Raw genomic sequence first — 138,467 nt, forward strand, 5'->3', positions numbered from 1 at the left:
ACCACCGAGACTAATTAAAGGACATAAATTTTTTGAATTAAATAAATATAAATATAGTTATTTTAAGCAAGATGTGGCATTTCCATAATTAGGTTTATGCATGAAAAAATCATTCCTTCTTTCTTTTGTTATAAAATAAAAGAAAAGGAAATATATTTCATATTGTCATTTGATATTTTTGAAACTTTGCTATTTAGCATAATTAAAAATATCGACAAATTATGTATACTTATGTAATATATATTATTTCTTACATTTTTATGAAATTTAGATGATTTATAAATATTTTTATTTATGCCGCAATTAAAGAATAGTTTAGAATATAAATACATATGAGTAAGAAGTAATAAAATAAAAATTCATCAATACTCATGCACATTTTTCATGTATTATATTTAATTTTTATATAAATTTATTCTAAAATAATGCAGTCTACACGATTAGCCTAATAGTTGCAACAATGATCCAATCTGTTGGTCCGATCGTACTATGATAGATCAATTATTGATATGTTTATTTTTATGAGAAATTTTTCTATAGATTACATGACAAATAAAAGTTACTTATAGGTCCTATGTTGGTTCTTAATTTATTTTAAGATGGATCTCGTTCAAAGAAAAATCCATTTTATGCCTCTCTTCCAATTTTTGAATTAAATCAACGCTAAGATTAATCTATCTTTCCATCCCTTTCAATTGTGTGTCATCTTATTAGGTTTCATAATGAAGCATTGAAAAAGATGCATGAATACTTTTCTTGATAAGGATATGTTTCGAAATAAGTTAAGAACTAATATGGAACCTACAAGTAATTTTTTACATACCATCATAGAGCATAAGAAAAAAAAATATAAAAAGAGATATATGAGTATTTGATCTCCTATAATTTTTCTTGTTCAAAGAAGTCACCTTTCAAGTCCAATTACTGTTGTATAAAAGTGTCGATTGAAAAGGGACCTATACTTAATTACTGCATCAATTATTCTTAATAAATAAATAAAGCAAGGTTATTAAATTCAAATAGGATCAACTTAGCTAAGATGTCGGTGGTGCAACCAGCACCAAGTTGGTCAAATCGGGTTAAATAACTTTAAAATATACTAAATCTTATGTATTGTACATGATGCTTTAATTGTGGCATATGTATAAAATAGTGATAAACATATAAATTTAAAGAACATTAAAAAAATTATTATATTATAGAGAAATTTGTCAAACTTATTGATTATTTTTAATATTTTAAAGTATAAAAATATTAAAATATCTAGAAGAATAAAATAAAGTTTATATTTTATCATTTTTTATCAAAGAGAAAAATTTTGATATACAGAATCACAACTTCTCATTAGTTTATTCAATAATAGATAACAAAAAATATATATAATAGATACAAGTGAATTGTATAGGGTTATAGGAACAATTTTTGTTATAATACCCTATTCCAGAGGATTCTTTAAAAATTTTGACATTGATTTGGGATGTGGAATGTTAGCCAGTGGGTCCCACTATGTTCTGAAAGGGTGGATAAGCCATATGATTTATTTATCCTTGAATAGAGAAAAAAAATAAAAAGTGAGCAATGTCAAATTACTTTTTTTATTTTAAGAAAACATGTTGTGAAATATTATATATATATATCTTCAATATTTTCATTTTGTTACCTTTTCCAATGTTATCTATGGCTACAAGGATGACAATGATGAGGTGACACTACATAATTATCAAATTTAACGCCCCACCCCCACAATATCTCATATGTAGCACTTAATAGTTTCATAATATTTTTTCTCTCACAGCCGCATGCATTGCATGTGTGCATGATGCTAGTGCTATTTTCCTCCATGTTTACGCTCTTTTTTATTTCTTAATTTTTCTGGCGTGTACTTACACGGGAGTTGTTTGAGCTGCTGTCGTATCAAAAAAAAAATAAAAAAAAAATAGTGCTTTTAAGCATAAGATCATAAAAGAAAACAAAATAAAAAGAAAAGTTTTTCTATCTAAAACTCAATCAGAACTAAAACATAATATTGATATTGAAAACACCAAAATTAATTAAATGGGGACAATGCCTACCCCTCCAATTTTTTTACCTCATTTAGCTCCTTTAGGCTATCGTTTCCCATGATTTCCTGAGAATTATTTCCATTGTTGATTGATGGCAAATAGAAAACTAAGTAATAAATGTTAAAATAGAACAAGGAAAGCTAAGTTTCCATTTTCGTGGGTGCATGCATTGGGCCCCCTTTCCATTCATCCCTCCCAATACGAAGCTCTGTTCCTCTTTTCCCCCATTCAACCTCAAATATTCCCTTCTGTCAACCCTTTCCCTCTCCTTCGCCAGCCCATCTCTCCTCCTCCGACTCCCTTCAAAGCAGCCGCCTTTCTCCCTCCCCTGTTTTTGTTGTCTCCCGGGTGCTTTCACGCTGTCTTCTCTCTGCCACCAGTCTCTGTTGTAGGATTCAAGTAGGCTATATTAAAGTGGCTTTTGAGGTCCCTGGGGAGTTTTCTTGTTGGGATTCTTGCCAAGGATTTGGTGCTCTGGTCGTCTGCTTCTCTCTGGGCTGAAAGAATGACAGAAGAAGAGGGGAGGAGAAGCATGGAGGAGGGGGAACCCACGGACGAGTTCCCTGCGGGCATGCGTGTTCTCGCCGTCGATGATGATCCCACTTGCCTCAAGTTGTTGGAGAATCTGCTCCTCCGCTGCCAGTACAATGGTTTGTTCTCATATAATCTTTCCGTTTTTTCTCCTTTTATTTCTTTTTGGCTTTCTACATATAACTGTTGGTTGATTTCCTTATCACAGTTTTTCTCTATGGAAAAAAAAAGTTTAGTTTTTGATCGTATTTGAGACTCTTCTCATTCGTAGTTCACCGAACATTTATTTTTTCTTTTCTTTTTTTTGTTATTTTTTCCTTTGTTTGGATCAAAAGTTTTGATTTTTAATGTGATTATCTATAAGACTTGGAACAAAGTGGACTTTTTTGAGAAGAATGTTTGAGTTTTTGTTTTTAGAAAAGAAAAGAATTGGGATTTAAGGAGACATGGATTTATTTTCCTTCAGTTACGACAACCACTAAGGCGACCGTCGCTTTGGAGCTATTGAGGGAGAACAAGGACAAGTTTGATCTGGCTATCAGTGATGTCCACATGCCGGACATGGATGGTTTCAAGCTTTTGGAGCTCGTAGGCCTCGAAATGGACCTCCCGGTTATTAGTAAGTCTCGAGTGCTATTCTTTATTCCTATATTTCTGATTAAAATGAAGGCTAGTCTCTTCCTTGATTGGTTTCATTTGTAATTTGGACGCATATTTTTTCCTGAGAATATATGTAATTACAAAGCGTTGAAAAATTTCATCCGAATTTTTTCAACAAGAATCTTACTTTACCCCCTATTTGTTTTGGTTTTGTCGCATTTGATACCTTAATGAAAGAAAGAATAGAATCTCTTCTATATTGCATGAAATTCAAAAAGCAACTGATGATGGAGTCTGTGCTAATCTGCAATCCAGTGCTGTCTGCCAATGGTGATACCAAAGCTGTGATGAAGGGAATAACTCATGGTGCTTGCGACTATCTGTTGAAGCCCATCCGGCTTGAGGAGGTCAAGAACATCTGGCAGCATGTAGTAAGGAGGAGAAAGTTTGATGCGAGACATAACAATAATGGGGACAACGGTCCTAGGGCCCAACTACCTAATTCTGAAAGTGTACAGGGGCTTGGTGATTCTAGTGATAAGCCTAACAGGAAGAGGAAGGACCAGAATGAAGAAGATGATGAAGCTTCTGAGGAAAACATTCAAGAGAATGAAGATTCCTCCACCCAGAAGAAGCCAAGGGTCGTTTGGTCTGTTGACCTACATGGCAAATTTGTCGCTGCTGTTAATCAACTGGGAATTGACAGTAAGAACATTCAACAATAATTTAGTTCATTTGGTAGAAAGAAAACATAAAGCTTGTGTTTCCATAATAATGCCTTTATTAATCTTTTGATTGGATGGACATCATAATTTTCTAAATGCCATTGTCGCTTTAGTTCTAAGCCCCATTTTGTTGTTTCTCCTAACAGAGGCTGTACCCAAGAAGATATTAGATCTCATGAACGTTGAAAATTTAACGAGAGAAAATGTTGCTAGCCATCTACAGGTTAGGCTTTAATTTTCAGTCAATTGCTGGCATATGTTTCTTTCTAATATTTGGTACATTATTTGAGGATGCATTATGCCATTTTGAATATTTAATTCGATTAACGCTAGAACACTTTGATCGGAAGCTATTTACACCTTAGCTCAAAGCCAATAAGGACTCTCCTTCTTTGGTGATTTCCTGATAATTTTCTGGTGAATGGATCTACTTGTCCATTTGATGAGTTCCTTTTAGAATGGTTGTAAAAGTTGTAGGCCATTATTTAATCAAGGGTAAACTTTTAGATGTTTAAAATAATCCAATCAGGCTGTCTTTTAGAAATGCATCCTTCCCCTCCCTATAATCAGTTGCTCGTCTGCATGTTTGTTTTCTTGCTGAATGGCTGAATTTCCATCTTGTGATTGCAGAAGTACAGGCTCTACCTGAAAAGGCTCAGTACTGTGGCAAACCAGCAAACTAACATGGCCTCTGTTTTAGGAGGTAGAAACTCCTCTTATACTAATACGAGTTCATTGGATGGTTTTAGAAATTTTCTTGCATTTGGGGGATCTAGACAGCTACCAGCCCTTACATCTTTTCAACCAAATGTATTACTTGGTAGAATGAATAGTTCAACTGCATTTGGAATGCATAGGTTGGTGCCTTCTCAGACAGTTCAACTTGGCTGTACACACAACAACACAAGTAATGTTATCAATGATCTATGGAAGCTTCAGGGCACTAGTCTACCTGGAAACCATCAAGGAAATTCACTTCAGGGGATACCAACATCTATGGGACCAGATCAGCTGCGACGACTCGACGTAGTGCAGGAAGCAAACAACATCTTGCCTTCTAGTTTCTCCGGCAGTGGACTGACCAATGGTCTTTGCAGTAACTCTTTCACTAATATGGCAAACAAACCTTTCTCACTGCAAGCAAATAAGGAGCAGACACATGCTGGGGAATTGGACAAATATTATTCTGTTAAAATGTCTTCCTCTAGCTCAGACCCTTTTGAGAGTTGTCTTGTGGATTCTTCTCAATTTCCCGATCTTGTTAGATGCAATACTTGGCAAGATGCTCTTCCATTAACTGATTATCGTGCAACCACTTTGCCCATGGGTGCCCCTTTTGGTAATAACTGTTCACCTCCTAGCAATGTTGGAGGCAGTGTTCCTTCAACAGTCTCAAATATGGACAGTGATATTTGTGGTCAATCTTCCATCCATGCTGCAGTGGCGCCTATGCATGGCTTGTTGATAGGCAATGATGTACACAGCCGTGTTGGCTCACTTGGTGGGAGTATGATGCCTGTTCCAATGGGTGGTTACGAAGACCCAAAGTTCCCCGACTTAAGTAGCTTAGACAAATCTAAACAAAAATGGGAGGAACAGAAACAGAATCATAGCTTTAATCCCAATGCCCTATTCAGCTCTTCCTTAAATTCTTCATTGCCCAATCTTCATGGAAACGATCCTATTGCCAATCAGATATTGAGCAGTGCCATTGGTAACAAAAAGATGGATACAGATGAGATTGGACAAGCAGCTCTCAACGCTCGGGACCTCGCACAACAGGGCAGTATCGATAAGTCAACAGCTAACGGACAGATGGCTTATGGGGATGAATATGCATTGGAGACCACAAAGTCGCACTGTAACTTCAGTTCTGCTGATTGCAGCTATAGTGAACTTGTAAGTGCCATGATTAAGGCAGTGTGATCAATTTTGTTTCCCTTAAAAAACCTAGTAGTCCATTTCTTATCTCCTAACCAGAACTTTCAAACCATGGTTGAATGTGGGGAGAAAAGATGATTGGAGCTATTCTAAATGATTTCTGGTTGTTGTTTTATTCTCTCAAACACAAATTTCTAGCTCTCATCTCTTTCTTAGATTTAGTTGCTTCATCTTTTTCCGTAATATGAATAATGTTTTGCATTGACAAAATCAATTTCTATAAAAAGTCTCAATATGTATCCTTGTTATAGATATTAGAGAATCCAAGTTATATCCTATAGTTCACATAGCACCATATAAGTGTCAATTTAGGATTATGGGCCAAAAGTGTGGCATATATATGACTTGCAACATTGAGGTTACGTTTTGCTATCGAATCTGACTTGAAACATTCAAAACATTTTAACTTTGATGGAAACCATTGATATTATCAGCACAAAGTTTTACTTTTGGTTTGACCTCTCTTATTTCGTGCAAGAATTTAATCAACTACTAACTAGAAGTTTTACTTTTTAAAAATAAAAATTTCCACTGATAATGATTTCTACTATATCTTAAAGTGTCAACACTCATGCATGTGTTCAAATCTGTGTTAACTACATGTTTGTGTCTGGCTCCTATAATCCTTATCAAATATGTATACAAATTGAATATGCATCAGACATGGATACTTGTCATTATAAGTTTTCTAATTGCAGCTTTTGCATTTGGTAGAGAGCTGTGGACTCCAACAAAGAGTTCAATTAGCTATAATAATGCTAAAAGTGAGCTTTTCTTGTTTTAGAGATTGGTCAAGAGTGTAAGTGTTAAAATAACTTTGCAAAACATTATTTTCCTAAAATTCTTAAGCTAATTAGGAAGTTTGGATAAGAAATATGCATAGCGGAAGACCTTAACCAATAATAGTTTTTAACAATTTCTTTTATAAAATATTTAAATATATAAGTAAAGCTTTTTTCTTGTGCATTCAACATTTCCATATCTCTTTTTTGTTCTCTCCTTGCTGACTAGATTTATGGACATCTATCTAGATCCACTTCTCATATCCATGCCTATTCTTGGACAATTTATTTTCATTACTTAAAATACACGCATGCTAGTAGGTATGAGTTTCAGCGGTAATGCATGTAGAGTATTTGTTTAAGTTTGGAAGGCATGGTGAATTCAAGATGCCTTTGGTTGGTTGCACTTACTATGTCGTACTTATTGATATGTTTTTTTCATTAGCTTTTATTATAGTTCAAGGATCAGCTGTGCAACTGATATGTAGATTATTGGAGAAGCTTAGGGTGTTTTTGGTTGCCAGGAAACCTGTGGAAAATGAAATGAAAATGAAAACCTCCTTTATGAAAAGAATTTTTTTTTGAAATATAGGAAAAGGAAAATGAAAAATAAAGAAGAGGTGCTAATTCTCTTTTTCTAAGTGGGCCTTTGATTCTGTCTTTCATTTTCAGGAGGTTCTTTTGGAAAATGGAAAGTTCTATTTTCTCTGAAGTATAGAGAAAAAGGTTTTCCAGATTGATACATTTTCTGGTGAACAAAATAGATCGGACACTGTTTTTTGCTGAAAGATACAGTTTCCATGCTGTTTTTCTTGCAACAACACAGATCCTAAGAGGAAAAGGCAGTTGGTGGTGGTGTTATTAGGCAATCAAAATTATTGATCCAAAGGTCAGAAATATCAAAATTTTATTGACAGATAACCAATGATTGGGCAAGAATATATTTTATAAAAAGGTTTTGCACCATGACCTTGTCTTTCGTTTTATTTCTTCAGCATGCATCAGCATTAGACAGAAAGAGAGGTGAAAATGTCCTAAAAAGAAGTCAAGAATGGAGGAATCTTTCTTTTTGTTATTTTTATGGATGGAATGCAAACTGTTCATGGTACATATTAGAGGCATAAGCTGCTCTCCATTCTGAGATGTTCCGTTATCATAGTTTGTCAACCAGTAGTTGATGCCTTTATCATGCATTTTGGATTTTCATCTCAGTAGTTTCAGAAATTTCGTCTATAGTTTAGCACAAAGATTCTTCTACAGATTGCTTATCCATAATAAATTTAGATTATTTTATTTCTGAGCTGAAGCTGTAGTTGTCCTGAAAAGTCTAACTAGCATTGCTTGGACTCATATATCTCAAAGTGTACATATTGACATGTCAGCAAGTTGGATACATGTCACAGTTCAGATACTTTATCAACACTTCTGATTGTTAATTTTAAAGGTTGATGGAGAGTGGAATGCTTCCAACAATAAGTCCAGCACATGACATTAGAAGTAAGCTTTTTTGGCATTTGGAGCCTGGTCACGGACGGAGGTATTTACGAAACTTTGTAATGTTGCATATCTTGTTTCCTTTAGTTAATCTTGCAGAATGAGACGTGTACTTTGATAACAAATATTTTTGTAAGCCATACAATACTAACCTTCTATTATCATATTTTTAAGCATTTATTGATAACATTCTATATATCTTGCTAATGTTTCTTATGATCATTCTTGATGCTAAACCCTTTAATTCTAACTCTATAAAGCAAACAAACAATATTATTTCAAGTTTTGTAATTTTGTATGTATGACAGCTCTTTAAGATCTTGCAAGCATCATCAATTTACTAGTGCTACACATTTTGACATACACATCAAACAAATTAAAAGTATTGAAACTTTTGAAATGAATAATAGTATTTAAATTAATAATTTATTAATGTTTGTTTTGATGTAAATAATTTATTAATGAGTTGGCACCAAGAAAGTAGTGCTTTATCCTGTCATGGAAATAGGCTTATTCTTCATGACAAGCCTTTTCGTTAGCAATCAATGAACTTCTCCCTTCAAATTTATAGAGCAGATAAAACACCTTAATATATTTTCAGTTCATAGTATCAAAATCTAATATAATTCTTAGTTAAAATCATTGTTTTTCTAAATGCATTCTTGCATGTCCTTTTTTACTTTTCCTCTTTCTGAATGAGACACTTAGATATGCATACAAATGTGACACGAGTCTGTGTCTATGCAACATTACATGCCCCTATTTTCTAGTGCAGTAATTCTGAATGAGTCCATTGTACTTAACAGCTATTTGAGCATATTGTAGTGATGATGTTAACAATCTGTAGAGTCTAAGCTACTGTATTGAATAGGTCGGTGCGGAGAGCCCAATAAGATTTGAGCTGTGAGGATTGTATTTTGCAGAGGATTGGTTGCTTTATTGGCTAGAACTGGTGTTGTTGGCATGAGGTATTGAGATGAAAGCTTGAGTGGCTCTGGTCAATGCCATTAGTTGTGGTTGGGTGGATGCGTTAGATACATCGGGATCGTACGCCTTCTAAGAACTCGAGTCTGTTGGTGAGGAACCCAGCTAGAAGATGAAAAATCGATACCATGATGAACAAAGCTAGATGATGAGAAATCGATACTTTCTGGATTAAGATAATACTCTTGAGCTTCTAGGGTTACAAAAAAAGTTGAATGTGGACATCAACCCCTTGTGCTTGGAAAAAGGAACATAGTGGTGCTCCAAACCTAACGTAACACCATAAAATAATATTTTCCATTATTAGCATAATAAAGATAGAAGTGAATAAGAACGATACTGGAGGCAGAGCTGAGAAAACTAAATCTATATGAGAAACTGCTAAAATATATACAAGGACAAGGGTATTGAAAGGGTAAGAGTGTGGATCATGTGCGACCTAAGGAAAGGCCCAATGGCTCCAGTGAGATGAGACTTACCGAGTTTTCCACTGCATAATATAGGCAAATATAATTTGAGATCATGCTTTTGTTCACTTTACACATTTTAAAACCTGGAAAAAACTCTGAAGCAGCATAACATGCTTATTTTTTTTATGAGTGAAAGGGGGCATAATCTGCATCTTTAGGATGGACATTTTACTTCCCTGAACAGAAGAATCCCCCTGTACCGGTAGTCTCAAGAACTGCTGCAAATCGTGTTATTGCAGATTTTTATCTGGTTTTATCTTCACTTGCCATTAATTAGTAAAAAAAATTCTTTCTATTAGACATATACAAATTTGAACTGCACAATATAGTAGCTGGACATTAGTTGTTGATTCTAGGGTCCTTGTAGTACTTGCAATAAGTTGACTTATTTGTTGCCCATGTTCCTTCTCATATATCCCAATACATACCGACATTTGAACATGGGAGCAAGACTTGCAGTCAATTGGAAAGCTGAAAGATATGGTGAGGTATATCTAACCACCCAGATATAAACATTTTCAAGTTGACTTCCCAAAACTAAATCCAATTGTTGGATTCTGTAAACCACCATAATGAGTTTGTTGTGATCAAACTGCGTATCTCTAAGATTCCCACCATTCGTCTCTCTGTTCAGCATTGTTTATTGCAAATCTGAATAGCTTGCAATTGTTGATTTCAATTTTAGAATAAGTATCTGTCCATATAATTCACAGAAGGTAAGATATGTTTATGTAGCTAATTGCATTATATTTGTGTTGCAGGAGCTTAACATTGTCAAACGCTTGAACTCATGGATGGAAAGTTAGAATATGAATGTGAAAGTGGAAGTGAAACTCTTTAGTTTGAGAACTAATGGGTCATCGGTGCTTGGTTTGTGCATAATTTATAAACATAGTCTATACTGTTATGCAGTCCCTATTTTAAAAGGTCGTATTTGCTGTGGTCGTGTTAGTTTACCTTTTCTTTCTCTAGGAGGCTCAACATATGTGTATCAAATGACCACTCGACGTTGCATCAACCTTTTGTACTATGGGCCTTTATGACAGTATGAATAATACTTCTTGTTACAATGAAATGGGCTGGTCTTCATGTTGGAGGAGGATCAGAGTTCTGTTGAAACCTCTCTATCTAATTTGGAACTGATTGTTCTGTTCCCTGCGATCACAGATTTCGACTGCTTAGTATTCTGGAGTAGGTAGCAGAAGACGGTTGCTTTATTTTCGGAGATTAAAATAAAAATAGACTCGTCAATATTTATTATTACAATCTTTAAAATTTCCTTTTGTTATTAAATTATTCAAGGACTAATCAAAAGCTTGAGTATTGTGTTCAAGGATAGTTTATGAAGAGTTGCATAATTGAATAACTAATGTTTGTGTGGTGCTGCTAATTGCAGTTGTTCTCTCTCATTCTTGATGTTAATGACCGTCTCAAGACATTATTTTACATTCTTAATTTTCAACTTTTAATTGTTCTCATCTTCCTTTTAACTGTTGATAATTTTTTGTCAAATTTTTGAGCAAACAATTTGCTAAGTTTCCATTCTTTGCTTAAATTTAGAAATTTCTGTCTTTGGTGAATAATTCTTAGAAATGTTTGGTGTCGAATTGATGCCACGGCTAGTGATGCTAAGTGGCGATGGATCAGGTTAATGGCTTGCCCCACGGGAGCAGGGTTGCTAGATTCGCAGGAGACCACAAGGGATGTTAAAATTGCAAACATCCAGCTTACGTATAAATAGAATTCTACCTCAGAAAAAAGTATGAATAAAATTCAAAGAATCATGGTATTAGATTTCTTTAGTAAGTTTAAGAAATGTGATCAAAGAGAAAGTCTATATGAGACAAAATAAGGCTTTAAAAAGAAAATTATATGCAAACTGTATGATTTGGTATGCATCAAATGCAAATACTAGTTGGATGATTTTCCAAATGTATGAATATTATCCATTTCATTTTTATCCCTTCATAATACTTTACCTGCAGCAACACAAACTACTTTATTTGCACTGGACTGCATTTTAATAAATCTGGATGCAAGATCTCAAGTTTTGATCAAGTCTGCTAGATACTCAAGCAGCTCTACTTCCTGACACTCAATCCATACACCTATAAACAAGATTTTTGGGCATATCTAGAAATCACTACTTTGAGTATTGTCGGTTGCTTCCCAGACGAGATGGGTGAGAGTAATGAGACCGATGACAGCCAATTACCTGCAGAATACCTAACGCCTAGAAGTCGACAAAAGCTTGATACACCTGAAAGCATTTGTTTCATCTTTCCAGATAATTATACCCAATTCAGCTCATTACTTACTGGATTCCACTTCTGCTGATTGTATCATCACTGCAATGAGATCACGGAACTGAAGCAAAATTTTAAACGATACCAAGCAATGAACTGAAATAATTGACGCCCTTGTTACAAAGCTGAGGTAGCTTCCACAGTGAAATTTACAAAGGATCGGAGCTCATAGATGCAACGATGAAACTGGCCAATAGCTACACTGAAACACCTGAAAGTTTTCAAGGTTAAGCCTCAAAACTTCAACAATCAGCAAATTCATATACCATAGCGAGAACAGAAGTCTGTACTAAATCAAAGTGATAGTATTAGGAATAGAACATGGTTTATGAGAATAGGCTCAGACTGATTGAAGGCTGACTGGCATTATCTCTAGACCACGAGTTAAGCTCATATATAGACAACAGGCTGGTTGCTGGCCATATTCTCTGGTTTCTATCATCCAGTCTTTACGAGAGGCCGTCAATGTTACCATTTCTCCCAAAGCAGACATGAATACAGAAGACTCAGATAGAAGAGAAGAGGATGATCAATACTTATCATCTTTATTCAGTCCAACTCCACCAGCTGAGCTCTCCTCTCTGCAGCTTTCTTCCTAATGAAGATGCCCCATCTGAAAGCAGCTTTCAGCTTAAGCCAACTTATCGCAGCCTTAGCGTTATTTCGGTTATGCTCCTGCCCAAACATGAACTCACTCTGGGGCTCAAAGTGAGCACTAGGATAAGAATAATGAGCCTCACCGGAGCTACCAAAACCTCCAACTCCACCTGTACTAAAGGAGCTCAGCAAACACTGCATGTCACCATGTTCTAAGATCTCCGAACTCCTGATGCGGATCTCTTCCATGTAATGATCGAAATTCTGCTCTTCTTGCACATGTGGCCAATCTCCTGAAGTACAAGCACCGCCATATGATGTTTGTGGTGTTTCAAGAGCTAGCAGGGCTGAGAGATCACTGTGAGCTCCTTCATTCTGGAGACAAGTTCCAGTGCTTGAAGAATGGTAGCCTTCTGGGTGTGCCATCGGCACGAAACGATGGCCGAGGGGGGAGTTATAGACTGTGGTGGGCGGATGTTGTGCCTTCTGACTACTTTTTTCTGAATTCAGCAGGTCTTGGCCATCATACTCTATGGCATGGTTCCAGTCATCATATGCTCTCTTGACTAATAGATCAACTGAGACCTGTTTTAGATTGTACTTTATATCACATGAAGGAACCATAAACATAACTTTCATATTGCTTAAAGTAAACTAATTCCAATATTCCCAAAAACACATGCTAATTGATGAAAATAAATTTTTTTCACAGTTTAAAGATGGCAAAAAGTGGGCAATAAAACATAATTCATGAAAGAAACAAAAATTAAAAAAGAGAAAAACATAATGACCAATCCATGTGATGTAGCCTTTATCGACAGTCTCATTGATAAGCAGCAGCGTGATACCTTTTGATCATGAGAGAGTGATTCAACAGAGAGAAACTTGCCATTTGAAATAAGTCCCCTAAGCTCATAAATGTGGTTAAAAACAGCTCCACTGCTTCTTATTTCATCAGAGTAGTATACATAAAGCTTCCCACTTAGGACACAAGTCTTGGCATGCTCCACTGTATTCTCCCACATCCTATTGGACACCGCACTTCCAAGTATCTATACAGTCAAAGCTCCACAAACAATTTGTAAGCAAATTCAATGGAATTAAAAGGAGCAAATTGGTGATAAGAAGAAAAGTGGAGAGAACATGAAAGGAATATTAGAAAGTGAAAATGGGTCCTCACATTTCTTAATCTCTGCGGATCTCTGACAAGAAATTGGAGGAAATCTTCAACAGTTAGTATATTGGCATTAACCAACTTCCTGTGCAGTGCTCCATCCTTCGCTATTCTATCCAATCTCCATACCTCATCGTGTAAGGCAGGTGGGTAGTGTTTCTTGTATACTATAATGATGACAGCAAAAATCAAATCATGATGCATTGAAAAGATTTAAAAAGAGTATAAAAGAGATGATATAACGTTTAGAAAGCAGAATACAAAAGCTTACATTCTCCTCTGTGATCTTTTACGGTAAATGCCTCAGTCTTAGCCTCACGAATGCGAATGCCATCGCAATAACCATCAGCCAGTTTCAAACCAAGTCTAAATTTTCTGCTCCTTATCCAGCTAGAATTGTCTGTGAAGATCAATTCTCCCAGTGTGCCAACTCCTTCTTTGAGAGTTACCTGCAAGTCACCAGTGAGAAGTGGCCTCTTTCCTTCACGCTCCTTCACCTCATAGCTTTCAAAGTGCTCTTGGGACCAATCATCATCGGCTTCATCATTGAAGTCACCTTCCAGCACCACTACATTTAGTTTAGCCATCGATTCGGGCCCCGAGACAATCATGCCAGTGTTTGCATCCAGCAACACAACATGGATCGCTGCACCCCGTTCCCCCTCTACCTTACCTCCAGTGAATAGGTGAGGGGGCATCCTTGATCTGAAATGAAGTTGCAGCTTCCTCCCACCTGGTCCATCTATTCTCTGGGGAGAGGACCTGCTGAATTTGACAGTAGTTTAAATTGTCAGATGTTCCTAATAGCTAAAAAGCATTTTCTCTCCAAAAGAGCTGTAAAAACTAGAATAAAAAGTTTCCTACTAAGTAAACAAAATCACACTTTCCTCCATAGGCCCATCTCTGTAAAAAAGCGTTCTTCTCTCAGATCATAAAAAATTCTTAAGAAACACTAAAAGAGTTTGTGAGTGGGGATAAAGTCCATATATTAGCATGAACAGTAATAATGTTGTGGGTTGTCATTAGAGTTTTCGTACAATCAGAAGCTTCTAATATGACAAAGGAACCAATGATATTCATAAAATTGATATTACAAATGTCCTATGAAAGTAAGCCCCAATGAACGAGACTCCTGCCACTGCTAGGTTTGGGAAGTGTTAGATGGATGCAGTCTTACCCCTGCATATGGAGAGGCTATTTTCGTATTTCAAACCCATGATACCCAGATCAAAATGGAGAACCTTACCATTGTGCCAGAGCCCGCACTCTTGTTACAAATGACCTCTTCAAGTATTAAAATGAGAAAACTGTCCTAATAACGTATTTCTTTCTAAAATATTAAACATTTTTATGAAATGATTTGTAGGATTGCTTTGCAATTGCAGCAACTACCTCATTAGTTTGCCCTTTTCTTGCTCGCATTACCCCTCTCTTGTATATAAGATTTCCTGTTAAAGGATGGCCATTAAACTAAATAAAAATCTATGATCTTGATGAAGTGCCACAAGCAGGTGATTACCAGGTATTATTAAAGGTTTGAACATATCATACAGTGTAACTAAAGACATGTACAAGGGACTCATAGCAAGATGAAATCTTGTCAGAGTGCTGTTTAGGTGTGCATACAAAGGTTTGGACTCAGGTTCTCATCTCCCTGCGGTTGTCACAGAAGGAGAAAATTACAGAGGAAAAGTTGGATCACGGTAGAATATGCCATTACTGCGATGCAGCAGACTTTATATACACAATGTCTGTGATCACCTATGGTTGACAATTCTCCTATCTACATGTACAGAAAAATAATATGTGAGGAATATTTACAGAACTCTTTTTTTTTGTTTTTTGAGGGAAGAGAAGGAGACCCAACCACTAGGTCCAAATTCTTAAACATGCACCAACCAAGACTCGAACCGAGAACCTTCAACTGCTAGGCGGAGAGGTATAATCACCGAGGCAACTCTCAGTTCATATATTTACAGAACAATACTTACATCAAAATTGGTATTTATAACAAATAGAACTGACTATTGATTTTTAGGAAGATGGTTCATGGTTTCTATTGTCTCAATTGACATTGTATTAGGTATTGAGATTACAAAAGTAGTTATTGTCAGATCACAACTAAGGAACATTGCAAAAGGAGATAGTATTCTATTGCTAAGTTGAACCAAAACCAATATATATATATGCAGAATTACAAATTGCAATGAGTCCTGAGTCTAAACCATAGGACCCCAGATATCAAAGTGTTGTTATTGCTATAAATTTGGCTCTACAATGAAAAGTATCAAAAGCTACATGAAGACTTCATGAATACACAGCAGCAAGAGAAAACGTGGAGATATTATGGGCAACATATAATGGAAGGATCTAAACAGATAAGACCAAGCTATGGAGTATGCTCCGTGGTATGCAATTAGCTTGTCAACTTATTACATTCTGATACAAACTTATATACACCACCGTGACTTGATACATGATAATTTTTTGTGATTGGTTGACATTATTTATATTAAATAATTAAATATCCCACCTTCCAGTCAGCTTGGCACAGCTTAATTTTGTCAATGCACGCTCCACTTCTTCACTGACCTGTTGTTCCATGTGAAATGCAATAGGATAAGTAAATATGAGAGCAAGCCCCAATTCCTATTTAGATCAACAGATAAATAACCTTGATAATCTAATTTCTTTAGAGAAGAAATTATTATCTATGAAACAACAAATTAAAATATTCAATACTTTATCCAGTATTCTAATTTTATCTTCTAAATTGCAACATGGAATTTGGCAGGATGCTACGAACACATTCCTGCCATAATGTCCGTACATTTTTATCATTCCTCTCCCAAAAGTGTGCATCTTTTGGACAATTTAGCTTATATTTTCACTGCACAGAGAGAACTGCAAAATGGATTTCTCCTTTTGACCGCATCCTGCAGGTAGGCCTGCAATATACTCTTGTCCAAAGGCAACTAAAATTCCATAAGTAACTGAAACCAAAACTAAACATTAAAGAACTAATGGAAGGGCTCTACTGCCCTTAAGGCAACCAAACCCTGCCTAAATTTGTCATCATGATTTGCAACTTCCAAAATAATCACAACCACATCTAAAAAGGGTGTCCTAATATAGGAGGCTCTTGCTACTACAAGGTCTAGAGAGGGTCAGATGCATGCAATCAAGCAACCCGTGACACCCATGTCACAACGAAGCAACCTTACCTTTCTACCAAGGCATGCTCTCAATCACTAACTACTATACCGGCAAGCTTCTGACTTCAGAACTGAGAAGAGAATGATGTCTAAATCCCGATCATCTGTTATGTTGATACATCCTTAAAGTATTCATGTGACCTTATTCATGTACCATTTTTTAATATGGTGTTATGTGTACTCTGCATTGCTTTATCTTGAATGCATGTTAGGTTTGATTTTAACCCACAATTGGCATCAACAGAAGCCATTCAGAATCCTTTTGAACAGCCAACAAATAAAGGAAATCCAGTACAGGCGGACAACTCAAACATGTCTTACTCCCATGAATTTACCTCCACCAACACATATGGCCATGTCAATTCTCTGAAATTGGTTGAAGTGTTCTAACAAGGTTGCAGCAACATAATTCTCAAGCAACTAAGCTAAGAAAACATGAAAGCAGCATAAGAATTTCAATACATACAACTCAAATAATAAAGAACCAAAACACGAAGGACGTTCAATAACTCACAATCCGGCGAAGAAGAGGCTCTAGAGTGGAGCAGAGCCTCTGCAGGCCATCCATCTTCAGCGCTTCTACTATAACACTGCTCCCACAAAACCACGAAATAGTTTAAAACACACAAAAATATCAATTCTCTATCTAACATTATGAAATTCAGAAGAATAGAAACTAACCCAGTGAGAGCTGGCACTTTAGGCCTCTTGGCGGCGGCGGCGGCGGCGGCTGCCGACGAGGAGGAGGTCTCCGGCGCCGCCACCTCTCTTTCCCATTCTGTGGGTGGCGGTCTCTTCTCACCCCTCATGGTACGAGAATATTACAGATTCTTAGTCTTAATCTGAGATAGTTGTTACTGCTCTGGTTGGTTACAGTGGCCGGCAGTAGCGGTCTTTGCTACTGAAAAGAGCAACAAAGAGGAAGCTTCTGGGAACAGAAGTTGAGGCAGGGACGAGGAAAGATCTCGGATCTGGGGCTCTTCTGATGGAAGCTGCGGAGAGAAGGGAAGAAGGGAAGAAAGGGGGTTGGCGTTGACCGGCCCATGTATGACACCAAAGGGGGCAACAGATTCTTGGCTTTTATATAGGGGAGGGATGAAGGATGGACCGTTGGATTTGGATGGGTGGGTCGCGATGGTTGGGACCCAGTGTGGGTGGATTTCCGCGTTGGATTTCCATCTTCTCGTTACCTCGTTCGCGCGACTTGGAGATGGTGTCGGCACAGGAGAGAGCGTGAGAGAGGAGAGTCTCCTAGGAGGTGGATACGGCATGCTCCCGAAGGGGTTCTCGCCCGCGCGAGCGGGCTGCGAGTAACCGCGTCATGGACTCTTGGCCGGAGGTTCGTGGAAACACAACGGTCCCTTCCCAGGTGGTGTGGCCCGACCGAGCGGGTACCATCAACATTGCTGTTCATGGAAACACTCATATTTTCATAGGATCTTCAAGGCTAAAACAAACTTTCCCTCTTCTCTCTTCCCTCTCCTCTTTTCTTCCCTTCCCTTCCATCTTCTTCCTCCTCTTCTAATCCTTTTATTTCCTTTGTATGGGGTGTTTTGTTCCTTAAGTTCTGTTTAATTTCTTCATGACTCGAGCATTAATTCTGTTGCGGTTTATTTAAATGGGGTTCACGGTTGAGCCCTGCACGATGTTATTCCGCAAGATTAAAATTTCTCTCCGAGTAAAAATCACACATAAGCCAGATACCGGTAAGAAGCACACCGCTTTAGTCTGGAAAAAAATGTTAATCACACTGGCAAGATACCTATGTGACATACACACATAGGCACAGAAATATGAGACTTCTAACCTTAAAAAATAAAGATAAATATAACTTAATATATTTATTTTGTTTTACCTTTCAAATAATTGATTCAATTTTGCTTTAAATTTAACCTTGCATTGGTTGTTAGATTATAAAAGTACATTCAGTTAGACAGAGAAAATGAAGCAATTCATTCAAGCCCCTTCAACTCAAACCACTTGAAAATGGGGCTGAAAACGAATTAGATATTGATATATTCATATTTGTATCTACTTTTTTCATTAAATACAAGTATAGATATTAAAAAAACATCAAAATTTTAATATCCATATTTTTTTATAAAAAAATATGGATACAAATCAAATATTAAACATATTCAAATTTATTATAAACAAATACAAATAGAATATTAAAAATATCCATATTTTTTTATCAAGCATAATAAATTTAATATTTTTTAGATATTAATCAAATTTGAGCAAAATTCAATAATATAAACTAATGATGAAGACATGACCAAAAAAAAATGAACTAAAAAATATAATTGACAAATATTTATCAGTAATAAAATCTAATAATATCATAAAAAATATACCGCTAAATATTGCTCATCACCAAAGTACACAATTTATAGGACCTCTAAATGAACGGACCCTTAAAAATTCTAATTGCTTGAAAGCAATAAAAAAAAGAGAAAAAACTAACCAAAAAAGAATTTAAGCCATGTAACATGTGCAAGGTGATTCAAAGCATTTTATTTGAATCGAATATTTTATATTTGAATTACTAACGATCATCCAATATCTAAATTCCTTTATAATTTAAATTTAATTAATCACTTACTTAATTTCTTGATTTAACTTACTTAAACTTGTCCTTTTTATATAAATAACTAAATCTGAATTTGAGAAAATCTGATATATTCCCATTTGTATCCAAAAAGTTTTTGGGCCAACTATCCGAATCTATATCCAAATCCAATTGGACAAAAAAATAGTATCCAAATCAAATCTAAATCGAAAACAAAAACGAATATAATCTGACCCACTTTCAGCCATAATTCAGAAAAATAATTATAACAAATTTAGAAAAATTGAAAAGTGAGATTTAAACCCTTTTTTTTACTTTTGTATATTAAATAATAAAACTAATTACAATAACTCCAAAGGAAAATCATGGGTCCAGTGCCTTGAACCCAACAAGTCGCAGTACATTCAAGGTAATCGGCAACCACATTGCGAAATGGGCAGCAGCGTGGTCGGTCAAGCAGGCCGTCATGCACTTAAAAGACAAGCAGGCCATCATGCAATTAAAGATTTTTAAGGTATCCATCGACCGCTAACCCAGCTTATTAGAGTGTTTGAATCACCTCAGATGCACAGCTTGGAGGGGTAGAGGACAGCCAATGCTGCAGGCACACCCTCCCCCGCTGCCCGTAGCTGGACTAACGGGACCGAGGTGGCCTGTAGAAGGGTGAAGAGCCCACCTGAGATAGCTCCCAGATGCCGTGGTTGGCAGGTATAGCATCCGATGTACACCAATATTATCATGCGAGACGAACAGCAGAGCTGCAAGAACACCAAGGTCGACAGCCATATGGTCAATTAGCGTAACAGCCAAAGCATGTTCTGAGAAATGTCGGTCTCGACGTCATAGTTGCTTAGATGGCAGCTAAGACCAATAGTTCACAGATATCCCTCATTCAAGAAACATTAAAAGATCTAATTTTTATTAAAAATACAATAAAATATACACATAACTTTTCCGCCCAATCAAACATAAGTATTCTGAAAATTTGTCATTTTTTCATTATCAACCAAACATATCAAAACTACTTTTCTACTTTTTTTTAAACATTCTCTTTCCAAAAATTATATTTTCATAAATTATATTTCTAGAAAAAAAAAAAAGCTTCCCACAAGTCCAACTCAATTCACGAATGGCCAAAGTAAGAGATGAAGTCGAAATGCTTAAAAAAAAATAGAAACCAACAAAAATACTATGAAATGTAACAAAAATATTAAAAAAAATACTATGTAGAATCATCGATCGGCTCTTATCGACCGAAAATACCATGTGAAAACCCGGAACGTGCACCAAATCGGCGAAATTTCCAATACAAATTAATAAGCTTTCCGGATTCCAATTCCCAAATGGTCCAATACATATAGATAAGGGGAAAACTACGGCGGAAAATCCCAATAAATAACAAAAGATATTCAAAAAAATAAAAAGCATCAAATATCATCAACAAATAACTGTGGTTTTCATATTATATGATAGGTTACATTAAATAAAAATATCATCATAACAGAAAATACCGGCTTCTTTATACGATTTCCCTGAAAATTTCATAGACTATGCTTAGAATGTTTGGGAAAAAAAATAAAAATATATCAGAATATAACGAATGACATACTAATACAAAAGAAACATAGGAAAAGCAGAATAAATGCAAATCCTTGTCATAACATTAAGACCTAACCCTAGAAAAAGAAATCACCGTAAAAGAAACAAAGAAACAAACAGATGAAAATAAAATAGAGGAAGGAAAAGGAGGGGGGGAGGCTCAGATTCGCCTTTGATCGATCACATTATATGATTCCCTTCCTCTCCACCCTTTTCTGAACCCCATCCTAAAGGCACGGCTGCAGCGGTTGCCTTGGCGGCCATCCGAGCTGCCCCGCCATCAGTCCATTAGGATGGAAAACAAGAAGAGAGGATCGAGGCATAGGGTTTACGCACCAAGAATCTGAGATTCTCCATCACTTACGACAATCGCTTAAAAGCTCGAACCGAATCGCAAGGATCTGGAGATAAACATTATCATCATCATCGCCTCTAAAGCATAAAGAGAGAGAGAGAGAGAGAGAGAGAGAGAGAGAGAGGGGGGAAAGGATCCGGCCAGAAGACCAAGAAAAGGAAGAGGAAGGGGGAGAAGAGGGATCTCAAACCGAGCAGTGGATGATCCAACGATGCATTGGCTCGAAGGAAGATGAATCATTCTTTCACGCGAAGGATACAACTGCGATCCGATTCCGGATCCCCTGCGGTGCTTGAGGAAGGGGAAGTGTTGTGGTTCAAATTTGGCCTGAGGGTGACCACGCCGGAGGAAGCCGAGAAGCCGCCGGCCGAGACGGAGAAATGGTAGCCCCACGCTGGGGTAGGACGATCCATTTTGCCTCCCATCAGGAAGGGTTGTGGGCATTGGTCAAGAATCATCGGCTTGGGAGAAGATAAAGACGCAAGGAGGCGGCAACCCTTCCCAAAAACCAGACCTCCATCGCTCTCCCATAAGCCTCATACTTAAACTAATGAGCCTTAGCGGAGGAACAGAGCCCCAGCCCCGGTATTTATAGTGGAGGAACCCTAGAGAAGGCCCTACAAGAGTAGAAGTCGGCAATTTTGATCCGGTTCTTTCGGCCGCGTTCGGGTCGGATGTAGAAACCGACAACCCGAATCCGACCGGATCCACGCCTGATTCATTAATTTTTCATTTTGCTTCTTATTTTTAGTTTATTAATGAAACTTAAATATATTGTCGAAATATACAAAGATGTTGCTTTTCTAATGGTTATGATCAATACTCTTTCCATGCTTGAATCAAAGCAACGCTATGATATCCAATCCGTGCATATTTTCTCATCATGAAAAATTACAATCTTGAAGATCTCTGATGCAGTGGAGGATGTTTGGACTTTGGTGTCCATTAACCCTGCCTCTTAGACATATACTAAACTATTTAATCATTTTAAATAAAAGCAAAAGGAGACTAACAAATAGCTTAAGATGATTGGCTCTGTAACCTTGTCTTCTGATTTCCAGGGTGTGTCCATCACAATAGTAATGGCCATCAACAAAGCAAGTTCAAGCAGGTATTTGAAAGGTTCACAGATACTCATTAGCATTTGCCATACACAGATATGAGACTGCAATGAGTATTACATATTCGAAGAACATGATGTAAAGAGACTGATAGAACTTCACTAACAATCAGAGTGAGTGAAAAGAAAAAAACTGGCTGATTTGAATAAGACTACTGCAGTTATTCACAGCATCCCTTCAACAATTCTACAGGTCACAACTGCAGGCATGCCCTTTCAAAGATCATAGACAGGGATCCACTTCAGTTTTTTTGTTAGATTTGCAATCAACAAAACTTTTTTAAAAAAAAAAAAATGTGAATATTCACTACTTGAACTATACGAATGCCATTGTCAGATAATTTTTTGGCAATAGATCGCCCTTATAAAGCATACAAGCTAAAAAAAATCTAATATTTCTAACTGTGTACAAACCATTTGCTGATAAAAGAGGTCTAAAGATAAAATAACTTAACTCAATTACACTGACCACTATCTAGGGAAAAAAAATTCCTATGATTAGTGATCTTGGAATGAATGGACAAGCCATCAGAAAAAACTCAGTCGGCAATACTAGCTCTCAAATCCCCATGGGCAAAATACTTTATATCCCTCGCCCAAAATCATGCACATCATTTCCTGCCCATGAATCCAAACAAAAACTAAAATAATAAAATAAAGCCTAAGCCTATGGGCAACAAGGGGAGTCGGTCAGAAAATATAGAAACTCAATAGTTACGGTTTAACCAAAAGGCAGGCATTACATACTCAAGCAAATGTGGAAAATACTTTAAAATCAAAGACAAGTGAGCTATTTTTAATTGTACTAGCTAGGATGAATGCAACTAATGATAAATGGGATGATGGAAGCACATCATAGGCACATAGAAAATTGCATGGATAAGGGAAGAACAAGAGACATTGCAGACATCATATATCATGGTAAATGGCCATCAGGAATATGGTCATAGGTAGCTGCTGAGTCAATCAAGAATAAGGATCTTTTTTTTTACTCAAATATCTCGATATTTACAAGTAATAAATCCTGCTCTCCAGCAAGGACCTTTACATGAAACCGCTGGGCAAAACCAATCCTTTGACTTAATCAAGTTATATCCTCATGTTGTGGCTGTACTCATAAAAACCTAAACATGCTGTGTCCTAAACAGATACATCAAGCAAGGTTGCAATTAAATGAAACTTACAATAGTTTACACCCTACACCCCAAAAAAACTGCAGAATCAGTGGCAATCATGCATGCTATGTATGCGGAAGCTTCAAAGAAGTAGCTTCCAAGAACTCTGAACCAGCTTCTATAAAGCTGTTAAATAAGATACCACAACAAAGTCTGCATTTGACACCTGATAGTTGTCACAAGCATCTGCTGCATTTTGGACATGAAAGAGCATATCTGTGTCTGGTTCTATATTGCACCATATCAAACAACATGAAGATACTTCAAAAATCGAAACTTGGCAAATATCAAACAACTTATGATGCAATGCACTAGTTCTTTCAAGCAAAATAACATATTATTCTATTTTGCATTTGGTTATATCAGTAGTTGTAACAACCCAGGACCTCATCGAAAATGGCTAGCCATAAGCTATTATTTGAATTTCTTGATCCTATATAAGTACCCAAGATCTACCCAGCGAATAACAGATGTAGGACTAAACACATGCACATTCTTTCCCCGTTTTAAGGCATGGCATTCTCACCAGGCTAAGAGTCTAAATCCATTCAAATCTAATCGCAAGCACCACGATCGACCTGTGGTCAGCTTCAATAAGCCCGTGCTACAGTGTTCCTTAGTTCACATGAGCCATAGGTCGAGTCTGCTCTTATACCATTTGTAACAACCCAGGACCTCACCAAAAATGACTAGCCGAAAAGTATTATTTAGGTTCCTTGATCCTATATAAGTACCCAAGATCTACCTAGTGAATAACCTATGTGGGACTAAACACACGTTCGCACGGATCCTCCAGTAGTAGCAGTAAAAAGTTCTAAGTTCATTGAAATGAAGGGTGCAGTTCCATTTGTTTAGTTTAAAATAAAAAAGGTCGACACTTCCCTGATGATGTAGACTGAGATCTTTTTTTCCTTACTTCTATAGTTTATGTTGCACTTGTGTATGTGCTTGATAACTTTATAGAAACCATAATATAAAAGTACATTGTAGTCACAATAAACATCATTGGTATCCTATCATGCTCAAAAATGACTTAAGCTTCTAAAACCATTTTAAAAAAAAATAAATCCATTTCAACCAAAGTTAATCAAATTCTAATATATTCATTTTGTACTTAAACAAAATGATTTTTCAAAGAATTTCTAGTCTAATAATTCTAGTTTTCCATAGGTGTCCATATTCCCTCTCATCATATGATCTTCTAAATTTTCTTGCAAAATTTCTAAATCAAACCAAAGTGGTTGATGAGTCATGCCATACTACCTCGAAGATGGTTTACTGTAGAAAGTGAAGATCAGCTTGGTAGATGAATCACTAGAAGATAGTTTAATGTAATCAAAAACTTGTAGAGCTCTAGTTGATAAGCTATTTAAACTTGGTAGTCTACCTATTTTCTGTCATAGTATATTATGAACCCTATACCTTGTAGTCTAACAAAGCCACCAAACAGCCACCCCTCATGTCTTCATTCAAGCCACCAATCAACTGCCTCCCTAAACCAACAACTAATGCTGAATCACTTCCTCCTCCCCATTATTGCCCACTGAACATCCGGCCTCCAAAAATGAGATCACTTTTGCAGCCAAAAACATGGATCACTTCCCTCCAAGTACACTAAACACGCCATCTAGGAATCCGATATATTTTCCAAGCCACAGTAAATCATAAAAACTTTTTACATTCTCTTCTTTTGACAAATACCTAAATAAATGCACAAAATTTACGTATCTGTCAACAGTGTCTCAAAAACTAATTACAGTGCCTTAAACACCTTTACAATCTATCCAGATACGTTCCGAATTCAAGCTCCTGAATTCAATTGCCAACACTTAATCCTAAAAACCCTAGGAATCCAGCCTACCCTTTTCAACTAATGACTGGTTTTGTCTCAACCAGTCCATTACCAATTCCTGGAGAACAGTCCAATAGAACCCCTTTAAAAGCTTGTACATTCATCTCTAATCCCAATGCCTGGAGTCTAAGACAGGCCTCCACCTTATCACTACATCAGATCTGGTTGAGGCTTGCCATTACAATTCCATCCTTAAAATACATCCCATTTACCTCCAAATACCTCTAATCCTTCATCTTGACACTATATCACTAACATGTTGATACGATCAGTTAGGAGACAGACGATCTAAGTCCACATTTAATAGATGGGTTAAAATTTTCAGGTTTTCCATATAGCAGAATTAGTACAAAGATTTGCCTTTGGACTATCCAAAACTTCTTGCATCGAGACCAGGTCTCACATATCCATCTCCATAGGCGAAATTTTAACATGTGCATATCATTCCTTTGGTCATTGAAAAAGGATCTAAACCCCATCCTAATGCTTAATTCAAGATAAAATTAATTACAACCATCTCAGTTCCCAGTCCACTTTACTGCATTATCATCTAAGCCTCACCTCTTGTTTCCACAAACTTCCTCCATCTCTAAACCCAAAAAACTACTTCCTCACACATATCTTCGCCATATAACCAATGTTCATCAATACTGACATTTTACCGATGACTTTCATCAATCCAAAGATCAAGGTGTAATAGTAGATGTTAAAAAAAATCACAGATTTAAATACCACAAAATGGGATGGTGTCATCAGTACCATACCATTCAGATGCAAAACCGGCACAAGAATGGGTGCGGGGACACTAAAACCATCCATTCCGATATGCTACCGGCCATACCAGTGCATACTGATGCATACCACACCAACCATACCAGTTGATAGTGACGGTTTTTCATTTTTTTCGATATTTTCAGTTTTGGTACATCACATCGATACCAATACTGTAACATTCCAATGGAATTACAATACAGGATTTGGTACCAGAATTTTTTTAAAAAAAAAATCTTGGTAAAACCATGCATTACATAATGGCAAACAATAGTTTTTTGCTCACAAGCACATGGAGAAATAGACTAAGGATGCCCTCTATCGATTAAAGCTGTGATGCCCAAGAAAAATATGGTAAATGCATGACCATGTCGAGCATCTCATTTAACATGAAAAGAAGAATCAACATAGTTTTGAGTTTTATTAAATTAGAGATAGCAATGTAAAATATAAAGCTCAAGAAATGAGAAGGAAAGCTTGAAACATTTAAGAGTTATACACATGCATACCTTGAATGATACAATGTTCTTTAATAGGAGTTGTTTCTATTTGATGAAGCATCTTTCAACCTCCCGACAACAGAAGAGTGGATGGAACAATAATAATCAAAAGATAATTCAGATTGCCAAACCGATGGAGCAATGATCAGAACTTGAAAAAAGACCAAGCAAGAAGACTCCTAAAGCATACCTGCCCCAACTCAAAAATCTGGAGCATCATGATGATTTACCACAAATTCATGAAGAATAAATCCATGAGATGCAATCCTAAAACTCTAGCATGCACAAAAGCTATAAGATAAGGTAATCAGAACCAGCAAAGAAGCCATTGCTTCTACCAACCAAAGATATATGTAAGCAAACAGATGAGGAAAAGATCACACCAACATGTATTCACCAAAGGAAGCTTTTTTTTTCTGAAATTCATTAACTTATTTATAACATTTTCCCCTTTTCCAAATATTCTCTCAAGTCTCAAGACCATACAACAATCCAGCATAGCTCTCAATGGACCCATCAAAGTACTTCTCCTTCAACCTCCAAAAGACACGAACTGTGAGCAAGCTGTCGGAGCCCGCCTGGTGGCAGAACCCAATTCGCTCAGCATCCAGCTGCTCGGCGACCTTGTTGAGCCCCCCATAGAGATTGTTGCAGAATCTCATCAGGTGCTTGATGTCATAAACTGTAGGAAAGAACGTGCTGACGAGATCAGAAAACGCCTCTGAGGTCTCCGGGAGCCTGCGGCAAGTCAGGATCTTGAGGAGGTACGCAAAGTCATACGCGCCATGGAATGCGATCCACTGGACCGAGTCATTAAGCACGACACCGGAGGACATGAGGAGCTCGGCGAAGCGGAGGGCGTCAACCCCGCACTCCCGGTTCTTCTTAAAGTCAATGCCGGAACGGCGGAGAAGGTCGATGGAGTCGGGGTTGGCAACGTCGTGGTCCACGTCGAACTCCCGGAAGTTGAACTGCCATACGCATCGGCGGCCGCCGCCGGAGGGGGAGAGCGGGAATCTGCCGGCGGCGTCGGAGAAGGTGAAGCCGATCTGGATGAGGTGGAGGAGGTCGACGTTGGCGCGGAGGGTCTGGTAGTTTTTATCAGCGATGTCCTTGAAGGCGCGGACGGGGGTGATCGCGACGCCGGGGAACTCGGTGTCCATGGCCACAAAGGGATACTGGTCAACGATGTCTCGAATCACAGTTATCTCAGCCTCGAGGTTGTCCGCCCACACCTCCCGGATCTCGACGGCATCGTCGGTCTTCGCCGGAATCGACATCAAAGCCTCGAATCCCTCGGAACTCGAAGCCACATAAGAAAACCTAGCCGACGTCAGGATCGAAGAAGCCCTCGATCCTGAGGAAGACGGATCGAGATCCTAAAATCGGGGGCGAAGGAGCGAGATCTAATGTCGAATCTAGAGAAATCGAAGGAAACTGCGGATTTAGGCTGTAATTGGATGGGGGATGGGGGAAACTGCGGATTTATTTCATTAAATGAATCCCTCGGAACTCGAAGCCACATAAGAAAACCTAGCCGACGTCAGGATCGAAGAAGCCCTCGATCCTGAGGAAGACGGATCGAGATCCTAAAATCGGGGGCGAAGGAGCGAGATCTGATGTCGAATCTAGAGAAATCGAAGGAAACTGCGGATTTAGGCTGGAATTGGATGGGGGAAGGAGGAAATTTGTGGGAAATTTAGAGTTTCTGAGATCTTTTTCGAGGGCGGAGAAGAGAGGGGGAAATGGGCAGAGGCGAGTTTTTTTATTTATTTCTGAGGTCGAAGAAGAGGGGGAAGGAGGAGACGCGTTTCCGGCTTTCCGCCCCCCTCTTGGCTTTCAGGGTCTAATCATCCGGGCGAAGAAGGGGGAATTTAATAGAGAAAGGAAAGCGAAACAAAGAAAGCAGGGAGAGAGAGAAAGAGGGGAGGAGGAGGAAAGGTAGAGGTGGTTGCCGCGGTGGGATGTTCCGCTGGAACTGATTAAGTCAGAGAACACGGACGCTTCGTGCACGTTTTGTAGGCTCCCGGACGCCGACCTCGTCGCCAACGCTGACCCGCGAGAAGGCGGATGGGTGTGTCGGTGGGCTTGGACAATTGGGTGTGTGTACTTTTTGTCGTATAAGAAAAGAATGTCCCTTTGCTTTGTTCTCACCGGTGGCTGGTGCCGTTCGTACACGTGGCGCATTAGGGCATGGTGTGAGACTGTGGGCCCGGAGAGTCCAGTCGGTGCGGTTGAGTTTTGTGGTCCTTTTGAGCTAGCGGGGAGCGGGAGGTGTTAGATGGACGATAGATGATGCAATTTTACTTTTTTTCACGTGCCTTCCCACCCGGCGAGCTCACCCCACTGGGCTCACTGTCTCACATATGGGTACGTAATCCTAGCGCCACCTTGGTACAGATGGAAGGAAACCATATCCGCCAGTGAACCATCCGGGCATTCGGTCTTCTAATTTAATCGATGCCTGCGCATTTCGAACCCGAACAACTCAAGTGGAATTATCGCCCCCTTACCATCAGGCTACTACCTTGGTAGCAAAGATGCGAATTTTTTGGTAGCTCACGGGTGAATAAATCCCAATAAGCGCTGAATAATGGGTTTATTTAACCAAACATGAAATTCTTAATCATCTCTAACGAACATAATTTTATTTTAATAATGATAAATAATCATGTTGATTTATTTAAATCAATTCCAAATAGAAGGGAATTATTCAACTTCTAGAATGGCTTTAATTCATCTTAAACTGTGAAAAAGTTAGTAGTTATTCATTTATTCCAAGTTATCTGACCGAATGGCATTTGCATCTATTCCAATTTATTTGGAGATTCCAATCGAAAAAATTACAGATTTATTCATACGAAAACAAGATGAAGTTGAATCTAGAGGAATACAGAGAGATAGAGCATCTTCTTCGCATTTTTCTATTTGTGAACCAAAGATTGTCTGAGAGTATTATCACTAAGCGCATGCTAATGCATGCGAAAAGAAAGCAAGATAGATAGTTGTGATCTAATTTTCTGTCAAAAAATACAGCATCTAAAATGGCATGCAAGTGATAGAAGATAGCCTTGTGAAGAGTGCCCTGCTTATACAATAGAATAGATGCAATTCATATTTCTCTTGATCTTATTCACCCACTCTAAAACTAAATAACAAGAACAAGAAAAGATTGGAAACAAAAGCATTATTCCCACGGATGTCAAAGAAAAATGAACAGAAACCTCATCATCGGTTCAATCAAGATATGATATTAAGTGTATATTGGCGCATATCATCTTATTTCAAGTATTCCCCAACATAGTCCCAAATTTACTAGACCATTGCAATTATGCTAAGCTATATTATACATCAAAAATGTAGTGAATTCTTGAACTATAGTACGTAGACGATGCTTCTAGAGCGATCGCAAGCTAACTTGGCAACCTGGCCTCTCCATGACAAACAAATCCTATGGCACAATTATGTTCATGAACTTCCTCTTAGCAAAAGCCAACCACCACTTATTAGGAGTGCCATTAGGTCTATAAGCACAGCTTAGTAGTCTTCCACTTGTCTCCTCTCTTATTTGCTTCAGATAGTTCCTGAAAAGCTCTGCAATTCCACAATAAAGATAACTTTCATATTACTTTATATGTACCCAGATAATCAAGAAATCCTTCAAATTCAAGGTAATTCTTGCGAAAACTTAAAATATAAAACCAAAGTCAGGTGCTTGGAACTTGCATCAGAAGATAAAGTATAAACTTTCACAATAAGATGCCAAAATACTTGAAAACATACCTGCTTCTTGCTGAGATTGAGGAAGGGCAAATAGGCCAGGAAAAGGAAAACCTGGCTCTCCAGGCACAGGGACCTTTTCAAGGCCCAAATTAATGATTGCCTTTGTCCCTACAGCCAGCGTTCTGCAACCCTCCAGCCGCTTCAAGGCCACATTGATGTAAAGTGTCAGGTATATAAGGAGCTTGTCAGCTGGGCTTTTAATGTCGAAGTTCCTGAAGAAAACGTTGGCTCGAAAGAAAGTAATTGCTTCGTCTACGATATCAATCTTGTCTGTGATCATGTGCATGCCAATCAGTAACAACATAAGGAATAATTATTGGGTAAAGGAAACAGGATACCATGTAAAGAAATAAGCACTTGAGGGAAACCTGCATCTGAGTGTGGGGCAGGACCCTTGATGTGGCTTTTTAATGGAAGAAGAGGGCACCCGCAAGCTTTGGTGATACCCTCTTCGTCAACAAAACTAGAGTGATACACCTGTCAATTATGATGCCGACTCTGTTGTCAGTGTTTACTGAGCATCAACAATAAATAGAATTGCTTTGCAACATGAAGCGTAGTTGAAATCAGTGCATGAATTGGAAAATGAAATACTCTGGATCCTTTTGCTAATGACCGGTAATCTTAATCTGATGGCTAATGACACAATTGACTTTGTAGCTGATCCAGCATTCCACCATGCTTGTGCACTTATCAGCACATCTAAACAGGTTTTATGCTTAGGTATGCATGTAGGACGTAAAAAGGGTCCATAACCAAAACTCAGCAGTAAGAACCTTTGCCTAGATCATGCAGTGGATTGGCCAAGAAGAAGTCCAAGAGATTGGCAGCACACAAGATAGTTTGTAAAGTTAAGTGCACATAATGGTGCAATTCCACTAAGGAAAACTATGGTGAGCCTTTTCACTTCGCACCGGAAGATTATCACATCTTTGTCAAAAATATTGAAGATAAAGAAGGATGTCTTAAAATGAACAATGTAAATGAAATAAAGATGCAAATCTATAAGTAGGTTTGGCATAAACAAGTTCAAGTCGTAAACAGGTAGACACGATTAACCCATTTATTAAATGGATTGGTGGTTTCAGGTTAAGAGTTCTAACCCATCTTACCCATTCGACCTATTTAATAGTTTGGTCAAGTTGACATGGTTACAACCCAAACCCCTTAAGACATATTCAATCCATTTAAAGAATTTAAGATCCGACTAAAATATGTCCAATGTGTTTAACCTGATCTGGCCTGTTTATTAAACAGGTTCTACGGGTCGGGTTGGCTTACCTATTTAAATAAAGAGGTCAGGCTTGAGATAAATAAGTATCCTACCCAAACCATATCCAACCTGACCAAACCCGTTGCCACCCTAGTCTTGGTCATAAGGTCAAAAAGAAGAGAGGGTAACCAAAGAAGACTTCAATATACAGTGTGAAAGCATTTGAACAGTAACTTCCAATTATGTAGGAAACAGATTTAAATAAGCAAACAAACACATCATATGAAACCTAGAGTTGCAGCAATAGATGATAAAAGTTGGGACAAACACAGTGGATAAGCCTAGAGGAGGCGTCTGGCTCAACTTGCATGGTTGGAAAAGAAGAGTTAGCAACCAAAGATGATGCTGAGGCAGGTAATGTAAAAGAAACACTAGCCCCAGTTTCATAAAAACTGATGAAGCCTGTTAGACAAGGCCCCAGATAGATGGGACCAAACTTGTTATTTATGGTTAGAATTTAGAGAAAGATTAACATTTCACTAAATCATCATTATGTCTTGCATGCACAGCACCTTTTGCTCATAGTTTGTAGTCATGGTTTTGTAATTTATTCAGCATGATCATAAAGGGTAAACTAGAATGTAATTACTTAAGCAAAATAAAAAAGTGAACCGCAGCTACTAGTGTAAGCAACCAAAGATTCTTAGGACATCAACACTGTATGCAGTATGATGTCATCACCCTATACAGTATGGTTTTGATAACCAGTCTATAAGTTGTACTTCTCTACATCTCCATATCTTAGTTCCATTACCATCTAAAGCCGATGAACCATATGACTCTCCTCCAAGAATTTCAGAAAGCCAAAGCCTTAATTATTTCTCCTTCCATAACATTTGTGTCTGAAGTGTCAAGTTACCACCTCATCGTACTTGAAATGCTCCATAATATCATTCTGTGGTCTGTCATCAATGTCATCAATGACAAATGCCTGCAAAGATAATTGTGCATGCGTGTGTGCATGTGCATGGAAAATAGCCCCTAGCTAGAATCCAGAAATGCTCTTCTATTGACTTCCAAAATAGTAAATAATATAATATTGGCAACCTCGTGAAAACTACTCATGCCATACCAAATGCGGGCAATTATCCTAGCACAAATCGACACAAGCATACAGCAAGAATCATCAATTCCACATCAACAAATTGTGGTCTTTGCTTTCAGATAAGTGCTTTTCAAAAAATTAACCACATTGCCATTGCAATATATAGGCCACGTTACACTAGATAAGAAAAGTTTTTAGCTAAGTAAACTTAAAACACCTTGTAAACTTAAAAAAAGAGGAGAAAAGCCTGCTTCCTTCAACCACATCTTAAAGCATCTACGTAGATAAGCATCTCTATCCACACCTCCTAAAACACCCGCACCCATTTTCTTCCATGCTTTGGCTTAACCACCAAACAAATGCTGGCCCACTCAGATCATATCACAAAGCCATTTTCTGACAACAGTCACAAGATTAAGACCTAAATCTCCTAATCTGCCCGACCACTTCACTTATTTCTCCTAAAACTGCCCAACCACTCCCACTCTTTGCTTTAAATCCATCTTATGATTTACAAGATGTGACCTCTGATCAATATTCCACTTAACTGCATGCCTGTCTTCCTCCCTCAGAATGAAAGGTTGAGCCAAAGAGATGGCAATATTATAGGCATGAAGGATGAGGATTCAAAGGAGGAATCAACATCTCAAACAAACTCCTTCAAATTGGAGGTGAACCAAAGTGTTGACAGTGAACTCGACTTGGGGAATACCACATCCATTGTTTAGGTCTTTTTCCTGCCAGTCATCATAGTATAAGACTATGTCAGGCTACAAATAAGGCATTTACTATACTCTTTGAATCAAAGGAAGTAGGAAGATCATGACAATTAACTACTCATTTACAATAATGCTCATCAATAGCTTGTTACATGGAGTAAATGTGTCATCTTAGAAAAAAATAGAATGGAATGCCTTGAACTTCAAGCAGAAATAACATCCCTTCATATCCTTGGCAATTCAAGCACTAATTGTATGCCTTGAACTTCCAATGGAGCTTTGGAAACAAGCCCCTACTGTTTCACACATTTCTCATGTAACAATATATCAATAGCTCAAGAATTTATCCTTCACCAGAAAGCAAGGTTTGTAAATCTAATATCCCAGCTTCTCAATAAGCAGCTTATACCAACATAAACCAAGAAAATACTTTATCTTAGTCAAAGTTGAAGAAAATTTTTAAAGTATCAAGATATCCGAATAGTTTTGCCTATGTATTGCAATCTAGATGTCATTACGTCAGCCAATATAGTAAACACAAGAGACTGTGGTTTTAAGCATTGAATTTAATATCTATTTATTTTAAAAACATATACTGTAGTATAGTCAAAATGATATTAGCATATAATTGCAAAATATTAATTTCACGTCAATTGATTTCTTAGTATATATTAGTTTCTACCAGCCAAGGAAATAAGATCCAACAATTTATTTATATTACATTGTTGAGCATCGGATACTTATATAAATCCATATCAAGCCCTGCTTGAAAAAGCATGTCAAAAAGGTAATTCTGCTACACCTGACATGTCCACTCAAGCCTTCAATATGAAGGTTCACAAGATATTATTTAACTCACGGGTATATTGTGTATACGACAAACATACATAGATATGTACATGTAATTGGTGTGTGCATCTTCACAGTGTTGCAAACGTAGCCTTCATGAATTGCATAAAACACAATTACCGACAAAAATTCCTTGATCTCATCAAACCATAAAAGGATGAATAAAATATACTGAGTTCTAAATCACTTTTCACCCTTGAGGTCCAACCACAACTTGCCAAATTCATTCAAATATCTGAAAAAACTATACTCCGGTAAAGATGATATCCAGTCCAGCTACATTCTTTTAAAGCTTCCACAGGTATTAGCACCCTCAACTAATTCATTATCCGGTCTCATGTAAATAAATGTCACATCACATAGAACCATTCCCCTTTTGGATGTGATGATGTTTATTCTGGCTTACCCTCTAAAGATTCTCGTAAATCAAGGTAATATTTTGATTGCCATTTTGAATCATTAAGCCTCTATTGCCCACATATAAGGAATAAAAGTCATTATGAACAGCACCCAAAGTCTAAGAGTTGGAGCAAGAAGGCAAACAGCATTGCCTTTGCAAGACATGGCAGTACAAAATATTATCCTACAAAAAATTCACGAAAGCCGATTCAACCACCACGATAGAAACGAAAGAGATCCCTATCAATAGATTTCCCACGAAATTGTGGCAATCAAGAAAAAAAGAAGCTTGACAAGAATCATCAATCAGTCAATTCTATTGTTCTTAAAACCTAGCGATTTCATCATTCACATCTAGATGTACGGCAAACACATAGTGTAGCCCCAAATTACTGAATTACAAGAAAACATTTAATATTACATGCTCCGATATCAAACATTGGTTCTAATCAATTGAACAAAACGAACAAGAAAATAGATTTATTCATTCCCGATATCGCTGAGAGCAAAGAGAGGAGAAGTACCATTTTCTTCTGTCCTAAGGTTGGGGCTTCGCGCGATCGAGCGAGGGCGGTAAGAAATCCACGGTGGATGGGGGGAAAACAGAAGAAATGGGGAGAATTCCGGCAGAAAAGGGGCGGGGTTTCCCCTTCTTCTTTTGGATCTCTCGAGGTGGGGGTCTACCTGAGATAAAATGTCCTTCCGGAACAGTTTTGACCAACCACAAGGGAAAAAGGGTCCGCGATAAATTTTGCTTATTTGTTGGACAACCCATCTATTTTTATCTGAGCTACCATGCATAATGATTATTAGAAAAATAATTCTTCTTTATGGGTGATGTCAATTTTGTGGAGAAAGTATGCACTGGTTAAAAATTTAATAGGTTTTATTTTTTCAATATATATATATATATATATTAATAGCCTTTGCATTGAGTTTTGGGATCTTTGCCTCGAGTTTTTGAGAGCAAGGAAGGAAAAGCTAGCTCCACTAGAGTTATCCAAATTAAAATTCTAGCTGCTAAATGGAGGGGCAGGGCTACTTGGACAAGTTCTAATCGAGCCTCTAGCTCAGAACGACAACAAGCAAAATTAGCAACATATGCGATTATGAATAAGGCTTTTTTTTTCATAAAGGAAGCATATAAAAATTGAATACATCTTGGCATTTTTATCGCAATTAACATCACCCACATGATAAATTCCTAGGTCCCAATCTTGAGGATGCACCATTTAAGACTCAAATCCAAAACCTAAGCAAAGGAATGCAACCACCGGAGCTAACGTCCAATTTTAGAAACCAATATTAAAAGATGCTTTAGAATAATAGTTAAACTAGACTTTTATAAATTTCTTCACATTTAAATTTTACGGCTCTAGTAATATTGGCCAATATCTCAGTCTACATCCACTTTGTCTGTCTACAAGCTTCCATGAATCTAAAAATTGGATAATTAAGTAAGAGTGGAAGAATAGGAACGTTGTCTGTCTACTACCAAGGTTATTTTGTTCAGCATTTTCACATGGTCATGGTTGTAACAGGGTCTTGTGCATACGAGCAACCGCCACAGGAACGTTTTTCTCAGGCTCACCATCCATTCAAGAGCCAAAAAAAGCGGTTACTTTTAATCATAATTGAAGCCTATACGATGACAGGAATAGCACAATTCCATGTCAAAATAGCACAATTGATAGAAGCCAATTACCACCGCAGGTCGCTCGCGAATCAAAATATAGCTTACAGCTACTAGCACAGATAACATCAGCAAGATTGTTGTATCAGAGATTCGTAAAAATAAAATAAGAGCAATTTTGATCTCCATCAACAGCAGAATGTGCACGATAGCAAAAAGAAACTCTTACAAAACACAAATGAAAACTAAAATAAAGGTAATTTGATCTCCATCAACAGAAGAATGTTCTCGAAAGCAAAAGGAAACTCTTCCAAAACACGAACGAAAACTAAAATAAAGGTAATTTGGATCTCCATCAACAGCAGAATGTGCTCGAAAGCAAAAAGAAACTCTTTGAAAACACAAACGAACCAATGGCCAACTCAAGTCTATAACACTGAAAAAGGGACCTACTTTTCTTCCAACTACAAACAAGTTCCAGACCAAAATCTCCGCGGTTGATTTGAAGTACACCTAGCCATTACACAATAGCATTGGCTGCACTAGCAATCCTTGGCCACAGATCAGCACACTCTTTTCCAATGGGTCCAGTAATGGCAGAGCCTGCAACCACAACACAGCCTGATCAGCTCCCTACCTTGTTTGTGAAACTTGACGGATGAGTCGCATTTCAACCTGACACACTACACATCCATTTTACGGTCACAGTAAATACAATCTTTTATGGGTAAGAATCCCCACAGCAATCATGGATTGCTCAACTTAACTTGAAAATGGAATCAGGATTCCAAAAATTCTTGTCCAGGATATTATATAAAACTTTGTCAGGAGAGTAATACATTAGTTCAAGAGATCTGACATCCAATTATCAATTCTATAATGCAAATTCAGGTGGAAAAATGTTGTAGACTGCTACTTTTTATCATAATGTGCTTGAATTTGCCAAATAGCATCTACCATACCTTTCATTTCTCCCTTTGGATTCACGATAACCCCAGCATTATCTGCACAGATCATAAAGAAATAATAGCATTAGAAACACAGAAGTTTCACAAAAGAAAAAGTAGCTGAAAATACAAGTTTTTATTAAAACGTCACAAGGCAGCTTCTCTTTTGCCTGTTCATGGTAGCAAAATTTCAGCAAGACAAAATGATGAACCCATGACAACAGAAAGATGATTCCACAGACAAAATGCATTTACACTGTTAGCCACTGAATTCGGTCACAGACCATGAAATCCAAAAAAAAGCTGAATTAATCGTAGCAAAAAAATTGCTGAATTAATGCTTGGCACTTGTGAGTAACACATTATATATATATATATATATATATATATATATATATATATATATATATATATATATATATATATATATATATATATATTTAGGGGGGGGGGGATATTTGTTCTTTTCAACAAATCAGAATATCATGAAAGCCCATACAAAGACAAACAGCTGACCACCACAGACACCATATCTAGCAAAACCAAAATAAGACCAGGTTGATATAAGATACAAGGAGAAAAACAACTTTAGAATACTCTAATTGATATAATTAAAAACGAAGCATATTGAAAACATTATTTACCAGGAGACAGGTAACATGATGCTATAGTAAAGCATCACAGTGTTTAATACTGGCCAATTTTTTTTAAATATATGCCTTTTATTGTGAATGGCCAATATAGGTCACTCAGTCAATAAAGAAGCAACATGAAAAGAACTTTAAGAGAACAAAAAGAGCACATGAAGTGGGAATTGCAAGCATTACCATATTACATGATGTAGACTAGAGATTGTACTATGTTAAAAAGGAAAGAAAGAAAGAAACTAAAATTTTAATAATACTGAAAATAAAGATATCATTTTTCATGTAGCTGGACCGTTAGTACCACTACCTCTGATGAGGGGGAGAGAGGAAAAAAAAGCAAGAAATTAGGCAGCATTGGCACGTGGAATATGTTTACTCCAGCTCATGAATATCATTCACTCAAAAGATAGAACATTCATGAATCTACTTACTCCTCCAGCAAACTATCTTAAAAATATGCTATAATAGTTCAATATTGCATAGACCTAGAACCTGCGTTTCACCAACATTTCATAAAGGAACACCTCCTAAAACATAAGCTTATCAAGGGATGGGCGAGTCAAGAAATATGAAAAAATCTAGATACATGACCATAGATGGTCATTGCAAATATATATAAAACATACTCTCATATAAAACACCACAAATTCATGTACTTCAACAACAGAGAAGAGCAAAATATGTGATCATAAACAAAACCATCTATCATTATAACAAGGGAATAAAATTTTTTCAATGTCTTCAAACTTGTCATTAACATGACAAGCTTATGCCCAAGCTCGGAGAAAACATTTTAAGAGCATAAGCATGAGTGTCTCCATTTACCCTGTTAATCCTATGATAATCATTATATTATATTCATTTATATAAGAAAAAGCAGATCCAATCATGACAGCAACAGATGAGGGCAACATCTGCAGCAGCAGACCAGAGACAGCATATGGTGAAAATTAATATAGGAGGAAGTTTGTATACATCTAGGAATCAGGTCGGGTAAAAATGTTTAGAGTTCTTTGAAGCAGCAGTATGGTTAACCATCCAGGCCTAGGTATTTAGGGCATGAAGACGGAAAGAGAAAAGCGAGAAAGTACAGATAATAAGACAGCTGAATTTTTCTAATAAACATAAACTTGTTAACATGGGGTATCGGATAATAGTAATCTTTTAAATTTGCAGTCTCAAGATTTCATTGCTATGACCACATATATTGGCAGCTATAATGTTAAATTAATATTTAAACCCAATATCTAAAACCTGCCTAATGCTTGTATAATACTTCTCAAGCAATTGGCAACATCCTCAAATCATTACTATAATGTTATCATACTTCTGCAAGTTTATACAATAAAACTTCCCATTTATATGTCACTTGAAGTTCACAAGTAATAGGTGCAACAAAGTTGTGCAACTCAGATGCTAAATTTTTACAAATTCTTGACAGGCAGTACTCTTGATAAACGGACTTATTGCAACACTTTTTGGCAATGGAAACACTTTTTGACACTGGCAATGAAAAATCCTGCTTGCATTGATCCCATACGCTGATTATTTACACACTTTTGAACTATCTTCTTAAAATGCACTCCATTACAAGTGCTTGATGTCTTCCATTCGGAATGCCAGATAGATTAAAACAACAGACACCTCTCTGAGTATTAAAACTTTCTCCTCTTTCTCAAAAATAATATACAAGTTACTTTTTTCAGAATAAGGTACCATTGGGTGGTCAAAAGCCCTTCAACTAATTTCCAAAAAGTGCTTCAGCAACCCAGAAATTTCACGTAAGGAAGCTGTAGGGTGATGCGTGACTTTCCTATTGCTCCCCAATCTGACAAAATGATTGGTCCTGGCATAAAGGGAGCAATAGGATAGAGGCATGCCAAATGTGCAACTTTTTACAATAATTTCGGGTTAGAGTTGGACTAGCAATGCCCAATGATTATACTAATGTTTGTATGTCTGTACGTGTATTTGGTTGACTGTGTGGAGGTGCTACTCTTGCCTCTACGATCTAATAAAAAGTCCCTAAGAGCAATTCAACTTCATTAAAAAATCATTCTTATACAGGATAAAAACGAAAAGACACAATATCAAGGAGTGAAAATAGCACAAAGACCACTGGAAAAAGAGATGTATCAAATTTCAATTCAACTTCATTAAAAAAAATCATTAACAACGAAAGACACAATATGAAGGAGTGACAATAGCACAAAGACCACTGAAAAAAAGAGATTTATCAAATTTCATTCACAAGAGAATGAACCAAATTTAAACTAAACAGAGGTACCTTCGAAATACATATAGACGCCGTCCTTTCGGCGCCATGGCTTGCGCTGCCTTACGATAACGGCCGGCATGACCTTCTTCCTGAGATCCGGCTTCCCCTTCTTGACGGTGGCCATCACCATGTCCCCGACGCAGGCCGAGGGAAGCCGGTTGAGACGCCCCTTGATCCCCTTCACCGAGATAATGTAGAGGTTCTTCGCCCCCGTGTTGTCCGCGCAGTTCACTGTCGCCGCCACCGGCAGACCCAGCGACATCCGGAACTTGTTCCCCGCCGACCCTCCACGCCCTACAACAAGAGAACAAAAAGATCCCATTCAAACATCTCAGAAACCCCTAGAGTCGCCGGAAATCATCCGGATTAACAAGTCGATCTCCCGGGGCGGGGGGGGGGGCGCTTAAAGAGGTTCCTCCACGCCCTGAGATCAACAAGATCCCATTCAAACCCCTAACTCCCCCGGAAATAATCAGATGAACAAGTCGATCCCCGGAATGGGAAAAAAAACCTAGAAAGGTTCCACAGAGTACGGCTCATTGTTTTCTTTGACGATTTGAAGGAGAAATACGAAAGAAAACCCTAGAGGATAGATGGATCACAGCGTGCCAGCCCTAGAAAGGAGAACAAGGAAGAGAGCGAGATAGAGAGATCTAAGAAACCCTAAAATCCACAGGGGGCAGGGGAAGAGGAGAGGTACCTCGCTTCGACATCTTGGAAAAGCTCAAGCTCCGATGAAGCGCAGAAGCGGCGGCCTTTCCGTTTTATATAGCCGCAGCTAAACGCTTCTAGGGTTTTGGGCTTAAGTTACAAAAATGACCTCCTTCTTTTACAAATTCAAATCCGTTTGCGTAAATAAAATACTCCTTGTATGCTCTTGGCTAATTATCCCTGGTTACGAGTGCCAAATTGCCAATTAATCCAAGCAGCTCAAGCCCGGCTTGAGATAAGAGTGAATTAAACTTTAACATCAGTTGGGCTTGGACTAGGGCATAGCCGGGTATTAAAAAAAAATATCAATCTTGACTATTATTCAAATTGATAATATGTTACGATTATACATATTAGTTAAGATTATTTGATCCTTGCATTTGATTCAAAGACTAGTGTTTGGCCCGATTAACATATAATCATGTTGGGGATGGCTTTAGTACCACCTCGTTAGGTTAGGTAGAAAAGGCTGGAGTTTGAGATAATACTGGTGTACGCTAAATAGAAACTTGTTATACGTAGAAAAGGGGTTGAAAAATTAGTATACAGACCTGAAACCGTAATAGTGAATATTTGTTTGCATTGCATTAGATACGATAATGAAGCATTAGATTAATCTCACACACATCAAGTTCTTAGAAGCCTTCCAAAAACACCAACTTGGAAATGCCAAAAGTCACAATTAGCAATTAAATATTTGTAGATGAACTTCGTATATTTGGTAGCATATCTGCTTCTTTCCTTCTCTCCAGTATGTGTAGATATAAAATATTATTTAATATAAAATAATAATTTATTTTAAAAAGTAATTATTAGCAAACTATATTTGATTTAACAGAAATGTTTTCTTATTTTTATCAAATCATTTTTTAAAATCAAATAAAAAATCTTTCTATGCCCTCATTAGATTGTTTTTTTCCCAAATAGGTTTTGAAAAGTAGTTATGCATGACTACAAATTGATTTTGAAGAATTTTTTTCATCTTTTTTACAGTTGGATTGTAAAAGCAATCCAAAATCTTTTCATATTTTTAAATCAAAATTAATAGGAGGGAATAAATTATATATAGGAAAAATGGGAGGGCATTTTCAGTATAAATGTAAATAGATGGAATCAAGACCTACTCTAAACTATCATTTTTATATATAATTTAGATATTGTAGACTGATAAAAAATCTATAACCTGTTAGAAAATTCTAGATATCTTTCTGCCTTTTATGACTTTTAGAGCAATATATATATATATATATATATATATATATATATATATATATATATATATATATATATATATATATATATATATATATATATATATATATATATATATATATAAGTGTTTAGTAATTTTACACGAAAAGCTAAAAAGTTTCTACAAGAAAAAAACCTTACAGGTACTTTTCATTACCAAACACCTATTTTTTATAAAATATATTTTTTATTTTTTAAATTAAAATATGAGGATCTATGTGGTTGTGTGTTTAGTTTCATATTGGTTATTTATCGAGGAGATCTTGAATGCTTATACAGAACTAAAAAAAAGAACTTATGTTTGACCTTTTTAAATGAGATCATAGGTTGTTACATAAAAAATTAAATCAAATTTTTAAATAAGAATATAGATCTTACTCTAATTTTTTTTATTAAGCTTGAATTCTAATCTGACCGACAACAAATTAAATCAAATTAAATAGTTAAATAGTTAAGCATTATCACCTCTAATTTTAATGAGATTCTGATTCAAGCCCATTTAGGTCCTCTACATTCTTTCTTTGCATCCATTTAATTTCTTAAGGACGTGGATGATGTACCTCAAGCTAGACCAGACCCGTTTATTTGTTTGTTGTTCATTGTATATTTTTAATTTTTATTTGTTGTCCGCATTTATCTTGGCGAACTAAGGTGGTGGCCTAGTGGGAGCGTAGTCTTACTTACAACCAAGTGGTTCCGAGTTCGAAACGTATGAGCGTCGATTAAACTGTGGAGATCTGATGCTTCCTGCTCGGACACGGGGTTTGAAAGGGCGTATTGCTCTGCTAGCATCAAATATTCTTCTAGCGGGACCCCTTATTTCTTTAGCTAAAAAAAAAAAAAAACTCATCCATAAGTTGTATATCACGCAAGAGTCCATACAGCATCAAATCGAGGACGTTCTCTAAACTTCCACAGACTTCTCCTCTCCCCAAGAAACTTTCTAAAACCCTTCTCCAGGACTCTCGAAGAACCTCCCCGTCCCCCTCTCTCCGAATCCAAGTCTGTCGCCGAGAAGCTCTCGCCATGGTAGGCAAGGCCGCCACTACGAGGCTCGCACGGTCCGCTTACGCCGCGGCCCGTGGCCGCTACTCCCCGCACTCCTCCCTTCGCGTTCTCTCCTCTCCCTCCCGGCCTATCATCGGGCGTCTCGGTGCTCCATCCCCGCCCTCCGTCGGAGGCAGAGATGTGATCGGAGCCCCGGGCTCTATCGGGAGGTTGGAGAAGGGCTTCCTCTGGCGCCAGTTCCACTCGACTACTCCTTCTCAGTCCAGCTATGGAAGCTCCTCTCAGGTATTTCTTCTGATCATTTATTTTTCTGGAATTGGATACATGACTGCGATTTTCATTATTTTATTATACTAGAATCTGAACAGAGGTTGCTCCTTTTTTTTCTTTTCTGTTTCTGTATGTTTTTTTTAACGATTTATGGTAGCAGTGTTTCGTCTTGGGTTTTGATATTGGAGTATTCTTGCCAAGAAAGCACAATGGTATAGCATTAGTCCCGTAAAATTGGCTTTTTGTTGAAGAAAGGGAAGAAGGACTCTTCCCCTCTTGACTTTGAGCTCCAAAACTTGAAATTGTGGAGCATTATGTAGAATGGTAGTTTACATATCATTCATGGAGAATTCTAAAGTGACGACCATCCAGTGATGCAATTGTGGTGCTGAAAGCAACCGAAATTCATGCATGACAGCTTGGAGCATCACTCTTTTCTCTCCATTTTGTGTTATTCTGTGCACCGATCAATAGCAAGTTAGGGATCGTTACGGTCAGTTCTGGTTTCATATGCGTCAGCATTTTCCAACTTTTATTGTAGTTTATCCCCTGCTTTTCTGATGACATAGTCTGATATTCATGTGAGTTTTAAATTTTGATAAGACATACTGTTCAGATTTTGAGTTAGACAGGGAGCCCATGGTGTTTTCTTGGTAACATTTACTAACTCAGGGATTATATCAAATAACTACTTGAATGATAGAAAAATTTGACAGGGGATCGTTTACTCTCTCTCAAAGAGTAGGTTTTCTACGATTGATCCAATAGGCCTTTAAGATATAATAGGGGCGAGAGCGTAAGGATTTCTGTCTTAATCCCCAAGTCTCTCTCATTGATGAAGGGGGACATCAGGGATTATGTCAAATAAATACTTGAATGATTGTATCAATCACAGGAGTATCTATTGCCTTGGCGATTTCTCATAGAAAGGGATAATCATATGTTCGGGTCCAAAAAACGTAGATTGATTCTTAAACTTATTTTAACTTTGCAACTGAACTTTCTTTTCTTGCACCAGATCAACCAAGGAGAATTCACCGAAATGGCATGGGAAGGGATAATTGGTGCTGTAGAAGCAGCACGACTGTGCAAGCAGCAAATTGTGGAATCTGAGCATTTGATGAAAGCCCTCTTGGAACAGAAGGATGGTTTGGCTCGGAGAATATTCAGCAAGGCTGGAATCGACAACACATCGGTGCTGCAAGCTACGGATCAGTTTATATCTGGGCAACCCAAGGTACATGTCACCATTGTCTTGCAGTATCGTGTTAACAGGTGATCAACAAAAACTTTGTAACTGTTGTTGCTTTGCTAGGTGGTTGGTGATACAAGTGGGCCCATAATAGGATCAAGTTTTGTAACCATATTGGACAATGCCAAGAAGTATAAAAAGGAGTTCAATGATGAGTTTCTGTCAGTTGAGCACCTCGTGTTAGGATTCTGTTCAGACAAAAGGTTTGGACAACAGTTGTTCAAGAACCTCCAACTTAGTGAGAAGCAGTTGAAGGATGCTGTACTAGCTGTACGTGGAAATCAAAGAGTCACTGATCAGAGTATGATTCTGTCTCTTTTTTCTCCCTAGAACCCTCCCCTCCACCCCCTCCCCAAACAAAAAAAATAGAGGAAATCATGCTTTAGATATTTCAGTTTTTTATATTTTTCATGGTTCATCTCCTCTGAGAGTAGTAGGAGTTGGTAATGTTGCGCATGATTTTCAATTTTAGTAGGAGAGATATCCTTTTGTATGTGGAAATCAAAGATTCGCTTATCAGATACGGCTGCTCTTCCTTTGAAGGTTTTTAGTTTGTTTTGTTTTCATTGTTGTATTTCCTCTGGCTACTGTTTAGTATGAGGTGCTAACATTATGCACTTTTGTTAATTTAAAGAGGAAAGAAACTCCTTTTGGTACTTGCACCAGAGACAGTGTCTGTTAGCTTATTTTATTTTTCAGAACTTACAGCCTATGGAGGAATATATAGACAGGTGGAACTACGAACTTACTGCCTATGGATATATGTAATTTATATAATTTGTGTTTTATGAATGATTTAGGTCACGGCATGTTGTCACTGCAACCACTAGGGTTAGTCCTCATCTCATGGCCGTTGATGTTGCTTTCAATCATGGTTCGCCGAACCGGCCCTTATCGGCCGGTTCGGGCCGTATTGGATCGGTCCGGCCAGCTACCGGTACGGCGGAGCCGTGGAAACCGGTACGGGCTGGTTCTGTGCCAGAGATGAAGAAGACGAAGAGAAGGAGAGAGAGCGTAAGAAAGAGAGAGAGAGAGAGAAGAGACTGTGGCTACCATTAGAGAGCCGCGGAGGGGCGGCGGAGCCCGCGGGGGCGCGGTCGCCGACTTCACTTAAAAATTCCTAAATTTCCCCCGCCCCCTTGTGGGCTCCACCGCCCCCCCTCAGCCTTTGCTGCCTCATCCGCGGCTCTCCGATGGCGGCCACAGGTCTTCTTCCTTCCTCTCTTCCCCACGCTTTCTCTTATTCTCTTCTTCTTCTATGGCTCCGGCGGAGAAAAGCTCGCTAGTTCGTACCGGCCAGTTCCGGTATGAACCGGAACCGTACTGGTTTGGTAGGTGATCGGTGTGCCTACCGGTACGTCGAACCTTGCTTTCAATGATTGTTACTCTTTTCATATTAAGCAGTATCTTGGAGAAATGTGTGACTGAATTAAACACTTGAATGCTGTATGCTGGGAGGGACATTTGGTTTCCTTTTAATGCCCTGAACTAGTGTGCAGCAGACCATCATGCTAGCAAGCACAATTTTGCATGTAACAAGTCTTATCCAAATATGCAGTAAAACACTATGTATCTGCTAATTCCACATTCAAAATCATATTATGTGCTTGTTTAAATACAGACTAGTGGCCGACCATGTCCAACCAAAGATAGCAGGTCATCCATTGTACCAAAAAAAAGAGAAGATAGCAGGTGATCTCAATATTGAGAAAGGAGGATATAAGGAATAGAAAAAGGACACAGAAACTGACAGATGACTAGTACCAAACTAATGGTACAACAGATATTGCCTATTAGGTCAGAACTTTCTTCAGTTTGTTTCCTCATCATACTTAATTACAACTTCAATGAGTAGCATGACCACATTGCATAATGTTGTTGAAGAATACTTTGTTTTTACTCTTCAATCTATTCTGAATTGATTGATTGATGAGTGATTAAAAAAGGTATTCTTCAAGTCCTAGGGCAGCCAATTTGCGCAAAAAAGGCCAAAGGTTTAGATCTGTCCCCGAATCTGCCTCTTCCTGGACCCTGGATTGCTGGGACCATAACTGGGTAATAGCTTCTTACTCTTCAAGCTATTCTAAAGATAGAGCACCTAGCTTAACACAATAACTAGGAAGATGTATAAAATGGTAAGTGATTATATGTATTTTGGTTGAAAGGGTAGGTTATGACCAGGTTGTTGACTGACTCATCAGCCCATTCCATCACATCTTTTCCTAGTAATTTTTTCCTAAAGTTTTCGAGACTTTCTTGTTTATATCTATGTAATGTTAAGTCATATTTTGTTACTGTCAAATAAAGCTCATAATAGTGGATTCTGATAGTGCGTTTTATCATTTTGAGTTGGTTGAGATCTTTGCTTCATATTATGCCATATATTCCTAAAATGTGCAAATTTATGTTCATTGATCTGCACAAATTTTAAAATGATAGGATTGTTATCATTGAACATACTTTGTCAGAGTTTTCTACTAAATGCTGCAAATTTGTAATGGAGTTCTTTTATTATGTTTATGCTGCTTCATGATTTTTTTTTCGTCTGTGTTTTCCGAAGTTTTCATATTTTTTGGTAGTTTTAGCTGATTGTATTTTATGTCATGCTTCGGTTTTCATCTAATGGACTTATGCACTGTAATGGTCTCACTATAGATCCCGAAGGAAAATATCAAGCACTAGAGAAATATGGGAATGACTTGACAGAGCTTGCTAGGCGAGGTAAACTGGATCCTGTTATTGGTCGTGATGATGAAATACGGCGTTGCATTCAGATATTATCTAGGAGAACAAAAAACAATCCAGTCATTATTGGTGAGCCTGGCGTTGGAAAAACTGCTATTGCTGAAGGGTATAACTCCTCAGATTCATATATTTTTGTTATCTTGAACTTCCCTTTGGAAATGTGATGCTCATTTATCTTGTTTTCCACTGCATTAGTTCTATCAATGGATGTCCTCCATCGGGGACCATTATCTTTCTACAGTGACCTTTTTGTGAGTCTAACATAGTTGTTGCTTATTGTGTATTATAAGGCTTCACTGTTTTATTTGTTGTGAGCTTCTTACATCAAGACACCTAAAGTTTTTGATGTTCTCACTGATTTCTATTTGCAGTAACATCATCTGACACTAGTTTGTTAAATCTCATCATCTCACAGATTAGCTCAAAGGATTGTGCGAGGGGATGTTCCCGAACCATTATTAAATAGGAAGGTACTCAGATTGAATTTGTTATCATCATCTTTTTATTGTTTTTCTTTTCACTATGTCCTTGATTGTTAATTATATTATAATCATGTTACTTTCTGCAGATTCTAAAGGGCTTGGCTCTAATCTGTGCTGTACCCTTAGTCAAAAAGCATTATCCCTTCTACTTGTATTTATTATTATAAGGCAAAACACATAAATAAGCTAATATTTACATTTCTGTTGCCATTTAGTCTTTCATTTCGTGGGTCTTTGTTCTTTATTCTACATTCTTAAACAAGTTTCATTAAATTATTTTTTACATATATTATGTATATAGTGCCGCTCATGTACTGCGACCCATATGAGTTTCATGGTTCGAAAAAATATGATATAACTCCAAATGTTGTGTTTGATAATTCTGAGATATTTATTTATCTGTGATGAAAATTTTAGCAGCAATTTTATTGATTAACTTTCCAGCCCTTCTATTATTGCCAAATGCTAGGCATAAATGTGCCCTGCAATATGAGGAAAAAAGTGTCTTGTAATTGTGGTGTCAAATTCCTAGTCTTGAAAGAAAACAATGCTACATGACAGGGGTTACCAGAAGCAAGGAAGAATATGGATAGGGATGGAAATCTTATTGATGAAGTCCATGAAAGAAATCAAGGGAACTTTTGAAATCCATCATGCATTGCTCTTTTATGGTTTAGTTTTAATCTAACATATCATTTATGCATCTTCATTGATTTTTCATCATGTAGATTCTTCTACCACTTTTTATCCTATCCTTTGGTTATCTCCTTCAAGTTATTCATTCCAATTCAATTTCCATCTTATTCCACTTAATACTTTGTTATTCTCAGTTTGGTGACTTGGTTATTTTAAATGAATAATTGGAATTGTTGTCCATCTAGGATAGTCTAAAATTTGATTTCCGCGTTGTGTTCTAACTTTCTTTAAAACAGCTTCTGATCCACTTTTAGTCTTGCCTCCTGCATTAGAAAAACATTATAAATAGGACGACCACAGGACATCTCCTTTTGTCTTGGCTTACCTTCCCAGGAACAGAAATTGCTGTGGTTGCAATGAAAATGTTGCTGTCAAAATATTATTCCGTCAAGTGGCATCCTTTTGTGCCTCATATTGAATGTCATAGCCATGAGTCACTTGATATTGTTAAAAGAATCATTTTGAAACCATGAATCATATGAGGTCTCAAGGAATCGTAGATGTGCCAGGGGCCTGTAGATAAGACATCTCAATGCACTTGCATAATGCAATGTTGGATTTTGTATATATGTTGAAATTAAGCAGTAGCAAATAGGCCTATGTTTCCATGGGGCCTGTAGATAAGACATCTCAATGCACTTGCATAATGCAATGTTGGATTTGTATATATGTTGAAATTAAGCAATAGTAAATAGGCCTATGTTTCCATGGAGCCTGTAGATATGGCATCTCAATGCCCTTGCATAATGCAATGTTGGATTTTGTATATATGTTGAAATTAAGCAGTAGTAAATAGGCCTATGTTTCCATTCATGATGTCTAGGAACTTGGTTGGTAATAATAGATGTGCAGACAAATCTGTTCAATCTTTTAAATATCTATTATTGTAGGATATAAAGGAAACCAAGTTTCTGGTACAGTCAAGCAACTGATCCAGCAAGTAGATAAAATTATTTATTTCTACATATCCAGTGCACGTTATGATCGACTTGATCGAGTAGATAAAAGTAGATAATTCTGTTTGTAGGAGTTTCTATTCATCTATATTTTCCTCATGGTCACCTTGCCTTTTGAGACAAGTCAAGTGGACCATTATTTGTAATACTTACAGGCCCTTAGTCTTTTCGTTATTTATTCACAGCTGATCGCATTGGATATGGGATCATTGGTTGCTGGGGCTAAATTTCGAGGAGATTTTGAGGAAAGACTGAAGGCTGTGCTTAAAGAAGTCACTGCTTCCAACGGACAGATCATTTTGTTCATTGATGAGATTCACACTGTTGTTGGTGCAGGTTTGACTTTCTCCAAGGCTTTGTTGGGACTTTCCATTCTACTCTCAGTCATATTATCTTTCTTGTCAATGATAAAAAATTTATTTAAAATATGAAATTGAGACTTTTCATTTTTATTGTATTTTTAAGAGAAAAAGTGAGACCTGTCTATACTATAATTACCGAGATCCAGATTTTTTGCGATGCATCATCTAAGAAGCAAACCCAAAACCTCTGGTTGCTAAGCAGAGGGGGGGTGACCTCTGGGGCTAGCCCTGATTCACTTGAAATTGAGACTTTAGGAGGGGTATTTTGACTGCAAAACTGTATGGAGTAAAAAAGAGAGAGGGAGAGAAAATACATAGAACTTAATAACCTGTTTTGACAAAGAATATCTGATTTCATGCTTAAGATCTTTTATACTGTTAAAATCCATTCAAACATGCGAAATATTGAAGCAATGCAAAATCAGATATTATCTTTGCTTCAGCCTAATACTATGTACAGATAAGTGTTTGAAGTTCATCTTGGCCTTTGGTAGAAGATAAAACAATTTACTTTCTGAACTGTTTTTCAAAATTAATATGATATGCTTCAGTTATCAATTTGATATTTTGTAGCGTCATAATATGGTATATGCTCTTGTAAAATAATAATTAAAATTCTAATGTAGTAACTAATGGACTTCTTGTTTGAGTTAGATGAATATAATGACCCTTAGATTTCAATAAAATGTCCATTTATTGTGGAATATAAAATATGAATTTGTTGTTGATTGAGATCATTTATTAGAAAATACATACCATGGCCCTTCAATAACCTTTAATCTAAAAGTTGTTGATCATGCTTCCTAAGTTTTGTTTACATTTTCTTTTTGTCACCGGCACCATTGATCTTTCTTAACTTCCATGTTCAATACTTCTGTTATATTCTTTTCAGTGCCAGTTCATCAAACAAAATTTGTAATATTTATTTCCTAGTTAATGTTGGTGGATTTGAAATTGTCATAAACTACTTTAATTAATTTTTTTGATAGCATTTTAAATTTTTTGCTTGATCAGTAAAAGGATAATCAGCTAAGGAATGAATACCAAAAACAATATTGAAAGGGAACAAACTGCTTGTCACCAAACTGCTTTAGTTTACTTTGAATATTTCTTTTTTTTGTTCCAATGTGCACATTCATTTGTGCTATGCAACATTTGTATGCAATTAGCATGATATAGAAACAAGAAATTGCTGAAGGTCCTCATTATATTTTTTTATTAGTGCATAGTCAATACTCACAATCGCTTTTTCAAAAGTAATTCAAACTTCTCTGTATTGGTCTGCAGTATCCTCGACCGATCATTGGTAGAACTGGAAGTACAATGATTGAGTTCCTCATTTATTGGAAGGAATCACCTCCTAAAGGCTGGCTGTATATTGTCCTATTAGACTAAGCTTCATGGTTTGTATGCGTTTTAACGTTTAATTAGGCTTGTCAATAGGTTGACCTTGAATTGGATCAGGGTTAATTCAAAATCTGAATTTACAATATTTGATCTTACCGAATATGATATCCTGATGGATCAACAAAAGCCGATCTGAGTTTGATCTGGTGCATGGTTAAAGACCCAATTCAGAAATCAATCTGATCCACTGTTTTTGTTTAGGGTTTTGTTAGGTCAAGGACGACGTAGAGGGGCGGTGGCATGGGGATTAGGGATTGGGGTGGGGGTACATGTGGGGTAAGGGCAGAGGGGTTTTGGTGAGGGTTAGGTGTCAGAGTGGAGTGGCAGGAGGGGAATTGAAGCTGGAGTCAGTATGGAGGTCTGATGGAATGAGGGCGGCATAGGATTTTATTTGTTACATATTACTATATGCTATGCGATAAGTTTCCCAGTTCTCCCCATTCTGTAGCCCTTTGCCTCCTCTCTTATGGTCCTACTCCATCTCCCTTCTCCTCCACCTCTACCCCTACCACCTCTAGTCAATTATGCCTTCTACTGTCTCACTTTGTAGCCCAAAGTAGGCTCCCTCAGCAGCTGCAAGCACCCCACCTGATCCCACACACACACATCAAAAAGAAAAAAAAAAAACAGTGTGGGCCCCTGCTACCTTCACTTTCAACACCATTCTCCCTCTTGCTTTCACCCACTCGGCTCACTGCCACCCTATTTGCAATATGATTTATGATTATATTTTGTGTCGGCTCATTGCTGGGGCTGATCTGACCCAACTCAAGCCTGGTTAGATAATAACTTAGTAGTTGAGTTATTGGATCAGCTAGTAATCTGGATGTTGTATCAAAATATCCTACAAACCTGACTAATGGTTAGGGTTTGGTTTAAAACTTGATCAGTTGATTGCTTTAACTCTAAAACTTCCTCATATTTGTTCTATCAAGTTCTGCAGTTTCCCCTGAATTAAGGAAGGTGTTTTAGATCGATAATGGCTACTATAACAGTAGCTAGTAGCCATTATAACTGAAAATGAGTGATAATCATAGTGGAGTAACAAAACTTCCACATCATGACAAAGTTCAGATGACATGGAGAACTCAATTAAAAATGTTACTTTAAATTGGATGAAAAGCGAGAAGATAATATAATGCTCATTGATCCCATTACATAATTGATTTATTTAAATACCCATCATGTACGTGTATAACATAATGCCCCCCTTCAAAACCATCATGATGTCTGTTCCGTTAAACTATGATCCAATCTAAAAATGATTTGTAAGTTTGATGCCGCTGACTGGCTACAGAATTGAGCTGCTTTTAAAAATAACCTATTTAATTATCACATACAACCATGTTTATATTTTTGAATCTGTCTCCAAGTAGGTATTCCATTGCTGCACGAGCTTTAACTGCATTATCAATGATGTTGATTTCTTTACTTGTCATCCATTGAAATTTTCTGGCCATAACAGCTCTACTGAAGATTGCCAAGCACTGGCTTCTGGCCCATTAGCTGGGCATTGGATTGCTAGTTGGAAGGTGTTCCCAGGAATTGATTGTTCATACTTGACCATGATAAGGCTTTTTGGACAGAGCTGTAAATTATGGTAAACTTTATCTGGCAGATTCATGAAAGGTGGTTTAAATATGCCTCTACTTACTCTTTTAGGGTAAGCTTAGAATGCTGGTGGAAGCAATGAGGTTTGATGTTTGATGTTAAATATGCCTATCTCCCAGTATACATGGAACCTTATCATTGCATATTGAACATAGCTAATGTTATAGATGGCTAATCCCCAAGAGCTTCTACTCTGTTTAATATTTTTCTTTCTCATCAGCATAAATAAACATTGCATCTGACTGTTGATCTGTTGCTCTCTTGGCAAATGCTACAGGAGCTACTAGTGGAGCAATGGACGCTGGCAACTTGCTAAAGCCAATGCTAGGTCGGGGGGAGCTCCATTGTATTGGAGCAACCACATTAAATGAATACAGGAAATATATTGAGAAGGATCCTGCTCTGGAGCGTAGATTCCAGCAGGTTTACTGTGGTCAGCCATCTGTGGAAGACACCATCTCTATACTCCGTGGGCTTCGTGAACGCTATGAATTACATCATGGTGTTAAAATATCAGATAGTGCTCTTGTTGCAGCTGCAGTTCTGTCAGATCGGTATATTACTGAACGTTTTTTGCCTGACAAGGGTATGTTGGCATCTTAATATTTGTTAATTTTGATATTGTTGTAGGTAAAATATTTTCATGTTCTATGGGGAGTAACCTTATAAAGGTATGCATCAAACACCTTGACTTTTGTTGCTTGTAGCCATTGATCTTGTTGATGAAGCAGCTGCAAAGCTGAAAATGGAGATAACATCTAAGCCTACGGAGTTGGATGAGGTTGATAGAGCAGTGTTGAAGTTAGAGATGGAGAAACTCTCATTGAAAAATGACACAGATAAAGCATCTAAAGAAAGGCTGAGCAAGCTGGAAGCTGATCTAGCATCTCTTAAACAAAAACAGAGGGAGCTTACGCAACATTGGGAACATGAAAAAGCCCTCATGACCCGAATTCGATCAATTAAAGAGGAGGTAATTGTTTTTGGCAACAAGATAGCAGAATATGTCAACAGTGGATGAACCTTCTTTAGCTAATGGCATTTAATTTTGTCATTAGGTTGATAGAGTCAACTTAGAGATGGAAGCTGCTGAACGTGAATATGATCTAAACCGTGCTGCTGAACTCAAGTATGGAACTCTGATATCTTTACAGAGACAGCTGGAAGAGGCTGAGAAGAATCTTGCAGAATTCCAGCAGTCAGGAAATTCAATGCTTCGAGAAGAGGTCACAGACCTTGATATCGCTGAGATTGTCAGCAAGTGGACGGGCATCCCGATCTCAAACCTTCAGCAGTCAGAGAGGGATAAACTGGTTATGTTAGAAGATTTCCTCCATAAGAGGGTGGTGGGTCAGGATATTGCAGTGAAATCAGTGGCTGATGCCATCCGTCGTTCCAGGGCAGGTCTTTCAGACCCAAATCGACCTATAGCAAGCTTCATGTTTATGGGACCTACAGGTGTTGGTAAAACAGAGCTTGCAAAAGCCCTTGCAGGTTACCTTTTTAACACAGAGAACGCCCTTGTAAGGATCGATATGAGCGAGTACATGGAAAAGCATGCTGTCTCTCGTTTGATTGGTGCACCACCTGGCTATGTTGGTTACGAGGAAGGGGGGCAGCTGACTGAAGTTGTTCGACGGAGGCCTTATTCTGTAGTTCTGTTTGATGAAATTGAGAAGGCACACCAAGATGTCTTCAACATTCTATTGCAGCTATTGGATGATGGGAGAATTACAGATTCACAGGGAAGGACAGTTAGTTTTACAAATTGTGTTATTATAATGACATCAAACATTGGTTCACACTACATTCTAGAAACTCTTCGCAACACACAAGATACCAAGGATGCAGTGTATGAACTGATGAAAAGGCAGGTTGTTGAGTTGGCTAGGCAAACATTTCGTCCAGAATTTATGAACCGAATAGATGAGTATATCGTCTTCCAGCCACTGGACACTAAAGAGATCAACCGTATTGTTGAGTTACAGGTAATGTCTTTTATAGTAATATAATGAAATTTCTATATTTTGTGGTTATTTGAAGTTTCAAACATGATTTCTGTTTCTCAAAATATTGTCCTATCTATTTATTACTTGTGCTAGGTGCCTGAGGTAGATTGTGTCTACTTTCCAATATCTACCGGTAGAGATTCTTTAACCTGGCATCTCCTCATTTAATCTTTTTCTATTTTGGAGTTTCGTTAGCTAATTCAGCGTAACTAGTTCTGCTGCTGGTGACCATTCGATTCTATGGTCAAGGCAGGATATGACTAGGGGAGAAAACCCATTATTGTTTTGTTCTTAGGCTGAGATTGACTTGGATTGCCTCATCAGCTGTGCTAGTCTCTCCTTTCTCCTGTTAGTTCAGCCTATAGTTTTTCCTGCATCTTACATTCTTATTATAAGCTACTTCGATTGAATTTTTATTTATTCATGTCTATTGCTTGAAGAGCGTTATCGTGTTAAACTGTAGCAGATTTGCTTGATTTTGCTATTTGATCAGTCTTGAAAGAAATTTGGTTCCTTATTGAACATGTTATCATACCTTTCTCAAACCTGCTGAAATCTTTTGATGATATCACCATACATGTTGCCACCTTAGCCTCCTCTAACATGAATTATGCTACCGTGGCAGTTGAACCGTTTGAAAGACAGGCTTAAACAAAAGAAGTTCTATCTTCATTTCACACCGGAAGCTGTCGAACTCCTGGGAACTCTCGGCTTTGACCCAAATTTCGGGGCCAGGCCTGTGAAGAGGGTGATACAGCAGATGGTGGAAAACAAAGTGGCTCTGGGGGTGCTGAGAGGAGATTTCAAGGAAGAGGACTCGATCATCGTGGATGCCAGCCTCCCCTCAGCATCAAAAGACCTTCCCCCACAAGATAAGCTGGTTATACGGAAACTAGAAAATGCACCCCTGGGAGATCAGTTGGCGGCCAATGATTAGAAGTGCACTTTGTTCTTGTTTTTCCTTGGTGCAGCCATGTAATCTAGAAATTCCACATCCTTTCTTCTCTCTTTTGCTATAAAAATAGGTTGCACTTAATGAAGTGAGGAATTTGGTAGTTCTTGGGTTTCTTGAGATGTTCTTTATGTTTACATCTTGCAGTTCATTGTTAAAGCATTCGAGCAGCTGATTTGACTGGTGGAAACCTGGGGCTTTTGAAATACAGAAAAAAAAAATTTAGCCTTTGGGGGATGATTGGTAACCGTACTGGGGTAGAAAAAGATTTATAGTTAGCTGTTAGAGATTGATATATAGATTTGTGATATGGGGATGAAACTAGTAATTTATTCTATATGTCGATACATGATTTCTATACCCCATCTCTCCATGTAGATTTGCTTTTTAGCTGTTAAAGACACTTTGGAGCTTTCATTTTCCGAGTTGGGATGTCCGGAATAATATGATTGTTCTTATAGCAGTCATTAGCAACCACCACTGCAACGGAAGTATGGGATAATAACGGTAAAATTATATTACTTGATAATTGCACTGCTCATAAAAAAGTTATTCTATAAACAGGCGGAAATTTGTTTTGAAAATGTTATATTGGGTCCAAGCTATTACATAACCGTGGAAACCAATATGACAATATTAGCAAAGCAGGAGTTCCAAAGTAAATCCTTTATTCACTGTTTGGATATCCAACAGGCAAATCTATGTATATATATATATCTTCATGAATGACCCCTTGTCATACCCCTCCAAATAACGATTAAAGGTTCTACGTTGGAGTCTTGGAGGATGCGTTCTTAAGTATTGAGACCTTCCTAAATTCTAATGCAGCTAGTCTCCCTCCCTTTCTTTCATCCGAAAATATCCATATACAAGCTTCTCCTAAAATTTTTTTGTAACCCCCTCCTGATTTTTTTTTCCTTCTCCAGAAACATGGCAAATCATATTTTAATTTAAAACTTTTATCCAAAAACTCATCAAGCATCCGAACAGGCCCTACTATGATTTTTCACAAGCTCGGATTAAGGCTTGTCCTGATGATAGTCCTCTTGTGATGCAACAACCCCGTACCCTGCTTTGCGAGCATGCGGGTCGTGGATTCTCATTGCTTCCCATGTTTGCGTCTAGAATCTGTACCAGCCAATGGATCCAAAATTTTTTGATGTTCCATAATAGATTGCCCTAGGTTCTATTTTCTTCCAAGAGTAACGATCAACTAGCTTGGTAAATAGCAGACATCAAAAACAAAGCAAAATACATAGAACAGTAACTACTGTGTCACAAGAAGGGTTCTATTGCACCTGACTAATTGGTATAAGCTTAGTCTGATTCAGAAGGTTGATACAAATATCTATCACCATCTCGACGTATAAGAGTATTAGTTACTACATCAGCAACAGAAGCTTCACCAGTAATGGCACTTTGATAACTGTCCTGTTTGGCTATCAGCACCTCATTGCAACTTCGGCAAAATGAAGTGATTGTTTACTTGCTTCCATTTACTGGAAGATAGACACCCTCTGCTGCCAACCAGATGTTGTCAGGACGCTTTTCTCTAACACCACAGACCTGCAAGGACATCAAACCTACAGTAAGCCGAACAAATACCCCCCATGCAAGTAGTAATAAAAGCTCGATGACAAAGCTTGATGGAGAAATTTTAAATCCTTGGTCCTACCATAATTGGAAGGAGAAAAGAATTACATGAATCTTCCACCAGAGTGGTTTCCATATTACTGTTCCAATATATTTCTTTGGCAACGAAATGATATGGCCAAATCCAGTGGCCATGCACACACAAATAGGATTTAACATACACAATGATGTGGAAAACTAAAATATTATTTTACCTCTTGCTGCCCGCCGGCTATACGAGAGTATTTCTTGTCATGACTGTGTAGATAACCACCAGTATCAACATGTCGCAACCTTACTCTCTGGTCTTGTCTCCAGGATTTCCCATTCCCCTCAATTTCAAGCCTGAAAAAGAAGGCCAAGACCAAATAGGATGAGCCATTTTGGTGCATGAGTTGAATGCTAGTCAAATCCTTAAGGTCAGAAGCAGTTTCTCACCGCCAGTAATCTCCAGTGTCTGACTCGCCATCACCTCCAAAACAGCTAATCTATAGGTATGGTAAAATAAATACCAGGAAAGTTACTTTCCAGAATTATGACAATAAAAAAAGGGGCAGATTTTGAAAGGGAATGATGGGTATATAGAAAACTGAAAACACACAATTTTAAAACATGGAAAGCACATCATCAACATGCCATGCAGTTTTCATCAGAAGAGCAGTGATCAAATTTTGGAGGCCGCTTATAACATGCAATATCCATTGAGTGAAAAAACCTAAGGATAGTTTGTTTTAAATTTTGAGATTCTAAGAAATATCAAGATTGATAAGTTTGAAGTGCTTGTTCTTAATCAGCACCTGGCAACCATATTTATAATGTTGTCGACCCAAATTTAGGAATAACAAACTCAATTTCCATTGCAGACACCTAATCCCTCCCATATAACAACCCCGACCATGCGCAGACAAAGAACTTCAGTCCTACCATGTCAGTTCCGTAGGTTGAATCCACCTTCAAAGCAGGGACTGGACCCACAAACCCAAGGCTGTAAATATAATGGCCAACCATCTGATTAATAGGCTGAAATGCCACGTTGGAAGCACACACCCAAGCACAAATAGATGGTACAATGTTTGTTGTTTATGAAACCTTCCTGGTAAACAGATCTACTTGCATACCTCCCTGTTTAAATTGACATCCTTAACTTTGAAAACTTCATGAGAGATTTTTCTTAATTCTGAACTCCTACATATTAGCAGGTGTCTTTTCAGTTATATATAACTATAAACAAAATAAAATCTCTAGTGTAGTAATTCGTTTAATACATACAGTCACCACTTGGAACAGTCGATCGCTCAGTCTTCACTGATACATTCAAGCTTTGCTGTGTCGCATGGACAAACAGAAACAAGCATTTGACAATACAGGTGCCAATTCTGGAGACAACAATAGAGTGGCTAGAAATGTCTTGGTAGCCAAAAAACTTCTATGTAGGGAATTGTACCTGCTTTTGGGATCTCTCTTCAAACTTGCTGTTGCACCCCCTTTCTAAAATCTTCCTTACTTTAGAACTTTTTAAAAGATTAGCTTCCATATACGCAAATCCACTCCCAATTCAAGTAACCAGGCATGTGATTGTAAAAATAAATATGAGTACTTATATGCGTGAACCTACATATTTGTGTGATCTTTTACCAATATCCAAGAAGTTCAAGAACAACATTTCAAATCACATAGGAAAGAAATGCAAGAGAAATATAATGAAATGATTAATCATATTCAATATGATATGACTTGATAGGTTCAAGCATAACAAGAGCATCAACATTGACATCATCATCACACCATCATAAATCAACATTAACATAAACTCCATTTCAATAATAATATGAATGAAAATATTGGTTCTCACAAACACCAAATATGCCCCTCAGCGGTTGACTATCCCTGATTAATTAAACTTCTTCAGGTAATATAATGTACTTGATAATCTGTCACAGCAATAACATGAATGTGCATCGAGTGCTAATGGCGTAATGGATTCACACATGGCATTATCAATGGTAGCAATTAAGACAAAAGAAGGTTGGGCTGGACAAGCCTCAACTCTGCTTGAACTGAAAAGAATATGAATCAAGGTTGCACATAACCAATAGAGTTAACAAAATCATATAGTGGCATGTCTCTGAAATAGCAAAAAAGCAAACTGATATATCAGACACTTGCTATATGTAGTCATTCAATGTATGAAACATAGGATCAACTTACATTACAACAAGTCATTGCGATGTTCAATATTACTGAGTTCATTGTGACTAATCAGCATGGTCATTCTTACAAGTTGGATCAGCACCAAAAGTATTAGCATGGTATGATTTGATTGATCAAATCTGTACGTCAAGTATACTATGAGCCATGAGTAGCTTGATGTTGATATTTCTAAACAATTAAACATCCAAGAAGCTTCAAATTGCAAAGGTGTGAGCTGATATAATCTCGTTTTTAAAGTCAAAGTTTGAGATCATGCTTGCGACTCTCCTCTCCATATTTAAAGAGGTCATTCCAAAAAAAGAGCCATTGTTGCTTTACAAGCTAGACTTCTAAAAAACAAGAGCTATAGCACAATGGTTTCCTTTGGCATCCAGACCATATACTAAGCTGGAGCAAATGGTAGCTAGGGTTCATTGATGTAATTACTAGAAAGAATCAAATTAAGGAACTTTGTTGGTAAAGCGAAAAGCTCTACAACTTAGGTTAGGGGAAAAAGAAAAATGGAATATGAAAAGCAAGAGATCTGAGCATTTCTGCCTGTTGCAAGCTTGTTAAAGTCCAAGTCTGGGCAATCTTGTTGGGCAACTGAACCAAAAAAACCCAAGATCGGGTATTTAAAAGTGGATGGTTTTCATATCAATTTACACTAAGTTCTAAATGATCAAGTCCATGTTTGTTCATCTGATTACAAAATGGAGGTTATATATATTTATATCACCTTTTTTTCGTTTAATCATTTTCATTGAATTTCATAGCACAGTACTTTTTATTTTGTGAAGGAAAGGTTCTTAGACACAATCAGATCATAATTTTTGTCCACATTAAATCAATGATAGAAGAGAAATGGTAAGGATGGCTGCTTAGTTAAAAAACTGGAATCATCAAGATATTGCCAACAACTTGTATAATTAAAAAATTTGTCATATAGAAATAATTTATATTTCCCAAGGTAACAAAATAAACGTTAAGGTTATGAGAATGTCAAATTGATCTTGACTTAGATTTGATTTGCCAGCATTGGGAAAACTTCTCAACCAATTATATAGAAATATTTTGGTTGATATCTCTAAGAATGTCAATTTGTATCAACTAGGATGAAAAATGGACATCATGGTGAGCCATCCAAATTGATAATCTAACCGTTATCTTAAAGTACATGTGGACTAAAATTCAAGTGGTTCAGAACTTCAGATAAACAAACCTCTTCTTCAAATTCTGAAGAGCCATTTTTTGAGTGATCATTTGATATAGAGATAATAAGAAGCCCCCAAACATCTGAAATCTTAGTAATAGCCACTTTGCACATTTTAGACCATGAAGAATGGGGTGGACCAAGATGAGAACCACTACCAATTGATAAGGATATAAGGAAACTGGAATAATTACTTTTATAACAATTATCTCTATCAAATTAAACTGCGATGAAGATCATGATAAGCATATATATTCCCCAAGTCACAATGGAAGATGTCAAAAAAAAATCCAAAACTTTACTCACCTCCATATTACCAGTTATAGGCGAAGCATGCAAGTGGCTATGCAGCCATTTTCGAGTTCTCATATGTTGCAATCGTATGATCGTTCCATTTGGTATGGAATCACCTTGTTTAGCAGATGAATCCGGCAGAGGCTTCACAATCTGCAGAATTTATTGTATTGTGAGTGACAAAGCAGAGACAAATAAGATAAACAATTATCACAGCCTTTAAAATGATATAAAACTATCAGAGACAAAAATTTAAAAGGATAATTTTTCATGATAGCTCTATTTTCGTTGTTTCATGAACCGGTTATTTTTGTTGTTTCATGAAGTGATCATCAGTATCCACCTGCAAAGATACCCATGGTAACTAGAACTTCAGCGCATATATTTTGGTGCTAAGTGAAATGTAGGATTTAACAAATTTATTAAACAAACTATAAGAATAGGTACATTAATGATGGATTTAAATGAGCCTTTAGGTTTGCATTTATATTCAAATAAATACTGTATGAGAAGACATAACTGTAACTTCTAGCTTTATGACTTATGAGAGTCAAAACTTTATTCATCTTCTTTATTATATGTGTACACAAACACACATGTACATGCATATGTATATATGTGTATGGAGTGCCTCGATAAAACATCCCTTTCAGGTTGTGTTAAAAGCATCCAAGCATGCTTAAATCATGTTATCAAATCCTTTAAGTTTTTCCAAGAGATAAGATAGGTAAATATCTTCTCTTTTTCCTTCCCTAGTCATGATTCAGTTCAAGGACTAGGATTAAGTTACCTCAATGGTTCAGATTGTTCTGGTTTTCATGATTCAGATCATTATGGTTAGTATATGCAGACATAAAGCCATCTAAAGATTTACGAAATGTAATGATAAAATTATATTATTCTCTTTTTCCTTAAAGCACAGTGGATTTTGATGTTTGTTCATTGAATAGGTTTTCGGGTCCAGCTATTCAATCTTATGTCCAATCACATTTGATCAAATCTCCTATCCAACCTTTTCCAGTATGGAACAAAATCAAATGCAAACCCTTTTCAGATTTGATCTTAACGATAGATTGTCATCAAATACGAATGAAAATCTGGTCCATACTGGGTGACTGTACCAAACCAGTATGGATCCGGGCCATGGAATGACAATGGTACGATACAGACTGGCACCTGCAAGTTCCGCTAGATACCAATCCATATTGAGTCAAAAGCAACATAGCTTCTTATTCTTTCTTCTTTTTGTTTTCTGTTTTTGGATTTTGATGTTATGCATTCAAGCAGGGATAAAGAGAGTAAGGAAAGCTTAGAAGAGCACAAATTCGGCTAGGTCAATGTGGATCCAGCTGACTCCAGGCCTAGAAGAGGTCATGATCCAAGGAAAAATGCTCACCACTCTCATTTCTTTCCCATGCAAAGGTGGACAAAATCACCAAATCAAAAGAGAAGCCCTGCCAAATTGTCTCTGTTCAGCATAAATTTTGGATTTCTTGTAGTGTATGCATCAACACACACGCTGTATTTTTCAGTGTATTTTCTTTGTTTATATGCTAATAATTTACAGGTAAAGAAGCTTAGAAAAACAGTGTCTTTACCTGTATCGACACCATAAACTCAATCTACTGCTTTTTTAGACCCTAAAATAACCTTAGATATTAAAACAACCCTAGAACAGCATGAAAACACAAAAAGGAGAAAAAAGCAGGTATTGATACTGGAAATGACACCACAAAAAAATACCAAGTGCTAGCATGGTATCGTACTGGTATCGTACTGACCCAGTCCCCAACATGTACCAATACTGGTGTACTTTAATCCTTGCATCAAACAAAAATCATAGTGAAGCTATCTACATCAGGGAGGCATGCATGCAGTCTAGAAAGATAAACCTTTTAGGCCAAGCAATGGGCAAGAAGTGGATCGCTGAGGACATAGACACACTAGTAAATTGCTACAAAACCAAGAGAATACTACCTAATTGTCACAGAACTAGCACATGGAAATTTGACCAGAGAGGATTTGGTCGTAAAAAGAAGTGAAGTGATAAAATCATAAAAAGAAGTGAAATGATCATACAGAGAAGCACTTATAACAATCGATATAGATCAATGATCATGATTGGGTAAAATGGCACGTTTTGCTGCAACATGAAGGATCACATGATCAACCTTATCCAGGTAGAATTAAAAGCATACAATGTAATGAAAACAAATTTATGTTGTCCTTGACCAGCAACATTAGTTTAGCATGTCCAAGGTGATTCCATTATCTATACACAGTGCATTAGCAAGACCAATGTTATCTAACACAAAAATCCACTTTAGCAGTAGTGATTCATCTGAAACCACACGTGATAAGACATCAAGCTCAAGAATGAAACATCTAAAAGAATAGATTAAAAAAATTCATGCAAGAAACCTAACAAAAGAGCGGGGAAATATCCCAAAGACGATGAGATCTTCTAATAAGAAAGGTCAACCCCCATTGGAAAAATCACAATCAATCATGATGACCAAAAAGAAGGATGTCCTAGAAGCTTTTTACGAGGATCTGTCTATACGAAAAGAGGATAAAATAGTTGTGATTCATGCAATATGCATGAATTTTATTCATATGTTAGGACACGTAACCAAAGATCATCATTTTACTCCATCCATCATGGACTTGAATATTTATGCCTAAAACAAGAGTCCAGGATACATCTAGATGGAACAATATGATGTGACTAGTAAGAGAGAAAAGAGTGACAAAGACATGATTAGAAATGGGACTTCAGCATCAATTGCTTATCGGATTAGAGAAGCAAAATGATGAGCCTTTATAAGATTAACATATCTGAGGCCAAAGACAGTTTCATACACAGCAGTAACATATGATAATATGTAGAATCATGGACTTTAGAAAAGTAAGTTTTTATGCATTTTCAATACTATGATAGAATGAAAATCAAGAAGGATACGAGGAGCTAGGGTTGATCTATGAGTTCTTAGTTGAAATTTTTTTTCTTTTATTTTTTTGTTTTTCGGTTCCTTTTCTTTGGCTTGGACAAATAGAATGGCAGCAGCATTAGGAATTCCTTCTTTGATATTAAATTTTGATTGTGCCGCCCTAATCTGCATAGAAATTAGAAAGTTTATCTAAGAATATGGAGCTGGCAAACACCTGCATCTTGGGCAAAACAAGTTGCAAAAAGAATCTTCGCCTTTGCAATGAGGCACACACTCACCAATTGAGAACTGACAATAACGACCACCATGCATTCATCGAAAAGGTTGCACTACTATTACACGTCAAATTTGTCGCACGACAAGTTAGCACATAGACTTACAGCAGAACCCTTAAGTATGAACAATTAAAACTCTTCATGAAAAACCAGTGCCTTCACAAGTCGAATAATATCAAAAACATGAAGAAGTGGACAAGCTAGCATTCAGACATAAGTCACCATGCGGATGTTCCGAAACCAGATACTTGCTAACAGTTAAAAACAAGCATTCTATGACCATACTATCATTCCAAAAAAAGTGCAAGCTGGATCATCATCATCATCTCATATGAGATTATCCTTCTGTGTCTCAGGCTGAGCAAGCATGATATTCCATTTAACACTATCGATGGATTACCTCCACTTTTTATAATGGCCAATACTTTAAAGAAGAAATGCAACGTCCAGCCCAAAGCGTTAATATAACATCAAATCCCATCAAGTATGAACAAACACAAAATTCAATACTTCTTCTTCTTCTTCTTCTTCAGGAAAGAAAAACAAGAAAAAGGAATCAAATCCAGTTGTAGAAATAGAACGCATACCCAATAGCTATTGGAATCATCGACATTGGGAAACCCCGTAACCGACTGCTGCCCGCTCCCCGACCCATACGGAACCTCATGCGAGTGCAGCCGGAACTTAGTTCTCTCGTGCATCAGCTTGATCACGCTCCCATAGGTTATCTACCACAAATCAATAGAAAATCCATAAAAATTAGATAAAATGGGGGGGAGGGGGTGCTGGGGCTAACAAGCGACCGATCCAATAACCAACCTTGACGCCCTCGGAGGCGGCGGCGGAGGCGGGGGAGAAGGAGGCCTCGGGGACATCGAGGCCCAAGTAGAGGAAGAGGGCGAGAGCGAAGAAGGAGAGAGACATCAGGAGGAGGAGGGCCAAGAACCAGTTCTGCTGCCAGAACGGGAGAGGAAGAGGAGGAGGAGGAGCAGGGGATTCGCGGTGCGTTCGGGAACGGGGCGGAGGAGAGGCGGTGGAGGAGGAGGAGGAGGAGGAGGGGATGTTCCGGCGAGAGAGGCTCTGGAACCCGTGTGGAGCCACGACGACTCCCTCCGCGTGGCTCTCTGCAACGGACACAAAGGAGGCGGCGATAGACCGGGGAGCCGCGCGGTGACCGTATCGCGTCGTCTCCAACCCTTCTGGGATCGGCGTGCCGTTTGGTCTTCCCCCTTCAGAAATGCTACGCCCGGTTTATGGAAAAACCTCCGAGGGCAAAATCGGCATCCTATAACGAATTAAGTTTTTTTTATTAATTTTTTTATATTTACATTCTGAAGAGCACTATACAGTAGAGAGGAGAAGCATGTTCAGTCCAAAAAAAAATTTCTTCAATGGGCAGCAAAAAAAGGCCGCTCAGTCAATAGCTTAATTTACCTTACGAAATATATGCACCATCTGAGAGGCACAGTATTTTTTTAGCAATCGTTGGATGTTGCATAGTAGCGGATGCTCAGCCGCCTGTCTTGCTTCTAGGATGCGCTCAATTACTACAGTTGAGTCTTCTCGAGGATAATACACGCCATCTCTAGCACTCATATCACACAGGAGAGTTTTTTCATGCTGTTCTAAGTTCCGTCCTAAATGCTAACATCCTTTCTCATAATAATTAATTTAAAATTTTGGTCCTGATCACAACGCCATCTTAGTTCTATCTTTGTCGATAGGCACAATGCCGTGGAAATTCAGCAAATAGGTTGGTTCATACAAATCTGGAGACGGTCCAGGGTACGGTTATAACTGGAAAGCGACGCGCGGCCACGTCCAAGGGTAATTATGCAGCGAATGGCGAGCCGAGTGGTGTCATTTAAGATGACGTGGCACGTGACGGTTGGTTGAGGGGCTGGGGAAGAACTTTCGAGGGGTGGGCGTTGGTCAAGGCCGGCTGCGTAACCAGAAGTGAGACACGGCAGGCTTTAAGAGTCGGGTTGGACGATAATGACGGCAAGACTTGTTTGTCGGGGTCAAAGTGGATTCTCTAGATCCTCTCTACTCTTGTCACATCTTTATTGATTGTAATGAGAATTGAGAAAGAAATACGGATTAAGGGCGAGCGTGGCGTTTGGAAGTTGAAACAACCACGACCTTGACACAGGTGATTGTAATCTTAGTAAAAACTACATGTCCAATTTGGTTATACAAACATCTACTAAAGTTAAGCTCATCAAATTGCATGGAAAGAAAAAAATATTTATGAATTCAGATAAAAAACCAAACTACTGCAATAATCATATTTTTGTCATAGCCGACTCAATGTTTGGAGGTATTGACGCACTTATAAACTGTCAATGATCTCCATATGTTATTCTTCCCATTTTCATGCATTCCAATCGGTGGAGAGATTCGGCCAACATGTAAACATTAGGTCATATGTCTATTGTAAAAAAATAATTTTTATACATTGTATAACGAATATATTATTAAAGCTTTGGAAGGAATAGTTCATTTCAAATGTGGCTTGATTTAGACTCTGAAATGGCCTTTCTCATATTGGTGTCCTAGGGTAAAATAAATTTAGATCCGAAAACAAGAATCAAGTAAATCAATTGCAAAATATAGAGAAAGAAAGAAGTTGGAAAGCTAAGATTACTCAAAAATTAAGAAAAAAAAAGTGAAATAAAATTGTACCAAGATAATAATAATTACTCATGTCGAGATTAGTAATGATAAATCCAGAATATTTTTCAGAATTATTGAGATAAATAATTAAGATTTTTTAAGATTTTTAATAATTTTTAAATTAATCATATAACCGTTAAGCAACTATTATTATGATAAATCTGAAATATTTTCAAAATAATCATGAAGATAAGTTACCAAGCCTTTTCGGAAATTTAATAACTTTTAAATCTCCAAGGAGGTATCCGTTTATTCTAATTTCTAATTCATGAGTGGCGGTGCGGATATAGTTATAAAATAAAATTGGACAATTTGGGTTACTAAGATCAGCCCAACCATGCTCCTCATAAATATATTTTATGACCAACTAATGATCGATATAAAGAATTCGTGGAGCAGTTTCAAGAATTAATTGCAGGCATGTGAGTGTTGAAGTAATTCGGAAAACCAGGTACAAGCATGTAAATACTAAAATTGTTTTTTAGAATTGATTGTAGTTTAAAATATGATATGAATGGCATAATTATTTATGGATGGTTGTCATATTGGGAGTGTACACCTTCGGTATCTCAATGCAATGTATCTGCACTGGGAAAGTATTGATTGGTTCAGTGTTTTAATTCCCTGGCCATTTCATTCCAGAAAAAATATCGATATATTTAGTTATGCTTTTATTATGATCCATTTATTAAAGATTTTTCAATTCTTTTATAATTGTCGTTCCAGTGAAAATTACAAAATTATGTTTGTTTCTATTTATTGGATTTTAGTAGATTTACGGATGGATTCGCACGATCTGGTAATCGACCATATGATTTAGTGTGTCAGAGGACACAAGGACATCAAATCGTACCAGAATTTTCCGCTGTGGAGCGATGCCATTTGTCGAATTCTCTCCTACCCTTCGCGCTCACATGCTGGAAACTGGAAACTCCGAGTCCTCCTTCGACTCCGGGCATCGCCACACCCACCACTGGAGAGATAGACTGGGTTCTAAGATGATGTCCACGATCAATGGCCGCGTCGTCGGTCCCGGCGCCGGAGTCGACCCCGTAACCGGCGGCGCGAGGAGGGTGGAGGAGGAGTTCTCCGTTCCGATCCTCCTCGCCGAGCGGGTCCGCAAGGCCGTGGGCGAGGCCGAGTCCTTCAAGACCGAGTGCGCCGAGATGGGCCGCCAGGCCGACCTCCTCGCCGACATGCTCCGCGCTGCGGTCCGCCGCCTCTCCGCCATCCCCAACCCGTACGAGCGACCCGCCCTCCGCATCGCCGGCGAGGCCTCCAAGGGCCTCGACCGTGCCCTCTCCCTCGCCCGCCGCTGCCGGCGCTCTGGCGTCCTCTACCGCGTCGTTTCCATCACCACCGGCTCCGCCGACTTCCGCAAGGCCCTCGCCCTCCTCGAAGCCTCGGTTGGCGACCTCCGCTGGCTCCTCTCCGTCTACTCCTCCTCCGACGACCCTTCCGACGGTGGTGGCGGCGGCGGCGGCCTCATCCTCAGCCTGCCGCCCATCGCCTCCACCGACCCCATCCTATCCTGGGTCTGGTCCTGCATCGCCGCCGTCCAGATGGACGCCCGCCCCTCCGAACGCGCCGAGGCCGCCGCCTCCCTCGCCAACCTCGCCCTCGACAGCGGCCGCAACAAGAAGATCATCATCCAGGAGGGCGGCGTGCCGCCCCTCCTCGCCCTCCTCCGCGACGGCGCCGCCTCCCCCGACGGCCGGATTGCCGCCGCCACCGCAATCGTCAACCTCGCTGCCGACCGCGAGCTCGTCTCCCTGATCCTCGCGGACCTCGCCGTCCCCGCCGTCGTCCAGGTCCTCGCCGACGCCCCGATGCGCCTCCAGGCCAGCCTCGCCGCCCTCGTCGCCCGGATGGCCGCCCACGACCCCGTCGCCCAGGAGGAGTTTGCCCAGGAGAACGCCATCCGCCCGCTCGTCTCCCTCCTCTCCTTCGAGGTCCCGCTGGACGACGCCTGCCTCCCTTCCAAGAAGGCCACCAGCATCCCCTCCCTCGTCCGGATCAATCGCGACGTCACGTCCTCCAGTTCCAATTCCAATCCGCCCGACGGCAAAGGCGTCTCGGCCTCTCGCGACCACCACCACGCCTACTGGTACCACCACCACCATCGCCGCAGGGAGTGGGAGAATGAAAGCCCAGAGGTGAAGCTCCAGCTTAAGGTTGCGTGCGCCGAGGCCCTGTGGATGCTCTCCCGGAACTGCGTCTCCAACAGCCGCAAGATCACCGAGACCAAGGGGCTGCTCTGCCTGTCCATGCTCATCGAGCGGGAGACCGGCGAGCTTCAGCTCAACTGCCTGATGACCGTGACGGAGATTGCCGCTGCCGCCGAGTCCGATGCCGACCTCCGTCGCTCGGCTTTCAAGATGAACTCCCTGGCTGCCAAGGCGGTCGTGGATCAGCTCCTGAGAGTAGCGCAGGAGGGGAGCAGCCCACTGCTTCAGATTCTGGCCATTAGGTCTCTGGGCTCATTGGCGCGGACTTTCCCAGCCCGGGAGACCCGGGTTCTGCAGCCGCTCGTGGTGCAGCTCGGACACTGGAATCCAGACGTGGCCGCCGAGGCAGCCATTTCACTGGGGAAGTTTGCCTCCCCTGAGAATTTTCTCTGCGTCGAGCACTCCAAGGCTATCATGGAGTTCGACGGGGTGCCACGGCTGATGAGACTGCTGCGGTCAGTTGAGAAGATGCAGTTGCCGGGGCTGGTTCTGCTCTGTTACTTGGCATTGCATGTCCCCAGCAATGAAGCTCTGGAACGTGCAAAGGCATTGGGGACTCTCGAGTCAGTAAGCCGTAGTGCAGTGGCGAACCATGCTTCTTTGAAAGAGTTGCTTCCCCAAGCCATTTATCAGCTCGAGCTTTACCGTGCCGGAGGGCATACTTGCATACATATGGAGCCAGATTCACAGTGAGCTCTGCTGTTGCCGGCCTTCCTCTCTCTCTGGTTTTCTTTTCCTCCTCCAGATCTTGAAAGGAACATAGCTGACTGCTGTAGATGAGCTCGACTCTTAGGATTCATTGTATACCATAGAATGTGGCTTTTTTTTTTTTTTGCAGATCTTGAAAGGAGTACAGCCAACTGCTATAGATGAGCTTGACTCTTAGGGTTCAAGATACATCATAGAATGCGGCACTTCTTAAGAAAGAACAGTGCTCGATCCATTCACATCTCCTACATTGGGCTTTTTGGTAGTGATAGATCGTTTGAGGTTTATATATATATATATATATATATATATATATATATATATATATATATATATATATATATATATATATATATATATAAAACTGAGATTCTATGGGATTTGGAGGATACAAATGTAGTGTCTCTCATCTTTGTGTATTTCTGACAGTGGAATTATATAAAATTCCTTTTGCATTATCAATTCTCCCTTCATACCAGTTTTGTGTCAATGGATGTTCAATTTATAAAGTAGAAGAAAGTCTTTCAAGGTAGAGTGGTTTCCATGCCATGATCATCTCATGGTATGTTTTTTGCGTGTTTTGATTTGCTAACTTCGGTCACTGGTATGACTTGATCTCCAACGTTGAGTTGCATGTCGAACCATTTTAAGATGTGGACTCCCATATGGATTAAGATGACTTATCATCTAAACTATCAGGATTTGAAAACTGAATTAAGCTTTATGCAAATGAACATTCTTGTTGCATTGTAGTGATTATAATATGTTTAACAACTTGGAGATTTTCCACCCTAGTGGGTTGTATTGTCATCTCTCTCCTTATCTACTTCATTGATTCATGATTTTGTCATTATTTAGATTGAATTGCTGCAGCATGTAAGTTCTTGTTTCCTTTTCATTTTTTATATTTTATCCATCCATTTCCGAGTTCAGAATTGTCTGTATTGTATTAATGAATCTAAGGAGTATGCTGCTTAATCTCATAAAGTGGACATGTTCGCTTTGATAAAGTGCTGATACATCAGTGGTAATTCATAACCTTAGAACTTGAAAGACTTCAATGCCACAGGCAGGCACTCATGAAATGCTGATACCTATAACCCTGCATACCATTTTCATATTTAGATTTAACCCCATCTTTCCTGAGTACCTAGTCGCTATTCATTTGTTAAGCCAGCATCACTTAACTGGAGGTTTCCTGGTAATCTATCAACCCTAAACAGAGATTACTTTTGTCATTTTTAATCACTTATTATGTTATTCTTTCTTTTACCAACATCTTCCCCTTCCTTAACAATCTTCTATATTCTGCAACAATGAGATCTTTAGTTATTGTAATACCTTTCTATCTCAGCTCATGAATTTCCAACCCTCCATTCAATCCTCTCATTTGCCGATGCTGTCCACCCTCATTATTTGCTCATCTCTCCATGTGTAATCCCTTGTATCAGCATATATGAAAGACTCCCTCAGCATATAGTCATATCTTGTGAGCATAAAATTTAGCTTCAAGTTGAAATGTTGTTGGAGGGAGATCATCAATTTCTTGTGGGTAGATTTGAGTTAAAAGGGACTGTTCTATTTAGTTTCCAAACATTCTGGTCAGCTATGTTTCACATTCCTAGTGGCATCCTGAAGTACTAGAACTACTCTGAGTGACTTTTGTAGAATGCCTCTACTCGTATCCAATACTAAGGTTGAAGAGGCTTAAGAAGAATGAATCTGAAATGCTGCATCTTTTCTCACATGTGACATGCATCACTAACAATAAATACTTGCAGTATCATGGCTCACCAACAAATATTTTTGAAGGCAGAAGCTTTGGGGAAATTTCAGCAGCAGTATGAGTATTACCAGGAGACAGTTTCAAAATCTTCTTCCACAGGAGAATTTTCTTTTCTTGTGTTGTCCTCCTCCTTGTCCAAGGCAAAAGAGATCCCTTAGATGTTCCTTTGTCTGATGATGAATGTTGTTGGAATCATATAAACAGCATAGGTTGGAGACAAGCTAATGCTGTTCATACTCTCTGCTTACAACCTCTACAAATGCTCCTGATTATGTGTCAGTCTGCCTTGCTCCTGTTCAATCTTGAGGATTTGTCGTCTCAAAACCTCCTATTATACTTATGCTGCTGATTCTAGATCTCTGGATTGGAAGAACATCTGTAGTCTTTTCTTGATCACCAATGAGTCGGATGATGATTGAATATGTTCATCTGCTGTTGCCTAAAGGCAAAGAACTTGCTCGTGTCCTTGACATTGAGATTCTAGAGAACGATGTAAAATGGAATTTTACCTGGGTTAAGTACACGTTAGGAGCAAAAATCTATATTCTTTCTAACTCTATACTAGAAGAACATTTGTCGTTGCCTGATGTTCAGCAGAGAAAATGGATTCTCTTTTTCCGCCCTCTTTTGGTCCGAGTTGGCAGTGATGCTGATCGCAAAAGTTTTGGATTTCCAACTTTTCAATGACAGGCTAATAATACACAGTAAATGAGTTCACAAAGAAACAAGCGGGCAACTATTATGGTTTGGATTTGTTCTTTGTGCAATTGGTATTCTTCTGTTTCTTTGTGAACCCTGCTGTAAATTATTAGCCTGCCACTTTCACAAAGAAGGGTTGGCATAAATGCATCTATTTTACACAGTACATGAGTTCACAAAGAAACGTAAATGCAACTATTATGCATTCAACCACTACTTTAGCAGCTATGGAGATGCTCGTTTCTCATCCTTCATAATTCATTAATATTTGTCAATATTTTGCAGCTATGGATGTGGCTAATGTGGAATAAAAATGTGGAAGCCAGCATTCTGATGTTGTTAAGTAAGTGTGAGCTATGGTCTGCATTGATTAACATCTAGATACCTTTTCCATTCCATGGACTACTGGAGAAGTTAGTACAGTTTGTTACTTTCCTGAATAGATTGGATGAAAGCCTGTTTCCTTGGCAATTGAAGGATGCCAATCAAAGCATGGCTATATGTGAACTTACAGACATTAGTTTTTTGGCTATACTTGCTCTTGGAATAATCAGTCTTCTATATGAGGAGAATTGATGGTAGACAAGAGAGAGCTCTTTCATCTTTGTTATGTGGATTGCCTAAGAATTCTTCCCCAAGTCCATGCAGAATATCTTAATTCTACTGAAATTTATCTAAAACCACTAGATTGAGTTGATCTTTTACAAATTTAAATTGGCGAACTGATTTAGATTCTCTCTGCTACTGAAGTGGCCAGGTTGGTTAGGACCTATGCTTATCTTGGTTATCAAGTGGTAATGAGACACAAGAATTTTAAGTACTCTGATGATATGAAAAAGAGATATAGTTGCTTCTCATAAAAATGAGTCGAGCTTCATTCGTTCCAAGCTTCATGCAATACCAAGCCTCTGTTGCTGATATGAATGAATAGGTTCGTGCATGTGTCACGCCTTGTGATTGTAAATGTCTCTTATGTAACATAGTGCATTCTATGATACTAGTATGTCCCATACCTGTCATGTGTTAGCTTCTCTTGTTTTGAATAATTCATGGCCTTTATGTGAATAAGGTTAGTTTTGAGGGAAGTAGTTCATCTCTCAAGTCCTTGTGTGTCTCTAGTGATTTTCTATTCTTAACCAGTGCTTTATGTTTTATCTCTTGGACATACTAACTTGTTTCTAACTGAATAGAATTATCGATCCTTCTATGAAATTGAATTATGTGAGTAGACAAGCTAAATTTGTAGCATGTAACGTTCTCTGTGGTATTAATAAAGTCACTCTCTGATGCTGTCTTTTGTCTTTCGTATTTAAATCAAGTAATCAACCATAGTGTTCTGAACTGAAGCTCTGTGATTTGAATTTTAAACTATGAGGTGCTTGTCCAGTCGGAATTATTTTTTTTCACAGAGCGAGTTCCTCAAAGCTACATTTTAATTAGTTGGAGCTTCTTAAAGCAGAATCTTGTTCCGGCAAGTTTCAATCTTGTTCCAGCAAAACAAAAACGAAAAAAAAAAGAGAAAAAGTTGGACACCCTTTTCTTTTTCTTTTTTTAATGATTAATTGTTCTAAGTTAATGACTAATTGTTCTAAATCAGATCTCAAAGATGATAATTTGGTTGCAAAAAATGCTTCCCACAAGTATCTTCCCTGACATGTCTTAGCAGGAGGCTATGCAAATTAGCTTTTAAAAATGGAAGCTACTTGCAGCAATCTTTTTTTTTTTTTTGGTTGAAATGGAAGTATCATATCAAACGTGTATGGATGCAGTCAAGAAAGTCAAAAAGCAATACATCTTGAAGAGCACTAGGCAATTCCACCTCGTCCACCTATAGGTGTCCATCCGAGCGGTGGGCTACAAAAGAAGCCACCCGATCTGCAGCCTCATTGGCCTCTCGAAAAATATCCTAAATATCCTTAACTTGAATGGCTAGCCCATCACGAATCATAGTCCGAATATCTCTCAGCAGCGGGTGGTAGTCACCAACCCCTCCGACGCCCGTAGAATCCACCCAATAATCGTCGCGGAATCGTCCTCCAAAAGGACCATCTTGGCTTGCAAAGTATGCTACACATAACACAGTGCAGACCAGGCCGCTCTCCACTCTGTCTCGTGTACCGAGGTGTCAAACAATTGACAACCCCCAGCAGCAATCATCTTGGAGTCTGGTGTTGATTATTTTGGACTTTGCTCCAAATAGTGGCTTTGAGAGGGACCTATTTGCAAAATGACATTTCATTATATAAAAGGTACATGTTACCTCTTTTCCCGTGGGATGAAGGGTTTTGTTTTGTTTTAGGGTGAAAGGGATTTCAGCCGCCGCACCCATCTTCTTCATCCTCCCGTGCGCTCTCGGTCTCCTGGCAACATCCGACTTGGGTTCCCCTTTGTCTTCACTCGCTGGAGGCTTTCTTCCTTCTTCCCTTCTTCAACCGTGGCTTCTTCCTGTGACTTCCCTGTTTCTGTGAGCCTCTTTCTTCTTTGCTGTTCACAGTAAATGCAACAAGGGAAGGTATGGTTTTGATACTCATTTGATCTACCATTGGAGCCGTAGAAAGGTTGATTTGCATACTACACTTTTGATCTATCATTGTGGCTGCAGAAGGGTGATCCGATCAGGTTGTTTCTTGCTTTATATTTGGTTTTATATTGCCTCATATTGTGATCATTTGGCAGTCCATATTTTGGGCTCTTATGTATCTATGTTTGTACCCTATTGGGAAGATTGATATAGTGGATTGCTCCTCCTCCCCGTGGATGTAGGCACTTGCTGCCGAACCACGTAAATTTGGTGTCTTTGTGCTTATCTTTTCATGCCTGTTATGTGTTTGATGGAATGTCTGAATGAGTCCAATTCTTAATTGGTAAGCCGGATACAGTGAGTTTGTGCCCATTAATCCCAACAATTGGTATCAGAGCTATGGCTACTGTTGGGCAACAAAATTCATCTAGGGCTAACGATTCGGCTTCTGTTTCACATTCCACTACCATAAGGCATGAAGTGGCTGTATTTGATGGCACAGGGGACTTCTCACTATGGAAGGTAAGAATGAAATACCTGTTGGTTAAGGAGGGTGTAGCAAAAGCCCTCAAGGGTATGGATGCAATCCCAGGAGATAATGAGGCTGTCAAAGAAGAGATTAATGAGAGAGCACTAGGAACTTTGTTTTCGGGTTTGAGTGATAAAGTCCTGCGAAATGTTGTGGATCTTGATACAGCTAAGGGAGTATGGGAAAAATTGGAGAGTCTATATATGGCAAAATCCCTTACTAATAGATTGTACTTGAGGGGAAAATTGCACACATTTCGTATGGCAGAAGGGACTTCACTCAAAGATCACTTGGATGAGTATAATAAGCTCCTACTTGATTTATCAAATATTGGTGTTGAAGTAGATGAAGAAGACAAGGCTTTGATCCTTATCTACTCATTGCCTAAGTCCTTTGAGCATATTACTACTACTATGCTCTATGGAAAAGAGACAATAAGTCTTGAAGAGGTAGAAGCTACTTTGTTATCCAATGAGCTTAGATTGAAAGTACAGCTACAACATCAAGTTCAGACTCCAGCTCAAGGACTTATAGTTAGAGGTAGAGATGAGCAGAAGAAAGGTGGACAAGGTAGAAGCAAATCCAAAACCAGATCAAAGTCTAGGTCTAGAAGACCAGGTGTTTTGTCACTATTGTAAGAAACCAGGCCACTGGAAATCAGAATGTAGACTACTACAGTCTAAGAAAGAGAGGGAACAAAAGGATAAAGGAACCGTCTCAGACTCGGCAACGGTTGCAGTTTCATCAGCAGGTCACAACAGTAATGATAATGATGCAGTATTTACAGCTGCTTGCAGTGTCAGTCATCCTGATACTTGGATTGTGGACTCTGGAGCATCTTTCCACATGACACCCCATAAGGAATGGTTCTCTTCTTTTAGATCATGTGAGGGGGGCACCGTTCTTCTTGGAGATGATGGTATTTGCAAAGTGGAAGGTGTTGGTATAGTTCAAATTAAATCTAATGCAAACACTGTAGTGACTTTGGACGATGTCAGATATGTTCCTCAACTAAAGAGAAACCTTCTCTCAGTACATGCTTTCGATAGTGCAGGTTTCGAGGGCAGATGGGGTAGAGGATCAATAACTATCAATAAAGGAGTATTGACTTTATTGAAAGGGAAATTGTGTGGGACCCTTTACTATTTGGATGGTAGTACAATAGTTGGACAGGCTTCAGCAGTGCAGTCTTCTACTGAGCAGTTGACACACCTGTGGCATCAGAGATTGGGCCACATCTCAGATAAAGGTTTACAGGAGCTGAGCAGACGTGGTTTGCTAAGTGGTCAGAAGGTTGGTGCACTTGGATTCTGTGAGCATTGTGTGTTCGGAAAACAACACAGGGTCAGCTTTTCTACAGGCGTGCACAGGACAGCTGGTATATTAGATTATATTCATTCTGACCTATGGGGACCAGCCCCAATTACATCCAAGGGTGGATCTAGGTATTTACTCACTTTTATTGATGACTACTCCCGCAAAGTCTGGATATACACTATCAGAAATAAGAGTGATGTATTTGACACATTTAAGAAGTGGAAGGCTATGGTCGAGAGGCATACTGATAGGAAGTTGAAAACCTTCCGAACTGACAATGGATTAGAATTCTGTTCTACTGAGTTTAATGACTTTTGCAAATTAGAGGGTATTGTCAGACATAGAACCACAGTGGGTACACCTCAACAGAATGGTGTGGCAGAACGCATGAATCGCACACTAATTGAGAGAGTCAGATCTATGCTATCTAGTTCTGGATTAACTAGAGATTTTTGGGCAGAGGCCGCTCACACAGCCTGCTACATTATAAACCGATCTCCAGCATCAGCATTGGGCATGAAAACTCCGGAAGAAATGTGGACAGGAAAACCTGCAGACTATTCAGTACTCAGAGTCTTTGGGTGTCCAGCTTATGCACATGTAAGAGATGGAAAGTTGGACCCTAGGGCTAAGAAGTGCGTATTTCTAGGATACGCATCTGGGGTAAAAGGCTACAGATTATGGTGCACAGAGCCTGGATCCCAAGGTTTTTTAGTCAGTAGGGATGTGACATTTCATGAGATAGCTACTCCTTTAAGGCAGCTACAGCCAAGTTCTTCTGAGAGAGATCAGGGTCAGGATCAGATAAATAGGACTGTTATGAATATTGATCAGACTATCAGATCACAGCAGCAGGCAAATGAAGATACTTTAATTCTGAATGAGCAGCAACAGCAGACAAATGCAGAGATACAGACTCAGGAGGAGGTTACCATGGAAGGTCAGGATCAGCATGATAGCATTGCCACTCGTAGACCCAGGCGTCAGATCAGAACACCACAAAGGTATGGTTTTGAGGATTCAGCTTGTGCTGGGTTAGTTTATTATGCTCTGAGCATTGCAGACACTATTGGTGATGAGCCGACCACATATCAGGAGGCTATTAGTAGTCCGCAGGCTGAACAATGGACCATGGCTATGGTTGAAGAATTACAATCTTTAGAGAAGAATCAGACTTGGAAATTAGTCAGATTACCAGAGGGCAAAAAGGCAATAGGCTGCAAATGGATCTTCAAGAATAAAGAGGGAGCCAGTCATCAGGATTTTAGATATAAGGCCAGGTTAGTAGCTAAGGGCTATTGTCAACGGGAGGGAATTGACTATAAGGAAATATTTTCTCCTGTAGTTAAACACTCTTCTATTCGTGTGTTGCTTGCCTTAGTTGTTTCTCAGAATTTAGAGCTGGAACAGCTAGATGTTAAAACAGCTTTTCTTCACGGTGATTTAGAGGAACAGATTTATATGCAACAGCCTCCTGGTTTTGAGGTTCCAGACAAGGAAGATCATGTATGTTTGCTCAAGAGATCATTATATGGTCTCAAGCAGTCTCCAAGACAGTGGTATCGCAAATTTGATAAGTTTATGGTCGACCATGGATACAACAGATCTCCATATGACAGTTGCGTATATCACCAGCGGTTTTCAGATGGATCCTTTTGTTACTTATTACTGTATGTGGATGATATGATGATAGCAGCCAAGGATATATCAATCATCCAAAATCTGAAAGCTGAGCTCAGTACTGCATTTGAGATGAAGGATCTTGGACCGGCAAAGAAAATACTTGGGATGGAGATCAGTCGTGACAGGCAGTTGGGTAGACTTTTTCTTACTCAGCATGGATATATTAAGAAAGTCTTGGATAGATTTGGTATGTCCACAGTCAAGCCAGTCACTACTCCTTTTGCCAGTCATTTCAAATTATCTGCCACACTCTGTCCCCAGACTGAGGATGAGGAGAGATATATGTCCAGAGTGCCATATGCAAGTGCAGTAGGTAGCATCATGTATGCAATGGTCTGCACTCGACCTGATATTTCACAGGCAGTAAGCGTAGTAAGCAGATACATGGATAAGCCTGGAAAGGCTCACTGGTCAGCTGTGAAATGGATACTTAGATATCTAAAAGGCACTTCCAATTTGGGATTGGTATTCTCTGCACAGAGTAATTGCACTATTACAGGATTTTCTGATTCAGATTATGCTAGTGATTTGGACAGGAGGAGGTCGTTAACCGGATATGTATTTACTCTCTCTGGTTGTGCAGTCAGTTGGAAGGCTACTATGCAGCCTACAGTTGCTTTGTCTACTACAAAAGCAGAGTATATGGCGTTGACAGAGGCAGCAAAGGAAGCTATTTGGTTAAGAGGACTAGTACAGGATTTGGGTCTCGAGCAGGACCGTTTGGATATTAATTGTGACAGTCAAAGTGCTTTGCATCTTGCCAGAGATCAGATGTATCACGAACGCACTAAGCATATAGATGTCAGGTATCACTTCATCAGAGATTTGGTGGAGAATGGTGATGTCCGGATTCAGAAAATCTACACTGCTCATAATCCGGCTGATATGTTCACTAAACCAATCACAGCAGTTAAGTTCAGGACTTTCCTGAACTTGATTGGTGTGAGCACTTGTTAATGCCCTTCCGGGCTTGTGGTGAGGAGGAGGTTATTTTATCAATCCATATTTGATGATAGGTACATAATTTGTCGCAAGGAGGAGGATTGTTGATTATTTTGGACTTTGCTCCAAATAGTGGCTTTGAGAGGGACCTATTTGCAAAATGACATTTCATTATATAAAAGGTACATGTTACCTCTTTTCCCGTGGGATGAAGGGTTTTGTTTTGTTTTAGGGTGAAAGGGATTTCAGCCGCCGCACCCATCTTCTTCATCCTCCCGTGCGCTCTCGGTCTCCTGGCAACATCCGACTTGGGTTCCCCTTTGTCTTCACTCGCTGGAGGCTTTCTTCCTTCTTCCTTTCTTCAACCGTGGCTTCTTCCTGTGACTTCCCTGTTTCTGTGAGCCTCTTTCTTCTTTGCTGTTCACAGTAAATGCAACAAGGGAAGGTATGGTTTTGATACTCATTTGATCTACCATTGGAGCCGTAGAAAGGTTGATTTGCATACTACACTTTTGATCTATCATTGTGGCTGCAGAAGGGTGATCCGATCAGGTTGTTTCTTGCTTTATATTTGGTTTTATATTGCCTCATATTGTGATCATTTGGCAGTCCATATTTTGGGCTCTTATGTATCTATGTTTGTACCCTATTGGGAAGATTGATATAGTGGATTGCTCCTCCTCCCCGTGGATGTAGGCACTTGCTGCCGAACCACGTAAATTTGGTGTCTTTGTGCTTATCTTTTCATGCCTGTGATGTGTTTGATGGAATGCCTGAATGAGTCCAATTCTTAATTGGTAAGCCGGATACAGTGAGTTTGTGCCCATTAATCCCAACATCTGGAAATATTTGAATTCCAATATTTGTGGAGATGCGTGGAAGACAGAGAAATATATCTCTTACAATTGTGATGCAAGTTAACCATAGATGGCAATGCAAATCACAATTGGCATCGTTAGAAGAAGCAGATCTTGCAGATGATGACTACCACATGAAGACAATTGAAGTTTTAGATAAGCTCGAGGACGGCGGTTGTTTAAGGTGGAATAGGATGCCACCGCTGCATGTATTCTTTTTATCAGACTTTTTTTTCAGTATCTTATAATTATGAGATTTAGATTGAATAGTCAATCCATATATTTGGATGCAATAATGTAGGGGTATCACATCTCTGTTTTCTTGTTTAGATGGTTCCATAGTTCTTTATTTAACTGATCTGCAACTTATCTTTGGTAATAAGAAACAAAAATATCTTTTGAAGGAGGTTAAGCACCTCAAAAGTGTTGATCTTTTCCTTTTTCTCCTTATTCTATTTTTTTTGGGAAAATAATATTCTGGAGTTGATGATTAATTTGTTGTCATTTATTATTACTTTTTTGTTAATAAATGGACATGAAAACTTGGTGCATATAAGAAAGTAAAAATATATTCCACCAATATAAAGTAGTAGACACTAGGGGTAGAAATTGGGCAGGCAGGCAGAAACCCAAGCTAAGCCCAACCCAAACTTGGACTGGGTTGGGTAGGTTTCTGCCAGAGCCAAGGCTGGACCTCGTCTGAAGAAGATCAACCTGACTCAAAATTGGGTTAACCCAACCCAACCTGATATGACCTGAATTAGAGTTTTAGCCCTGGGCGTCAAAAAATTGAGGTTGGAAGGGTTTGAGTTAACGATGGGGTCGGCTCTGGGCCTAGACATATATTTCAGAGAATCAAGCCAGGTTTGGGCGGACGTTTAACATGACCTGATTTGGAAACCATCATATCTTAAATTCTTACATGATCCACGCCTCCAATGTTATGCTGGTATTTATTAGGACTTCAGACTCAAGATATGTTCGAAGAGCTTCATGTACATTAAAAAGAGCACAAAAAATCCAATCTACCAACCTTAGGATGATGCATAGCACCGAGCGAAACCTATTTCAATATGACTCGGTTTCTTTCTAGGTTGATTTAGATAAGAAAAGCCAGCAGATAGTTTTTCATTTGACTTAGAACTTTGAAGAGTCCAACCCTAGTGGGACAAAAACTCTGCATCTATAAAAAGGAGCTCAAGGTATCAGGTATACATCTAATATTATTCTACACAAAACTCTCTAATATCTGTTGTTGTTCTCCAAAGCTCTGTCTGGCTTAGGATTAGCGTCTCTCTACAGCAAATTAGCACTTCATGCTCTGCAAAGGCTAATCGATGCTTTTCGTGCCTTCCAAATCATGAGACCATGCATGACATGGAGAAAGTCTAGTGCTTCTCAACATCAACATGAGCCTCGTTAAAGGAAAATCAAAAGGAGACGGAAAGTTAGATTGAAGGCGGCTTGCTTGAGGAATCTGCTTTTATAGATGTAATGTGAAAGATAAATTGCGAATCGAGGTATGCGACTTAGAGAGGGGAATTTCAAAAAATTCGATGAAAAGAGAGAAAAAGAAGGGAATATATATTTGTGGTGTGGTTAACTAAGCTGATTGATATTGATGGTATTCGAATTTGATAAGACAAGGATTAGAATTCTTTCATATGAAGTATGCGAATGAAGAGCTGGTGGTCTAGATCATTGAGGAATGAGATAAGAAAGCGAGCAATGAAGATAGGAGGTGGGTCCTAAAATTTAAAGGGGCAAGGAGGCTGCACTGGAACTATCAGGAAATCCCAAGAACATTTAATTTCTCGGGATGGCCATGGCCCTTGCCCCCTCCCCTGCCGGTTCCAGCATTCACAAACTGATGCATTCTTTTAGTCTTCTAAATCTACTTCATATAGTTTCTAGGAGCTTGGGTTGTCTCTATGGTTCATAAACCTTACAAGAATGTTTACCTTCTGATGTCAGCATATGATATATAACGATGACAAGTGCCTCTACTTGTGGGTCGATGAAGAATGGTATGATCAATTCATGAGGTTTCCAAGCACAGAAGAATGGTACAAAGATAGCAGCAGCAAGACATTCAAACATTGTTGATCTCAGAAAACCATGTTGCCCATGCTGTAACGCAGCACTGGTTTGTAAGCTAGGAAATGATCAAGGAATAGGATGGACTCCAATGGACACAGGCCTATGTGAACTTGGAGAGGAGCACTGTACTAGTAAAGCGAATGCAACTCATCTATGGTGCTCATATTCTTCTGCTCCTATGTAAATTTCAAACTCCTCTCTCTTTTTTTTTCTTCTAGGGGAAATATTGAACCTACTGAACCACTTGATGGTGATTACAAACATTTTAAACTAACTTTTTTCAGGAGAAATTGTTTGCATTTGATGAGGTCTCGGGTCACAAAGTAATATGATTATTGTGGAGTATGTCTTGAGTTTACAAGTTCTAGAAAAGCAAAAAAAGATTTTTTCACTGCGAGGGAAACGAGTGGAGCAGAGTGCAAAGAGCGAAGCAAGCAATTGGCATTCTTGTTTTATTTGGACCGCATAATTAGTTAGCCAGGGGTATAGAGGTCGAACCCCCACAAGCCAGACGAACCTGATTATTGTAGGGCACCAATTCAAATTCAAATCGGCTTTGTTTTTATTATATATATTTTTTATAATACGAAAAGAAAAGTGCAATTTAGTATTCTGGATACCCCAAAAAAAGAGAGAGCAATCTGAGTGTTCTAGAAACCAACATAGCATCAGTAGGTGCTTCCCTTGTGGTCTGGCGAATATGGAAAAGATAACTTTTTGAGGATGAAAATATTTGATCCAGCACCACCCAATGCTACTGCATCAAGGTTCAAATTCCTGCAATAATACCAGCCGCCTGACGCAGACAGAAGCTAGAGGATTAGATGCACTTCTTATCTTCAAGGAATAAATATCATAATGCTTGGTCTATAAAAAGGAGGAGCCAAGGAGATCAGAAACCAGACCAGCCTCAGCTCTTCTAAAACTCCAGGTAGACAGTGTCCGACATGAGCTGCTACCAGGAAAGGTTTTCCTCGGAGGATGACTACTGCACCTACGCGTCGAAAATGGAGAAGAAGACAGACATGACTAAAGGGCCTCACTTCCCTCAGCTTCACACTGTGATCAAGCACAAGGAGGTCCATATGGAAGAGGACGAGTCACGCCCTGGAATCTTTGGCCGGCCGAAGCACGAGGAGTGGTCTGAAGAGGAGACCTATGAAATGTCTGAGACCACCTACGCAGGCGACATGGGCATGAAAGGGGGAGAGCGCATCAGGCGCAAGGTGTATATATGAGACTATCATCTATATATAGTTCTGTGGTGATGGATGCCATGGCTTGGCATCTTTATATATAGAATAAATCTCGGGCTTATCTGCTGTATATCCATATGAATAATACTATACTTCTCTAGTACTCAAGCTATAGCTCTATACTTTAGCCTACTACATTCACTCTTGATATCTTTAGTACGCGCGTGTTTCCAGGTAAATTTTTTGAGAATCCTACACCAACTCTTTCCCCCTTCATTTTGATAATATAATCGGGAAAGAAGTAGGCTAGTCTCCGCTTTGAATCCTAAATATATTGGTGCAAGATCGACCGATGGCATTCTAAAATGTTGATCCAAGCCACTGATAATGATATATATAATATGTAAGACATCCGCAAGAATCAAGTATTTTGTAAGTTATCTATCTATTATGCATCAAGGGGATGCAAATGGACGGCATGAGTAGTGCTAATGTGTTAAAATGCATGATAGGGTGTGAGAAAAATTTTGAATCCAGTCCATCGATTATGATCGCTCCATAGAAAGCATATGTCAAATAAAGTTCAATATGTTTGAGCACTTCTAAGTCATATGTAAACATGAACTAGATCGAACAACATGTATGATGAAACCTTTTTGTTTTTGAAGATTGTTTATAAAAGGTTTTGAGCTTTTGGAAGCAAAGTTTATAGCTTTCATAAAAAGAGTGAAAATAAAATCAAGGAATAGTAAAAGTTTTGTGCAGATGCTACCTCGGACATCAATCTGCATGTAGAAATAGCCAAATAGGACCTGCAACTCTGTTTCCTGGGGAAAAAAAAAAAAAGCTGAGATTTTAGGGACGGTTGCAAAATGTTGCAGTTCCCGTTTTTCTTCAGATTTTCTAAAGCTGGAACTTTCTCGGTTTTGTTACTTCAAGTTCCTTTCTGAGAACTCAGAAATTCTAACATATTTCAGAAGAAATTTCCGAAGCTGTTTTAATGAAGCTGTAACTACTACCTATCATTATGGTTTTTAACTTCAGGCTTGAAGCATAACGTGCTCCCAGTTGCACCCCTATTTTAAGACGTTCTTTCGAACATTTTTCAAGATAAAACGAGAACATAGGATCATTTTTGGCCCAGATCTTGCCACATATCGCCGCAAGTGTTGGCTGATTCTCCTTCTTGATTAAAGCAGACAATGCCAGTGATCAAACACAACATAAGTTCACGTATATAAGCAATTCACTAAGATCTACACCAAAGAGGTGCAGTGGCAAAGAAGCAACCAACTCAGAGAACCTTTGGAAGAAGGCTTAGCCCAAAGAAGGCACAAACTTTGCCCTCCCCTGAGGCCATCCTTTCAGATCCCTCGGTTCCCACCAGGCCACCACCTTCTCTCTCCCTCTCTCCTGCGGACGTGCCGGTGCTGCAGCGCAGAGAGAGACCCTGCATCAATGCCATGCGGATTCGTGCAAAGCAAACTAACGTTCCCCATGCCAAAAGCGGATTACTCTACTGCCTCTATATATAGATCTCTTGCTTTCTTCTCAGCTCGCCACTCTTTCTTCCACCGATTCTTCCAGAATTAATATTAGAGCCATGGCTGTCTTCCGTCGAGCCTATTTGTTTCGAGATATCTTCCGTTGATGAGTGACTTGCTCGTCTTTCATGGTCACTTGACGATGTTGGTGATGTTCGTGCCCTGAAGTCGCGCCAATGGCAACCTCGCGTTGACGTGGGGGGGAATTAAGCTCGTTTCTATGGGTGCTCTTCTTGCTTTATTTTCCGCTTTCTGCTCTCTAACGTATGGGAATTGATTTGTGTGAGGTTGAAGGGGATCCAAGTGTATGGTGATACAATAGCATCCTTAAATATCAGCTTTTTGCTATTCTAATATAGGGTTCGGGTTGTATCTTCCGTGGGAAAGAATGATTCATCTTTTTTTTCCACGAGGTCAACCATTGGATTGTGCAACGGCCACTTTAAGAACTGTATAGGTGGATGAAAAAAAAAGAATTCAGTGTGCTTTGGACCATTCTTTCACGTGAAAGATACAACCTGGATCCTTTGATATATGTACATTTCCGAAGTGGTCAAAGTGTTTACCATAAAGAAGATTGGAGTCTTGAGTGCTCAAAAGATGTTCGTAGCTATAAGTGAGGTTGCATATTGCACCTATAAGACTAATTGAATGTATAGTGATTGTATGGAGTTCCTCCTCCACCAAGATGGTCATGACCTCGCATTAAGAATTGGCTGTGTTGTTATATTGAATAATCAATATTAACAATCCACTTTAAAAATCATTGTCAAGGATAGAGATGCGAACTTGGTTGAAATAGCTTATAAGTGGTCCCTTAACTTGAAATAATAGAATACCTTACTACAATTTTGTGACAAAATCCATGTATTAATAATGGTACCCTTGATAAGGGGCATAGTGGTTTATTGGATTCAGATACAAATAAGGGTCTAGTTGTCCAACATGAAATCAACCATATGTTACAATGTTAATATTAAAACATAGAGATGGTCAGACATATGAGACCCACAACCCAGCTAATTACTTAAAGTTTTAAAAATAATTATTTTGGAAAAAAAATATTATTAAGAACAATGGTAAATTATTTTCAAAAGGTTTCATGTGCATTGAAATCCAATCCAGTCCACCTCCATAAGCTCTCGCGCGCGCGCATATATATATATATATATATATATATATATATATATATATATATTCGAATTTGCCCCTCTTGGTTTCAAGTTAGCATGTTTTATAGAATGGCAATTTTAGATGAAGTTTGGTCTAGGACCTCTAGGTATAGATGTGTAGGAATAGATTTGCACAATTTGATGAGTCGGTGAATATTTTGGTGTAATTTGACATATTCAATATTCTATTTTGCATGGTTGCAATTTTCTGTTTTCAATTTTCCTTAAAAACTAAAGAAATTGCCACGGGAATGGTGTTTGATAATCTATTTTCTTTTTTTAGTTTTTTTGAAAACTTTTTCTTAGTTTCTAAAAATTTATACAAGTTTAAAATTTGGTTTCCAAAGTTTCTAAAAATCAAACCACTCATGATCCTCCACCATCATCTTTGTTGCTATTGCCTCTGTCACCACCTATCAACCACTATCCTCTCGCCAACCACAATCATCTCCACTATCACTGCAATCAGCATTGCTAACATTGCTGCCAAATGCATTCCATGCAACCATTAGATGTTAGGTTTTTGATTGAAGGAGGCTTGTTTGAGGAATCTCTTTTAGAGATGTAACGTGAAAGATAAATGGAGAATCGACGTTTGCGACCTAGAGAGGGGAATTTCAAAAAATTCGATGAAAAGAGAGAAAAAGAAGGGAATATATATTTGTGGTGTGGTTAACTAAGCTGATTGATATTGATGGTATTCGAATTTGACAAGACAAGGATTAGAATTCTTTCATATAAAGTATGCGAATGAAAACTAGTGGTCTAGATCATTGAGGAATGAGAAATAAGAAAGCGAGCAATGAAGATAGGAGGTGGGTCCTAAAATTTAAAGGGGCAAGGAGGTTGCACTGGAACTATCAGGACATCCTAAGAGCATTTAAATTCTCAGGATGGCCATGGCCCTTGCCCCCTCCCCTGCCGGTTCCAGCATTCACAAACTGATGCATTCTTTAGTCTTCTTAATCTACTTCATATAGTTTCTAGGAGCTTGGGTTGTCTCTATGGTTCATAAACCTTACAAGAATGTTGACCTTCTGATGCCGGCATATGATATATAACGATGACAAGTGTGTCTACTTGTGGGTTGATGAAGAATGGTATGATCATTTCAGGTATCCAAGCACAGAAGAATGGTACAAAGATAGCAGCAGCAAGACATTCAAACATTGTTGATCTCAGAAAACCATGTTGCCCATGCTGTAACGCAGCACTGGTTTGTAACCTAGGAAATGATCAAGGAATAGGATGGACTCCAATGGACACAGGCCTATGTGAACTTGGAGAGGAGCACTGTACTAGTAAAGTGAATGCAACTCAGCTATGGTGCTCATATTCTGCCTCTATGTAAATTTCAAACTCCTCTTTTTTTCTTCTAGGGAAATATCAAACCTATTCAACCATCTAATGGTGATTGCAAACATTTTAAACTAACTTTTTCCAGAGCAATTCCAAACGGTGGAGAAATTGTTTGCATATGATGAGGTATGGGATCACAAAGTAATATAATTATTGTCGAGTATATCTTTGAGTTTACGGGCTCTAGAAAGGCAAAAAAAATCTTTTCCCCCATGAGAGAAGCAAGTGGTGCAAAGTGCAAAGAGCGAAGCAAGCATTAGCATCCTTGTTTTATTTGGGCCGCACAGGATGAGATAAATTTATTTATATATTTTATATTTTTTTATACTCTCTTTCATGTTTTTAATGGGTGAGCCTTATATGTGAAATTTTTAATAATAGGATTAAGGAATGCTAAGACAGAGTTCGAACTCAAAATCTTTGTTCTGATACTATTTTTCCTAAATTTTTTTTTCTAAAATTACTATTTTTAAACTTAAGTTCATTAGATGAGATAGATTTATTTATATATTTTATATTTTTTTATAAGCCGGAGGTATAGGGTCGACCCCTACAAGCCATACCAACCTGATTATTGTAGGGCACTAATTCAAATTCAAAACAATTTTCTTTTGTCATATATATATTTTATAATGCTAAAAGAAGCGAGCAATTTAGTATTCTAGATATTGGGAAAAAAAAAATAGAGAGCAATCCGATTGTTCTAGAAACCGACATTAGCATCAGTAGGTGCTTCCAATACCACCCAAAGCTACTGCATCAAGGTTCAAATTCATGCCATAACACTAGCCGCCTGACGCAGACAGAAGTTAGAGGATTAGATGCACTTCTTATCTTCTTTTTTTTTTTTGGTACAGATGCACTTCTTATCTTCAAGGAATAAATATCATAAAGGCTTGGTCTATAAAAAGGAGGAGCCAAGGAGCTCAGAAACCAGACCAGCCTCAGCTCTTCTAAAACTCCAGGTAGACAGTGTCCAACATGAGCTGCACCTACGAGTCGAAAATGGAGAAGACAAGCATGACTGAAGGGCCTCACTCCCCTCAGCTTCACACTGTGATCAAGCACAAGGAGGTCCATGAGGAAGAGGAGAAGCCACGCCACGGAATCTTCGGCCGGCCAAGGAACAAGGAGTGGTCTGAAGAGGAGACCTATGAAATCTCTGAGACAACCTACGCAGGCGACATGGGCATCCAAGGAGGAGAGTGCATCAGGCGCAAGGAGTATATATGAGACCATACATCAAGGCAGCTTGAGAGCATCATCTATCTATAGTTCGGTGATGATGGATGCCATGGCTTGGCATCTTTATATATAGAATAAATCTCTGGCTTATCTACTGTATATCCATATGAATAATACTATACTTCTCTAGTACTCAAGGTATAGCTCTATACTTTAGCCTACTACATTCACTCTTGATATCTTTAGTACGCGCGTGTTTTCAGGTAGATTTTTTGAGAATCCTACACCAACTCTTTCCCCCTTCATTTTGATAATATAATCGGGAAAGAAGTAGGCTAGTCTCCGCTTTGAATCCTAAATATATTGGTGCAAGATCGACCGATGGCATTCTAAAATGTTGATCCAAGCCACTGATAATGATATATATAACATGTAAGACATCCGCAAGAATCAAGTATTTGGTAAGTTTTCTATCTATTATGCATCAAGAGGATGCAACTGGACGGCATGAGTAGTGCTAATGTGTTAAAATGCATGATAGTTGTGTGAGAAAAATTTTGAATCCAGTCCGCCGATTATGATCGCTCCATAGAAAGCATATGTGAAATAAAGTTCCATATGTTTGATCGCTTCTAAGTCACATGAAAACATGAATTCGATCCAACAACATGTATGATGAAACCTTTTTGTTTTTGAAGATTGTTTGTAAAAGTTTTTGAGCTTTTGGAAGCAAAGTTTATAGCTTTCATAGAAGGAGTAAAAATAAAGCAAGGAATAGAAAAAGTTTTGTACATATGCCACCTTGGACATCAATCTGTATGTGGTATTTCACTAATATAGGAATAGCATTGATATCCTTGATAAGGGGCATAGTGGTTTATCAGATTCAGATACAAAGAAGGGTCTAGTTGTCCAACATAGAATCTATCATAAGTCATAATTTCGCTATTAAAACATAGAGATAGTCAAACACATGAGACCCAGAGCCCAGCTAATTATATAAAGTTTAAAAAAAATTATTTTGGAAAAATTATTATTAAAGGCAATGGTTAATTATTTTTAAAAGGTTTCATGTGAATTAAAGTCCAATCTAGTCCACCTGCATAAAAGCATATATATATATATATATATATATATATATATATATATATATATATATATATATATATATATATATATATATATATATATATATATTCAAATTTGCCCCTCTTGGTTTCAAGTTAGCATGTTTTATAGTATGGCAATTTCAGGTGAAGTTTGGTCTAGGACCTCTAGATATAGATGTGTCGGAATAGATTTGCACACCTTGATGAGTCGGTGAATATTTTGGTGTAATTTGATATATTCAATATTCTATTTCGCATGGTCGCAATTTTCTGTGTCAATTTTTCTTAAAAAATAAAGAAATTGACACAAGAATGGTGTTTGTTGATCTATTTTCTATTTTTAGTTTTTTTGAAAACTTTTTCTTAGTTTCTAAAAATTTATACAAGTTTAAAATTTGGTTTCCAAAATTTCTAAAAATCAAACCACTCATGACCCTCCACCATCATCATTGTCGCTATTGCCGCCAGCACCTTCGATGTCACCCATCAACCACCATCCTCTCGCCAACCACAATCATCTTTACTGCAATCAACATTTCAAATGCAATCCATGTAACCATTAGAAGTCAGGTTTTTGATTTTCAAAAAAAATATTTTTAATTTTTGAAAAACTATAAGTTGGAAGTTGTTTCAAACATTATTAAAAAGCAATGAAGTCTAGCATCACCTAACATTTTCTAAAAACTTTTAATTCCAAAACGACAACCATGTACTTAGTTTCTAACATGCATCACATGTGCCCAATGCTAGCTAGATTTGAAGCAAATGATGATTCCTTTTCTAGAAGTGGTAATAGCATCACATGTGCCCAATGCTAGCTAGATTTGATGCAAACGACGATTCCCTTTCTAGAAGTGCTAATAGCGTGGCCGGTTGAAATTATCATGTTTAGTTAATCGATTCCCAAATTCAAATTACATCTAATAACATAAAACCCAAACTAAATTTACAAACCTAGTCCATATTTAAACTAGTGCCTAATTAATTTCATGCCTAGGGTGAAGAGCCAAGTGCCTAGGTGAAGGGCTCTTGTTTCACATGAGTATTTATCTATGTTGTATGTTTATCTATCATTGATTTAAGCATACAAATATTCAATCTACATTAAAATTAAGAAAAGAGAGCATTCAAACTTATGATTTCTATATAAGCACCCATAAGTTGTTCCTCTTTAGCAATTATGTCGCATTGCAAGCTTGTCATCTTTCTACAAAAATATATTATTTAGATGAAAACATCCTAGAATATCTTCTTATTAGGAGGCTGCTCTTCTAAATTCCTTAATACGTTATAAAATTTCACCTTTATGTAAGTCTGAAATATGTTAAGGTTGGCAAAAGGAAAGCCTGAAAGAGGCAGTGAGTCAATGAGGAGTCGTTGACCCAATGAACTTTTTCATGTTTATTCCCACCCCCGCTAGGGTTTCGTTAAATTGGTTCGCCCGCAAACCCTAGCTCCGAAATCCTTCCCTCAACCCCTCCCATCCCATGCGCTGTTCTTGAAATCCCCCCAATCGTAAGACAGCAGCAGCTCAAACTCCAACCAACAATGGCGAGACGAGGCCTCCTCCTTCTCCGGCAATTCCTCCGCGACTCGGCCGCCGCGTCCTCCTCCCCTCTGCCACTGAGAGCCCTCGCCTCCGCCGAGAGCCGGCGGTCGGTGACCTACATGCCCCGCCCCGGGGACGGGGCGCCGCGGGCGGTGACCCTGATCCCCGGCGACGGGATCGGCCCTCTCGTCACCGGCGCCGTCCGGCAGGTCATGGAGGCGATGCACGCCCCGGTCTACTTCGAGACCTACGAGGTCCACGGCGCAATGGACACCGTCCCGTCGGAGGTCATCGAGTCCATACGGAAGAACAAGGTCTGCCTCAAGGGCGGCCTCGCTACCCCCGTCGGCGGTGGGGTCAGCTCCCTCAACGTCCAGCTCCGAAAGGAGCTCGATCTCTACGCGTCCCTCGTCAATTGCTTCAACCTCCCCGGCCTCCCCACAAGGCACCAGAACGTCGACATCGTGGTCATCAGGGAAAATACGGAGGGGGAGTACTCGGGGTTGGAGCATGAGGTGGTTCCCGGTGTTGTCGAAAGCCTCAAGGTATAATCTTTACTCTGTCTTGCCTGCCGCCACTTGGATCTCCGTATTGAGGAACATATGCATTGGCAAATGTAATCTCTTTCGCACTTGATTACGATTTGGGTCAATATACTTTATAGGTTTGGTTTTAGCTATATGGTTATGTGTAACTGATGAGGGTGAGAGAGTGCTAGGTATATAGGAAGAATTGTAGGGGAAGTAAAGGTTTTGATCTTTCGCAAGAGGATTGATAATTTTATGTTTATGTTAAGGCATTCTGTAAAGGAGATGACAAGGAAAGTAGAAAAAGGATGTTAGAAAGATGTCCGATTTGAAGCACGCGGTTAGGACAAAAATTTGATCATCAAATTCAGCTTCAAATTGTGCATTTGAGAGACTGATGATTTTTCGTGATCCTTTATGTCAATATTTGCTTTTTATGCCATGCTGGAGTAAGGACTCAATCAAGAAAGACCAATTCTTGGCAACAGGACCTCGGTCTGCTCGTCGGAACACACGCACATACAGAGAGAGAGAAAGGAAGGGAGGGAACGAAAATTACAAGTCATTTTCGGAGGGGAGGACTCTGTGACAGTGGAATCTGAGAGGCATTAATGATAATTTGATAAGAGTACCTCAAAAAAGATAGCAAAGAGAGAACTATGGATATTGAGAGAAGTTATAGTGGAGGAGGCATCCTCCCCTCCACAGTCATGTAGCCTAAAATTATATGGAGATAGGTTATAAAGGTGTGAAATAATAATTGCTGGTGCATTAAAATTGAGGAGGGTGAGTTGGAGAAGAGATATGGTTGTCTTAAGTGTTCTTTTGTTGTTAGCATGAAGGAGCCCCTACTTGGAGGGATGGATATTGATTATGGATATACAAGTGATATTGGGTATACTGGGACATTGAGCATTCTAAGATGATGATTACTTTGTAAATCACAATGTATTAAAAAGCGGATGGCAAGCATGTAGCTGTCGGGTGTTTCGTGGTGGATAGCAGATAGTGGACACTATTGTAGGCACCATGAACCAAAACAGGCCGCTAAAACATGCCAATATTTTTCTTTCTAAGTACGAAAAAAGATCAATATCTTATGCCATAACAGCAACAATTTCCCATAATTCCTTGCTATTATAGCAATAGCATCAGGGGAAGAGTCAAATCCTTTTTATTTGTGTGCCATAACAGCAAGGAACAGGGGAATGCGATTGAAATAACAGCCAGAGGCCCAGAAATCTACTTTTTTGCTGCTTAGATTGGAAGTAAACAAAAAATAGGGAAGAAGAAAACAAGAAGGGAAAGGAGGATGGAGCAAACAGAAAAATAGAGGTACAACATGCCTCTACTTCTGCCATACTGCCACCACCTTCCTTTACATCCTTTTTATCTGGGTCTTATTGTTTAGTTGTTGCCACACTTGTGATTACCTCATCACGTTCTCCTCCATTCTCATCTATTCCTTTCCCTAATAGCTTTACCTTTCCCTTCATTGCAAAGGCCATTTCCACCCTTAGCTGTGCCTCCTAAGGTGTCTAGATTCACTATGAGGTGTTGAGATGTGAATTCTAATCCAACATTTACATGGCAAGGGCTCTCCATAGATTTCATTCTTCTTTTCTAGACATTGGATCTGCTCAACAGCTCTTCTATTTGAGTTCTGAGACATTGTGTTAATCTTGTGAAAAATGACAATTAATTGGTATGTAAAGTCTGAGGTGAGAGAAATGATGTATTTTGAAGTGTGATTGCACTTGGGTATGCTAGGAAGGCTTAGTGGAATGTTGGGCATCTTTGTTTAACAGAATGCTGGTCGTGAGGAATATTATGACCTGGAAATTTGATGGTGTTGAGGTTCACGAGGCATGGGTTGTTGCCACTAGGAGGGAAGCTGTTTGATGACATACTAGTGAAGATCAAGATCATGTTGTTGTGAAATTTGATGGTTTCAGGGTCTGGTTGGAACGGGAGATGGACTAAGGGAATTGTCTGATCAATGCTTGAGACAGATGTCATTTTTTGGAGCTGCACCATTTCTTGTTATGCACAAATTAACTGATATACAAAGGTGCAGAGTTCTTCAAACAGATTTATTATAGATTAGTGTAGAGTCTGTAGACCCAATGGAGCCACAATGGCAGTGTGCTCTTGGCTTGTGCACAACTTGCAGACTCGGATCAAGGGAAACGAGTTCATGCTTACATTAATAAGAAATGTTTGGCTTTAGATGATGACAATAATACTGGGGCTTATCGATATGTTTGCCAGGGAACTGTAGGTCTTAAAAATGTGCAGTTGGAGAGTATTGTGAAGCCCGATGAAGTCACTGTGGTTATTGTGCACTTGATGAGTGTAAAGCCTTGTATCGAGGGAAATGGGCCCATGTTTACATCAACAAGAACCGGATGAGTTTAGATGATGACAGTAATTTTGTGGCTGTGTTGATCAATATGTATGCCAACGCATTGTAGCTCTTCAACTTATGCAGTTGCAGAGTCGTGTAAAGCCCAATGAAGTCACAGTGTTGAGTGTGTTCCTCTTGTCTTGTGGACGGCTGGCAAACTTGGGTCAAGGAAAACAGATCCATGCTTACATAAACAAGAACTTGATGACTTTGATGAAAATAATCTTTGGGGCTATGTTGATTAATTTGTGTGCCATGTTGAAGCATAAAGACTGCTTAATCTTTTCCATGAATTCAACAAGAACTTGATGACTTTGGTGAAAATAATCATCAGGGCTATGTTGATTAATTTGTATGCCATGTTGAAGCATGGAGACTGCTTAATCTTTTCCATGAATTGGGTTGAAAGAATGTTTCTAGCTCAAACTCCCTGATCATAGAATTGGCAATCAATGGGCAAGCTTACAATGTTCTTGATGTCTTTCAGCAGATGTAGGCATTAGGGGAGGAACGAAATGACATAACCTCTTTGGGGATATTAATAGCCTGTCTTCATGGTGGATTGGTTCATGAGGGGGTAGATACTTTGACAGGTTTTATGGGATTCATGCCAAGATGAGGTATTATGGTGGCATAGTTGATCTCTTAGACCAAGTTGGGCTGTTGGAAGAGGCAGAAGGGATCAGCAGAAGCATGTCGATGAAACCAGACATGATGGTTTTGGGTGCCTTGCTCAATGCCTAGGATTCACAGAGACGTGATTGTTGCAGATAAAGTAAGAAGTGAAATTCTTAAATTGAAGGCTCACCAATCTGGTTGCCATGTTTTAGTCTAATATCCATGCCTCTAGGGTTAGATGGCATGATGCTTAGGAGATGAGTATCCTTTGTGACTTTTGGGTGCTTATTTCGAGTGTTTTGGTGCTAAAAAGCCGCATCTAAAGCCATCTGACTGTTGCAGTGGTTTTTGTAGGGGGTAATTCTGCAAAAAAAAAAAACTTTCTGCTATACCAATTGAATGTTGGAGAATTTGGAGGCAATTCATGCAGAGGAGTATTCAAGTCATTTACGCTTGAAGGGCGACCTTTTGATGTTTGCATGAGGCAGAAATCTAATTGCAGTGGTAGCACTACAAAAGAGTATAATGTGAGGGGTGTATATGCAGAAAACCCTAATAGATATTGCTAGGTCCTATAATTTATTCTGTATCAAACATCAAGCACCATATGCTACCATCATGGCAAGAAGATACGTTGTATCTTAACGCTTCATCACATGTAATTTATGCCAAATATTTGTATACATAATTACAGCTTAATATACATGACTTAGATCAATACACTTATATATTGCAAAAATCAATAGACATATTATATAAATGCCATGTATTTAATTGCCACTCACTTTTGTTGCTAAATTGGATTAATTCAGTGTTTGACAATTTCAGTTTCAGTTGATAAAAGAATATTTCTTGTGACCTAGTAAACATGACAACATTACGTGGGCCATTTTTCTGGATTGTTTGACATGCAGTAACATTTTCTTCTTTGCCAGTTTGTTGTGCCCTGTAATTTTGTTTCTTGTTTTTTCCCCTAACCAGAAACCTTTCCAGGTGATGACAAAGTTCTGTTCAGAGCGCATTGCAAAATATGCTTTCGAGTATGCATACCTGAACAATCGGAAGAAAGTCACAGCTGTGCATAAGGCCAATATTATGAAGCTTGCAGATGGTCTATTCTTAGAATCTTGTCGTGAGGTTGCAACAAAATACCCAGTGATAAAGTACGATGAAATCATTGTGGACAACTGTTGTATGCAGCTGGTGTCGAAGCCTGAGCAGTTTGATGTCATGGTACTTTTCTCTATCTTTTTTCAACATTTACAGTGCAGATGTTTATTTTTCTAGTCATCTTATTGGTTGGCCTGATTGTTCTATCCGTTAATTGCTTATGTCAATGGTCTCTTTTATCTCAATGTTGATAGATTTAAAGATATGCAGTATATAACGTTTGAGTTGTACTGCATCATATAATTCTTTATCTCACTATCATTTGCTGTATAGTTATTTTCTGCATCTATGGAATCTTTATTGGATCCTTTGATTAATCTGATATTACATTAGGTACTTGATGATGGAAACATTTGAATTGTATTTAAGTGATTTATTAAATTTCTTGACCTGTATTTATAAATGAATCCATCTTTTATGCAATCATGTGATAACCATTGTATCTAATGATGATAGATTTCGGACTACTATATCAGGAACTTTTGAAGAAGCACATGGACAATGTCAAAATGGATAACAGCAAGACAGCTGAAAAAGTTTATACTCTTTTAAGTCTCGAACATATTACCAGGAAAAGATTGTTGCTTGAATTCATTAGTTTTAGAGCCTCTATGCAGGTTAGAGGGCTATGTTTTGTGGCAGAATGGACATTGCTTGGTTGTACAAAATGGCCTTCTGGGTTTGTAGATAGGTTTTATGAACCGTCATTTTTCCAAAGTGGGTTTATCAAAAGCGACCAAACAAGTTTTTTTCTACATCATTATTCTAAAGGTTTTATACAAATCCATTTTCTTAAAACTTGGCACCAAACAGTCCATTGGAGATTGGAACAGAACCGGCAACTCTATTATGGAAAATTATATAATTTGATTAGGTTCAAGTTACACCTGATGTAGTTCTACAAGAGTTACACCTTTTTTGAATTGAACAATGGGGGTCACACATTGATTATCCAAGCTATTAGATGTGATTTACTACTTCTAAACTACTTACACATCAAAAATCATATAATCTGGAGATCTCTAGGCTATGCATCAAGTGGTCAAAAATTTGCAATTTAGAGAACACAATAATACATATTTTTTGACTACTTGATACATAAATTAGAGGTCTCTTAATCACATAATTTTTGGTATGTAAGTATTTTATAGATAGTAGATAATATTCAATGGTTTGGATCATCAATGTGGATACCCATTGTTCATTTTTTTCAGAAAAAGGTGTAACTCAATGAGAGTTATACCAGATTTAACTTGATCTTTTGTAATTTAATGGAAAGTAAAATGGTTTTAAACTACTCCTTTGGGGTTAGAATAAAGTTAAATGGTACTGAACTACTCCTTTGGGTTTAGAATCATATGAACTGCTTATTACTGGTTCGTTTTATGTCCCACTTGATGCAAAGCCAACAAACCTACAATACATGGCTAAGTTTCAATTAAAAGAATAACATGAACAAGTGCAAGTGGTTTAAATGGCATGAAATCAGTAGAGATAGTTCATTTGATTTGAAGCAAAGAAAACTTCAAAACATCTCATCATTGGTTCTAGACATTTTAAATGCAGTAGATAATACCAAAAAAATGCAGTAGATCATGGTTAGCCTATTACTTATTTTGCATTGCGTGGTTCGCCCCCAAATCCCACTGCCAGGATCCTCTCTCTCGCTCTGTGTGTGCGCGCGCGCACGCGCCTGTGCACATTTATTTCCATCAACATTTCATTTCTTTGCTTGTATCATGCATATTTGTTCTTATTCGCAGGTTACACCAAATCTGTATGGCAATCTGGTGGCGAACACAGCTGCTGGTATTGCTGGAGGCACCGGTGTAATGCCAGGAGGTAACTAATTCTCGATAGACACTTAAATGCAGTTTCATTTTGGTCACTTGGATTTGTCTTTATTTTGTAGTATGCTTATTACTGCTTCCAGCACTAGGGAATGGTCTGCACTGTTACCATTTCCTTATACAAGCACTACTTTTTGTTAACTTGTGTATAAACATAGGCCCTTGGGCTATGCATGAACCTAAAAGTCGTGAAGCCTTATTGACTGCAATTTTTAGACTGTCATGCTGGCTGTGTGCAAAACAAATTATGCAAACAATCAAATAATCTGTCGTCCTCTTCATGTGCCATAGCTGAAGGTCAGAATGGGGGCGTTAATGCAATCACATAATAGACTTTATAGATTACTAGAGTCTTGCACATGTGGTGAACGTGCACAAGCTTCTTTTTTTTTTCTTAGGGGAGGGTCGTCAGTGCTTGCAGGAAAACCTTTTTTTTTTTTCCTGAGAGGATCAAGTAGGAAAAGAGGGGACTCTGAGATGAGTATTTAATTTGTTGGGGGACTCTTAAGCTGCAGGCCTTCGTGAAGCTGGCCTGAAGGCTTTCCCATTATAGTAGATACCAGTTCGCTTTGCTGAGTGCAGTAATTGATATTATTTTTTGGCTGGCTGTCAATCAGCATGTTTCTTTGATGTTCTATTTTGTTGTCTTGAGTTGTGTCATGGCGCATTGTATGCTGGAATCTGCTCCATGCATTTGAGTGGTTTTCGGGTGGGGCATTGAAATGCTTTCAAGCAGCTGCTGAGGATGTATTCTTTAATTGACATCATATTTCTTTACCGTCAACAACTTCACATTTTTGATTTCCCTTTTATCTTTTGTCAGGCAACGCCGGTCAAGATCATGCAGTTTTTGAGCAAGGTGCTTCCGCTGGCAATGTAGGAAACCAGAAGATAGTGGAACTGAAGAAGGCAAATCCAGTAGCTCTTCTTCTTTCCTCGGCAATGATGTTGAGGCATCTCCAGTTCCCTTCATTTGCTGACCGGCTAGAGACCGCTGTCAAGCGAGTAATTTTGGAAGGCAAATACAGGACCAAAGATTTAGGAGGGGTTAGCACCACCCAAGAAGTTGTTGATGCAGTCATAGCAGCGCTGGACTGATGATCCTGATCTTTTTGCCGAGTATTGTTGCGGACAACAGATCATTTGCTTCTCCTAAAATATTAATTTTGTTTTATGACCTAAGTAACTTTGATATTTACAACTCCCACTATGGCAACCTGATTTCAGAAACATGATTCTTTTTCTTTAGATGATTCAATTCTTGTCCAATATAGATGTATCTGGATTTCAAGTTATTTCATGTAAAGTCATAAATTGGAAATAAACAGGCAGAGGCATTCTAAATAATAATAAATTTACTGTGTTATCTCTCTGGCAGTTTGGCAGTTTGGGGGTCTACTAGTTGGACAATGGATGCTATTTTGGCATGCAATTTGGCTTGCACGAGCTAAGAGTAACTAGAAGCTGGCATTTTGAGTTTATTGCAATGCAATTGATTGGTCTAATCCTTAGCTGAAAATGCCATTCCCATGGCATGATACCAGGTACAGTTGTTTGTCTTTAAAAAGCGGTTAAAACAAGAGCCACACTGGTTTGGAGAGGGAGGGGAGAGGGAGGGAGCATGGACTCTCATGAGTACTTCCTGAGGACGATGCACCGAGTGGATGACCTAGGAGAGCTTTTGGATCGGTTGGTGGGTGATCGGCCGACCATTGGAGCAAGCGAGAAAGGAAACTGAATTTGGCATGCGATTGTATAGGATTGGATTGCACACAATCAGGCACAAGAATCTGCAGTCAAATTTTCAGCTGTATCTGAGCTTTGAAATTCTCATTTCTTTCTATGAGGGAAGTAAACTAAATAAAAAACTTAAAAGTTTTAGAAAATTATGAATTGATGATTCCTGAACAAATTCCTTGGTATTTCAAATCCATACTGTTTGGTTCTCAATCATGTCATAGCCGCCACCTCCTCCCACATCTTCTCTTTCCCTCTTGCCATTTTTTGTTCCCTCTTTCTTCACTTCATGTGTATCACACATCTCTTTTGCCTGTCAGCCTTCATGATTGTGCATGAAGTTTCCTGAAGTTACATAAATTTGGCCTTAATATTTGGATGCCATCCTCGATCAAAACTTGTCATTGATTATCGGAATCTTTTCTATGTTTCATTAGCTCCCTTTGTTGCCTCTTGTGCTAATGAATTTTATATAATTCTTTCTAAAATATTTTGAGGTTTCTTTATAACTTAAGACCCATATTTTGCCAATGATTCTATAGTTAGCTTGTCCCTGTCGTAGGTAAATGGCAGCCAATGAATCGCAAAATTGATCTTGGTGCTATTATATTGTGCCTCTCAATTATTGAAAACAACCGAAGGTAGTGCATGAATTAATTAGTTACATTTTGTGCAACTTTTATCAATCAGTAAATACACTGTTATTCATCCAAAGACTCTGCGACAAAGCTCTCTGAAGAATCCCAATAAGGATGACAGGTTAGGTTAACATTGAAAGTTGAGGAAAGAAAGAGGAGTATAATATAGTTAAAAAGGCAATAATAAGGAAGGTAGCATTTAATAGGAAATTTATGGAGATCTGAAAATATCTATTTGCAATGCTTATAAAATATTTTAGTTTGAGAATACACGAGCATGGTTAACCTTATCAGTAGCTGAAATGTTTGAACTTCTAGTTGTCTGCTGTTCATGTATTAAGCTGAAATGTTATCCATCAGTTTATGGTCGATAATCCCTTCAAGCCTAGAAGTCCATGCCACATTGTGGCCAAGCTTTATAGACACAACAGGGATATTTTCATCGACTAGTCCTTTTCAAAAATTAAATGGAGATGTTAGCCTGTTGAACTTCATTATAAAAATTATGTTCTCCAAGTTTAAACCTGAATTTGATTTCTATAAATATATCTATTATAAATCAATTCACAATCAACATTTCATAAGGCAAATTTTATCTCTTTGCTGTTTATAAATGAGTTAACAGGTGCTACTCTTTTCATGATTCGGCAAACACTACTGATAATGTTTTTGATTCGGCCCGTCAAAAATGAAATACTGAAATAAAGAGACAATGCAAGAATGTAAATTGTTTCTCAAAAGAAGGCTGTTAAGGAGTTCTTGATAGAAATGAAGCATTTATTGTAATGATCTTTTGATTCTAAGCAGTTCTGAAACAAACTGATGATGACAAGCAGTTGATTCCTCTTTACCACCTTCTCTGTGAGGCCTCCTGCTCGCCGAAACTCCTCTTTAGGAAAGAAGAAATAACCAAGAAATAATATCATTTGTTTCCCGAAGAAACATCAATGTTTATTTAGAGAGGCATCAATACTATATTACTACCATGTTAGAAAGATCTTAAAATTAGAGTAATTTTCTTACCATGCGATTCTTGAAAACCACAGGGGGAAATATAAACCCAATTTGCTACCGATCTTCATGACATCCCTATTGCTAACCATAACTAATTTTTTTGAACAGAATATTTTTCTTTCACTCATCTTTTTTTAAAATGACAAAGGATAGTTTGATATTTAAACAATTTTTGCTTCATAAAAAATGAAAATGGAAATACAGTTGATCAGAACTCATCCCTTATTTCATCCCTCTCAGCCAGCAACCGCCGCCCTAAATCCGTCCTCTCATGCTACAGCTCTAACAAAGGGCTTTTTTTTGGGAAAAAACCAACACTAATAAAAAATATTTTTTTCAGAAACCTGAAAACAACCACCTCCAAAGTCCAATAACTATTCTATTCTATCATTCATATGAGTTGATGATACCTATGAAAAGGCTTATGAGTAAGATACCTCTATTCTCTTCTCTTCCTCTATTTTCTGTCTTCCATCTCCAACTGGAAGCAATCCAGCTTAAATGGATCAGTAGTACTACACGGTGAAAAAAAGATATGATCTTTAATGTATCATGCTGTATGCATGGTCACGTGTAAATGAAGTATATAATGCACTCCCTCCTTTACCATGTACATCATACACAAGTTTTCATATAAAGCTACATAAAGAGATAAAAGAAAAGCATTTTCAGTCTATCTTTTGACTAGCATAATGGAAATCGAAAAATTCTTCCCAGGAAAAAAAAAGAAAAAAGAAAAAAAACCTAATCCCAAAAATTAGTTAATGGGAACCAAACCATCAATCAAACACCCTCTTTCCATTCTACAAGTGCATGAGCAATCCATATCATCAATAAATAGACAAAAAAATCTCATTCTGATGTCATCAGATGTGGAACCATTATCATCCATCATATACACATTCCCCTTCAATCATTTATGTGAGTCATATAAGAGCTGAGCCCCAGCTTCTGCCTTTTTTCAACTGCCACTATTATATTAACTACTTTTTGCCACAGTTGTCATTTTGTATTCCATATCTTTGAAAGATGAGCACAAGAGGAGTGCTATAGTGTAAAAAAAATCGCTTATCTAAGCATGTTAGAGTTTCGAATCATGAAAGTTTCATCACAGCCATCAATCATATACACCTCTGCCTTGGACCAGTCACATATGCACATTAACTGTCAGCATTCTGATGTACAAACACCACAATAATTATAGTTAATCCTACACCTACATATGTATAAGGAATCAATCAAAAGAGCTGTTCTCCTTATTTTTTGGGCAAGAATCCATCTCGGTTTAAGAATTCACCCAATTGATTCAGAACCTGAAACCATTACCAACGAAAAAGAAGGTGTTAGATAGCGGCTTCGAAAGAAACTCTTAAAAGAAGAAGAATGCTGCGAGCAAGCCTGTTAAGCTACGATTGAGTCTAAGTCTTTCCAAAAAGGGTAACTTTATTGATAAGTTCCCATAATAATACCTTTCTAATCGATAATTTACAACAACTGAAACTGAAACTGATGCCCACACCAAACGAGATAACTCAGTTGGCTTAGGATGTGTATTAATTGTATATAATTGATCAAGGCTGCTATGAGGTAAGATCTGTTATTACTAATGCTATCACTACTGGATGAAAGCAGCTATCTTTATGTGCATTGTTCCTGGATGCATTGCTAGGCTTCAATTAATGTTTGCTATCTATATCTTCCAATCTAACATTATCTTCATGATCATGGTCTACACAGAAAATTGAATCCCATGAAGATGAGGTTGTTAGCTGCCAAAATTCAGTCTCTGGCCATGATTTCTATCTTTGACCCCTATTTTGTTTCATCATTAATCAGAAAAAAATAATATTTCTAATATCACATCTCCATACCAGCAAGCAGTGCCCAAGGTGAATAACTGTTATAACTTATAACAGTCAATATTCTATCCCAAAATAAAATTGACTCATGACTGAGTGGCTAAACTGATCAAGGATGCCCATTTTCTCCATTATAATAGAAAATTAAGGTTTCAAAGGTCAGTTCTATTATATGGGATATCAGATTTATCCGAAACCTGTTTTTTCAATTGATTGTCGCCGTGACAACAAATTTGTCTCATAGATGGTAATCTAGCTAAACCACCTGCAAGGCAGCAGCTAGTCTGGGCTTTTTATTGCCAAGGAATGGGAAAAAACATCATCTCGCAGCTTTGCTTGAGACTAAACAATTTGCTTCATAATTAGACTGCAATTCACTCTCTTCAGTCGTCACATTATTTTGCAGCAGCTTTTATAGACCCCAGTTCTTTTAGGTTGTGCTTCATAATGCTATACTCTTCTATGACACTGGACAGCTAATATTTTTTTTCTCCGAACTGTTATTGCACAAGGGATAACGAGTCATGCTAGAACCATACAAGGAAATACCAATTTTAAGTCCGCTAACTCCATACAATTGCTTGAGAGAAAAAAAATAAGAAAAGCAAGAACAGGCATAATTATAGGGCTTAAAAATTATGATTAAGATGAAAGTCAGCCACAGGACTACCATAGACTTTGGCTATTCAAATGTCAAAAGTTGAACTTTCTTATCTATACAAGTTTTGGATTTCAACGGTCAGCAGGTGGTGGAAAGAATACAAATCATTTTGAACCAAAGCCAAACCACTTTGCCAAAAAGAATTTGTTCTTCCCACGAGAAGCTATTTCCTGTGCCTTCACTGGAGCAAGGGTAGGTGCTGGTGCTGGTGCTGGAGCTGGTGTTGGCTTTTGCTTTGCTGTACACAAATTCAGTCTTACTCAAATCATCTAAAAATTAATGATACTGATGATTTTGAAATATGGATCAGTGATTAACATCAGGATTTAGCATAGACCATAGTATCCCACCATATTTGTCCAGGAAAAAAAAATTGTATAGGCATATGATGCAAATGGTTGAATGATGTTGCATGCAAAGCATGCTGAGAAGTTGATAGAGAAGTAGAAGGAAAAAGAATAAGTCAGAAAAAAGTAGGGGAGAAATACGTGAAATATACTAGTAAAAGAAACTGATTGATTTGAAATTACCCAAATTTCATACAAAGTTCGTCACTCTTGGTGGACCCTTTATAAACAATCGAAACACTCAAACCTATAATATGCTGGTGAGAAGTTCATAGAGAAGTCGAAGGAAAAAGAATAAGCCAGAAAAAAAAGCAGGGGAGAAATGCATGAAATCCACTAGTAAAAGAAACTGATTACTTCAAAAATATTCAAAATTCATGCAAAGTTCATCGCTCTTGGTGGACCCTTTATAAATAGTCAAACCTAAAATATGTTTTCTGATGACTTTCCCTATGATGAACCTAGGACTCCAAGTAACAGTTTATTGACTTGAAATAGCTCTGATCAATGTAAACATGGAGTTATAAGGAACAGAAGATTGGAATTTTAAGGAGCTGGCTGCCGGGCTGTGACCAATTGATTATATGGAGTATAGAACAAGGATCCATCCTGAGCAGCAAAATATGGATAGTTAGGATTATGGCATCTCCATGAGTGTAACACGATAGTAGTGCAATAAAGAAATCAAAGCAGCCTGAAAAGTTAAGGTTTCTTGTTTAATTTGTAATATGGACAGAACAGTATTAAGCCTTACACAACTAGGTCATAGTGTTATGACTAAGATAAGACTCTTGGGATCAATCATCAGTTTCCTAAGAGGGAAAGAGTGAAAAAGTTTGAAAGGCATCAGCATTCACTTGGCAGTTTGTCCCTTAGTGCAAAAAGGAGAATAGGTAAGGTATCCTGGCTATACCATTGTATGTTTGTTCACTATTTTGAAGGCAAAGTCTTGGCATCACAGAGAAGCTTTAAGCTACTTCTTGTTTACCAGTATTGGGCTGCATTTATATAAGTTTCCATGTGTGATTCTCAATGATATAACAAACCCAGATTAAGTTCTATTAATCACATTTGTACACCTTACCGGTAATATATATGGACAAATCTAACTAACCCAATGTTGAAATATGTTGTCAAATACCGGTAATCTCTGCACCTTACAAGACAAAATCTTTTAATCATTATTCTCCTGTAGGGGATGGTAGTCTTACCTGTTGTTGGTATATTAACTTCTTGAGGAGAAATGGATGCTGACTTCGTTGTTGAGGTCCTTTGTTCACGAGATTCTCCACTTCCATAATTATCTAAATTCACAATGACATAAAATATGTCTGCATAAATATAATGAATTGGAAATTGAAGAGAGTGTGATCTAAAACTTGTAAATTTAAAAGCTTAGCTTTTCAAAAGTACAGCACAACAAACTTGGTAGAAGAATTTTGTCAGCTCAAAGTCGTTTCACTAAAAATCAGAGTCAAAGTTGTATAGTGGGGTATTAAACAATGAGATAGGAATGGAATATTACAAATTAAATAATGGATATATGCTTTGAGTGCAGATTTTTTATAAATTTTTTATATGAATTCAGAGTTTTGGAAGTTAAACCTATCACATTTCTAAAATATTAAAATTTAAAAGTAATCCTGAACTATAATAGGACAGGAGAACCATAGAGTAAAACATTTCAGTGATCTAATAAACTACGTTAACTTTCATAACCTGATGGAACATAAGTTTTTGAAACAATATCTTTTATATTCCATACTCTCATTTTAGTTTCATAACTTCCTTTCTCATCTGAGTGTATTGTAAAAATCATTATGTCACAATATAATATTGTGACGCATGTGACAACCAAAAGAAGTGTCAAAATTCCACTTTTCCTCCACATAAAACTAATCTTAATCCATCTATAATTAAATGACTTCAGAATAATTTATCAAGTGGAGAGGTCTATCCAAAATCAGATTTAATAGGTAAGACAAACTAGTTTATATAATTAATCAAACCAAATCATGTTGTAAGATACATAAATATATTTCTCGCTCTTGTCACTACAAAATAGTATACTGGAGACTTGTTCCATCCATTCAATGTTGAGGAAATATAATATTTGCATATTAACATACTGGAGCAGCTGGGTCTCTTGACCCTTTTTTCCTAATCCTCTACTAGTGCTGCTCCCTCTATTGGATTCTTTAACCCTACTGCTGTTGTCAAGGTGTGGTGGCACACTGGCATGTTGTCGAAGATTGAAGCACCAGCACGTTGGCAAAGTTCAGATCTTGCATGTACTTTTGGGTTTCCTTTGATGGGTTATAGGGTTTGGGGTTTTGCACATGCCATCAGATGCCACTTCAGTTTCTAGGGTTCCTAGCAATGCAGTGGTTTTTGTTACCATGGGCATGTATGATTCCATGTCTCCAAAATTTATAATATCACACTTACGGGAATAAAAAAGCATACTGTTTACGTACTGAAAAAAAAAACTGTTTCATGGGAAAGGCATATTTCTATGCCAGGCTGACATGTAAGAACACACATCATCCAATGCCACCAAGTACTCTCTCTCTCTCTCTCTCTCTGTGCCCCTCCCCCCTTCCCTCCCTCCTCATGGATGGGTCAGAATAGGGCCTAGTTTCAAGCATTGAACTTAAGCAATTAGTTCCAATCTAGTTTGAAATTTTTAATCAAGAGTCAAGCTATGTCTATGGATGTGCAGTATAGTTTGTGAAAAGCCATGCCCAAGCTAAGAGAAATCCAACCTGAGCCTCACCATTACCGGCATTTTTTTCACCATTAGTACATTGTTCTACACAGAGAAATGTTGGTTAATTATCTTTTTTGGTGGAAGTAACCTTGAGTTGTAATACTCATGTAAACAAGAGAAGGAAACTATTTCACTCATGAAGTTCATGAAAGGACTAAGATTCAAAGGTAAAATAATGGTCGCAATGATAGAAGGCAGACAGCTATCTAATAACTTGGAGATTGCATATAAAAGGAGGTTGCTTGATCCAATTACAGACAAAATCATATCAGTAGGTTATGTTTGATAAAGCTGAAGAGCACAAGGATAAAGCTTACCCTCATTAAAAGGCTTCCCATAGTTTTGCCTCAAAGCTTCAAGAAATGTACTTTCCCTATGATCTTGCATCACTAGTTGAGAAACAGAAGAAAAGATGTTATGCACTGGTGGAACATGGATGGTTCTGTAATTACATGTTGTGATCTAAGTTAGAACAGAAGAGTACATTGCTCAAATAGTTCATGTCTCTGGCTGGGAGCAGAGCCAACCAGAAGCAATTGTACCGCCTCTGCATCCTTATTTGTAAAAAATTTAGCAGCACTGTTCAGATTTTGTGTATCCAAAAGAATACCTGCAAGCTGGAAACAGCAGAATGCTTCAAAACATAGGTGCATAGAGAAGTCTTGATAATAAAGCCCGGCAACACAAATAACAGTTAAAAGTTTCAATACCAAAAGTTTTTTCAAATTTGGTGTCTCAAGCAGATCATAGGCTTCTTCACAGTAATTATCTGTGAGAACTGTGCACAGTGATCCCACCTGGATGAACAACATGAAACATGCATAAGAACTCATCTCACCATCCCATGCTTGCTAAGCTTGAGAATCGAAGAATTACCTCGCTATTAGTTTTCAGAACATCTTGCCCGATGACAAGTATGCTTAATTGTCTGGCCAGCATTAGACCCTCCAGATCCACCTGATTCAAATTAAGCAAAGCAGTCAACAAGTATTAGAACTTTGTCCTGAAGAAAAGAAAAAGAAAATTGTTAGATCATATCTTCTTCACTGATTCAAAAAGACCAAAGTATTTCCATGGATAAGAAACTAATGCTAAAACAGTACCAACTACCAAGAGAGCATAATACAGGCAAAAACCAAAGTTCTAAAACTTGAATTTGCGGGCATGAGATTTTGCTTTGGCATTTCTATAGCTTTTAGCTTCAGTTTGACAATTTTGACTGAAAACCAGGAAAGAAATAACAACATCAATCAATCGAGGGAAGGATTCAGATGTAATAAAGAATTAAATAAATACATAAATTTACACATCATTTTAGTGGTATATAATTTTTCACAAGAATATAATATTGAAAATCATATTTACGGTATGATATACATTTTACTGTTTGATGGCAATTTAACATGAAAAAATCTAAATGCAATTAATATTAGAGTCTAAAATAGCCAAAATTACATAAAAAACTTTGTTTTCCTTTAAATCTCTTTAGAATACCATGTCTCAATACTCAAATTTTCCCAAAGCTCATGAAATCCAAGTTTATCATAGAGAAATGCCTCCAGCATCGATACAAATGAAAAACAATGGAAGAAAATCACATAGACAGTAGATTTTTAGTATTTTTTGATAGCAATCTAACATAAGAGAATCATTTTTGAGATCTAGAACTGGTAAAAGAGCAAATTATTGGCACAAGGGTGGGATCTTGGCACCCTCCTAACATAAGATAATCAAGATGTTCATGAGAATTGAGATTGGAATAGCCAAATTATGTTGAAAACTTTATTTTCCTTTATCTCTTTGGAATACCATGTTGCAATGCATGTAAATTATCGAGATTGAAAGGAATGCCAATTAGAAAAATAAATACCACAAACCATTATGTGTATAATGAATTTGGGTAACTTAAGATTTTATATAATAATATAATTATGAATACAAAATAGCCTGCAAAATATGACTAGGAAGTATCAAAATATTCATATAAAATTATGAAACCCATCATGTGCTTTATTGAGTCTAAATCTAAAGTGCAACTGATATTTTCTTTTGCAATTCCTTCATGCATCGGTTCAAAGAGTCAAAGTATTTCTATTTCATGATACAAAGTATTAAAATAAATTAAATAATATCAAAGAAGTGAAGAGCACAAGATAGATGATTTTTTGAAGTCAAACAACAGATGTCTCATTGCAGGGCAAATAGTCATATTGCAGCATATCTTCCATTGCATGTGCATCTTTCATAATGTGCATCTGTATCTAAACTTGTTATATGCAAGTGTACTTCACAAAACCAACTGAAAGGCATCACAACCACTTGCATGTGTCTAATGCTACTAAGATTAATTTATAGGACTCGCAGCATCCGCAAACACAACCTACTGAATTGCAATGATGAAAACAAAATTTAAGGAAGAAATCAGCGTTGGGAGTTAAAGTGCTGACCATGCCAAGGTGATGCTTGGAAAGTACAGTGTCATTGCTAAACTGTCATGACTATGTGCCATCCAGTGTATGCCTAACACTAGAATGACATGGCACCACATGCTATGCTAGTTCCAAGCCAGCATGCACTGTAGCACACACTTAACACAGATGAATAGAATGTCATACCTCATCAGAGAAGAGCAAGGCAGATGCATCAATCCCCAAGTGAAAAAAGAGCCAGGCAGCTTGCTTTTGCTTGAGCATCCTCCCTCTCTTCATGCTCACCACTGGTGCCACCACTCCACTGCCACCCTGCTCCTTCTCCCTGTTCTCAAGTAGCCATGCATAGCAAATGGCTGCCACCATTGAACTTGTTGTGCCTGCTGATAAGGTAAAACATGTCAAAAAAAAATTCTTTTTAAAAATTACTTATGCAAAAGATCTAACCTTTTACTCTTTTTTATCCTGAAAAGGGTTTCTATTTTCGTTGTCTGCAGTAATGGCTCATTTGAACTTTATTCTTTAAGGCAGAGCCTTCATGGTTCCTAAAGTCCATAATGAACTGTTCCTTAAAAGTAAGAAAAGGAGAGTTTGCATTAAAAATCCAATTCCTTCTTGATTTTGTAAAAACTATATATATGAGAATATTGTGGGGCTATGCTGCCCCTACCTCCAAATGAATGTATCATCAAGAGCACACCATAAATATATTACAGCAGTTGATGTCAATATACTGGCAATGAATTCAAACATGATACAATTTCTAAGAGCAGAGGTATAAGGGTCAGTGAAGTTCTATAGATCTTTTCTCTTTTTAAAAACAAATGCTTAGAATTTTCTTTTTTTATTAAACATTGGTGAACCGCTCTTTTGAAACTGCTTTAATTCCTCTTTCCTTATATTTCTTTCTTCTCTTTATTTTTTTTATTTGCCATGTATGTTCATTTACTTGATAAAAACGATCACATTGTCTTTTTTGGCAAAAAAGATAAATTTTCTACAAAATTCGGGAAAAAAAATGAAGGAAGTGTAAACAACCCATCACTTCCCGGTGAGACAATCCACACCGGGCGGTGAGGGGAGCAGCAGAAGGTGAAGTGGGTCTCGCAACTGTTTGAGGATCCGGAGAGTATGATCTGGGCCTTGGCAGACAACTCCCCGCGAGAGATCTTCGCGATCATGGCCCTCTGCCTCCTAAGGAACGCATTCAGCTTCCCCACGTCCTCCTCCGCCACCGATCGCCGCTCTCCGGCCTCCGATCGCCGCTCGCTGGCCTCCGATCGCCGCTCGCCGGCCTCCGACGAGTTGGAGACTGACCGCCTATGGCCAAAACCGTCCACTCGGGAGACCTTGTCCAGCAAGCACGTGGACGCCGACACCGACCGCCGATGAGCCGATTCCACCAAATTCCGGGGCGGCGACAGCAGGAGACCTTGCTCGTTGGGCTCCGCCGCAGCCGGTGGAGGGTTCCGGAAGGTCCGGCGGGGGATGGCGGCGGGCTGGGGCTCCGGGGGCTTCTCATGGAAGCGGGACTTGCGGCGGAGGGGCTGCTTCGAGAGGAGCACCGGGGGTGGGCGGCCGCGAGGGTCGTCGGAGAGGGGTTGGGGCTGGTGGTGGTCGGCGGCCGCGGAGGTGGGGGGTTCGACGAAGTTGGAGAACCAGTGATGGGCGGCGGAGGCGGGCGATTGGGGCTTGGAGGAGTCGGAGGAGCAGGCGAAGATCTCGGATTTGTTTCCGCTGTGGCGGGCCGAAGTTCGCTGGAGGATCTCGTCGCCGATGCCGTCCGTCGATCTTTGCCTGCGACCACGTTTGCATCAACCAATTGAAACTACAAATATTAAATGATAACATCAACCCTTGTCCTCTCTTTGCACCCATCACAAAGCAACATGGGTTAATTAAGAGGAATTTTTATTCTTTTCTTTATATATATATATATATATAGATATATATATTCCTAACCAAAATTATTTGATCAACCATGCTTGAATGAACTAATTATAATTTGACTATATTTAAAATTGTATCCTCATATAATGTTATGCACCACTACTTTTCATCTTCCATCCTATTTATCATGTATGAAGTTGTGAGGGCACGACACACGTTTAATTTTGTTCTACAAAATCTAAATGAAAATTACTGTCTAGTTTTTTTTAATGAGATTCTTGACGATTATAAATATTATTAGAGTAGATTTGACTAATACTCTAATACTACGATACATGCTCTTCTGGGGCTAATCACGAAAGAAGGCACTCCTTATCATCTATAAGCAATGTAATAGTCCTTCCAGTGGTTCTTGATTAAAGAATAACTACGGCATAGCTAATTAAAGATGTGTCATCTTCCACCATCCCAATTAGAAGATCGGATCAAGTCTATTATGTTTTGTTGATAAAGTTGTTTTAATCCTTTTTGTACTCCCTTTTCAGCAGATAATCAAAATTCCAATGCGATCCAAAATATTCTAATTAAACATTTGTATGAGGAGAGGGAGGGGGATATTGAGCATCGCATGCACGAATTCCGAAGCAATCAAGAACAAGTGCTCTTTTGAGTAATTAGCTGGAAAAGGGTATAATTATAGGGTTAAATAACTCTACTCGATCTTATTCTGCTTTCAAATTTTTCAAGAATAATTGCGAACTTGTTCTGCATAACCTATTGAACTGCGAGTCTACGAAGGCCTATCCCTCTCATGAAAATAAATGGTGATCACTTAACCTCACTCTAATTTTATGATTTTATCTCCTTTTGGATTTCCAAATTTTGATCCATATCATCATAATTATGGTTATCATCATGCAATTTTTTGGTGCAAACAAGATGCACTAAAAGGTAACATACCTTCTTGCAGAACGTGAGAGTGGATCCCTCCTATCAAGCAAAGCACTAGGCTCCCTGGTCTGTGATGAGGCTGCAAACCTTGGAGAAATCCCTAGCCTCGACGGCGACCCAAGCCTCGACGGCGAACCTGCGACCATCTTCTTCGCCTCTTCGAGCCATTCTTGCGTTAGCCTGCTCGTGCTACTCTTGCCATGGACAACTTCTTCCTCCTCCTTTACACTTGCCCCAGTCAAATTATAAGCTCTTTGGTTCGTTCTAACACTTCCAAAGAACCAGTCATTCATGAAGTCTGTGAGGTCTGCCACAGGCTCACCATCATTAGGATGCAATCCTTTCCTCTCCATGCTCATCTTTCAATTGTTTTCTCACAACCTAGCATAAAAATGATCAATGATGCAAGGGAGCAAAGAATCTGGTTCCAGAACAAAACTTTGGGCACATAACTTTGATGGTTGCTTATGGGCTCTATGAGACTAATAAAATCTTGAGGTGTAAACTTGGAGGAGGAGAGGGTGGAATTTTTTATGCAAATGGCTGAGACTACGAAGCAGTGGGAGATTGGCATCGGAATATTTATGCGAAGTGTCCGTTAGAGAATGTCTGCAGGCTGAGAAGGACAAGAAGGCCGGCTTTGGTTTTGACCAAATCTAGGAGCAAGGCGGCAGTGTCTTCTTTTCTCCTTTTTTTTTTTTTTCTTTTTCTTTTTCTTTTTTTTAAGCTAAAACGGGCATTTATACATTACGGATATGAATACATTCAATAAAATCGATAAACAAAAGGTCTCGTAATGTAACAGGTATCTCACCCTCCCCAACCCACAGGGTGCCTCTTGAGTGGCTCGCTACATATGCTATCATCCAGTCCGCCGCCCCATTAGCCTCACGATATACATGCATAGCCTGAAATGTAATGCCCTCCCTTACTATCAACCAAATATCATGGAGCAGGGGATGAACACCTTCATCCCTGCTCGTGCCCTGTCGGACCCAGCCGATCACCGTGGCCGAATTATTCTCCAAAAGGATGGAGGTTACTTGAAGTACGTGCCACGCATAATGCAATCTCATCCAAGCCGGCAATGTCTTGGAACGCGGAAAAAGCATCGGCAAATTGCGTACATTGCATCCTTTGTTGATGAAATTTAACAGAATTTAAGGTTGTGATAGATTGTGGTAGCCACCTGTCAATTCCACTTGGCTGAGTGTAGTTGTGACAACAAAAAAAAAAAAAGAAGTAGGCGGCCATGGGAAAACAACATCTCATCTTTTATATTTAAGTGTTTGTGTGATCCTGCCTTAGGCTGGTTTAATGAGATGATGCTAAGTTCTCTCAATTGGAAACTATGCTGTTGAAGCTAAGATGGCCTTAACATGCATGTGTTTTTGAATAGTCTTTTGGGAATAGGGGCTTATCAAGGGGAAAGGTTGGTTTTATAACTTAAAGCCTTGGGGTTGAGTGGATCAACCCTAAGGTGTTAAGGTTTCACATATGTTTCTGTAGTTTTTTTTTGTTAGATAATGGATTCTATGCAATGTTATAGTCTTTGTTTAAAAAAAAAAAAAAGTATATTTCGACAAAATATCTAAAATTACTATAATATGTATGCACTTGACTTTGATAATCATCATTGGACAATAAATTTATAATTTAAGGATATTATAGCATCTTGCAGCCAATTTAATATTTGATATTCAAATATCATCGACGAAATTGACACAAAAATTTATTTTCTTAAACATATTAAGCAATAGTTCCTTTCTTTTTAATAAAAAAAACTATATGATCCCATTATTGACATTTACGATCCATAATATTTAACAATAGCCAAAGAGATCTCATAAAATTCAAAGAAAATGGATGTTCGATAATGCGAAATAGAGGTTGAACGCATATGATAAATTTTGTAGGAAATCATCTACTCTCTTTTTGCTTAAATTTAAATGACTTGACTGGATCTTTAAAACTAACTACTATGAGCATTTAATTGATAACATTCTTTGAATGTTTTTTTCAAATATTTTAAACATGATATTTAAGATAATTAATTCCACCTTTAATATTATTACTTAATATTTGTTTACAATATTTACAAGTAGATCTAAATCCATCAGATTTTTTTTCTTCAACAAATGATTCCACAAAGGATATTTTCTTACAATTGTTTTTTTACCACAAAAGGAAGATTTACACTACTATAGTATGAATACATAAAAAACAAAACAAAAAATAATATATACCAACAAGCCCTAGGCAGCTATGCCTCATAGGTCCAAAGAACTCCACCGAAGTGATTAGCCACATAGGATGCCATCTAGTCCGCTACACTGTTCACCTTCCGATAGACATGACTCACCTCAAAGGAGATGCATGCCCTCGCTAAGCTCCATATGTCAACCATTTTCACTATCTTCTTCTATAGTGTCATTCTCATTTCTTGTATTATCAATAATCTCATTTTTTACCATATTAGAATGAGCCATTGTAGTAAAATAATCTGCCCAAATAATAATATAAATGATCAAAACATAAATCAACATGTAAATAATAATATACAACAGAAATTATAATTGCATTATGTTTAGCAATCAACACATCCTATCTACACTAAAACACATACAATCAACAATATATTCCAAGAATAACATTGTAGGTAGTAACAAGTGTATAATTCATGCTTCAAATTAATTCCATCATCTCAAATGAAAAGGGAAAAACAAGTCAAGGTTATACTCTACAATCTCTGAGAATCTTGCTATCTAAATATGCTAGCGACATACGGTTCATTGGAACGGGATATTAGCAACATCAGATTCTAAGGTAATCTATCTAAGATGCTGACAAAATAAGGAGACAAACTTGAAATGAAAACAATTTCTACTATATATATATATATATATATATTGCAAAAAAATGATCGTAGAAATAAGAGCAGGAGTGAGAACAAATATTCTTAGGCAATGGACTTGACAAAAATGTTCTCTCTACTTGCTGTTTAGCTTTCAACTCTAAGCTCTCCAAAGTGTTAAAAACTTTGAGACACCTTAGAAAATGTCACTAAGTGAAACTAAAATGTGCCTTATCTCTTGTTGGCACTTCATACAACTAGCATAACTATTCAATTATAGGATTTTTTGGAAAAGAAATGTCTAAATGTGTTGTCTAAACCGTCGTTGAAAATACAAACGAGAGCCTGCTTTTGATTGGGTGATTGTATTTCTTCGCATTCAGCTTTTTCTATATAGGCATTTAAGATGTTTTACATAAGATGTAAACTTCAACATTTTAGGTTAGAAATATAAAATCAAAAATAATCGTATATTACACTATCACGAGCAAAGTGTTTCCGTGAATATTGGAAATTTTGAATACAACGTATGATTGTTCAAAAATTTATATTAGGTATAATTTTTACTTTTTTGAAAAAATCCATTTTATCAATTAATTTCTCCTTTTTGTAATTTTTTTTATTTTTATTATCCAACAATTTTTTGAAAAGTAAATTATACTTTCTAAACCAACTGCAACTATGGAATATGTGACCATAATCTTTAATTTATATAAGAAATGTTATGCTAATCGAGGTTCTTTCGTATCTTTTATATCGATCATAATAGTGGGAGAGGATAAAGAATTTGTTAGTTGGCTCAGATGCTAATGATAAGAAACCATGCATATTTATTGGTGGGAGAGTGAATAAAACTATGAGAAGTAATTAGACAAAGAGGGAATATTGACCTTATGTATATATAATGAAAGATTGCAAGAGAAAGCAATACTAAAATAAAAATTGATGCTAAGGCGAGCCACCCTATCCCCCCCCGGCGCATGTTAGCTGTGCTCCGGCTCCTCTCGCTATCGAAACCCTAACCCTGATACTAATCTCATCGTCTTCTCAGATCCAGTCTCGAAGGAAGGAGAAATGTCCAAGGCCTGGGGCGGAGTCGGCGCCTGGGCGCTCGATGCCGAGCGCGCGGAGGCGGAGGAGCTCGAGCAGGCGGGGGCCGAGGAAGCTTCCTCCTCCGCCTTCGGCACCGCGGGCACCGTCCTCGCCAACGAGCCCGCCCAGAGCTTCCCCAGCCTCAAGGAGGCGGCCGCCACCAAGCCCAAGAAGAAGAAGCACGTCGCCATGCCTCTATCGCAGTTCGCCACTTCCTATATCGGCGGCGGCCGCGGGGAATCTTTCTCCGAGCCCAGGGGCCTCACCCCGGACGAGATGCTCCGCCTCCCAACTGGTCCTCGAGAGCGCTCCCAGGAGGAGCTCGAGCACGGCCGCCTTGGCGGCGGGTTCCGGAACTACGGCGGTGGATCCCGTGGGGGTTTCCCTGGTCGCAGATCCGACGACGGGGAAGGTTCCTGGAGTGGCGCTGGTGGCGGCAGGAGGTCATACGGTGGTTTTGATGAGGAGCCGAGGCGGGGACCGCCGGCTAGGGTTTCCGATTTGGACCTCCGATCGAGGGCTGACGAGGTTGATAACTGGGCTATTGGGAAGAAATCCTTTGCTCCTGCACCGATCGATTCCGGACGCTCTGATCGATATAGCTCGCTTGGTAGTGGAGGTTCATCGAGGGCTGTCGAGGTGGATAACTGGGCTGCCGGGAAGAAGCCTCTCCCTTCCAGGTACCCCAGCTTTGGATCGGGGTTCAGGGATTCTCGTTCTCCATCCGATTTCGACCGGTGGGGGAGGACAGGTGGAGGACCTCTGCCCAACAACGAGGAGAGGCCAAGACTCATCTTGGATCCACCGAAGGGGGATGTGGGAGCACCGAGTGAGCCTGTGAGAACTCGTCCTAGCCCGTTTGGTTTTGCGCGGCCAAGAGAGGAGGTTTTGGCAAAGAAAGGGGTGGATTGGATGAAGATAGATTCTGAGATTGATTCCATAAAGGCAAGCCGGCCGACTAGCTCGCATTCGAGCAGGCCTTCTAGTGCACAGTCAAGCAGGCCTGGGAGCCCTGGTTCACAAGCAGCAGCAGCAGCAGATGAAGCCCCCAAATCTCGGCCGAAGGTGAACCCTTTTGGTGATGCCAAGCCCCGAGAGGTTCTGTTGCAGGAGCGGGGTAAAGATTGGAGGAAGATTGATCTGGAGCTAGAGCATTGCAGTGTTGACAGGTATGGACTCTCTATCTATATCTCAACAATCCCGACTACCTTTTTAATATGTGTTTTTATGTTTTCTTTATTAGTCTAGCAGTAGCAACATTTTCTGGTTTCCTGTCTCCAAATGCAGTATGCTGAGATCATAGTGCATCATTGTATTTAAAGCAGCGTATAATTCTTAATTGATACTTATTGCTTGCATATAAAGTCGGCATCTTGGAAACTTTGAATTGATTGTTTTCATCATCATTTGTTGAGTGTCAGTTTTGTTCCATAAAGAGGTTCATATAGGAAATTTTTTAATTTCTATGCTGGATATTTTGATTGTTTAGGAATGACACCTAAGCTGCCCGTGCAGCCTTTGTGGCTTCATAACAAGGAAGCTAACATATTTGCTCATAGGGTCGTTGGTTGTGTAGTCTTAAAATTTTTGTCTGCATTAACAACAGAATGAGAAATATGCAAAAATTTGAGGTATTCACCAATTGCAAATATTTAGATTGACGACATGATACCCACCATCCTGAGTGTTGGGATGCAGGGCATTTGATTCCCCGAAGAAACCGATTGCTTTGCCCCATCCCACGTTATTTATAAGCTTGGTTATAAGGGCTTTGTATAAGTGGATTTTGTTGCTAATGCACCATGTGACTCAGATTAGACTTGAGAAATGTGCGGACTGAGTAGGGACTAGAAAACCCAGACCTTGCCTGATTTTCTTCTTGCATTGTTGTTAAAGCCTTACAATCCATATCCGATTCATTAAAATGGCCTTGATTAAAATGGCACTAAATGATCAGAGTCAATTAGAATTGCGATATCTAGATCTGTTATGCATTGTACAATCCCTCGAATCATATGATCTAATTGGATCATGTTACATACATATTAACTCATGTGGATTTTTGTTTTATTTAATATTTTGGATTATATAGCTTTTACAATTACTTATTTGTCTCTAATAAGCTCGACCTCATAAAATTAGCAAGCTCATTTTAGTTTTTGACTTATAGAAAGTAAAGAAACAAAATATTTTGGAGTTATATGGAATTTATGCTTAAGAGACATATCTTTCGTATTTGTACAACTATTTCTTAAAGCCTACTTTTGTTTCTTAGAAATATCCTACGTAAAGGGATGATTGAGCTTATAGGTAGTAAAAAAGTATCTTGGATAAGTTTACATGATGATTGTTTCATTTTGCATTGCTATATATGGGTTTTTGATGGTAAAAACTAAAGTTCTTATATATAATGCTTTCATTCTTCATTCATTTTATTCATTGTTTATCATTTTTCTTTCAATTTTCACACTTCTTTTATATTTTGAGTTTTTTGAATAAATCAGACACTCTTATGATGAGTGACTCAATCCACAACACTGCCTGATTTAACCCTTTATATGATTTACGACTCAATTATGATCCTGACAACATAGTTCATATGGGTTAGGATTTTGTGCTGGATCATTCTTCATATAAGGGTCGGTCCAATTTGTTGTTGTGTCAGATCATGGGTTGACCTGACCCATTTGCAAACGTATTAATGAATCTGTGCAGCTAAACAATTGCGTGTTGAAATTATCTTATTATAAGTGATTTTTCATGAAGCTTAGTGCTTCCCATGAGTCCCTTTGGCCCTAGGAACACATACTGCACCAATAAACCTGGGATAAAATTTGAGGTTCTTAACAATTATGGAGAATGGTACCTTGAGAACTATGTATAGGACTTGTTTCTAGTTAGGTATTTTATTTCTTGTTATCAATTGATAGAAGAAAACTATGTACTATGTCAAAGCTGAAGGAGGCTATACCTATTAGTGTAGTGCAAATTATAAGTTTTGGTTAGCACTAATCCATTTTGAACAAGACCAAACCAAACTTGACCCAGTTTGAGGTTTCGGTTGAGTTTTGGAGGTTTTGATCTTCGAGATTCTGGTGAGTTTCAGCCAAAGCTGACCAAAACTAGCCATAGATGCTTTTTTTCGTAGATTTGTTTCGTTGTTTACTATCATATTTTAGTCACCTTTTTATTTATTTAAGTTCTTAGGTTATGTGGTACCAATTTTCAATGCATTTTCTTTTTCTTTCTTGAGTTAAATGAATATATAATAAATATATTATGTGACAGGCAGAGGCCTGTAAAATAGTTTTTATTATTAGTACTTTAAAAAGATTATTGTAAGTAGCTAGTACATTATGTTTTACAAAAAATAATTATTATATAAAGAATATCATTTTGCTCACCCACTTGATGATGATGATGATGGTCACCATTAATTTAATGTCGACCTTGCAAAAGTATGTGGTATTGAATAAGTAAATCTAACTTATTTTATACTCTTACATACTTGTCTTGTTAATTTATGATTGATTGAGTGATACTGGTATTTTGCTTAAGAGATTAGCACATTCATGTGATATATTAAAGCTACTAAGCCTCAACATTGTTTACTTTCAGCCTGAAACTGTCTGGACTACATTATAATCCTAGATAACTTAAAACATAATGAAAAGAGGTGAAATAAATTGACTTCAATTTTTTATTTTTATTTTCTCTCAATCTTTGGGTTTTTTCAACTGTTTTTTTGGACTGAAATTTCGAAACTCGGAGTGAAACTACTGGAACCAAAACTTTGACGGAGGGGTCGAACGAGTCCTAAAACCTTGGTGAATAGGCAAATGAGCAATGGAGGAGAATGTCAAAATAGAGTAATATTAATTGGTAGATTTCTTGAAAAGGACCGCCAACAATCTTTATTTAGAGGGTACAACTGCTTGTTTCAAGATAATAAGTGATAGATACATGATGTTTCTAGAATTGGCCAAATATGAGCATTGTTGTAATGTGAAACGTAATAGATGTTGGTATTGAAGTATTGAGCTAGTGTAAGGACATCCATTTAACACCGTTTTAAATGTTGGGTTATTTAGGAAACTAAGATGGTGGCTTAAAAATCAAGTGGAAGATATGAGTGCAACTGTATGCCAAAAGCACCTATTTTTCCAATTAGGAAAGTAGGACAGGGACCTAAGGCTCTATGAGATGCACTTAAGATACGAACACCTACTTGTCCTTGTTTTAGATAATTTCGACTTGTTGTCATTACTTGAGCTGCATCACATGTGCCTATAGTGTTGCAGATGAAAGAAGAGAGCAAAATGAACAAATAAGATGTTAATCTTGATCACTTGAATGGAGGTACACTTGGAGAGACTTTATATTTGATTGTTGACTTAGTCTAGAATACGATGTTTTCTTTGAGGGAATCTCTTTCTGGTCTAGTTGCTACCTTGTTATTGGTTTATATGTCTCTTCTTGCCTGGCCATGGGCTAGCATTGTCCCTTAATATGCTGTTTAGGTTTGCAAACAGATCGGATCCAAAATTAGTCCAGTATGAGCTAAATCCAACCTGTTTTAGATATGGGGAGCCTGATCTGTCCTTCTCAGGTTCTTTGGGGAAAAAATTAGGTTAGGCCAGGCCAGGCCAATCCTTGTAAAAAGGGCTACGAGAAAAAATAATGACCCCAATCCCATTTTCTAGAAGGGGTTATGCTTTATTGGCCTGGATATGACCTACATATCTTAAAAAAATTGGAGTGGCTGCATCTTGGCTAAGCTGGTTGACTTGATCTATGTGCATGCTTAGACTTGTTTGATTGCTGTAGTTTGGGAATCATTCTATTCAAGTTACCGTTAGCTATTTTCTGAATTATTTAGAAAACACTCATAGCTAGTGTTTGAATTATTGAGAAACCCAATTTTTCATGATCCTTCATTAGCCAAAAGATTCTTGGTTATATTCGTGGAAACCTGAAACCTCCAACTATTTAATGATTCTGAAATTTAACAAAATATCATGTCTTCTAAATACACACACATCATTTGCTAAGGTGGCTATGTCTCCTTGGTATGGCTTCCTTTGACATTTCCATGTTGCCACTCTTGTAGATAATTTAGCGATGATGCTCGATCATTATTAGTAAGAAAATCCCATGCGTTTGAAATTTAGATTGAGCTGTGATTAACTTTGGGCCTGCTTGGTTGCCCATAATTGGGTATCTAAACTCAGTTCGTGCCAGAGGAGCTCGCTTTGGGCATTTGGTTGGCCTGAACTGGAGCTGAACTAAGTTCCCACTTGGCCCAATTTAAGGGAGAAAAGGCCTGAAGTGGCTTTGGCCCAAGGGGAGCCGAACCAACTCCAGTGAAGTGGGCTCCCGTTTGGCCCACTTACACCAAACCAAACAAGCCCTTTGTCTTGGTTGGTCAAGTTGGCTTTGTACAAGGGCTTCTAGTAAGCCCTGACCTTTCATTCACATCACTAAAATCATCAGTATGCTGTCCAGGGTGCCAGAACTTTGGATATGCTGCCTATAAGTAGGAAAATAAGCACCTGATTGTTCATGAATCTGGAATGCGGCTGGATGTTGTTCGCTCACTTATAGATCAGCAAAATAATTTTCATGGTTTAGAAAATCAACTTAATATTGTCCTAACCTGCATAGATAGGCATGGTTGTTTATCCAACCTTTAAAGTTACTTCAGAGTTTCCTTCTCGTCAAAAATAACAGAGAAGATGGAATTCTAGGTCTACCTTTGCCCTTAGATTGTGGAAGGTCAAATGTGAATCAAAACTTGATATTAGGTGAAGCAACCACTTATCAACATGTTTTAACCGAGTACCATACTGTTGAGTTTGTCTTTCCGATTGGCATTCATCAACATCTTGCAGATGTTGCTGACCTGCTAACGATGCTGGACCTTAGGGCCTTCGTTCCGATTTGATGTCCTAGTTTGATGCAGATCTGATTCAATTGCTCGTGAAATCCTGAATTAGATATTGAATTTTAAACTGACTTGAATATGGAAACCTTATTTTCTTTCAGATTCTTAACTGAAAATTGGCAAGGCAAAGCAAGTCTCCATTCTTTTGTAAAGATCAAAGCCCTTGGCTGAATGTAACACAGCCAAAATTAAAGAAAACTTGGTATGGGAAACGGAGAAACAGAAACCAGATATTTATCAGCCTTTAGAAGACATGCAATTTTGAATCACAGCCTTATTATGTCTCCACTATTAAATGTTAAGAGGACTGGAGCTATCTTGAGGGGAATGCTAAATTCTTGCGTTCAACTTATAAATGTAATTGAAAGAGGTGGTAAGACCTTTGGGGGAAGTCATCTTGAGAGTAGGAGGAAATAGGATAGCTACTCTCCTTGTTTCCATTTTCCTTATATTTTAAATATCTCGTTTTGTGTTGTTTCATCTTTTTCTCTCTTTTCTCTATTCTCCTTACTTTTCTCTCTTGTTTGCTCTTTGTTCTACTCCATGCAAGTTGCTAGCTATCTCTTTTGCAGCCCAAAAATCAAGGTTGGCCAAACCATCCCAAATCTCTGGGTTCTAGGCATACTGTAGCAACCAGCCAGGACTGAAATAGTTGAATCTCTCTAAATGAGGGATGTGGTGAATCAGGCCGAATCGACTGGTTCCACCTGATTTCAGATGGTACTAACAGGTTGTGCCTAGTTACGGCATTTAGTTGTCCTAGCCCTCTATCAGGATCTCTTCTTCTCTATTCGTCTCCCTCTCTCTCTCTCTTTTACCCACCCTTGTCAATCTCCTTGGCCCGGGTACCGACCTCATTGAGCTCGCCTTCAATGTTGGTGCCTACATCTACTCATTTGGCCTCCATGGGCTCCACCACATCCACCACCACTATCTCCGCCAACCATGATAGGATGCTGGACCCCCTTCTCCTATGCCTCCATCCTCCCTCTTAAGTTTTACAGTAAAACCATCTTCTGTACCATGTGTCATTACTATATGATATCGTACCATACCGGACTGATATAGGTCATGTTCATATCTTGTTAAAAATAAAATCTGTACCAGCGTATGCCGAACCGGCCCGTACCGGCCGGTACGGGCCGGTACAAACCGGTTCGGCCAGCTACCGGTACGCCGGAGCCGTGGAAACCGGTACAGGCCGGTTCCTTGCCGGAGACGAAGAAGACGAGGAGAAAAAGAGAGAGCGTGGGGAAGAGAGGGAGGGAGCCCACCTTCGGCCGCCATCGAAGAGCCGCGAAGGGGCGTCGGAGGCCGGTGGGGGCGGCGCAGCCCGGCGGGGGACGGGGGAACCCGCGGGGGCGCTGCGGAGGCCGCGGCCGCGTTTTTTAATTTGGGGATTTTAAGTGAAGTCGGCAAATCGGTTGCCGACTTCACTTAAAAATTTCTAAATTTTGGACGCGGCCTCGGCCTCCGCAGCGCCCCCGCGGGTTCCCCCGTCCCCCGCCGGGCTCCGCCGCCCCCCACCGGCCTCCGATGCCCCTCCGCGGCTCTCTGATGGCAGCTGAAGGTGGGCTCCCTCCCTCTCTTCCCCGCGCTCTCTCTGGTTCTCTTCTTCTTCTCCGGTTCCGGCGGGGAAGAGCTTCCCGGTTCGTACCGCCCAGAGCACGGTACGAACCGGCCCGTACCGGTCTGGTAGGCAACCGGTGCGCCTACCGGACCCGGTATGGCGGACCTTGATCTGTACAGCCCTATTTGTCTCTCACTTAAGAATAAGAATAGATCATGCAGCTAGTCCTGCATAACAATGACTAGTATCAGTTCTGGATTCATGACTAAGGCATTTTTAAGAGTTTTTGTTTTCAACCATTTAGATCAAAATAGCTGAATTTGGAAAAATTGTGATTCTTAGAGTTTACATAATACATTTGATATGCAATTTTTGTCATGTACCAGCATGAGTACTCCATGATTGTTGTATGCAATTAATTTCTAAAGAGTGATCAGGGTTCATATTTTCAGTTTTGATATATAAAAGTTTTAGCTTATTGGTAGGATAGTCTTTTTGTATACAGTCCATGATACGGTGATGAGATTTCCTCCATGTTGCTTTGATTAAATTTCCTCACATTATTCAACAGCACCAGATTTATGACTGAATTGTCTTATGTTTCTGGATGACGCCGCTTTGTCAGGACATGTTTAATGTTCTTTTGATATCGAATTCTTCAGACCTGAGACAGATGAAGAGAAGATGCTGAGAATAGAGATCAATCATCTGAAGGCACTGACTAACGAAACTGAGCAGAATCAGAATGGAAAATCTGCACAGTTATCCGCTGAAGACTTATCCAGTCTACATGAGCAGATACTTAGCAAAGAGAGAGACCTGGAGATGCTTATACGTCACTTGGATGACAAGGTAAGGTTTGGTCAAAGAGCTACCAGCAACATCAGGCCTAGCTCTGGAGCTGGCAGTAGCGATTCATCCTCTACTAGGCCACCATCTCAGTCTGGTTTGTCTGAGGAGTCAAGAAGCATTGATTTCACGGATAGACCTCGATCCCGTGGTGGCATGGGAGATATCTGGTCCAGGCCTGTTGATGATAGACGAGGATTTCATGGGGGTAGAGAGAGAAGCTTCTTTGACAGCAGAAATATGGACAGGTATATTTTTTGCAGTTAACGGTCATGGGCTTATGTTGCTGCTACTTTCTTTCATTCTGTGTGTCAGACTTTTGTTGATTTTATATTCAGTTAATTATAAGTAAAAGCATGGTCAGCTAGTGCCCTGGCACAATTCTTGATTTTTAACACAAGGAATACCATTCAAGTTTCAAGATTGTGAAGTGTGGCGCAATGATAAGGTTGCTTCATTGTAATCTGTAGGTCATAAGTTTGAAACACCGAAATACCCTCTCAGCGCACAGGGATAAGGCTACATAGATCTGACCATCTCTAGACCCCATAATGGCTGCATCCTTGCGCACACCAGGAAAAAAAAAAGAAAGCTAGTTTGGATATTTTACTTAAAAACATTTGGTGATGTTGCAGCTCAATTGCCTTTTTTTTTTTTGGTTTTTTTTTTGCCCCTTAAAGGAATGTCATCTTGATCGGTTGACCTTTCAGACATCATGCATTTAATGATTTTTATCCATACAGTTGAGCAGTTCCCTTTGTGATTTATAGAGAGAGTTCTTAAGAATCCAGTCAGCCATTCAGTAAGCTGTTCTTTAAAGTCTAGTCTGAAGACATGTTGAAATGCCAATGGGTGGGCAGTGTTTTCCACTTCCTTCTAAAATGTGGGAGGAGGTTATCTATCGACTTAATGGTGCAGCGCATGTGATGAAAAGTGTTCAAGACTCCATCTTGTTCATAATTTGCTTTGCTTAGATAGCCCAAGTTTGTGATTTAATAATCATGGTGCCATTTCGTAAGTCAATGGTGTTTATTTGGCATATCTTTGCTAATTCACTTTATCTTATTTTCTTTTGTTTCTCTCATTTTCAGGTCGATGTCTAGGGAGAGATGGTGAATGCTGCTGGTGTGAATGCTTGGGTTGGGTTGTTTTTTTTTTTATTATTTAACATCAGTAAACATAGCAATAACTTGTTCTTTTTCCTTTTTAATCCTTGTTCATTTTTGCTGCCAGAAAATGTGGTGATAAATCACGGATAATGATGATAACATTTTCTTCACATTATTTATTGCTGCCTTGATGCAGTGTAAGATTTGCTTTTTTCCATGTCAAGGCAAGTAGGCGGACTATAATGTAACCTAAATTTACTTTGATAGTCTAAAACTATGTTTTGTCGTACTTAAATATTTTCTGCAACTTCCTGCTTCATCGTAGCCTTTAAGATGCTATTCGTGAGCTAATTCTACTTTTTATCAACTCCCCTCCAGCCGTTTGCATCTGAGTCCGGTTGGTGCAGAAATCTCTTGGGTCAGCAAGATGAAACAAATGAGAAAATGCTATGGTTTCTTTAACAAGAGATTTCTCAAGGCCTTTTTTGTTTTCTTCCTTTTTTTAAACTAAATTTGTCAAGCTTTGTCCAAAACTTGAATGGAAGTATCGAAATGGAGTTGAATGTTGACAGGCTATTGGATTCTTTTCAAACTAGAAGGCAGCAAAGCTTGAACAGGGTCGCATGAATGCTTGTCAAATATCTGAAGCATCTATCGGGAAGGCAATGTGGTGGCGGACAAGCGCGCGTCGCAGGGACTGGAAGCGGATGCTAATTGGACCAAGGGTGATTCTCTTCCACCCAGACTTTCTATGTTGTTGCCAGCTGATGCTTATGGAACTTGTTTTGTAGGAACTGGATTTGGGCTTGCCTCCTTTACTGTACCGAAAAAAAAGAGAAAGAAAGAAAACTGAATTGCCAAAATCTTATGGTTTGTTGCAGATTTGAATGCATGATTCTTTTCTGTAGGCTTCTCTATGACAATTTCAGAGTTTGATGACGGTTCCTAATGAAATCGAGGGCTTTCGATGAGGTTGGGAGGGGCTGGAAGAAGACTAAAAAGTAATACAAATATTTACCATGACAACTACTCTCTGAATGGCATATACATTAGTTAATAAGACATCATAAAGCCTGTTCTATTTTATAAAATCTTCAAAAAAGGCCAAGGCCATCCAGAAAAAAATATAGAGCAGATGCATCCAAAAATATCCGTGGCTGTATCTAACTCCAGCGGTCAATTAGGATAATTATTCATTCACGAATTGTTGGGGGCGAAGGGCACCTTCATGTCATCCTTGCGATGCTATGCAAACTTCAGACATGAATTAGAAATCTAGCGTGTAAAAATCAATCTATCGTTGTTAAAACAAGTGGACTGCATCCAAATAGATATGCTACGAAAGTCATTTTCAACACCAAAAAATTGTTTAGTAAAAAAGAAAAGCAGTCACTCCTTGGCCTTCTTCCTCCTATCAGCCACGAAGAACAGCAGCAGCAACAGAACCGAGAAGGTGGAGAAGCACCCGGCGGCAATATCCAACGAGAGACTCCGGCCGGAGATCTCCACGACCTCGAACAAATCGGCAGCCTTGCGGTCGTCCGTGGTCTGGCCGTAGGCCACCACCTTGCCGTCGAAATCGAGGACGTATGCTCTAATAAAGTAGGTGGCGGTAGGCAATTCTCTGGACAGCTCGTACTCGAAGCTCGTCGAATTAGTCGTGGTGTAGGGCCGGACGGCGACGCCGAACTGGCACGTCTTGTCCTTGGAGAGATCGTCGTCTGTCTTTCGCCACCCTCGGTCGGCCTGGCTCGCCGGAGCGTAGCACAGCCTCACCTCCACCTCCTTGTAGGCCTCGTCAGCCCCCGCAGGCAGACTCCGGTTCAGGCCCCACGATACCGTGATCTTGTCCTCCCCAGCTCCCAACACTAGAAAGCACGCAATTACGTGTTCATCATATGTTAACAAATCTGAAATTGAAATCCTTCAGGCGCAGTTGTTTATTTCCCAGAAAACTATTCTTTGCTTCCTCTTATCTGCATGCTTTTCAACACATGAAAAAAAAAAAAAGATATTCCAAAATCCATCGGTCGCATGAAATTTTTCTCGGTTTCATGAAGAATATGGAATTTGTTATCCAAAACTTTGTTGGTTTTGTTTGTAGTTTGATCACATCAGTGGAGAAGAGCGAGATCATATACCTTGTATCCCCGTTTGGGGGATGCAGAGACCATTAGAGTCTTAGGAAGAGCGGAGAAAAGCACTCCTCCAACAGCAGGGCCTGCAGATGAAATGAGGAGGAGGAGGAGGCAAGTTGCCGAGAATGATACGAGACCACCCATATCTTCTTCTTCCTTCTCCGAGAAGGGAGGAAGAGGTGGAAGAAATCCTATTCTTTCTACCCTTCGGTGCTTCATGTTTGATTTGAAGAGTAGGCAGAGCAGCCGAGCAGGGGAACTTTTCATTTATATCTGCACAACCCCATGCGCAGTAAGAGGCCGAGGGGCCTGGATATCCAAATTTGATAATTTAATCCAAATCGGAAACAAGTTCCATGACACACAGCAGATATGGTAGCAATTTTAGTTGCCCGTCGGATGGCAACAGGAGTTGGGCTGCAATTGTTAAAAATATCAAGGTTTATAATAAAATTCCTGTATAAAAAAGACCCTTCAAGTAAAGAATTAGAAAAAAAGTCTCCCAAGCGAGCGCAAGATTTGGAGATTAATATTGTGAAAGAATCAAGTTTACTTGAATCCTCGGGGCGACTTGGCCCTTAATTCTAGTTAGGGCGTATTGCATAGATATCTTCAGAAAGATAAAAGTTGCAGCTTTTGCATGGAAGAAGGATTCATCTTCCTTTTTGTGAACCCACCATTGAGATCGCCCACTGCACAGATCTCAACGCACTCCAAACTCCACCTTCTATCCATTTGCAATGATCTCAAAGCGACCAGTGGATGACCCAATGGTTAGGTTCGTGCGAAGGAAGGTGAATCTACCACCCAACCTATGTCAGCATCGCTTACTTGTCGAGGTGGATATAATAAATTCTTGAGCAATACAAACAAGAGTTGAACTTATAACCCATGGGGATGCTATTTGCAATTATAGCGTCTTATATCAAATAGTATGCATCGGATTTTTTTTAGCTTGTTATTGCAATCAAACATACCAGCACCGTATGCTCTCATTTCTCGTCTTAGCACGATCGTGACTTACATCGCCGGCTCTATTACGTAGGTCAATCATAGACCGCCATATCATGAAAGTGTGTTCTATCTTGATCGAGATAAGATAGTTGCGTCACAAATCTTGTATTCACTCTCTGTCGACGAAATCAAATTGCTGACAAATTTAGATGCAACAATTAATATAACAACTACCTACAAGTTCACCTCCTTTGGCCCATCTAAAAAGTTTGCAGCAAACAGTGCTAGCTCTAAAATTTTCAAACAAACATGTTAGTTTTGCATGATTGTACAATTGCACACATTATAAAATCCATAAATGTTAAACTCTCAGTGACCACATAGCATTTGCAGAGTGGAGGCATGTTAACCAATTGCTTGCACACATTATAAGGTGTACAGATCCTTTCCTTACTCTTGGTGGGTGTAGGATCTGCAAAGGCGTGATAAGGATTTGATGCTTGGTCCGGGGCACAAATCCATGGAGAAGGCGCATCTCCGCAATTAAACATGCCCCCAACAAAGTAAGTTACCATGGTGAGTCCACCCTTATCTCTGTCCTGGCCATATGAATCCAATATTATAGACCTTTCATTCAAATATTGCAAATATATATACATAAAGAGAAAGAAAAATATATAACTACTACATGGGCTGCCTTCTCATTTTCCCTCTTCTTGTTCGCATGATTGTAGTTGAACAATTAAAGAGGAGATTTTTTTTTGTCCACACTGAATAAAAAAAATCAAAAGATTCTAGCTTTAATCACCAGAGTTGCTTCTTACTAAAGAATCTTTTCATACAAATGAACCGTTCAAAGCCTTCGCTACGATCAGAAGGATGGAAGCCACAATCCAATTAAAAGCCATCTTAAGCAAGTTAAACATTCACACATTAAAAGGCCGGCCGAGCATGTTTTGAACACATTAAATATTCACCCTCAAAATCTACAATGTTGTTCACCTCGAACTTGACATAGTTTTTTTTAACAAAACTACAGAACAAACATCCAAATTTACATTTGTATGGTGTTACACATCAGTTAGGTTGACAGCTCTAGAACCCTTGCACCTAGATCACCAACAATACCAGTTTCCAGTCCCTCGGAAGCTGCAAACAGTAGACTGTATGTACCTTGAAAGCAGGTTAATATCCCATCCGCCGATTTTTTCTTTCTTTTTTTTTCCCCTTTGGTGGAAAAATGGGCGCCCGAGGGCTCAAGAAACCTGCCTATGACCTCCGATGAAAGTCTCTCGTAAAGAATGGGTGCCTGAGGGATTCATGAGCCGACAGTCTATCGGAGGGGTCGTACCTGAGGAGACCTTGCAAGAGATCAATGAGATCGCCTGCCGAGTGATCGACATGCTGCATCACCAAGTTCTGCACAGGAAACAAAACCACAATTGGATAAGAGAGCAGATCAATTTTACATTCATAAGCACAAAACGTACGGATCTGTTAAGATCTCCAAGATATCCCATGTTAATTCAGCAAATTCGATTCGAGAAACAGTAAATATCTCATCATTCTTTCAATTATGCAATCAAAATGAAAACCCACATAGATTTAAATCGCAAGCAGATCTTACAGACTAGGGCAATCCAACAAGGAGAATTGTGGACACTCAATCTGTAAGCTACCCTTCTCCACATTGATAAAAAAAACTTATAAAATATGTTCACCAGTCACAGGCAACTCATGAAGTGGTTTTTTATTTTAATTAGTTGAAGATAGCATTCAAGTTTCAACAACCCTTGCAATCCATACCTGAAGGCGAGGCAGCTTCTGAACAGCTCTGATACTCTCTCTGGAGGTGGCAGCCTCCGGCCAATTCAACCGAGATCTTTTGATATATTTCTCAGCATGTCGGCTGAAAGTGAAGAACAATTAAGAAATGCCACACGATTACACAGGTAGAGTTGAATCAGAGAGAGGAGACTGCTTATTCTGAATACAGAAACAACATGGATTAACAGCATGCAGATTTACAAAACACTTACTCAGCTCTTTTCAGCATATGCTGGGGCAGAGGACCTAATACTCTCTCCATCATGGCCAGATGTTCGAAATTCTCGTGGGTCTGAAAAAGTGCCTCACCCTACAACAAAACATCAAGAGTTTTTTGTTTTAAAAAAAAGATTATCAATTGTTCATGCCAAGAAGAATGAACTGCTGGTGAGAAGAATATAACAAATAGAGCCTTGCATACCGAGCAAAGTTCCACTAGAATACAGCCTACACTCCATATATCACATGGATAACTCCATCCAAGTCCTGTTGGAAATATTTTCAAAATCAAATTAATGCAACGTTTATAGAGCAAATAGGGAAAATAAGAAACCAAGATGGCAAAATGACAAGTACATACCAAGAATAACCTCAGGAGCCCTATAATGCCTTGTTGATACTATGTAGCTATGATCATGGTGATCATAAATAGTGCTTCCAAAATCAATTAACTTGATAGCACTTGACTTAGGCAATCTCTTGGAGCATGAACCATCAGGCACTTTGATGTGCTCTGATGAAACAAGAAGAATGTTCTCGGGCTTCAAATCAGTGTGAATGAGGTTTAAGTCATGCATAACTGCAAGGAGGCAAAGGAAACAAGTATTCTTAACACATGGAAACCACTAAACGATCTGAAGAATATGTGCAGGAACAAAACAAACCAGTGAATTACACAAAATAGGAACCCAAATATAATGCAAGAACAAAACCAACTATCATTCAACACCCAGAAAGAGTGCCAAGAGAAGAACCCAAAAGCTAAAGAAGGGAGACTAAATAGTATACAGAAGCTAATAACCATCAATGTAAAGCAAATATTTAATTTGTGAAAGTAACCGTCTACACACATGCAACAGATTCCAACAGTTGTCTGGCAAGCTCCCGAACTAGATCAATGGGAAATGGGCGATAACCATTTTTCCGTAGAAAATCATATAAGCTTGGCCCAAGCTTCTCAAATACCTGTTGAAATCATTTAGATTCACCGACAACTTTAACCCCAAAAGATATTTGGTAAATTGGGGAAGCTATCATAAATCGATCATCATATACTTACAATACAAATATGGTTACGATAGTCAAACCAGTTCCGTATTTGCACACAACTGCAAAAATACACCCACTTAAACAGATGTAACCTTAAACCTACTAAAATACCAACAAAACACAAACCAACAGAAGACCTTCATGGAAAGAAATAGACGAAAGTATGTCTCACCGGTTACCACCCCTATCATGTCTGCCAAGCTGTTGGAGCACATCAATCTCTATCATTGCAGCCTCCCGATATTTCTTGATGGCACGGACAATTTTTATTGCTACCATTTCTTTCTTTTCTCTATCCCAACATTCCAAAACCTGACCAAAGGTACCTGTCACATAACAAAAGGACATATTTGAAATAAGAATACAAGCTATTAAGAGGAAATTAAATATAAATAAAGCTCAGCTAGGATACTCCATCAAATTACCAATGAAGGAATGATGAGAAACATAACCATGAAGGAAGAAAACAGATATTACTATCAAAAAACATCTAGGAAAAAGAATATAAAGGGAGCAAATAATGAAACTTTATTACTGAATGTTATCAGGAGCAAAACCATCTACAAAATAAAACAGATGTTACCATAAAAAACCATCTAGCAAAAAGAATATATGGGGAGCAAATAAAGAAACTTTATTGCTGAGGGTTATTAGGAGCATAGGAACTAACCTTCACCCATTTTGCTGTAGATTTTATCTGCAACCAAAGCACAAGAAGAAATTGGAGTCAGAAGTGTGTAAACATGGCAAATAAAAGCATATTATTCATGCAAAACATGCAACCATGCACAGAAAACACACAAAAAAATTTCTGAAGTTTACAGATGCAACAAAATCACGACGGAGAAGAGATCAAAATAGTTTTAACCATAATATGCCATACCAAACCGGACAGTACCGAGCGTACCATACCATACTGGTTTGGTATCGATACCGTACCGACACTCGGCATGCCAAAAAAAATCGTGTACCATACTGTACCGACACTATGCTAGTGCAACACCGGTCCGGTACCGAGAGAGCGGACCTTAATTTTGGACGCTTTAAAACTTTAAAAAAATACAAAAACCAAGTTTTTAAAAAAAACACTTACTAAATGCAAAAACAAGAAGCCATAGAAATGACAGCAGAGAAAAAAAACATCAAGGGAAACAAAATCAATAAATGCAAAGTTTTGCAAAACTTTCAGAAAAAGAGGAAAAATCAACAGATAAAAAAGAAGCCCTTTAGCTATAAAAAAAAAAATACATTGGCAACTAGCTGAGTACAAGCACGAAAAGCATACTCTAGCCACAGTATTGATACTAAATTGTTTTAGATATAAAATTAGATGTATGTAATAAAAGAATAAATCCATGAGAAGGAAAAAGAATGGACAAAAAGATGATGCACTTTACATTGGAAAGATAGTTCAAATCAATACCACTATATCCTCTACTCATGCATCCATATCATACATATTTCTATAGATAATTTGATCATAAATGCCAAAAAAGGAACAGGAAGAAGAAGAAATGCAGCAAACCGCCAACACTGCTAGTGACAAACCGCCCATAGAATATATAAGATTTACAGTGGTAGTCAAGTGTAATTACAGCGAGAGGTCAAATTCTCTCCAAGCGCAAACATGTAATGCCCATCTTTATCATCTTCTCTCCGAGGAGGGGAAGCATTTCGAGCCACTCCCTTCGAATACAGAGAAGAAGAAGTATGGTCTGATGGTGCCCTCCAAGATATCAAGCTGGTCACATCTCCAACTTCTTGCCCACATAACATTCCTATCTGAGCCTACACATAGCCATCCATTCATTTTTTCCACTCATCAAACAAAATCATGACTAAACTCCCTCCCTTAAAATGTGTTCCAGAGGATCCCAATTGAGCAATAAACATGTTCACAATAGAAGTTACTTAACATAAGCTGATTAAAAGGGTAAACAAGGATAAGAAATAATCAATTAGCTTGCTAGACTGTAATCCCAAAGCAGATCCATCATGGAGGCCAGACGAATCATACCATACATGCATCAGGACCGCAGATTAGCAAGCTAGATGATCGTTTGAAGAACAAAGAAGTGATATCAACACTACTTATTGTCCAGTTATATTAATACTACAATAGCCATAGTTAAAAGGTTCAAGATTGGCAAAATTGGTGCCTTTATCCATGCGAGCAAACTTGTCTACAAAAGACAGCAAAATATGATTTCTAATTTTCTACGCGCATAGTATTCAATCACATTACTAGTATCAAGTCCATCAATTATTTTATTCTATTTTTGGTATAAAAAATATTTTATTCTATTAAAAATAATTATATTGCATGGTTCCTACATCACCGCAAAATCAAAAAAAAAAAATCCACAGACTAGAGAACCAATGTTCTTGAAGCCTAAATCATAATATTATGAGATAAATAAGATCAAACGACGATCTCAACAATCCTATAAATTCAATAGTTATGACGAAAAAATAACTTTTTTCAAGAAACTATCGTCAAGTTCCAAATTACTGATTCAAAACTACAATAATAACCTGATGTATCACAGATCTGACGAACCCTAGAACCATTAAATAAATTCAATTTATAAAGCCGGTATCTTTCATGTGAAAATTTAATACATCCAAGGCTTTCACGAGTCCTATAAGAAATAGTTAAGAATCCTCATCAAATCCAGCAACGTCGATCAAAATCTCAGATCCAAAAATAAAAATTAACTAAACATAAACAAGCCGAAACATACCTGATCTAATCCGTAGATCCGAACAAACTCCGATGGATCTACCAGATTAGAACAAGAAAACGCCAAAACAAAGGGAGTACCAAAATCGGAAAGAAAAGTCAATACCTTTGGGGTCTGCACGACGTCCCAGCCCAACCTCGGGCGTTTCCTGGGGCGCCGATCCATATGAGTGTGGGGAAACTCTGTCAGGCACTCCATCTCCATGATCGGCGAGCGGGGAAGAAGAGATCGAGAAGAGTTTGGCGACGCAAGGATCGTATATCTCGAAGAAACCCTAACCCTAGAAGGGGAAAGAGGAAAAGTTAGGCGGTGGGAGGGCTTATCCGGAGAGCTCCTTTTATAGATACGATGCCGCGTGTCTTGAACCGTTCCTTAACTCGAGTTAGAATTTTAACTCGGAATCGGGTTCGGCTTCCACGCTTGAATTCTCCCTCGATCCTTCTTTTACTGTGGCCTACCGTTGGATGAGTCGGTTAGAGTAACCGGGTATCTGAGAACCGTAGGATTAAGGCGAGGGATATATGCTTTCAGAGATTCGGATCCCTAAATATAAGAGTTTTTTTTTTACCGGAGTTGCGCTCCTCAAATTTCAAATTTACGTGGATACCTCTTCAAATTTATATTTATTTTCATACCTTCATAAAACATTATTTTTTTACAAATATTCCTAATATAACGATTTTTCCAATACCATTAATAAAAAATATATTTATTTTAATATAAAATAAAATAAAATTTTGAAATTATTTTTTGTCCTCCATTACGATGGTCTTATGAAATTTCTTTTTTACACATCTATCCATTAAAAATATGTTAGTTATGTTATTATGAAACTGTTATTTTCTTAATGACGTTGGGTGGTGTGGATACATATGCAAAAACAAAAATAAAAAAAATGATAGAATAGCAAAATAAGTATTTTACAAGAGTATACATGCAAATATCAATTTTGAAATGGCATTCATATAAAATTTGATATTTAGAAAGGTATTCATGAAAAAACACTAAAAATAAATAAGAATAAAATACCAATGCCCAGTTAAAAAAATTATTTATCTCGTATAAAAAATTAAAATTATTTTATGATAAAAAGAAAGATATGCATATATTTTATTTTTTTGATATTTATTATATCACTTAAAATTATTTTAATCATTTTTGAATTTTTTTAATATGACATTTGAATTCCATTAAAAATTAATAATTTGATTAATGTTCTGTTAAAATTTTCAAACTATTATTAGATGCAGAAATAATTTATTTCTAATCTCAAAAAAAATATAATTTACTCTATAAATAATACTGAACATGTGAGTGCAAATGGCCCTGCAACTTTCACCCTTTGGTTTAAAAACCGGCCCAATACAAACTTATTGTAGCCATTTATTTGAATTTTGATTATTGATATTTTTATTATTTTATTTTGAGATATTTGCTTGACTAGATTGAAGAAGAAAAAAATTTCTGTAATTCTAATTTAAAAGTTACAGAGTGGACAAAAAAAAAAACTTTTTATTTTTGATGTTTATGAGAGGTATCCTCTCTTTTTCTATATATCTATCACATTTATTATGTTGTTGTCCATTAACTAGCATGTAGAAAACATTAAACATAAGATAAATAAACTTTGAGACTACTTTTCCCAACCCATACACTTGCTAAGGCATCCTGCTTGATTATGTACATCATCAAAATTTGCTTATATATTAAATAAAAAATAAATTGCATAGACGACTTGCAAGTTACATAATTCATGTTAATTTTATAAAAAAAAGTTTTTTTTATCTAGATGGTGGAAAAGTTTTTTTTTTTTTTTTGGCAAAGACCATGGTCAATATTGAAAAAAATGAGAGGTGATCGTACATCTCATTCAGATCAAAAACATCTTCATAGCAGATTTATTTGATGTACTTAGAGGTGTATAACATGACATATAATTGAGGATAGTATGCTTTTTCTCACTATCAACTAATAGCTCTATTCCTTATCAACACTTCTAGCTTCAAAGTAGAGCATGGGATATGAAAAGCCATTTTATTGTTCAAGATAGCTATCCTGCCCTCCAAATATCTGTAGCACTTACAAGTTATTGCTGACTAACCAACATGTACAAAAGTATTGCAAACAACTAAAACTCCATTTCCAAATGCTCACACTTGTCGAGGAATCTTGTTTGGCTATTTTATCTACACAATTTATAGATATGGAGATGTCTGCTCTATATTATGTTCTCGTTTGGTTCGTGAAAAATGAACAAAAATAATTGTGGTCAACTAAAAAACAAAAAAATATCTATTGGAGTTTGTAAAGAAAAGAGGTAAAAAAGCAATATTTATATGGAAATAAGATTTTTATATTTTATAAAAAAAAAACTTATAGGAGACATGAAAAAGCTACTTTCCATTGAGGATTGGGATTATTACGGTTGGGAGATATGTGGTCTGCAAGGTTGTGGGAGAGCCGTGGTTGGGTCAAGCCAAATATAGGCCAAGTCAGATACTGGATAGATAAAAAAATCTATCGGTATGAGCTCAAATTATTTATTAAATAGGTCAAAAATTAAATCCGAACTTAACCATTTTATTAAACAAGTAACCAAACTCGATCTATAATGTGTTGAATCAACTTACACGGGTTAAACGGTTAAGCATTGTCATACCTGCTGTTAGAGTGGGAAACTGACTGTCCCGACCAGAGGTATTGTTCGCTTTGGGGAAGTGCATACGTTATCGCGCGACGCGTGTTGTGTGTAGCTCTTAATGGACAATATTTTCCTCACGGCTTTGTCCTTCTTAAAAAGGCCCTCTGAAAGGAAAAGGGTGACCCCTCCTTATAAGGCACAATCCTTTCTGCTACTCTTCTAATGTGAGACTAAAGTCCCTGATCCTTCATTCGCCCTCCAACATATGCTAACAATCGGGATGACTCAAGGAATATCAACAATCATAGATATGTTTGCTGGTCATAGCAATGGCCGGGATCGAACTTTGTAAGATTCCGAGATGGTATGCAACAAGATAGAAATGAAATGGAACTCTCAGAACTGCTTCTCTAGGTTTGATATTATTCCTCTATCCAGCAAGAAAAAAAAAAGGAAAAAAAAACCGTGATCCTTGTAACTTTTTAATTATAAGGCGATGGTCTTCCTATTCTTTGCACACTCTTTTTCCAGATACAAAACTTCCCACTTGGGAATCAAGGGTTTTTTTTTCTCAGGCACCAGTATCTGCTTAACGGGCGGGCTGGGCCACGTTTGGGCCGGTCTCAGCCTGTAGTACCATATCCTGTTGTGAAGCCCAGGCCCGACGTGGCTTGTCCTTCAGGCCTGCGTCTATTTATTGGGCCTCGGGCTTCCTGGACTTTTGAAAGTACGTAATGTATTCTGTTTACGTCGTCACGTCCGGGGCGCCACAAGGCATCATA

At 38.4% G+C, this 138,467-nt stretch overlaps 13 protein-coding genes and 1 non-coding gene across 26 annotated transcripts; 5 read left to right on the plus strand and 9 right to left on the minus strand.

Moving 5' to 3' along the window:
* Positions 1-2,248: 2,248 nt before the first annotated feature.
* Positions 2,249-11,287, plus strand: LOC103712167 (two-component response regulator ORR24). 2 transcript variants are annotated; one of them, XM_008798617.4, is made up of 7 exons: positions 2,249-2,713; positions 3,061-3,213; positions 3,510-3,899; positions 4,066-4,142; positions 4,550-5,818; positions 8,087-8,179; positions 10,352-11,287. In XM_008798617.4, exons 1-6 carry the CDS (start codon positions 2,569-2,571, stop codon positions 8,129-8,131), a joined length of 2,079 nt encoding a protein of 692 aa, XP_008796839.2. In that variant the 5' UTR covers positions 2,249-2,568; the 3' UTR covers positions 8,132-8,179; positions 10,352-11,287. The 2 variants fall into 2 exon arrangements, with proteins under 2 accessions (XP_008796839.2, XP_038971972.1); XM_039116044.1 differs by lacking the exons at positions 8,087-8,179; positions 10,352-11,287 and adding an exon at positions 7,315-8,077.
* Positions 11,288-11,564: 277 nt separating this feature from the next.
* On the minus strand, positions 11,565-21,998 carry LOC103712187 (calmodulin-binding protein 60 E-like). Of its 3 annotated transcripts, XM_039116046.1 has the most exons (9): positions 21,599-21,998; positions 20,014-20,212; positions 17,564-18,288; positions 17,397-17,472; positions 16,201-16,259; positions 13,939-14,432; positions 13,674-13,834; positions 13,342-13,545; positions 11,565-13,078 (listed from the first exon to the last, which is right to left on the minus strand). In XM_039116046.1, exons 3-9 carry the CDS (start codon positions 17,689-17,691, stop codon positions 12,446-12,448), a joined length of 1,755 nt encoding a protein of 584 aa, XP_038971974.1. In that variant the 5' UTR covers positions 17,692-18,288; positions 20,014-20,212; positions 21,599-21,998; the 3' UTR covers positions 11,565-12,445. The 3 variants fall into 3 exon arrangements, with proteins under 3 accessions (XP_038971974.1, XP_038971975.1, XP_038971973.1); XM_039116047.1 differs by having other exon boundaries at positions 13,939-14,429; positions 20,014-21,998; XM_039116045.1 differs by having other exon boundaries at positions 20,014-21,998.
* Positions 21,999-27,198: 5,200 nt separating this feature from the next.
* On the minus strand, positions 27,199-28,764 carry LOC103712200 (probable CCR4-associated factor 1 homolog 7). The gene is made up of 2 exons (XM_039116048.1): positions 28,374-28,764; positions 27,199-28,163 (listed from the first exon to the last, which is right to left on the minus strand). The coding sequence occupies exon 2, from the start codon at positions 28,104-28,106 to the stop codon at positions 27,294-27,296; it is 813 nt and encodes a 270-aa protein (XP_038971976.1). The 5' UTR covers positions 28,107-28,163; positions 28,374-28,764; the 3' UTR covers positions 27,199-27,293.
* A 1,275-nt stretch (positions 28,765-30,039) lies between these two features.
* On the minus strand, positions 30,040-35,598 carry LOC103712210 (actin-related protein 2/3 complex subunit 3). 2 transcript variants are annotated; one of them, XM_008798675.4, is made up of 4 exons: positions 35,419-35,598; positions 30,978-31,086; positions 30,610-30,879; positions 30,040-30,420 (listed from the first exon to the last, which is right to left on the minus strand). In XM_008798675.4, the coding sequence occupies exons 1-4, from the start codon at positions 35,419-35,421 to the stop codon at positions 30,278-30,280; spliced, it is 525 nt and encodes a 174-aa protein (XP_008796897.2). In that variant the 5' UTR covers positions 35,422-35,598; the 3' UTR covers positions 30,040-30,277. The 2 variants fall into 2 exon arrangements, with proteins under 2 accessions (XP_008796897.2, XP_026662607.2); XM_026806806.2 differs by lacking the exon at positions 35,419-35,598 and adding an exon at positions 32,637-33,137.
* Positions 35,599-36,689: 1,091 nt separating this feature from the next.
* Positions 36,690-41,220, minus strand: LOC103712223 (60S ribosomal protein L23). The gene is made up of 4 exons (XM_008798695.4): positions 41,100-41,220; positions 40,409-40,693; positions 37,490-37,531; positions 36,690-37,130 (listed from the first exon to the last, which is right to left on the minus strand). The coding sequence occupies exons 1-4, from the start codon at positions 41,110-41,112 to the stop codon at positions 37,048-37,050; spliced, it is 423 nt and encodes a 140-aa protein (XP_008796917.1). The 5' UTR covers positions 41,113-41,220; the 3' UTR covers positions 36,690-37,047.
* Positions 38,111-38,243, minus strand: LOC113463181. The gene has a single exon (XR_003386938.2). It is a non-coding gene; the product is annotated as a small nucleolar RNA snoR137 (small nucleolar RNA).
* Positions 41,221-43,260: 2,040 nt separating the features above from the next.
* Positions 43,261-56,472, plus strand: LOC103712232 (chaperone protein ClpB3, mitochondrial). The gene is made up of 10 exons (XM_008798705.4): positions 43,261-43,654; positions 44,658-44,876; positions 44,955-45,192; positions 47,547-47,742; positions 48,052-48,106; positions 49,956-50,106; positions 53,428-53,736; positions 53,858-54,123; positions 54,209-55,138; positions 55,785-56,472. Exons 1-10 carry the CDS (start codon positions 43,388-43,390, stop codon positions 56,094-56,096), a joined length of 2,943 nt encoding a protein of 980 aa, XP_008796927.2. The 5' UTR covers positions 43,261-43,387; the 3' UTR covers positions 56,097-56,472.
* Positions 56,473-57,314: 842 nt separating this feature from the next.
* LOC103712239 (stromal cell-derived factor 2-like protein) lies at positions 57,315-65,904 on the minus strand. Its single transcript, XM_008798715.4, has 6 exons — positions 65,486-65,904; positions 65,254-65,394; positions 61,453-61,593; positions 58,182-58,231; positions 57,959-58,088; positions 57,315-57,677 (listed from the first exon to the last, which is right to left on the minus strand). Exons 1-6 carry the CDS (start codon positions 65,588-65,590, stop codon positions 57,594-57,596), a joined length of 651 nt encoding a protein of 216 aa, XP_008796937.1. The 5' UTR covers positions 65,591-65,904; the 3' UTR covers positions 57,315-57,593.
* Positions 65,905-68,217: 2,313 nt separating this feature from the next.
* Positions 68,218-70,263, plus strand: LOC103712246. The gene has a single exon (XM_008798728.4). The coding sequence runs from the start codon at positions 68,218-68,220 to the stop codon at positions 70,261-70,263; it is 2,046 nt and encodes a 681-aa protein (XP_008796950.3).
* A 21,377-nt stretch (positions 70,264-91,640) lies between these two features.
* LOC103712256 (isocitrate dehydrogenase [NAD] regulatory subunit 1, mitochondrial-like) lies at positions 91,641-99,772 on the plus strand. Of its 2 annotated transcripts, none has more exons than XM_017844442.3 (4): positions 91,641-92,371; positions 96,360-96,611; positions 98,312-98,390; positions 99,222-99,772. In XM_017844442.3, exons 1-4 carry the CDS (start codon positions 91,826-91,828, stop codon positions 99,494-99,496), a joined length of 1,152 nt encoding a protein of 383 aa, XP_017699931.1. In that variant the 5' UTR covers positions 91,641-91,825; the 3' UTR covers positions 99,497-99,772. The 2 variants fall into 2 exon arrangements, with proteins under 2 accessions (XP_017699931.1, XP_008796958.1); XM_008798736.4 differs by having other exon boundaries at positions 91,663-92,371; positions 96,372-96,611.
* Positions 99,773-102,842: 3,070 nt separating this feature from the next.
* LOC103713546 lies at positions 102,843-111,686 on the minus strand. Of its 6 annotated transcripts, XM_039116050.1 has the most exons (9): positions 110,965-111,686; positions 110,301-110,421; positions 110,040-110,233; positions 108,301-108,381; positions 108,135-108,221; positions 107,909-108,041; positions 107,742-107,813; positions 105,866-105,958; positions 102,843-104,545 (listed from the first exon to the last, which is right to left on the minus strand). In XM_039116050.1, exons 3-9 carry the CDS (start codon positions 110,217-110,219, stop codon positions 104,412-104,414), a joined length of 780 nt encoding a protein of 259 aa, XP_038971978.1. In that variant the 5' UTR covers positions 110,220-110,233; positions 110,301-110,421; positions 110,965-111,686; the 3' UTR covers positions 102,843-104,411. The 6 variants fall into 6 exon arrangements, with proteins under 6 accessions (XP_038971978.1, XP_026662628.2, XP_038971977.1 ...); XM_026806827.2 differs by lacking the exon at positions 110,301-110,421 and having other exon boundaries at positions 110,040-110,236; XM_039116049.1 differs by lacking the exon at positions 110,301-110,421 and having other exon boundaries at positions 110,892-111,686.
* Positions 111,687-116,485: 4,799 nt separating this feature from the next.
* Positions 116,486-126,419, plus strand: LOC103712266 (eukaryotic translation initiation factor 4B2-like). The gene is made up of 3 exons (XM_008798747.4): positions 116,486-117,809; positions 124,817-125,251; positions 126,095-126,419. The coding sequence occupies exons 1-3, from the start codon at positions 116,623-116,625 to the stop codon at positions 126,117-126,119; spliced, it is 1,647 nt and encodes a 548-aa protein (XP_008796969.2). The 5' UTR covers positions 116,486-116,622; the 3' UTR covers positions 126,120-126,419.
* A 778-nt stretch (positions 126,420-127,197) lies between these two features.
* Positions 127,198-129,246, minus strand: LOC103713555 (high-affinity nitrate transporter-activating protein 2.1-like). The gene is made up of 2 exons (XM_039116070.1): positions 129,228-129,246; positions 127,198-128,022 (listed from the first exon to the last, which is right to left on the minus strand). The coding sequence occupies exons 1-2, from the start codon at positions 129,244-129,246 to the stop codon at positions 127,502-127,504; spliced, it is 540 nt and encodes a 179-aa protein (XP_038971998.1). The 3' UTR covers positions 127,198-127,501.
* Positions 129,247-130,098: 852 nt separating this feature from the next.
* Positions 130,099-135,372, minus strand: LOC103712277 (serine/threonine-protein kinase AFC2-like). 3 transcript variants are annotated; one of them, XM_008798758.3, is made up of 11 exons: positions 135,150-135,372; positions 133,896-134,088; positions 132,971-132,997; positions 132,473-132,626; positions 132,311-132,359; positions 132,102-132,216; positions 131,612-131,830; positions 131,453-131,517; positions 131,244-131,341; positions 131,011-131,113; positions 130,099-130,623 (listed from the first exon to the last, which is right to left on the minus strand). In XM_008798758.3, the coding sequence occupies exons 1-11, from the start codon at positions 135,246-135,248 to the stop codon at positions 130,474-130,476; spliced, it is 1,272 nt and encodes a 423-aa protein (XP_008796980.2). In that variant the 5' UTR covers positions 135,249-135,372; the 3' UTR covers positions 130,099-130,473. The 3 variants fall into 3 exon arrangements, with proteins under 3 accessions (XP_008796980.2, XP_008796986.2, XP_026662646.2); XM_008798764.4 differs by lacking the exon at positions 133,896-134,088 and having other exon boundaries at positions 135,150-135,368; XM_026806845.2 differs by lacking the exons at positions 132,102-132,216; positions 132,311-132,359; positions 133,896-134,088 and having other exon boundaries at positions 135,150-135,367.
* Positions 135,373-138,467: the final 3,095 nt, after the last annotated feature.

This window comes from Phoenix dactylifera, unplaced genomic scaffold (assembly GCF_009389715.1).
Source record: "Phoenix dactylifera cultivar Barhee BC4 unplaced genomic scaffold, palm_55x_up_171113_PBpolish2nd_filt_p 000046F, whole genome shotgun sequence".
NCBI classification, from domain to species: Eukaryota; Viridiplantae; Streptophyta; class Magnoliopsida; order Arecales; family Arecaceae; genus Phoenix; species Phoenix dactylifera.

Bases quoted from the DNA above. Each gene is read 5' to 3' on its own strand.
- LOC103712167 (XM_008798617.4), top strand. From the start codon at position 2,569: ATGACAGAAGAAGAGGGGAGGAGAAGCATGGAGGAGGGGGAACCCACG. The intron at 3,214-3,509 runs GTAAGTCTCGAG...TCTGCAATCCAG, and splicing joins AATGGACCTCCCGGTTATTA to TGCTGTCTGCCAATGGTGAT. The intron at 3,900-4,065 runs GTAAGAACATTC...TTCTCCTAACAG, and splicing joins TAATCAACTGGGAATTGACA to AGGCTGTACCCAAGAAGATA.
- LOC103712187 (XM_039116046.1), bottom strand. From the start codon at position 17,691: ATGAGGGGTGAGAAGAGACCGCCACCCACAGAATGGGAAAGAGAGGTG. The intron at 17,473-17,563 runs GTTAGTTTCTAT...TTGTGGGAGCAG, and splicing joins AAAGTGCCAGCTCTCACTGG to TGTTATAGTAGAAGCGCTGA. The intron at 16,260-17,396 runs GTGAGTTATTGA...ATGGAACAACAG, and splicing joins AGCCTCTTCTTCGCCGGATT to GTCAGTGAAGAAGTGGAGCG.
- LOC103712200 (XM_039116048.1), bottom strand. From the start codon at position 28,106: ATGTCGATTCCGGCGAAGACCGACGATGCCGTCGAGATCCGGGAGGTG.
- LOC103712210 (XM_008798675.4), bottom strand. The intron at 30,880-30,977 runs GTTTCCCTCAAG...ACATGATCACAG, and splicing joins TGCCCCACACTCAGATGCAG to ACAAGATTGATATCGTAGAC. The intron at 30,421-30,609 runs GTATGTTTTCAA...GTGGAATTGCAG, and splicing joins TCAATCTCAGCAAGAAGCAG to AGCTTTTCAGGAACTATCTG.
- LOC103712223 (XM_008798695.4), bottom strand. The intron at 37,532-40,408 runs GTACCTCTGTTT...TGATCTGTGCAG, and splicing joins CGTCTATATGTATTTCGAAG to ATAATGCTGGGGTTATCGTG. The intron at 37,131-37,489 runs GTATGGTAGATG...TTGTGGTTGCAG, and splicing joins TCCAAAGGGAGAAATGAAAG to GCTCTGCCATTACTGGACCC.
- LOC103712232 (XM_008798705.4), top strand. From the start codon at position 43,388: ATGGTAGGCAAGGCCGCCACTACGAGGCTCGCACGGTCCGCTTACGCC. The intron at 44,877-44,954 runs GTACATGTCACC...TTGCTTTGCTAG, and splicing joins TTATATCTGGGCAACCCAAG to GTGGTTGGTGATACAAGTGG. The intron at 47,743-48,051 runs GTATAACTCCTC...ATCATCTCACAG, and splicing joins AAAACTGCTATTGCTGAAGG to ATTAGCTCAAAGGATTGTGC.
- LOC103712239 (XM_008798715.4), bottom strand. From the start codon at position 65,590: ATGTCTCTCTCCTTCTTCGCTCTCGCCCTCTTCCTCTACTTGGGCCTC. The intron at 58,232-61,452 runs GTGAGTAAAGTT...CCATACCTATAG, and splicing joins CTATAACTGGTAATATGGAG to ATTAGCTGTTTTGGAGGTGA. The intron at 57,678-57,958 runs GTAAAATAATAT...ATGTCCTTGCAG, and splicing joins TAGCCGGCGGGCAGCAAGAG to GTCTGTGGTGTTAGAGAAAA.
- LOC103712246 (XM_008798728.4), top strand. From the start codon at position 68,218: ATGCCATTTGTCGAATTCTCTCCTACCCTTCGCGCTCACATGCTGGAA.
- LOC103712256 (XM_017844442.3), top strand. From the start codon at position 91,826: ATGGCGAGACGAGGCCTCCTCCTTCTCCGGCAATTCCTCCGCGACTCG. The intron at 92,372-96,359 runs GTATAATCTTTA...TCCCCTAACCAG, and splicing joins GTGTTGTCGAAAGCCTCAAG to AAACCTTTCCAGGTGATGAC. The intron at 96,612-98,311 runs GTACTTTTCTCT...TCTTATTCGCAG, and splicing joins CTGAGCAGTTTGATGTCATG to GTTACACCAAATCTGTATGG.
- LOC103713546 (XM_026806827.2), bottom strand. From the start codon at position 111,034: ATGATCGCGAAGATCTCTCGCGGGGAGTTGTCTGCCAAGGCCCAGATC. The intron at 105,959-107,741 runs GTAAGCTTTATC...TTGTGAATTTAG, and splicing joins TGGGAAGCCTTTTAATGAGG to ATAATTATGGAAGTGGAGAA. The intron at 104,546-105,865 runs GTAAGACTACCA...ATTTGTGTACAG, and splicing joins AGTTAATATACCAACAACAG to CAAAGCAAAAGCCAACACCA.
- LOC103712266 (XM_008798747.4), top strand. From the start codon at position 116,623: ATGTCCAAGGCCTGGGGCGGAGTCGGCGCCTGGGCGCTCGATGCCGAG. The intron at 117,810-124,816 runs GTATGGACTCTC...CGAATTCTTCAG, and splicing joins GAGCATTGCAGTGTTGACAG to ACCTGAGACAGATGAAGAGA. The intron at 125,252-126,094 runs GTATATTTTTTG...TCTCATTTTCAG, and splicing joins GACAGCAGAAATATGGACAG to GTCGATGTCTAGGGAGAGAT.
- LOC103712277 (XM_008798758.3), bottom strand. From the start codon at position 135,248: ATGGAGATGGAGTGCCTGACAGAGTTTCCCCACACTCATATGGATCGG. The intron at 134,089-135,149 runs GTATTGACTTTT...GGCTATGTGTAG, and splicing joins ACGTCGTGCAGACCCCAAAG to GCTCAGATAGGAATGTTATG. The intron at 131,342-131,452 runs GTATGCAAGGCT...GTTTTGTTGTAG, and splicing joins TTCTAGTGGAACTTTGCTCG to GGTGAGGCACTTTTTCAGAC.